This window comes from Trichophyton verrucosum (assembly GCF_000151505.1).
Source record: "Trichophyton verrucosum HKI 0517 chromosome Unknown contig00383_1.f1.exp, whole genome shotgun sequence".
NCBI lineage: Eukaryota > Fungi > Ascomycota > Eurotiomycetes > Onygenales > Arthrodermataceae > Trichophyton > Trichophyton verrucosum.
In genome coordinates, this window is record NW_003315380.1 from 1 (window position 1) to 125,468 (window position 125,468).

Sequence of the window (125,468 nt, forward strand, 5' to 3'; positions counted from 1 at the left end):
TTTTAAATCCTTTTTTGGTCTTTGTTGTTTGTTTCTTGTATTGGTGTTTGTTTTTGTTTCTGGATTTTGGATTTTGGGTTTTGGTATTTTTGGTTTGTTTAATTTTTTTTTTTTCGATTTTGTCTTTTTTGATTTTGGTTTTGGTTTTGGTTCTGGTTTTTTTTGTTGCTGTTGTTGTTGACCTTTGCAAAGCTTTGATGGATGCTTTGTATGGCTTATTGGCGGATTGTTGGCTTGTGGTTTGTGGTATCAACTTCAACGTCAAGTCGTCGTTTAGTGAGCCTCAGCCAGGTCGTATTTTCACATCTTCTTATCAACTCGTTTCCCTTCAACGCCCTTTGTCCTTATCCTCCTTTCCACCGCACCCCCATCTTTCTCACCACTATGTAGTCGTATTCGTCGTCGTATCGTATGCGGTTGGACTCGTCGATGGGCTTTTTTCACTCTTCCATTCCAAGCACCAAACACCCTCCCCCCCGAACCACTTGTTCATCATGAAGCCCCTAAAGCACCTTCAACACCACTTTGCCCCTGACACGTCGGCTTTCCACTTTGTCTGTAGCCTCCTGAAATTGCTCCAAGAGGTAGACGCTGTCCATCAAGAAAGAACATTTGCCTTGCTCCACCAACTCTGTAACCTTCTGCAATTGATCACCCCTGGGCTCCATGATGAAAAAGTGGCTCTTCACGTCCTTCACCTCAAGCCCTGCTGGCTTCTCCTGTTCCGGATATCCAACCATGCTGATCAGCACACCACCATCCTTGACACAGCCCCAAGCATCGGCCAAGCTCTTTCCTCCAAAGCAGTCGATCACCAAATCAGCCTTTCGTCCTTGCTTCTCTGCTGCCCACGCGGTCAATGAGGTTGTCTTGTAGTTGACGGCGTCCGTGGCTCCCATCGACTTGACAAAGTCCTCATTTCCATCACCACACGTACCAATAACAGCCTCGAACCCAGCGATCCTTGCAAACTGCAAAATCCACATCCCGACTGCCCCCGACGCCGCGGTGACAGCAACTCTCTTCCCTTTCACTCTCTCGTCCTCTGGCCCCTCCCACAAGCCGGATTGATCGAAAAGTGCCTGCCAGGCGGTAAGGGCGGACAGAGGCACGGTGGCGGCTTCTTCCCAGGTCAAATTCTTTGGTTTGCGTGCCAATTCGGAGGTAAGTGCGATTGTGTGGTCCCTCGCACCTCCCGGACGCGAATAAGGAATGCGGCAGTAAACATCATCACCTGGCTTGAATGGCGAGGAAGGAGGGGCCAACACAACTGTGCCTGCCACGTCTGGTCCGGGCACGGTTTCCTCCTTGGTAAAAGTAACGTAGGTGTGCCAGTAAAGCTCGCCTGCACACAGCGCGGTGGCGTGCACGCGGATGAGATGCTCGCCCTCGTCGAAGTTGGGGACGGGCGTGGGACGCGTCTGCAGCGTCAGCGTCGATGCCGGCACGTCCTGGTTGACTGAGCGTCCAGTCTTGGGAACAGGGGTAACTGAAGCCATATCTTGGGTATATTGGTGTTTTTTTTTCTGGCTTTTCTTCGTAGGGTATCAGTGCTGGTTGTCGGTTTTGTCGTAGAAGTGTAAGGGCAAACCTGTGAGGAGATGAGTTAACAGATGAAACTGAACAGTCAAAGATAGGAGGGGAGGAGAGGGGAGGAGAGTAGGCCTTTTATAGTCAATGTCTGCTCTTCTAGCAGCCCCTGTCGTCTCGCTAAGCGGATGGGGGAATACGAGCTCCAAGCTCCGCGCGTGCGTGGTGATGTTGGCTGTGAGAGGATGAGGAGGAGGACAAGGGCGTGGCTGGCGAGGAATCTAGATATCTGATGTCCGTGCTTGCTTTTTTTGAGTTTAAAGTTAAAAAAAAGAAGGTTCGACTCTCGGACCAACAGGATATTACATAATCATAATCCCGAGTCCGGCGAGTCGGAGTTTAATAGAGCGCGGCTAACTACCTAGCTTTTGGCTGTAGATCGGGATGTCGGGGTTGAGGGAGGATGTGTAGAATAGGATATTGATTTGATAAAAGGCTATCTATCGCCAGGTGTCTCTCTTAATCGCCCCCGAGACGCCGCAGGTCTGAGGTACAGTGTACTTCCGATTCGGATCCTGCTCCCACACCACCTCTCCTCCTCTCTTGCGGATGAACTTGTACTCGAAAGCCACGGCAGTCGGAAGCTCAATGTCAACATACCATTGGTGACAGTTGTCTGCATATATGTCGGCATTGAGCGGAACAGCCTTCTTGACGTCCCACGAGCCTAGCTCTGGGATAGATCCAACCAGGAAGACGTCTTCGCCCACCTGTGTCGTAGCGAGCAATCTGAAGCGGACATTGTTCTTTGTTGGCAAGGCCGTAGGGCAGGGCGACGGCTGAGCGGTGGGGGTGAGGTTTGGTGGCCAGTAGGTTATAGTAGCCGTTTGATATGGCCCGGTTGCCGATGATGGCACACAAGTAGATGGGATATCTCGGGCATTCTTCTCTCCCCACGAAGCCGGAACGACGGAATTGCGTCGGGCCATTACGGTTAGATACGATGCATATGACCAAGTGAGATCCGCCACAGATAGTGGTGTTCCATTATCTCTGGAAAACTGCTCTGAAAGCATTCCTGTGCACGGGGTGTATTTTTTCTAGGATAGGGTCAGCCAATGCCGGGGGAATATCCAGCTCTGGAGTAGCAACTTACTGCAACTTCAATATACCCCTCTGCATAAGCCTTTACTGCGGCTATTATATTGCCGAACTCCGGGCTGGAAGACTCGTGTGTCCCTGTCTGCACTTCGGGGTATATATCCTTGAAGAACGGCATGGAAACATCTGTCACCGTGATTTTTCCTATCTTGTTCCACTGATACATGGCATCGTATAGCTGTTCTGCAGCAGCATAAGTAGCTAGATACCATGGGTTTCCATTAAAGTATACGTCTTCGGGATACCTGCCGACGGCCACGGCCTGGCCCTGCTTGATACCACCGTTAATCTTATAGATGGACCGGAAGGAATCTGTGACCGCCTTGTGGTTTGCTAATGCTCGCGCAGAGCAAGGTTGGAAGGTAGTGTCGTCACATTCTCCTTCGGGGTCAAATGTGTGGATAGAGCCCAGAATAGAGGCTACATCAAGCCCGGAGCGACCTTGACCATAGTTCGACCGGACGGCGGATCCAGTCCAGTACGACTGCAAGTAGCAGAGTGCTTGGGGTGCCTGAGATTCGCAATGAGGGCAGGTTTCATCCAATGCACGCGCCATGTTTATACCTTCCACCAAAGCCCGGTGTTGGACGATAGTGGTGAAAAAGGATGGACTATTTACTTCCTCCCATAGATCTGTTGATTGATATCAGCATACATACATACCTATACATAAACATATATATAGAGGAATTGAGAAGAACGTACCAAAGGCAGTAGTGTTCCAGTGTTCGCTAACATATGAAAGGTCATTTTTGACAACCGGCCAAACAATCGATTTAGCTACATCATAGTAGTCATTTTCCTATGATGGAACGGTGAGAAATGGGCTCTCAGTAATAGAAGAGAGCTCGGTATCCTTACAAGAAGCCATCTTGCGTATGCAATCAAGGCAGTAGCTCTTAGCGCAGGCCCATCAGCCTGAGGTCGGCCCCAGTCCTCATTATACGGGGTTTCGTCCACATGATATTTCGGTTCTCCGAGCCCTCCGCTTGACAAACCACCAGAGCGGGTGTTGAGCAATTGGATGCGAGCTTGAGATGAGATGTATTCGTGGATTGTCTCCTGTAGAGCGGTATTTCCAGCTGCAAAGGCGTCGGTAATGCACTTAAGCACTAGAGCCGAGTCTCTCGTCCAGGTAAAGAAGTCTATTCGCATATAGTTATCGAATGTCAGTTGCTAGTAACCAACTCATGAGAAGCCAAAGGGCAAGGGCATACAGTTTGAATCCTTTTTGCTAGGACTAGCTATAACCAACCCCGGCCTCGTATCCCAGGCATTCGAGCCGTTCAACCCGATGTTATCGAGCAGGCTCTGCAGTGTGCCATCGTCCACGGTGTCGAGAGCAGTATCCTCAGACGGCTTAAACCGAACCTGAAAGCCCACAGCAGCCGGTATAACCAGGGAAGACCATAGCAGACGGGTTACCCGCATCGCGAATGTGTTGTTGAAGATGGGATCGAGGTTGACGGCAGCTGTTTTGTCTCTCCCGCCTAACGAATGCGTTTGTGCTCCCTCACTACTGCTCAGGCGGGACAGAGCGAGAAACGAAGGTATTCGAGTTCGTGCGAGGTCAAGCAAGAGCTGGCTCGTTTTATAATGCAAGCCGTGCGAGGCGGCAAAGAAGCTCCTGGCAGGCCTGATCCCAACCCGGGATCAGCTTGTCCTGGGTATTATTGTATTATTATCGACAACGACAGCAATGTCCATCACGAGAGCGGGAGTAGAGCGCATGCCACCGGGCCAGTCGCCACTATGGCTGCATCAGAGACATCCAAGGAAGAGACGAAAACAAGGTTGAATCCATGGGCTCAGTTCATGCAGTGCAACATTCACGCATAAACTAATCTGGGGATTCTGTCGAGCATTCACATGCTGAAGCCAGGGTTAGGGATTGGGCCTGCAGTGCAAAGGGCGTGTTTATGCTGAGAATATCCGGTTGATACATGGGTTATAATATTAAGGGCATGCATAGTTAGTTATTTGGCTTTGATATGTATTTGATCGGTGTCCTAGTTTACTCGAGAGAAATTCGGTTAACGGCAGCCTAAAATATATGCTTGTTTTTATTTGGAGATGACCCGGTGGGCCAATGCTAAGTTTATCACTAATTAAAAGGGCTGGAGAAACTGGAGACTGTGTCTCTATGCATGTATTTCTAGCATCAAACTCATGGGCAACGTGACAACTATACGACTATCAATTAAGCACAACGGGTCATCATAGGACGGTGCCGAACCTGGAAGCCGATCAGTATTATATTCCCCCATGATACCATGCAAAAGAAGTGACTTACCCAAAAGTCTGTTTGATGCTGCGGACGTAATATCCGTCCCAGTTATGCTTAACGACATCTTCCTGTCCAACAGGGACACCATCCCACCTCACGTTCAAAACAGTGACTCCGTCAACATCGTTCTGAACAAATTTGATCTCTTGGGTGCTGTAGTGACCAGCAGGCCACTGAGCCAGTCGCCATTTCTGGACGATAAGGCTGGGTTCCTCAAGTTGAACATATTCACCGTCCACGTTTCCGTCAAATATGCTAAACTGTCCACCAACTTTAGCACCGTCGAACCGACGAGGAGCTCCACGAGTGAAGGCAGCAAGGCGATCAGGATTCGTAAAGGTGGTGTAAAGCTGCTCGGCGGTAGTACGGAACTCGTCGGAGGCGTTCACGGAGACCGTGTTGACGGCTGATTTTCCGGTAGTGGTAGTGGTGGTCGTGGTGGTCGTGGTGGCGGCGGCCTTCGTTGGCTGGGGGGTAGAAGATTTAAGAGTCGTGGGAGTAGCAAAGCCGCTGGACGGGTTGGAGCCAGGAGCATGCTGAATGTCCTTTCCGTGCTCATTGATCAGAGCAGGGCCAAGCTTGACAAGAGCAGCGCGCAGCTGGGGCACTATCTTCGCGCGAACCAGGTCCTTGACGGGCTGCTTCTTCGCGGTCTCGGAATATATGCTCGTATCAAACTGTTGGAGAAACGGTTGGCTTCCGTTACAAGAATTGGCTATTTTACAACTGGGGGAGGGAATTGCTCGTCCAAACAAAGGGATTCACATACTACGAACTCATCTTCCTCGGTGTCATGGGCGACCTCGGGGATTTTAATCGAACCAGTGACATCCTCATTTTCACTCGTGGTTCCTGAATCAAAGAAAAGATAAACGTTTAGCCAGAGCTCAACCTTGACGAACGGTCGAATTGAATGTATGCATTGCTATCTGAAAAAGCAAGACATGATGGGTAGGTAGGCAGGCATATCCACAAACCTTCATAGTCAAGCTGTAATTTGACATCGAAGAGGGTTATGACTTTTCCTTTCCGCTGGCTGACGTCCACGTCGCCATCCATGCTGACCAGTTTATTTATCTTAGCAGTCACTCCATTTTCCTCAGCGGAAATTCCAACCAAGTTTTCCTCTAGATAGGTTCTGGCCCAGCTAGAGACATCCTTATTCACCCAGTGCCAGTTATTCGGGTTGTGGAGGACCATTTTGAAAAGCTTATTGAAACTGTAAAGAGTGTTAGTCCGAGAGAAGTGTACGTCTCCAGATGCTAGTTCTCTTTTTAAGAGTTCTTCTATCTGTAAAAGGCCATGCAATTGTTAGCCAAACGGTCCAATGCTGACGATTTCGACGCAGTAATATAAAACGGGGTTGAAAGGTCTTCAGATGGGCTTTTTTTCTAGCCCGGTTAAGCATTCCGCAGCAAACAGAGTACAAATCTTTCTAGGACTGGTGCCAGCTCATGGGTATCATCATAAAACAAGCGATGAATTGGTGGTAGAGATATCACAGGAGGGGCTGGATAACTTACATTAAGTGAACAGCCAAAGAGCCGCAGTCACTGCGCGATGTCTTAGCGGTCAGCCAGCTCGAGAAATCAAGAGAGGGAGAGAGAATAGGAGCGAGATTATCACTACGTTGGAGGAGCTAGAAAGCCGTTCTCTTCTTCTCCTTTTTATTTTCTTCCAAGTGGATGTTGCTTTGTAGAAAGCTCTAGAAAGAACAGAAACTAAAGTTGAGATTTTCTTCAGGTTTTATTTTCTGGGTAAGAAAGTCAATCACGTGATAGAGCTTGACCTACATAGGCGGAGAGGTGGAGGCTTTTTGATAGCAAGGAGTTGATATTGATAGGGATGAACTGACGGGCGATGATGCATAATAATAATAATAATATAGACGACGAATGAGGAGATAGAAGATAGAATGTGACGAGATATTTGATACTATGTCTTCTTCAGGGAAATTCGGACGGAAGGGGGACTACCAAGCGACCCCTTTCAAACGGGTTATGCAGGAACACCAACTAGGGATCAACCGAGCAAACGGAAAAAGGAGTATAGTGATATTATCCATTCTATATCGTAAAAAGGGGCCTGCAATAGGGTCATAAACGCCATTTTCATACTCATTAGTGCCTCCTTTATACCAAGTAATTACTTGGAGACGGTAAAAAAGTCAAAATATACAAACGAACGTAGATGGGTATCAAGGAGTATATTAGAATAGGAACACATATGTGAAGGAAGAAACGAAATAAAAATAAAACACGGAAGCCCCATCTCCACACATACCATACTCCGGTACGGTGAGACAGGGGGAAAGAAGAAAAGAGGAGGCGAGAAGGGGTATAAAAGGTTGTGGAAAAGTATCAAGTCTGTTCCATCTGCTCCATTTCCTCCCATCCTCCTTCGCTGGCAAGGCGGTGACGGACACGTTCTTTGACATTTTCTAATTGTTGGCCCAGAGCTTCAGTCCATTGGCCTTCAACCATGCCGACTTTCTCCTTTAGGTCGAGGGTGAGGATCCTTTCTTCCTCAGAACGAGACTCTTGCATCTCACGGCGGACGTCTTCCTCTGGCTCGCCAGATATGATCCGTTGTACTTCCATGAACTTGCAGTTCGCATTCATCAAGCCGAATTTGATCTCATGAAGCAGGCAGAGGAGATTTGTCTGGGACTCAATGAACTGATATGTTGATTTACCGGCATGAGTGACCAGCGAGTATAAATACTGCAGCGGGAACTGGTAATAGCTTGGGTTCTCGTCATATTCCTTCTGCGGAATGCGGACGGAGAATCCCTCGAGGCTCTGTGGGATGTCTTGCAGGATCGTCACGATGGAGGGAGCAATGTCCCAGAACGCCGACAGTTGAGTCTCAACTCCCCGACTCACGTTTGCCTCGATTACGTCCATGAAGCTCTCAAACCGTTTAAGAGTTCCAGCGACGAAGGCGAGTTTTCGATCCTGAGCGTCACGAACGAAGAAGTTGTCGGTCTCGGTGAGCTTTTCCGTGTTTTTGGCCTGGCGGTAAGGGAGAGATACGACGGCCCTGAAGAGCTCGTTGCGCTGGCTGAGGATATCGTACTCTTCGCGGAACAGGTTCTCACGGCCATCAAATAACCATTTAAGCTGTGTCAGTTTCTCTACTAGTTCAGGCTCTTCATCACCCTCTTCCTGGGTCTGATCTGGTGTTTGACGCTGTGCTGAGTCGAAGAGCTTGCCTCGCAGTTCATCAATGCAGGCTGTTGCGATTTTGATCCTATCTTTCAGGATACTCTGCATCGGCTCCAAAACTTCGACTTGATACATGTCGAACTCCACTTGAACGATCTCACGCTCTTTTTCATTTGCTTGCGCCCGTCGACCGGCCTCTGCATCAGCTGCATCCGCATAAGATATGCTGCCACTTTCGATTCCCTGGTTCATCCGCGCTCTGAACCCACGGAGTTCTTCCTGGGCTTCCTTCTGGTGCTTCTCACGGAGAGACTTGATCTTCTTTTCAAAACTCGCTTTGGTTGCATGCACCTCAGACAAGTCGCTAATAGTTCGAACAGTCGTTCGATAAAACGCCATGTCTGGGTGATTGTTATTCACACCTGGATAATGCCTTGGGTATGGGGGAGGCAAGGTAACCAATCTTGAAATATCCAACTTGCGAGCTTCACAGTTGATGGCTGATAATGTCCGCGACGGTCCTGGGGGCTGGGGAGCATCAAGGTCATTCCAACCTACTTTTTCTGGAGGATACTCATTCGGCCCATAATTAGCATAAGGGTTTTGGTCCCCAGAGTATTGCTGATCATAAGCAGCTTGTGTAGGTGTTAAATGATCCATTTGCATCGCCTCGCGCATCTCTCGCGGCAGACCCATGTATTTCGTCTCCCGTTTAGTGCGCGAGACTTTACCGCCAACATCTCCGTTATCACTGCCAGTCTGCGATTCCCACCAACGACTAGGTGCACGACCCCGAGAACTTTCTTCGTTGCTCATACTCATGCTTGCAATGGGTGATAAGGCAGGTTTATAGCCATTCCCCAAACCAGATTCAATCACAGAAGTGCGCCTTTTGGGGGTGGCCCTGTCAGGAGTCTGTGGAGGTTCGGACGGACCAATAGAGCTATCCCTAGGCCTAGCTTCAACCTTTAACGGGTTACTTGAGAGTTCAAATAACTTGTCAACAACGGTCTTAGGATCAAAATTCACGTCACTCCATTGCGAGCCATACTGTTGGCGACGGATGCCTGACTCGGCAATTATAAAATTGCAAAAGGCCTGCAATGCATCCGTAGCATTGGTCGCTTCTGATTCTTTCCTTAGATGTTCGTGATACCGACATTCCGCATCTTGAATAAATTTACCATCTATAGGTGCGTATGGGGCAGGTTTGGGTGAGGCACGCCGGGAGGGAGCCTTGACCGGGACCAGGGGCTGTGCTTCTAGAGGGGACACGTCAACTGGAAGATGTAAAAGGTGCGAAAGTGGCCTGTCTGAACCGGCGCTACGCGGCTCTAGTCCAAGCAAAGCCGCATCCTGCTGTTGTGCTGGGGGTGGTGTTGGCAGAGCCTTGGGAGGTAAATGCAGCGATTCGGATGCCATGGTTGGCGATTTCTGCTCTCTCCCTGGAGAAAATGGAGGGGTCTGGCCTCTGTTTGTTAACGGCTCGTGCGGAAATGTCTGTAACCTGGGAGTAGCAGAATATGGAGAGGTGATGGTATTTATTTTATTACTGAAGGGTGAAGTAGCCGATCTGGCGCTGTGCAGGGGCTCCTCTCCTGGATTGCTACGAGCACTGCGTGGCGTGGCTCTGGTAAGAGTACGTCGACGTACAAGTCCACCAGATACAGGCGAGCTAAGAACAAGGTCAGTCGGCCATGACATGTCATTGTTCTCATCTTTGGGCTCCTGTCCATGAGCGTTGTTTTCAGTTCTGTTATTCCTGCTTTGAATACGGCGCTCACGGATCCCCTTTTGGCTTTGAGTCCTGATGGAAGATGGTGTAGGCTGGCTTGAAGCGTCATGATGGTTGTTTGCTACAGCATTAGACAGACTTGGTGATGCGGGAACCGACCGATTTTGGTCGTGGGGAGATGCTGATGCCCGTCGGGGAGTTATTGGGGCGTTAACCTGGTCAGCTACCCATCCAAGCGGAGTTGCTGGGATAGTAGGAAGACTAGGTTCTATTGACGATGAACCCGAGCCAGACCGTAGCCTTTCTTCTCTGTTCTGGGGTAAGTTGTTTCTCTCCACCGCCGACTGTGACGAAAAAGAAGTCCTTCTGGGAGCACTCGCTGGAGGGGGCCCTGGAGGCGGCGGTGGAAGTGGCATTCCAGGCTCCCATCTACCATTCCTAGAAGACAACTGGCTATCCACCTGAGTGCTGGCCCTATTTGAGGTTCTGCCGTGAGGTAAGTCACCGGTCGACACAGCTCTCCTTGACGCTGGGGGTACAGATTGTAAAACGGTCTGGGATGATCCGGAAGAAGTTGGTTCGGTACGACCAAGACCAGAACCAGCTCCGTAATGACCTTGAAGGCGAGAAGAACCATCATTCACTGAAGTTTGCGGGTGAGTTGAATGAGAAGGTATGAAAGATGTCCTATGATCGGGGCGTTGCGGCTGTTCAAGCTCATGACTACCTACTGATGGTGATGGACCCGGGCGCGGGACAGAATAATGATACCCTGGAGACTCTCTCTGGCGAGACTGCGAAGGAGCTGGAATTTGCTGAATCGGTGCAGAAATAGGACTAGGACTGCTAGCAACCGGGTAGCCGACCTGTGGAGATTGAGCGCGCTGCCCTCGAAACGTTGCTCGAGGGGGTGAGTATGGAGGTGGCGGAGGCGAAGCTGTGCATATGCCCATTTGGTTAATGCTTGATACTTTCAATACACCTATATATAAGGCTAAATATACCTGTCACTGAGGCCGAAGAGGGCGCTGCCTGATGTACCATTCCCGTTGCCGCAACGGGCGACGTACCACCAGAGATGGGCCCCCATTCCTGTGGATTATACCGCGAATTGAAAGACCTTGGTCGTGCACCCGCAGACATAGGCGATGTGGTAGCCGTCACACCGCTCAACATGCCGGACGATAGGTAGGGAGAAGTCATTGATACTGGGGTGAACGAGAGGCCACCGGCAGAAGGGAGGCCAGGCGGACCTGGAAATTGAAGCCCACTCAACGACGTAGTGAGAGCAGGAGGCTGAACAACATTCTCTCGTCGGCGCGGGGGATGGATAGGCACAACAAGAGGTGCTGAGTGTGGTGCGGCCGGTAGGTGGTAATGGTGAGAAGACGATGCTTCCAAACTATCCGGCCTGTTATCCAGCGGACTAGTTACAAGCGCGAAGGTGAAGAGACCAGGTCAGCTGACGATGCTCTTAGCTAACGAGGAGCAAATAGCCCGGCGTCTAGAATACGCGGGATAATGAAAATGCACAACCCCCCAGTCCGCAATGCCACAATCGAACAGAGGAGGGGTGGAGAGAAAAGGAGAGTAGATGGGGGAAAAAGACATTGTATGTACTATTAAACGGAGGATTTGCCACACCTGTTCATCTTATACCAAAAGCTCGATACCAGACCAGGTCAGAGATGCGGTTGCAGCACCGCAGTGGGCCAACAAGCACCGGGGTATGTCGTGCGTTGCCCTCGCTGTACAGCAGCCGTTTCTGGTTTCAACAGCCTAAAAGAGACAAATCACACCAACAAAGGCGACGTGGATGCCACCAGCGCGCGGGCCGTCTGCCGGGAACGAATGCATTGGCTAACTTGGAGGCCGTCCGGGTCTGAGACTGCCAGGGAAGCGGGAGCTACTTTTTTCTTGCGCTTTTGGGGGCCAGGACGAAGTTGGTGGTTGGAGAATGAATCGTTCAGGACGAGCGAATGAACTTGGCCAGACGGCTGCTGGCTGGGCTCTGCGAGTTATTTTTAAATACATGCCTGATAGTGTTGGTACAATCCCCCGGCCCCTGTCGAGCGGTGCGGTGCTTTGTACACAGCAGGCTGCAGCTAGTGATATTAATAGAAACCTAATTAACGCTAGGAACGTTAATTAATCACGTTCAAAGGGATGCAGAGCTGGGAAAAAGCAAGTAAAAGAGGGAGTAATTTACTCCATTTTTTCTCTTTGGTTCCCTCAAATATGAGAGAGTTTCCCCATAGTTTTTTCGAGCCAACAACCGTTCTGTTTTCTTGGTGGAAAGTGATTGACGCCCTGGATACCCGACGGGCGGGATCTCTCCAACACCCTTAATCACATCCTTCCCCTATGTGTACTCGGTTCTTTCATGTATACATGAAAGTACCATGTCATGTTCATTCTTGATACAGCATGTGTAATGCTGCTAGCAAACTTAGCATGTATTGGCGTGAGTGTGCTTGCATGAGAACCTTGCCTCTTCTGCAAGGCGGGCGGTTAACCCTCTTATCCATTCGCTAGAGCAGTGGAAAAAAGCCAACGTGATGTTCTCACTGGCTGCAGCCTTTCTTCTTGGCTGGGATGAACCTGGACACCCAAGAGACTTAACTCCAATAAGATGGGCAGCTAAGAGTTTGGCGTATTACTGATACATAGACCTGTTATGTCTATCTGTGAAGGCCAGAGTAGGACACCGTGGGACGTGGTGAAGTAGACCATTGAAACTCGTGAGTCATCTTACTGCTTGCTCTGTTTGAGGTCAGCTTATCGTGATATGTTCAGAGACAGAGGGGGATATCAAACCTGGAGGTTGTTGAAGCGTTGGAGGTTTGAAGTTGAAGATGAAGAGAAAATGTTTTGTATCAACGAAGGTTTGACTTCCCGTTTCGATCGTCATGTGACAGTCCATGGTGCATCACACTTCAAAAGAAAACACATTACGGTGAGATTCAATCAAGGAGAAAAGAATAGAATCTGGAATTGGAAGAATAATTGGTTCATATTCATATATTGCTATGGCTGGCACGCTGCGGTGCAGTATATCTAATATATAACATACCTAATCGGCGCAGTCTTACATGAAACTAGCGATTCGTATGTCGGGCTATCATTCATATTCCAACGATCATATTGAGATGGAGGGTGAATGTGTAAGCCCAAGAACGAATGTTGGCCCCCAGGGAGGATGGTGTTGCACCATACAACTACTGAGTGTAGGACATGAGGGACAATATGACAACCCTACGCTGCATTAAAATTAGCCCAAATTCCTTGGATATAAAAGCAATGCGTAACGAAGGATAAGAATAATGTGTAGTATCAGATCAATGCCCTGTCACAGGCTGTGGTCATCAATGTATAGACTATGTTGACCGTCGTGATAAAAGAGTAAATCATCATGGAGGTAGGGTTGAGAACCGAGACGAAATAAAAAAAAGAAATAGGCGGGTAAAACATACCATTATGCAATTTATCAGCCTGAAACTGTCAGGTACTGAGACAACTACATGTCTGTGACACACGTTAGCCGCCATCACTATGTATTTTCGACTCGTGTTGCTTCGAAAACAAATAGTCAGGAAGGTTGACGTTCTCGTCTTCGCTAGCGAGGCTAGCTTGGACATATGCTTGTCTTTGTGTCGTAATTGTCTCATCATGTGAAGGAGGTGCTTGATTTGGTGGAGAGGCGTCGACGTACAATATATAAATAGTGGCAACCTGCTTTCAGCTCAAGTTAGTGTTATGAACTAGGATATGCATTGTGCGTGTGATAATCGATGCTGAAGAGCACAAGTTCAGTTTGGCATGAATGGTTATTTAAATGTTTGTGTCTGCATCGAGAATTCGAATAAGACTCGTCATCAAGATGTCATCACATTGTGGGAATTAAATGTCCGGGGAGAATAGAGTAGATGGTATACTACCCATTTTTTTTAGTAAGGGCTACATCACTTGGCTACATAGTAGCGTGCTCCTGTTATTAATTCCGTCAGCCAGGAGAAAACCAAGCGATGGAAGATAACGTTGGTTATATTTAAGCCACAGATCAGTGGGCGAGGTTTTCTAGGCCTGCCACAATGGGGCATGTCTGTCATGACCGGCTTTGCCGTCAGAGCCCAGTGCCATTCATCCTTCTGTGTCCGTCCATGAAGACAACGCGTAAAGAAGACAGTGATGTCTTACATGAGTGCTTAACCTGAAGAGGTGTGCGATTGTAAGAAAACCTATCAGTTCTTTTCGCAGCAGTTAGCTTAGTGTTCAATCATGGAGTTTCAAGAGTCAAAGAGACAAAAATCCGAATCAGAAACAGCCATTTATAGTAACGTCAACAACCCGAAGGTCTCAGTCGGTATTTCCAGCGTATATTATAATAAAAATAATCATCATGTAAGGCAGTGAAGGAGATATGAGGTCGCAGGCTTACCAATTCATTTCTTAGTTTGCTACATGGTAGCATGTTATAGTGACTGTATCTGAAGACAGAAGCATTAGTATTTCCGAAGAAAAGACTCAAACGCAAGGTCTTCGGTTCGACAGTAAGCAAGTAGTCAAATACAATTCAGACTGACGTGTGCAATTATGGAGTTTCATCTCTTCTGAAGAAGATCAAAGACTCTAGTTTAAGCGGTTGTACAAATCATCACCCAGGACAGGACACAGCACAAAAGAAATCAAACCGAAGCCAATTGTCCAAGAAGAACTTACCAGGAGAAACAGCCATGATACGGATCCAGAGCTATAATAGTTAGTGAACGAGGCATCTTGTTTAGCAGTCCATAATCAGCCTTGCTGTTGATGTTGATGTTGATATTTCTTCATTCGCACAGTGAAAACGAAAGGAAGAAAATTCTTAGCAAATAAAAAGTTGAAGCTTTTTCTAGTTAGCAGCGCCAAGGCCCTTTACCGTAAGAAGATAAATACTCCGACACCACCACAAAATTACTCCGGTCGGATAAACATCCGCTTAGTAATACTCGTGATCGACGCTGCAGTGACTTTTCTTCGTTTCTTTTCGCTCGCAGTTCTTCAGGTACGGACGCTCATCCTATCATTATTGCTGGCGTCGATGCAGTGGTTACTTTATTTTATTTTGGTTTGTAAGTTTCTATCATGCAATTAGACCGCAAATTCACCTTGGCGGCTGGCCCCCTGAGCCAGCAATTAGGTTCCGGCCATGCGAATTCAAAGGGGAGCAGGGTCACGTTGACACGCAGAAAACCCGCGCGAAAATAAGCCGGGAGGAGGGGCAGCCAGGCAGTTCGAGGGGCAGCGCGGAGGTCGCAGTGACTTCCTTCGCCCGCAAAATTTGTATGGGCGGAGAAGTACCGGCGACCTCGCCCGCGGCGGCTGTTCACGGGCAACTCCCGCGGGTCCAGTGACCGCTGGCTAGTTCGTGACGTTGTTGGTAGAAGAAGACGGGGAGTTGGAGACAGGACGCAGATATAATTCTTCTTTTTCTTTCTTCTCCTCCTCCGTCTTCTTCTCTTCCCCCTGTTGAACCAAGCCAAATTGCATTCTGTTGTCTTGTCTTGCTGAATTGTTCTTCCTCTATCTCCTCCTCGTCTTCTTCCTATACACAGATATCCGGCATGGCTGACGCTACCAACGGCAACGGCGCTGGTGCCGTTGGCAACGAGAACATCAACACTGATATCATCACCCTCACCCGGTTCCTGACTGAAGAGCAGTCCAAACACCCAGAGGCCACCGGTGACTTCACGTATGAACTTCTGTCTGCCCCAATTGCAGCGTGATGCCGTTGTATAGATTGTTGTGTACTAACCGCTTTGGTAGTCTTCTTTGCCATGCTCTCCAATTCTCCTTCAAGTCCATCGCATACTACATCCGTCGTGCCACCCTGATCAACCTCACTGGCCTGGCTGGCTCCTCCAACACCACCGGAGATGACCAGAAGAAGCTTGACGTGATTGGCAATGATGTCTTCGTTGCCGCCATGCGGGGATCAGGCAAGTGCCGTCTCCTTGTCTCCGAGGAGGAAGACCAGGCTATCATTTTCGATGAGAGCCCCAATGCCCGATATGCTGTCGTCTGCGACCCCATTGACGGCTCCTCAAACCTTGATGCCGGTGTCTCTGTCGGCACAATCTTCGGTATCTTCCAGCTCCCTGACGAGATCCTCGGAGCCGGCAAGACAGTCACGGCCAAGGACATCCTCCTGCCTGGAACCCAGCAGGTTGCCTCTGGTTTCACCATGTACGGCGCCTCTGCACAGCTTGTTATGACTGTGAAGACAGGAACAGTCAACAGCTTCACTCTCGACAACGCTCTTGGTGAATTCATCCTTACCCACCCCAACATGCGCATCCCACCCAGCCGCTCTATCTATTCCGTCAACGAAGGAAACTCAATGTACTGGCCTGAGTGGGTCAAGAAGTACTTTGAGGAACTCAAGTACCCCGAAACCGGCAAGAAGCCTTACAGCTCCCGATACATTGGTAGCATGGTTGCTGATGCTTACCGAACCCTGCTGTACGGTGGTATCTTTGCTTATCCGGCTGATTCTAAGAGTCCAAAGGGCAAGCTCCGTATCCTGTACGAGTGCGCTCCCATGGCTCTCATCTTTGAGAATGCTGGTGGTCTAGCTATCAACTCCAAGATGGAGAGATTGCTGGAAATAGTGCCAGAGCATATCCATGACAGAAGCGGAATCTTCCTCGGCAGCAAGAACGAGGTAGAGAAGGTCATGGGAATTAACAAGCGATTCGAAGCTGCTGGCTCTAGCTAGATGAGCATGTAAATAAATGAGCTGAAACCAAAAAAAATTACATTACAGCGAGGAGTTTTCAATCATTATCATCCGTTTATTACCAAGTTCGATAAGAAGAATAAAATGTTATTTGAATATATACATCTGATTATTGTAATTTATGTTCCTCTAATAGTAGTATCGTCCGGCGCAGTGCCATGCTATGCTGAAAATAATTCGTTGCCTCACCAAACAAGCCTTTTTTAACTCCGTGATATCCCCGGCAATCAAACCTCCAACGCCCTGTATATGCATAACTTGACCCAAAGGAAGAGATGAGAAATAGTTCGAAAATGACATTAAATAACCTGATCTGCCGAAGTAGCAGGTCGAACAGCATCTGAACAAGGAGAAACAACATTCACGCTCCCCCTAGCCACCGATTCTTGAATAACTGGCAGTTTCTTAGGCGGTAGCAAAGTGGTATGGATCGGCCTAACGGGTCTTGGGACCTGAGATGAGTAATGACGAGGAACAGATTCTGATCGCAGAGCCTGTGTCCTCTGAGGACGGGTGTGTAGGCGTGAAAGAAGATATTTATATTGTAGTTGGGCGCTAGCAGACTGGAATGGCTCTGGTGGAGTGTACGTTGGCTTGTTGGTAGGCTTTGCAGTAGCACTTGGCTTGGTGATCGTTGATTGAATCACGGGTGGTGAATTGCTGGTGCTGACATTGGTGTTGATTCGTAGTGCTGGGTGAAGAAGCTCCTTGTCTAAGGATAGTGCTGGTGACGTAGTTCTTGTAGTTGGAATTGGGGATGCTTCTGGGAAGTGTTAGTACCTACATACACCAACTCTCGAGTAGTGTTATTTGTATTAACGTACCAATGTCCCGTGGAGTAGATGCTTTCTTCTCCTTATACCGTACAATAAGAATGCGGTATAGAACTACCAGCAGACCCAGGAGAACTAGAAAGCTCAACACCTCAGCTACTATTATGAGTAGCACGGTCGTTTGTGAAGAGAGCATGATGATAAAAGAGTAATAATCGTGATAGTCAATAGTACAGAAGTACTAACGTTGTTTGAGAGTATTGAAGTAGGATGATACTTAGAGCTGATGTCAATTGCCTACCCTACCAACGAGGAAATGGTACCTCTTTTATCTATACACTCATCTGCAAGCCCATGGAGATGAGCCCCCTCGAGCTACTATCAATAACACATCGACCCATGGCAGCTCTTCAAGCTAGCCGGTATACGCCTCTATGCATCGCGTCCGCCAGGGTCCGGAGTAACCCCTCCTCTGCCGAACTAATGTACGGGTGTAAACAAAATGAGGGGAACTCAGTAAGATAAATTCACCTTGATGCATTATTCACACTGCATCAACCAGGGTATCTTGGGGCCGTAGCCAGTGACATCGTATCCTGCGTCTACAGCCTGCGTCGTGTTGTCCTATTTTTACCTTTCGGCCCATGCCGCTGCGGGTGGCAGTGCGACCAGGAAAGAGAAAAACCACCAGGGGTTGCCGCGAGCTGTTCTATTTTGGCCGTGACGGCCCCCTTGACCCCGGGTCGACTTTGCAGAAGCGACGCTGAGTAACGCGCTAAGGATGACCTGAATATACAGCTGTTACTGAAGATAAAAGACATCCGATAAAAGGATATCTCCAAAGAGTCCGCAGCAAGTATTTAGTTGATGTGTTATTATTTTGGTGTTGGAGAGTTTCTGCTTAGTCAGGCACAAATGGCAAACCAGCGCCAAGACCTCGGGACGACGTCGTCTATCAAGATGGCTTCGTCTTCATCGTCGAATTCTTGCGCTTCAGCGTCTCACAGACGACGTTATGCCCCTTGTGTCCTGGAGAAGAGTTTGTCCGACTGACGATAACCATGGCCGCGACGGGTCCGGCGCCTTCTACTGTTGCGGACAGCACTAGTGCTAGCATAGCACCCAGCGCGGGTGTGGCAAAGCCATGCCACAATTGCAGACGTCGAAGACTCAGGTGTGACCGTTCTTTGCCCTCCTGTCAAAAATGCATTAAGAAGGGCGAGAAGTGCCTAGGCTACGGTAAACTGCTCGTCTGGAACAGAGGCGTGGCAAGCCGTGGAAAGATGATGGGAAAGTCCTTCCATGTCCCCGATCAAGCGGCGGCTTCCACTGCGGCGTCCGGGAACCAGGAACTTTGCCTACCCCGGAAGTACCGTTTTGTCCCTAGCAATATGCCTGATGGTGAGGCTGAGGCTGAAGCAGAAGCGGAGGCCTCTGACGACGAAGGGGAAGCCTCCGTATCAATTAATCCGTGCCTGGTGGACCCGCTGTTCCAAGATCTCGACCGTGCATCTCGGTTCTACATCTCGCACTGTAATCAATAGCCTTGCTTTATTTTGTTATGTGTGCATAAAAATTGAATTTCCAACAGAAATAGCTAACTACGAGTTTTAGTTACGGACCAGATGTGCCGTGATCTTGTCACATATGACGTTCCTAGGCACAATCCTTATCGTGGCATTGTTCCACTGATAAGGGACCATGCACTCCTGCTGCATGTCATCGTTGCCAATTCTGCAATTCATATATCAAATGTGATGTCAAAGGGCCCCGGTCTATTGAATGGAGTTCCTGGCCAATATCCTCATCATGATGCACTGATGGCAAAGCAAAAGACTCTCCGGCTTCTCAACCAGGCCATGAACGATATAGATGCTGTTGATCCAGAAGTCGTGCTTACGGCTATCCTGCTCTCGATTAATTATGAGCTTGTGAGCTCTGGAAAGGATGATTGGAAGGTACATGTCGAAGGTGCCCAGAAACTTATTGACTACTTCGGCTTATCAAAACGCTCGGACCTATCGTCTGCTATGAGTGCGTTGCGCGACCATGTCGTTTCTGACTGCCTCATGTAAGTCAATAGTTACCTCCCTTTCCCAAAAATGCTTACCTTTACCCTATTACGGAACATCAAAAAAGAAATCGAAAGCTTAATATTTTGACAAAATAGCTACTACATCCTTGGTTCGACCTTTTCCGCTCGACAGCCAAATATGGGCTCAACAACAAGCCGCTACCCCTTTCTGGATGTGCTACCGTTGCTAGAGCGTGCAGAGGCCAACAGCTACATGTCATGTCCTGCATTTCTTTTACAAATAATGCTCTCGGCATCCCATCTATCCAATCTGGACATGATTACCGGGTTTGAAGAAGAGCAAGCCCGCTACTTGATGGAGCGAGCTAGAACATTTAATATTGATGCTTGGGCGGCTTCCGTACAAGGCATCTCCTCCCACAATGATTTTGAAAGCCGTGTCCATGTAGCCTCGGCTCATAAGTCCGCAGTCTGTCTCTACATCCATCAAGCCGTCCCATCCGCAAACTTGATGGATGACGACAGCAGAAAGCGCACTGTCGAAGATATTATTGGCCACCTCTCCTTCATCCTTCCCGGAAACTTGCTATTGAAAGGCACTTCTTGGCCCACTTTCATAGCTGGTGCCGAAAGTTGAGACCCGGCACAGCGGGCCTGGATAGTGGCTCGTCTTAATGACCTATGGGAAATGCTGCCCTGGGGCTATGTCCATACCGCTATTGAGATGCTGAAGGCAGTATGGGCTATGGAGGACATGGCTGTCGAAACAACCTGCGGATGGCTTAAGAAGCTGAAGGGCCTCGGAAATGACTGGATTGTCGTTTGATATCTCCTCTTTGCCTTCTCTCTTCCCGCCGTCGACGTTGTTGCTCTTATATTCCCAGAGCTTGAGACAAGTGGTCAAGCCAAGCTTTATATCCAATGTACCTCTTGGCATTATTTCCTAATCAGGAAGCTTGGCGGCACTTTATGCATGGTTGGAGCTTACCTTATTTTTCAGGACTCAAGCTCTAGACGATTTTGCTCGTCGTATTTAAGCAAAGCAAATAAGCCAGTTACCTGAGTACTAGCTGCAGATGGAGGGTTGTACCAGTACCCTTTCTTTGTTCGCTATCAGCTCGCAGCAGCCATGGGAGAGACCCAGTCTACGAATCACGGGCAGGGTCAAGCTCAATGCACCCTATCACGGCCAGCTCATAGTCTTCCATATGAAGCTGTCATCAAGGAGATAGGCTCCGACACGGAGAATGGTTTGAACAGCTCGGAAGCCCGGAGACGATCAGAACAGTATGGGAGAAATGACCTTGGGAACACGGAATCCGTCCAGCCTGCCAAAATGCTACTCCGGCAGATTGCAAATGCTATGACATTGGTAAGGCCTAAATCCACCCTTGGGGGTATACATGGAATGTCTCTGACTAACGCGGCAAATAGATTTTGACCATGGCTATGGCAGTGAGCTTTGGTATTAATGCGTGGATTGAAGGAGGTGTGCTAGCAGCAGTCATCATCATCAATATCAGCATTGGATTTGTCCAGGAATACCAGGCTGAGAAGACTATGGGCTCACTTCGATCACTGAGCTCCCCAACGGCATGTGTGGTACGGGATGGGCGTCAAATTATTATTGCGACTGCAGAAATTGTACCCGGTGACATAGTAGAGATGAAGACTGGTGACACCGTCCCAGCTGATGTAAGGTAATTAATGCGCTATCTGTGGCGTAGATATATGCTATACTAACTTTGTGAAGGCTCATAGAATCCGTCAACCTGGAGACAGATGAGGCTCTGCTCACTGGCGAATCCCTGCCGGTGCGGAAAGATGCCGACGCAACTTTCAGCGATGATACTGGACCTGGTGATCGTCTTAACATCTGTTTTAGCTCATCCATTGTTACCAAAGGCCGCGCAAGGGCCATCGTCTTTTCAATAGGTATACATACGGAAATCGGATCCATTGCAGCTGCACTTCGGGCAAAGGGTACGCGGCATAGGCATGCAAAGCGTAACCCAGACGGAACTGCTAGTTTTTATCGCTATATTCAGGCTGGCTCTTTAACCGTTTACGATGCTATTGGTGAGATTCTGGGACTAAATGTTGGGACGCCGTTGCAGAGAAAGCTTTCCAAGCTTGCGCTCATGTTACTTGGAACTGCAGTCATCTGTGCTATTATCGTTCTTGCTGCAAATAAATTCAGCAACCACCAGGAAGTTATTGTTTATGCAGTGGCCACCGGCCTAAGTATGATACCGTCCTCCTTGGTGGTAGTCTTGACCATTACCATGACTGTTGGAACGAAACGCATGGTGAAAAGGCATGTCATTGTGCGAAATTTGAACTCTTTAGAAGCTCTTGGATCAGTTACTGGTAAGTAGCCCTTTGCTTCTTTTGTACACCGATACAAGCTAACATTTGGAAGACATCTGTTCCGACAAAACTGGTACTCTTACTCAGGGGAAAATGGTGGCGCACAAAGCATGGGTACCTGCACGAGGTACCTATGCAGTCGGTTAATCAAGTCAGCCATTCAACCCTAGGGCTGGTAAGCTGTACCTTGAACACAATCAGCCACACAAAATAGATCATACAAGGAGCAAAGATACTTCTGAGTGTGAATATACCAAAATAGAGAACGATCGTCCACTTGATGAGTTCCTCAAAGTTGCATCCCTGGCCAATCTCGCAGTTTTTCGTGAAGCTGCTACTGGAGACTGGGAAACACATGGGGACCCTACAGAAATCGCTATTCAGGTCTTTGCTACTCGCTTCAACTGGAACCGTGCTCAACTAATTTCTGGAGAGAAACCGGCATGGACTCAACTTGCTGAGTTTCCATTTGACTCGGATGTCAAGAAAATGTCTACTGTCTTTAAATCATCGACGGGCGATATGTTTGTCTTTACTAAAGGGGCTGTTGAACGAGTGTTGTCATCATGTTCTGCTATTGAAAGCGTTGACGGTTCGGAGTTGGAAGCAATAAGCCCCGAGATCAAGGACAACATTTTGGCTAATATGGAAGCCTTTGCTGCGCAAGGTCTTCGTGTTCTTGCTCTTGCTAGCAAACCACTCTCAGCCATGGACTGCAACAATTTAGACCTGGATCGCAAAGAGGTCGAGCATGACCTGGTTTTCCGTGGTTTGATTGGACTTTACGATCCTCCCCGCCCAGAATCCGCTCCTTCAGTGCGTCGCTGCCATGAAGCCGGTATTTCTGTCCACATGTTAACAGGCGATCATCCCAGCACAGCGAGGGCAATTGCCACGGAAGTAGGAATTCTTCCATCTCATACCGATATGCTGAGTAAAGGCACCCTTGATTCTATGGTTATGACTGCTCAGCAGTTTGATAAGCTATCAGATACCGAGATTGATACCCTCCCTGAGCTCCCTCTGGTAGTGGCACGATGTGCACCCAATACCAAGGTTAGAATGATTAATGCACTACATAGACGAAACAAATTTGCAGCCATGGTAACACAACCCCCAACCTACTTACCTACAAATCAGAAATAAGCTAACTGTACCAGACGGGTGACGGAGTTAATGATTCACCTTCTCTTAAGAACGCTGATGTTGGTATAGCCATGGGTTTAGCCGGATCTGACGTTGCGAAAGATGCATCAGATATTATCTTGACTGATGATAACTTTGCTTCAATTCTCAATGCCATCGAGGAAGGCCGACGTATATTTGATAATATACAGAAGTTCATATTACACGTTCTCTCCCAGAATTTCGCACAGGCCATAGTTCTACTTCTTGGCCTTGTGTTCAAGGATGCGGATAATTTATCTGTTTTCCCATTGAGCCCTGTTGAGATTATTTGGCTTGTTATGATTACTTCGGGGCTTCCAGATATGGGGCTCGGTTTTGAGCAGGCGACGATGGATATTATGCAGAGGCCTCCACATAGGGTAAGTCTAGAAACCCATCGTATCTCTCTTTATCCTAGTATGCGGCGGTTTCAAGTCTAGTTACTAACTCTGTAATTAAGCGTGGCATTTTTACTTGGGAGGTCATGTTAGACATGGTTGTCTACGGCACCTGGGTTGCTGCGTTGTGTTTAGGAGCCTTTACACTAGTAATCTACGGCTTTGGAGATGGTTACCTTGGAACAAACTGTAACAAGGTCTACGATGGGTGTGAACTAGTCTTCCGAGCACGAGCAACTACCTTCGCATGCTTGACATGGTTCGTCCTCTTCCTAGCTTGGGAGATGGTTGATATGCGCCGCTCATTCTTCAACATGAGACCCTCATCTTCATCGTCCGGTATCACTCCGCAGTGGTGCCGCGATATTTGGCAGAATCAGTTCTTGTTCTGGGCAAATATCTCTGGATTTGTCATCGTTGTTCCACTCTTATACATTCCTGTTATAAATAGGAAGGTTTTCCGTCATACAGGCATAACGTGGGAATGGGGAATCGTTCTGGTAGGTACGGTCTTGTTCTTCGCTGGGGCAGAAACATGGAAGCTGGCGAAGAGGGTGTATTTCAGGCGGAAGGCGCGTTTAGTTCTTGGGGTTGGTAAACAAAAACCTGACATTGAGAGCAGTATGTCAGTATACCGAGAGAAGTAGAGTGGGCGGTATATTATAGATTGCACATACACATAGAATATTTGTTAATGATAGAATGCGTAAAAGGAATTCATTATATATTCATGCTTCTATGGGCAGTATAAGGAGGCCATGTCTACTTCTCCTTCCCGCTTCTTACGTCTATCTAACCGTACATTGGCTGTTGTAGTAAGTATATTCAAGTGCCTCAAGAAGACCGACAAAATGTATACACATCCCCAGCGCTACCATAGAATGGAAGATAGTGTGGGAATGCCCCCAGATATCGAACTTCCCAGGAAACCATCGTTCAGGAATTTGTCTCTGTTTGATATCTCATCAGTTCAAGAACACACATGAACCACGGATGCTTTGACAGGAAAGCTGAGGCTAATCTCAGCCTATAGGCATGGGGAAGGTTAGACGGCATGGAAAGATCTCACCTCATATATGAATGCCGCGAAAGCGATTAGGGCACCTTCAGTGAGATAATAAGGCAGGCCAACATTCATACTTCGCTTTAGTCCGTGGAGGAATAGAGCGTGGGTAATAGGTGCAAATGCAGAGAGGCCAGTGCAAACAAACACGGCAACACGAAATCCTCTCCACTTTCGGTCTTGGAACTTTGACGACAGCAGTATAGTTGCTGTCAACGAGCCAAGGACAACAATCTGTAATTCTCGGTTGTTAGCTGATGTATCCAGCTGGGTATATATTTCTACTTTTAGTAGACACACCATAGTCCAGTATAATCGCTGAAGGTAAGGCTCGCAGTAGAATCCAAAATAGATTCCACTGATAAAGCAGCCTTGTATGAGAGTGATGATTCCCATGTAGTCACATAATAGCCATCGTCTAGCTATTGGCGCGGAATGGTTCAAGAAGGTATGGTATAGTGAAGAAGCTCCCAGACATAAGACGACGGTTGAAAGGAAAAGGGAGAGAATGAGTCCGTCGCCTTTGGTCAGAGTGTTATACCTGGACGGAAGATAGATGTTGACGAGATACCAGTGCAGAGCAATGTAGGCCACTGCTGGCAAGAGGTGAGAGTAGATGTTGCAGGATTCGTTGTGGAGGTAAGTCCAGCTGTGCAAGCAGCGAATGGCTGATCGAGACTCATGGCGATAGCCCGTTAGAATGAACTGGTTCCCTTCGAACCAGCTTGGAGTTTCGTCAAATTTCAGAAGACGTCCAAGCGGTTGGATCGGTGGTGAGTCGAGCCGTGGGGGTGTCAAGGCCGAGTCGGCCAGTTTTTGTTGCGGCATGGGGAAGAACACTCGGACAGCCGTAAATGATGGTATATACAGTTACTCGAGCGAGAGAAACATGAATTTCGATGGTGTGTTATACACGAAATCCGAAGATATCAAGTCTTATTTCTGCCTTTTCCACGCTCAAGCGGGGAGCGGGATTTGCGCTTTAAAAGGGGTTGGCTAACTAACTAGTTAGTTAGGTAACCACCGCGCTAATCCAGGCTCTTTCACAATCGCATTCACACTTGGCCTGAAAATTCCCCTAGCAGCTGCTGGATGTTACACATGGAGATTCAAAAGAATGAAAAACGGTGCTGATGCCAGGCGGTTTATAGCTGGCCCGGCCGCTGCGCCGACTTTCATCCATTTCAACCTATTCCATACCCCGTACATCTCTTTCAGTTTTTTTTACCACGTGGAGCTTGACCCTGAATTGAGTCCAGGTACGGCGGAACAAAAGTTAGACGACAGCCTCTCACGAGCAACAGATTTCAAGGAGCCCAGGTTCTTGTGGAGACTGCAGTGTCCATCAACCTTGGTACCGAGTAGTCCTTTGTGGATTAAGTAACCATTAACTTCTCGTTGTCGTCTGCGGGGACCAAGGCTGGCTACTGCACACCACAGTGTCAGACAATACATCCTTATCGTCTAACAAATACTGTGCTTTGAAGGAAAATGTGCTGTCGAACTTGTAAGATTTATTGTCAGAGATTTGAAGGCTGAAAAACGTACATATGAGCATCTGATGACATAATACAAATATTGATATTGAGTTTTAGGCTAAATACTTTAGTTGCTGCTTGATTATTGGCTAAAGTCACCGCAAGCTCCACTTCAAGCTCTATAATGCGCAAAATAACCCCTTACTAAGCAGACAACCCCCTTCTTCCGCTGCTCCGTCCGCTTCTGATGCCGACGGTTGTATCAGCCGTAGTGTCGCCACATTTCGTCTGCCGGCCTTGATCGCTAACAGGAGGAAGAGTTTTCTCGAGATGTTGACCCAAACGAGCAGATCAGCAGACTCCCCCGCCCCGCAAAAACCCATATCACCTTCTGGGGTAGCAGCTGTGAAAGGGACCGCTGGAGGGATTATTACTCCGCTGTGATATCAGCCTATTCAAAGGGCTTAACAACGAAAACAAACCCAACACCCGGCAATGGGGGGAGCACCTGGAGCTGAAGAACTGGATAGGGGCCCTTATGAGAGCAATGTCTTTCGGCGTAAGTTAGAGAAGTAAAAATTGACATACAGGAACTAGTAGCTGACTTTCCACAGCGGAATCAAAACTTGCGTCGTATATACCAGGGGGATACTCTCCTTCGCGATGCATGAAACTCAGTGGCATGCCAATGGTGTATGCCATTTATGCATACGCCGGTTGTGCGATTATGTTTTTTGGTTATGACACGGCTGTTATGTCCCAGGTCAATATAAACCCTGACTATTTGCGAACAATGGGTGTTGCTGGCGGTACAGATCGCGATGCTGCAGCGATTGGAGGGCTTGTTAGCTTGTGGTTCGGTGGCTTTGCCATTGGTATGTCTATTTATACCCTACCATTAATGAATAATACTGCTCGTATTTAGTTACAAGTTAAAACTAATTTTAAAATAACCGAGCAGGAGCAATGATGGTTGGATATACAGCAGACAGAGTAGGTCGGCTCAAAACAATCCAGGTTGGATGCATCTGGGGAATCCTCGGAGCTGTGCTCCTTGCCACGGCCCAAAACATTTCTTGGTTTGCCTGTGCTCGGGTTATAAGCGGGATTGGATGCGGTTACTTAAACACCATAGTTCCAGTATGGACTTCAGAGCTCGCTCCGGCTAACATGAGAGGTGCATTTGTTGCTGTTCAATTTACGCTTGCTATGGTTGGATCTGCCTTGTATGAACCCTCATCTCTCCGCCCTTTCGCCAAGTATCTACTAACAGAAGCTTCAGAGTATATTGGTTAGAATACGCATGCGTCAAGACCCGGTCGCTTTCCTTTGCCTGGAGGTTTCCAAACGCTTTCCAAATCATTTTCCTTCTCGTTCTTCTCGCCTTTGGACCATTCTATCCAGAATCTCCCCGCTACTTGGCTAAAACAGGGAAAATCGACCATGCAAAATCCATTCTACAAAAATGTCGCACTGACCCTAATGAAGAGAATATTGATAACGAAATGGAAGAAACACTTGATGCCATTCGACTCGAGGCATCAGAATCCAACCCCAGTTTCTATAATATGCTTTTCACTTCGGACAATCTCCATACTCGCCGTCGTGTTTTCCTAGGTGCTGGAGTACAAATAATGCAGAAGTTCACTGGCATTGACTTCATTGCTGTCTATGCTCCTAATATTTTTGCTTTCTCAGGGTTTAAGGGGGATACCCCTGCTTTACTTGCTGGAGGGAACTGGTTTGGATACATCCTTGCACTCGCACTGTCTATCTACCTGTGCGATCATGTTGGCCGTCGGAAGATGATGCTGTCTGGTTGTACTCTCATGGGAATCGTACTCATAATTGGAGGGATCTTATCACAACAAACATTGAAATATGCTGAACTCGACCCAGGGAAGGCAAACAAGTTCGGAGCTGGTGTTGCCGCCATTCTATATGTATACACCTTCATCTACGGTTCAACTTGGCTGACTACATGGTGGGTTTACCTTTCGCCATACTTGTGAAACACTGCTAATGACTCTATAATAGCTGGGTTTATCCAACGGAGGTATTTCCACTAGCAACAAGAAGCAAAGGCACCGCCCTTGCTACGTTCGCCTTTTCAGTAGCTGGAGGTACCATCAACATGATTATTCCATATTTGATAAGTGCAATCGGCTTCTGGGTTTTTATCCTATTTGCTCTTATTAACCTTGTGATGTTGGTACCAATCTACCTTTTCTACATTGGTAAGCTTTTTATACTACTACTCCGCCTGTTAGGATGATGATACTAACTTTATTCACAGAGACGGCAAATAGGCACTTGGAGGATCTAGATCTATTGTTTGCAAGCAAAAGCAGCTTCGTTTGGCGCGCAGAACAGGAATTCGCTGACGCCAAAGGTTCTCAGGGGGGTAGCCACGGTGCAACCAATTAATTTCTCTAATATCTAAACAATCTTTGAACTCAACTTTTTAACTAGCATCATAGATAGATATAGAATATCCATCATGCTAGAATAAGACAGCCTTTCATCAAGAGACTCTCATCTTCCACTGTTGTCGAAGCCTGTTGACCCAGCCCTTGTTATGGATGCATAAATAAAATAAAAGAACGGGTTGAGACCATACACAAGTGCTTCTCGCCTAAACTGAACCTCTATCCAGGAACGCAGTTTTCGCAGTTTCCAAGGCAGGGGCTTCTAAGAAGCGAGTGGCATCTTCATTGACAAAGGAAGGGAGGTTATTGGCTGCGGTAAATTGGCATGTGGCTACTGTATGGATTCTCCTTAGTTTCGGTACTCTATGTGTCAAGCATAGATAGCCCGCATTACCCGAAGGGGCCTAGACGTTCGATAGATAGATAGCTTCAACGAGTTGAAATGTATTTATCAGGGATATATAGTGTGGCAGACGTGTATATAGTACATCGCACTGTAGGGGTAGCAAGGAAAATGCTAGTTCTTCCAAAAGAAAGACGTGATTATAGATAGCTGGCAATATGTTGAAGACAAGAAAACCGGAAATAAGATACAAAATGAAAGGACAAGAATACACGACATTAGTCTACCGGATCCTCTTGCAGAATAGCTTCGAAGCTGAAAGGTGTGAATGGTATACCGTCACCAATGAAATGTTTGCTCATTGCTTCGACCCAGTGGAGACGAAGGGAGTGAAGCATAGCACTGGTTCCTTCCATCACACAGAGAATGGAGATAGTAAGCACGAACCAGAGGTAGAACGTAATGACAGTCATGATCACTCGGAGGGTTGGCGAGGTTTGGAGGAAAGCGTTGCCGAGAGTCATGCTCCAAAGGACGGAGGATAGCTGTTGATGGGCAAGAGAAAGAGCCCAGAGACGGAGGTAGGAGGCAGTGTGAGATACACAGTTAAGACAGAATTCTAATATTATCAGGTCAGCAGCTGGCTCGCAATATGGAAAGTGTAGCCAAATTGGTAAACAGAAATGCGAGGGAAGTACATACCAATAGTATGAATGACTTGATGAATCATCTCTTCTGAAAATTCGAACTCATGATGTTCTTCACCTTCACCCATGTCCTGAGTAACCATTCCGATGCCTTCTTCTCCATCACCCATGCTGTCGCGCTGACCAGAGATCAGATTTTGATGTTCATCGTCATCATCCACAGCACTAGTGTGAGCAGCTTCGTTCAAGCCCCTATAGCCAAGGGCACGGGCACGGTTGTGTTCCCAACGGAGATAAAGAGGCTTGAGAAGGAGGAGTATTGGGACTTGGATAAGAGCTACAAAGAGTAGAATCTTTTGAACAGTAGCCTGGCCAGGGTAGAGCTCATCATCAACACGGCCAGGCTGTAGGAACATGAAGATAAGCATGTTCAAAAGTCCGGGAGCTGGCAGACCGAGGCCATTCCAGTCAACAGACCACTTGTAAATGATGGTAAAGACAAGGTATCCAAAGATGGACTGGAAGAAAATCATTCCAGGAACAAAATTTCCCCAGATCTCAATGGGTTTCTTGAAGTGGCGGGCATTGACAAAGGACTGGCAGAGGGAGTATGTCATCTGATAATAGCGTTAGAAACTTCGAAACAGCTGCAAGAAAACAGAGACGACACTTACATGTGACCAACCGAGAATGATACTCAGTTTCATCTTGTAACTGTTGGTGAAGAGCAGGTTGTTGTCTGTACCGTGCCATCCCCAATCCAAGCCAAATGGATATCTGTAAGAGCCCTTGAGCTCAGCAAAAACGGTTTCATTCTCGTTAAAGTCCTCTGGCCAAGACCAGGCACTCTGGAAGAGGTCCATTGACTTGGAAAATATATCGTTGTAAATCAATCCAGTGTACATAGCAAAGATTCCCATCATCAACATAATATATCTGCCAGAGAATGCCATGGAGCTCAGCTCATCAAGTTTGGTCTTTCCGAGCTTTCTCTCGAACAGAATTAGGGTGATAGCGAGCATTGTCATAAGCATGGCATGGCCGAAGTCACCAAACATAACGGCGAAGAAGAATGGGAAAGTGACAATAGTAGGGAGACCAGGGTTGACTTCTTGATACTTGGAGGTACCGTATGCATCGACGATAAGCTGGAACGACTGAGTAAACTTGTTGGTCTTCATGTAAGTGGGCGGCGTCTTATTAGTACGGATCTGGTTGACAATGGTAGGAACTGAGAGGCCAGCACGGTCATTGACGTCCTGTAGAGTTGATTTGATGAGGCCAAGCGAGTTTGTCGGGCACCATGCTTCCGCAATCAATGTCTTGCGGGCTTGGTCGTAGGAGAACTTGTTGAGTGCGTGATACACCGCCTTCTCCTTCTTGACGATAATCATCCAAGCAGCAAGAGAGCGAGCGATTTGTGTCAACTCAGCATCAAGTGCATTCTTGGTGTTGCGTAGGACGTTTCCAACGTCTGTCAAGCGAGTGTTGACATCATGGATCTGATCCCTTCGAAGTTCACTGTTTTCATCCACCGCATGCAAGTTGGCGCCTAGGGATTCTGAAATCTTTCTAATCTTAGCAATGATTTCCTTTCCGTGAGCGAAGATAACGAAGACGTTCTTATGGATTTCCTCGTTGGTGGCCGGGTCGACGATGGGATCTGGGATTTCAGATTGGTTCATGTAGAGGTTGCCACGGAGAGTACGCCAGAGGATCCTCTCAAAGGCTCCAATACGATCCCGAGGGATAACACCAGCAACAAAGCCAATATCCATGACAGAGAACGACGATTGATGAGCATCACCATTCTGGCCTCTTGGTGGCTGCTGTTCAACATCTCTCAAGAGAGGAGCTTCATCGTTATCGAAGGACTGTCTAATTTCGTCGGTTTGTCCATGTGCCTATATAATTGATTAGTATATCATAACTATGAAGTAGAGAGTCTGGATATCAAGGTAAATACCCGATCGAAGAATCCGCCTGCTTCTCTGAGCACCCAACGTCGCTCAATGAGCTCAACCTCACGCCTCTTCAATGCTTCATAACTCTCATTCAGCGATGAAACACGCTGTTCAAGGCTCTCACTTCGCTCAGCAAGCTCATCAATCTCGGACGCCATGGGAGCAGCTAGATTGTTAGAGAACTCCTCAGATGGACGCATTTCGATGTCGGCCTTCTCCATCTGTGCATGGAAGTATCCTAGCGAAAATCTATTGTTAGAGACCTTGGGCATATATGCTGACCATCACAAAGATCACACGTACGAAGCTGTCTTTCCACATTGTCCAATCGTCGAATCTCGTTGGTAAAGGTCTTTTGGAATGCGGTGGTCTCTTCGTTCAGCTATCCACGATCCACCCACGTCAGCATCACCATACCATCAAAATATACCAGAATAACAAGGGCTTTGCATCCTCACATCTCGGAACTGAACCTGCCCAAGCTCACCCAGAGCGCTGACGACTTCACGGCCGATTTCATTCGCTATATAGAGCTGGGTCAAGCTCATGTCCGCCGAGCGGAAGAGGGTGTCCTGGGTCGGGCTCATCGTGACGGCCAGCGGGGCGCTCTACGCCCTGTCCAGTAGCTTAGCCCAAGTTATTAAACAGTGCTTCTCTACCGAAGCAAAGACAAAAGAGCGTAATGCAAGTCGAGATGGATGGCTTCAAAACAACCGGGCTTGTCGCTGTTTGCGAGCTAAACGTTCTGCCTACCAGATAGGGATATCACGTGCATGATGACTACAAAATGACTAAGCTATGATTATATAATAAGCTTAAACTTAAACTTTGAAAGTCAAATTTAGTTATTGTTCGAAAAATACGAAAATCGCCTGTGGTCGATTGGCAGCGCGCAGCCGGATGGCATGGAAGCCTTCCGTGCTGTGGTGTTGAATAAACATGGTGAGGGGTGGGTGTATATATATCCCCTCCTCAGCCCTGTCAAGGGTAGCAGGACCGTCGAGAATCCTAGTTGTGCACACTGAAGGAAGATAACGAGCATCTCATCATGTCTGTTCTCAGCGTCTCTGCCTCGGGAAGCCATGATTTCTCTAAATCGACTGTACCGAATATCACCCTAGTTGAAAATGTGGGAGTCAAGGGTGATGCACACTCCGGTGCACACGTACAGCATCTTTCTAGGCTTCATATCAATCCCCCACCACAGAACCTGCGTCAGGTCCATCTTATGCCATATGAGGTGCTCAAAGCTGTCAGTGTCAACCCTGGTCAGCTTGGTGAAAACATTACTACGGAGGGAATAGACCTTCTAGCTCTCAGCAAGGGGACAAAGCTCCGTTTCGTGGACCAGAAATCACCGACTGTGGATTGTCCGGTGGTTACAGTGACTGGGCTGAGAAATCCGTGTCCGCAAATTGACAAGTTCAGAAGTGGATTGAAGGAGCATTTCATTGTCCGAGACGCTAACCGAACTATTATTGAACGCAAGGCTGGAATAATGGGAGTCGTGGAGGCTGGCGGTGACATTCGACCTGGAATGACAATTGTCGTGGAGCAACCAGCGGTTTTCGAGCGGATGGAATGTGTTTAATTTGGTTGAAGGTACGATACACATATCTAGCATGAAGTACTAGGAGTTAATGCTTGTAATAACTCTTAGACCGTGTCATGCTCGTAGTCAAGCTGCGAGAGATTTGCTCAAGTGGTTGACGAAATGGGAGATCACTTAACTGGATTATACTCAAGGTACTTTTTACTTTATTGTAGGTTTTGTATGGATATACAACAGTTAATCATTGCCCAACACCACAAACCACAATTCCATGACTCATAGACATCCAGATCCATGCGTAAAGTAGTTAATACAAGGTTCAATCCCTTCTTTTCCACCTAGCAGAACAAGAAACACAATTGCAAGAGTGTTCCACCCTTGGCCTCTTTCGGCAGTAAGACTTTTACCTTAAGCAAAATAACTTTTCCACAAGACTCCAGCCAAATCTTCAATCTGGTCTGGTTTAAAGGACTAACAAGCAAAACCTATTAGTATCAAATCCCGAGCTTGAATCGAGTTTTCATAGACTTACCTTGACATCTATATGCCATGTATCCTGCCTAGTCTTTTTGAAGTCACTGATTATCGTTTTCACACTTTGTCCAACAACGCCAGGGTCTCCACCAGCCTTCGTACTAAGAGTTGTCAATGCATCGGGCATCCAGCTTGGTGGGGGACTGGTGTATGGGAAAGCTTGAATCAGAGCTCCTACACCTAGAACAGCAGCATGGCGTGTGATGATAAGTTTGGTATGTTCCGGAGTAGGAGTATTTGCACCAGTAGATGTAGCGGAGGAGAATCCTGATGAGATTATTCTCCGCTTCTTGGGTAAGGGATGCTGAATAAGAGAAGTTGTGAACCGGTCAAGCAGCTTCATGACCATATCTTGCCGCAGAGCCACAGGTGAGCATCGGACCATGCCAGAGAGTGTTGCAGATGCCCCCGCCCTAACTTCATGCTGTGTGTCGGAAAGCATACTGGCAACACATTCAAAAAGATTCTCACGATCGGTCTTGGATAACAAGAACAATCTCCTAAAATATATGATTTGCATGTTGATCATGACACGGAGACGTTGATGCCACGACGGAGAGGTGCGGCCAATTCGGATAAGAGAATTGATAAAGTCGGTATCTTCACCACTGGGATGTGGAATGTTTGGAAGATGGCGGAAGACGTGGTATGCCAGGGATTGCAGCTCAGGGTCTTCTTTAACGTCCATCATATGTAGGAGTTGCTCTGTGAACAAGTCTGGGAAAAATTGCACGAGCTGAGTGCATTCGTAAGAGTACAATGTCGAATCAAGCCATAGCAAAACCGTTTTACAGCCGGATGTATAGGAGGAGGGAGTTTGTTGGCCAGGCTTCCTCTGGTGCCGCCACTGTTCAATCCTATCAAAGACTTCGGTCATCGTGGCCACGAACTCATCGGTCGGTTTATAGGCACGACTACCAGTTGATGAAGTTTTCTTTTGGTGTTCAATCAACTGGTCAACGCTTGCATAGGACTCGTGGTATCGTGTCCGGTAGATACAAGCAAGCGTATTGCCCATTGCTTCACGGACTCCCTTGTATGGATGGTCAAGATGAGCTAAAAAGTCCCTGAGAATGGGCTTCTCGAGTTGGAAATGCCAACCGGAATCCACAATGCATCGTTGGAGTAAGTTGATTTTTGAACTTTCCTTGAAGGCAGCATTGGAAGTCATATCCAGGCGGAAACTAGATAGCCAATCCACCAAAGGCCAGGAGCGGCGAGGGTCCCTGCATTGCATAATCATTCGAAGGCAGCTGGACCAATAGTCGGAATTTTCTGGAGTGAGTGCGTCGGAAAATATCTTTTGGAAGAAACCAAAGGCGTATTCCCATATCTCTGTACGCTTCTGGACTTTGATATCAGTCGCCGAGCAAACAAGACCTGCCAATATTTCGGCTGTGGCACGATGTTGATGTTTGTCACTGCCATCTTCATAGACGATCTCTATTTCCTTCTTAATCTCCTGGAAGGTAACTGCAGTGAGTTCATCGCGCAGCAGAAGTTGGAATATGTATACTAGCAGGGAAGAAGTCGACATCCGGAACTTATCAGTAGAGGCATCTCTGGGCTCTTGTTTAAGATATGTGAAGTAAGTCGAAATCCACTCCCGGGTGAAGAGCTTTCCCATAAATTTGCGGATGTTCCATTCAAGTGAGTCAAAAACAATATCAGTTTCGACATTGGCTTTGTACGCCGGCATTGTCTTATTCCAGACTAAGAACCCAGGGTGGTCATGGTCGATATAATACTCCGCCTCGGGATTTGCGAAGCTTGCAAGGTAGGAAGCCGTCCAATTGGGGTCTTCAGGGTTCGTCGGGACTTGTATTTTAGATGGGAGGCAATAATTCCCGAGGATGTAGTCTCTGTAATTATGATGACAAATGGCCCTGATCTCAATGATGGTGAAAAGTGCGGTCAACGACTGAGCATACATCCAACGCAGGCCTGGGTGAGAGTCCACGGAGCCTTTAATGATAAGCTCAATTAAATTTTCACTAGCGATGTGATCAAAACGTAGCCCCAAGGTAAAGGCAATTGCAGATGTTCGAATTGTCTTCTTCCAGTGCGATGCTTTGGCCAACTCAACGAGTTCTTCTGCCATTTCAAGCTTTCTCTTCTCAACAGAATGCCACTTTTTCTCAAGGGATTTCCGTTTTGCTTCAATCTGGGACGCCATAATTTCATCAGTGGGGACAATCGCTCGGATTATATCCTGGTCAAGAATAGCCATCCTATTTGTCGTATGTCCGTACTCCACGATTTGGAAAAGCGAACCACTGCAGAGCTTTTGGATGGATGGTTTGTCGACAGCGGTGGTGTCAAGGAATGCCCTTATGAGAGCAGGAGTGTACTTCCAGTGACGGCCCACTGGCTTGGCCAAACTGCTATACATTAAAGAATAAATCGCACCCTGAATACGGGGGATTTCATTGGCTTTCAGAGCCATCTGGTAGGCCTTGATCAGTGGTCGAATCAGAAGAACTCGTGAACCCCAGATAGAGCGAAGTGCTGATTCCGAAGCTGACTGGGCATTTCGTCTAATATCAGTGTATATCGATACACTAGACTCGGCTAAGTCAAGTAGAAGAACAGTATCCAGCTTTGACCGTGGTCGAGGAGCTGCATTGTGACGCAACCGTTGCAGATGATACACATATGCCCGGCGTACAAGTAATGGGCGAGGGTAATCCTTCCTTATGCCGCTCATTTTGTACGGGTGAATATCAGCGCCATATAGTTTTGAAACACGGTCCAGCAGGTGAGCAGACCGCTCAATACCAACGTCGATGAACCAGCATCGATAAGCAGTGTATAGTGAGGAGAAGCAGGCTACATCATCCTCTTGCTTATCAACCAAGAATCTGTGAACATTATGTAGAACATGGCCAATTCGTTCCCTAATTTCGTGAATGGCAGTATAGAGAGGGTCATCCTCTGTTAAAAGATATCCAGCTGGATACTGATAAGAAGGCCGGATAGCAGATTCCTCAGAAATGTCCAAGGAGGAGTCGGTGTCATCAGCTGCCTCTTCACCCTTGGTGGTCATATTATCATCTCGGGAAACGTATGCACCACCCTGGGCAGGAACCTCGCTTTCACGGCATTTCGAAGCTGCCCTATTATCAAATAATGCCGATACTCCAGCTATGATTAGCCTGAGTAGCACTATATTCCTCGTCACTTCATCTGACCAATCTTTGCCACTTCCATCACGCTTGATGCTTGGTGTGTCACTTATCAGGGATGTTAAGGAAGACAATGCGGCTTCCACCTGAGATGTAAATAGTTCAACGGCGAACTCCATTTCCTCTCGCTGTGGAACATGCCAATTGACGCTAAGATTGCTTAGGTCTTGTTTCTGGCCCCATTGCTCAACCTGAATGCCTTTAGGGTATAGATGTGGTTCGTACATACTGTAGTCCACAATAGTAGTCATGGTAAGGTTCAGAAGAAGATGGTGAATAAAGTTTGAAATATGAATGGTAGGGATACCCTTGCACTTTCGCTGCATGTACAGTGCGATGTCGAGGAGGTCTTGTTTATATTTCAAAATGGCTTCCCCGACATGGACTACACACATGCTCAGCATACTGATATTCCATACCAGCCCCCGATCGCGGGGCAAAACATCAGTTCCTGTTGTTCTTGTAGATGCTGCACCATTTTCATCGATTTCGGTGCGGATATTTCGAATGAGTAAAGGAATGAAGCGCTTCAGTGCTTTTTCAGGGTTGACCTTGCAAAGAGAATTGCAAATGAAAGCCATTGCATCTCGTGCTTGGTGAATAACCCGATCAGAAACAAAGTTAACGATCTTATTGAGAGCTATGTCATATAACTCTGGAGAAAGGGTAGATAGAAGAGGCAGGAAAGTGGCGGGCAAGGTGTTGAGGACGTTCTCTTCAGGGGAACCGCTCCGTACTCGCGCTGCATCAGGCAAGTTCTCTAGCAGCGTGAAAACACGGCCAAGGAACGAGATGAGAAACTCGCCAAATTCCGTGGTGGACGAACGTAGTATCTTTTCTTCATCTTCATCAGAGAGCTCGGTGTCGTAGTTCATTTCAACAGAGGCACCTTGCTCTTCCATGCGTTCTAACTCTCCAGTAACCCATTCCACGGCAAGCATGTTCCCATTAACATCATCACGGCCCTTTGTGAGGTCCTCAAAGGGTATATTATAACACACAGACTGGATAAATGCAAGGGAATGCAGTGATTTGCCCAAATCATTTGCGTCAATTCCAGGTAAAGCCAAACCTAGCAAGGTGGTAATATGGCAGCGGAACCCTTTTGTCCGCACCATGATTCTTGATAAGACTTGCAAGGAACGGAGAGAGGACGCAGTTCTGTGGACCTCTACTAGGCCTTGCATAGATGGGTAGATTCGTTGCAAAGCTCCCGGTAGAATAAGGTTTGGCTCTAGATACGCCAAGGATTGAAGGGTCGAGAGAGAGAAGTTCATGGCCGTACCACTTTTAGCATAGATACCCATGAATATCACATCTCGCAGGCATAATACAAATCGGCGCTTAACTGCATCATTCAACCGTCTCTCTGGGGGAACTTCCATTTCCCCGTTTCGTTCCCGGTTCCAACGCATGACAAAGAAGTCTGCAAGGTAGTTAACCAGCTCTGAGAGGGTCCTTGTCCATGATCCTGAATTTGAAGGGTGGAAAAATGTTTCCACAGCTTGTATCAGGCCCTCTAACCGGCTAAGTAGCGAGTCTTTGGACTCTGCACAGGCTGGAGAGAGAGACATGACAGTCCATCTAGCAATGTCATGTGTGACTGGATGGTTTCTTGAATCCCGATCAAGCATGATGGCCAATCCAGCAGACACGTCAACTACCTCGCTGTAGGAAGACGTTGCCTGTCCGACTGGAATTTCAAGCAGCCTCAGGATAGCAGTGAAAATAAGGGAAGTTTGTTCCTCAGTGAAAATTCCGAATTCAGAAAATGGAATATGTTTAGCAGGGAGAGAATCGCGAGCTAATCGAGATAGAATATCTAGGAAACTCATATCAAATGTCCTAGAGCGGTTTACCAGGGACCAAAGGTGGAAATATGTTGGAAGGTAGTGTTGTGGGAGTAAATCGAGCCTTTCTGGAGGCGCTGGTGCTGTGGAAACGAACAAGTTCATGAGCCCTACTACAATAAAGGCTCCTTCGGTAAATGAGGTTGTGAAATAGGGGAGAAACTCTTGAAGCATGTTGGGAAGCTCAAGGGGGTCAAAATAGAACTGTGCAAAGGAACAAAGTTTTATCAAAGTCTTGATATTGCGTTTGTTGCTCATTGAGTGTACGAGTCCCGCCTCTGAGGGAAGCACGAACACTTTCAACTCTCTGTACAGCGGTTTCCAGTCAAGAATCAAGTCCTTGGTCGGCCGAAGGTAATGTTTTCTCCTTAAAAATCAAAAAGTGTAAGCAGAGGCTGTAACGAGTTGGACAGGTAGGGTTGGTACTTACTTGGTAAGCACCATGAACATGCTGGAAAAGCGTTCTGCAACAGCCGGCTCGATACCGGGAGCAAGGGCAAGCTCGTAGTAAAGCTTCACTAGCTTTGTCCGCTGTTCTCTTGTTGGATCGAACTTCAGAGATAGCCAACCTCGAAGTTCTCGAGTCCAGTGGACCGCCCCGGAGTTGAAGTCTCCAGACTCGATGGCCACGTAAAGGTGCTTGAGGATCTCCTCAAAGTTATTCTGCCGTAACGTATCATCCTCTAGCTCGTACGGGGAGTGTTCGAAGTATGGATATGTTCTTGGCCGGCTACGAGCCTTTTTGGAACGGTCATCTTCTGGAACGGCGCCGTTAAGCTGTGCTGATTCTCCGCCGGGAGAGGTGGCCCGTGAGAACTCATTACCAACGACAGCCAAGCTAGCCGCCAACACGTCCGGGAATCGATCGGTATTCATCTTCCAAGGGCGTGTTTATCGAGCATGTAGAACGTATTAGAGAGGGTATGGTGGTGAGGGTGCTAAATTGTAAAGCCGCGTCAGAAACCGAGGGTCCATCAAAATAAGTCATTCTAAGAGCTATAAGGTTTCCAGGAAAGGATTTATAAAGGAATTCTTACTCACTCCCCTAACCGGGTTGCTCGATTATTCACAGTTTGGTAGCTTCAATTAAATTGCAGCCTCCGTGAGCATTTGGCGTGTACTGCTTCTGGTGCCGAGTCAGGTACGGAGTAACTTGTTAGTTACCAAGGGTCGTGTGCAACTTGTTGGTGACAACAAACCCAGCAAGGACAATGGTTATGGTTCGTCCACGGCAGCAGCGTCAAGCAGCAGATGCAGCCCGCAAAACGAAGCTATCAGCCTTAGGAGGTGCGAAGCTCATCCGCCTCACAAAATCGACCTTGTGGCGATGTTTTGTAGTTCGTTAAAGCTCTAAAGGTCGCAGCGAAAACAACTTTTGGAAGCTTTTTTGTTGTTGGAGGCGCCAAGACAAGATGACATAATAACTACCTTACGCGGAGGAGGCTCAACAGATATCAAACTGAGAGAATAGGGGGGAGTTCGGAGTGGATAAGAGTAGAATTGAGGGGGCAGAGGGAGGAGGAAGAAGAAGAAGAAGAAGTGAGTTATATGGACACTCGGCCTGGCGAGGTGGCCAGGCAGAAGTATCTACGCCGCTACAAGAGGGATAACTAAGTAAAGGTTAGGTAGTTACATGGCCCCATCCGGGGTTCGGAAAAAGCGTTCGTCAGCTCTGGTTGCCTGGGCTGCTCAAGCTGGAGGAAGAAAGGAGGCGAAGAGACAGCCCTGGATCAGCGCATACATCACGATCACACGCATGATTACGTGAGAGCTGATCAAGGAAGGTGGCGTCAAAGAGGTTTTACTTCTATTCTCTGTCACCAGGCTCGATGCCAGGAACCAGTACCACAACGGGTAGCCTGATGATATCCGGTTCACAATCTGGATGTGATAGTGAGTCACTGCTAAAGTAGCGAGCACCACTTGAGGAAGAGCAAGCCTGGCCTGGTATCTCACACTGTAACCGGCGGTATCATCTTCCTTACTAGGGAGCATCGGTAGGAGGTTTGCCCATACTCGTAAACCTGAATAAACAAGTATAATTATCATAGGAGCTGCTATACAGAGCAGCGGAATATTCGAGAAGGTCCAGTACCTTAAAAAGCCCACGTTCCTGAAGGGATAACGGTTAGCAGTCCAACTCCAACTCCCAAATATGCACAAAGACGCACACACACAGGATCAGGTTGAGGAAGGGACAACTTACCAGTAATAGGATTGAACCCACGCATAGATACTTGGAAATAGACGATTGCACCATGGACGCGGGTTCCGAGCAAGACAGAAGTCCTTATATGCAACATATTGCGGCCCAACAATACCTATCAGAATCAGGCTACCACCAGTACATACCATAGCCAGACGCCGTATAATATGCCACGACGGGCCATGTGTAATTATCTGATGCAGTCCAGACACTGCATCATATACAAATAGCAGGCCACTGAGCAGACCATTGCTTCGAACAGTGGTGGCAGCAGCAAAAAATGCGCCAGCAAAGAGGAACTTCAAGTCCCTCAGAAAATAACTGCTTTGACGCTCATCATTGAGCGCCGTAATAAAGACATAGTAACCCAAGAAATTGAGAAACGAAAATGTAGCTTCTCCGTTGGGTGCAGATATGAATGCTCCAGCAGGAGTCACGATATGCAGTGCGGCTGCCAAAAATGGGACTACATTGTAATTCTTCCTGCTACTGTTAAATGTAGCTTGGGAGAGCCTGTAGAGCACCAAGACTGATAGATAATGGCAGAGATTTGAAAGAAGCACTCCAGTCACAGCAAGGTTCTGCAGGCTCCTTAGCGATTCTATGTGTTCAATCAGCACCAACAGGCCCACGTTTTTAAACATGTCCATAACTCCGACTTACCAGGAAGCAGGAATGATAGAAACTTTGTATACCCATATCCAAACGCCCACTCTTGCTCGAACAAATACCCCCTCTGTGCGATCTTCAAGAAGTAGATAGAATCCCATCTCGCTAACCGGAGACCAATGTGCGATATTAGCCATGCCATACTGCCGGGTCCCGGATTACCGGGACCTTCTCCGTCGGACGAGAGAAGCAAAGCCGTTGACGTGTCGTATCCCGGCCCTGGGCTAGCGAGGACAATAAGCAATAAGACGGCCTTCCACAGGCAGAAGCATTTCGTCAAAGTGTAGATTGGCTGGTCAAGCATGCCAATGCGGTCGACGGTGCTCGCCATCTTCCGAGATGTGGGCATCGCAATTTTCTATATTTGCATAGAAGGGCTGAGGGCGATGCCTGTTTGTACTGATACCCAGCCAGATAGTCCGGTTGATGCAACTACCTGTGGGTTATCGAGCAGGCAGAGCCATCGATGTTGGTGTTTTTGATACTTTGCTCGACGTAAACTGCAAGTCCCAGATTAATATTTTGATTTTCACGAGCCCTGATTGGTCGTTTTCTTGTGTCTTCGTTGGCATTGGCTGGTTAATTTAATATCTCCTTTTATTCATTATTATTACTACTTAGTTACCTCCCCCTTATTCCGTGCTCCCTACTCTAAACACCTCCGAGATAACGAGCAAAGACGATTCTTCACTCTATATATGGAGCAGGCGCAACGGTTACTAGATACAGCTAGCCCCGCGAGCGTGGCTGTTTTATTGAGAGATAACTAGTTACAGGGAACAGTTGAAATAGCGGAACGTCTTGAAGAAGTAAAATCCGTCCTCTCTGCACAAGCCATGGGCCCGATTTGTGCAGTTAATTACGCCCGTATGCACGGAGAGCTTGCTATCCGGCTCTAACGGAGCTTCTTGTTGGAACCCACACTTGCGTCCCAGTGTGTATGATGGGGGCAGAGCAGACGGGCGGATCCTGCGGCTACAGTGTGCACACCGTCTTTAAGACCCTGGCAGCCAGCAGTCTCGAGAGCGAGGATCCCCTGCTATGACAGTCAACCACACCGCACCGTGTACTCCGTAGGTCCCATCTTCTTTTCTCTGCCTGCCGCCTCGTCTTGACGGACGTCCGCCTGCTCACACAGGCCATCTTGTTTCGGGCGAAGTCGTGTGCCCGATCCCCGATAAGCTGTCGAACGGAGGATTTGGATCAAATGGCTCCGACAACCTTTGGCGAGTTCCTCGACCCAGTGACGCAGTGGAGCAGAAGAGAAAGTAATTGCAACGCCGAGAACATCTTGCAGTCCACCTATGAAAAGCGTAATTTTGGGCGTTCGAGCTTCCAGTTCTAGGTCCTGCGAGGTTATGGAATTATTTTATCGAGTGGATTGCGTGCTAACTCGACGGAGAGATTTTCTCAAGCCAAAAAATGACTGCTGGACACCGGGTCTGCAGAAGTATGTATCCAGCCGTGGAGATGCCGTTCCACCCAAGTCTCATATATACGTGAGTTATATATAATAGCAGCAACAGCAGCAACAACAACGACAACGGCGATGACAACAATGACAATCCGTCATTCTCTATGGAGTACAACTGGACGGAACGTCGCGTGTTAAAGGATCCGAACGGACAGTCCACATGGCCGCCAGCCTGTCCAGCCTGTTTTTCAGGATCAGCAGAGACCAAGACCCAAGGGAACTCTCGCAGGGATGAGGCGGGGCCTTCATGATTGGCCTAAATGCTAAAAAAAAAAAAGGGAGAGAACGAAATAAGAGTTTTTGCTTGGACAAAAAGCAAGCTTGGATCCGTGGTTAACGTGCAGAGACGGAGTACAGAGAGGGCTGGGCTGCGGACACCACACTTCTGCTGCGGACACCACAGCTAGTTTGTTTTGGGTTAGCGCCATACACTCCCTTACAGAGAATCTTACCAGAGGTAAAAAGGTACCTCTTCTCTTCTCTCTTTACTCTTTTACTCTTGCTACTAGTTACCTCTCTCTCTATACTTCTTACCTTATAGACTTACTTCTCTCCTTACCTTTACTTCTTCTTACTATACCTCCTTTCCCCCCTTGCCTCCTTTATCTTTTTATTTTTTTACCTTAAGACTTAGAGTAGGGTTAGGCCTTAGGGGGGTTAGTTAGGGAGGCTAAGGGAGGTAAGGGGATAAGGGGGAGTACTTCTTAGAGGGTAAAAAATAAAAAAAAAAAAAAAAAAGGAAGAGAAAGAAAGGGAGAGATAGAAGAAGGAAGAGGGAGAAAAAAAAGAAAAAGAACTAAATTCTCTCTCCCTCCTCTTCTCTCTCTTTTCTTTCCTCTATATAAGAATAAAAGTACTCCCACTAACCCCCTTACCCTCCCTTACCCTCCCTAACTAACCCCCCTAAGGCCTAACCCTAACCCTACCCTAAGTCTTATTAGAAGGAAGGAGGAGGTAAAAGAGAATATAAGGTAATAAAGGGGAGTAGATAGTAAGTAAAGAGGGAGTAAGGAAAGAGAGTATGTATATAGTAAAGAGTAGAAAGTAAGTAAGAGAAGTACCTTTTTACCTCTAGTAAGATTCTATATAAAGGAGTGTATGGCGCTAACCTAAAGTAAATTAGCTGTGGTGTCCCTAGCAAATGTGTGGTGTCCGCAGCTCAGCCCGTACAGAGAGTCTCATGTCTCATCAGGCCTCAGGCGAGAATCACGCAGTGCCACCGGACGAACTCAAAGGGGCCATATCTCGTATATCTTCTGCATAAGTTCCCAGTTATGAGGCTGATCGGAGCACGGCATTGTAGGAGATGTTGCATCCTGTCCAAGAGATGGAACAAAGTCGTTGACCCCGGTGGATTCGAGGGATGGATGCACCGGGCCGTGAGGCCTGTAATGTATGTTTCAGCCTTTTTCTTATATAGAGACCTGCCCTTGGGTCAAGGTGGGATCGATGCAGCCCTCCTCTGCTCCCCTATTTCCATTCGTCTTAAAACATTGTTGCCTCCGTCTGACCCCCTCCCCTTTTTTCTCGAGGGGTGAACTGATCATCATCCCGAACCAGGGGTCTCACTAATCACATAAGTTAACTATATAAGACCAAGACCTCGCCTGGTTTCGCCGTGGGGGGTGAGGGCGTTGTACAAAGACGGGTTCGCGACGGGTACAAACCTCCGTTCCCATGTGGACATTCTGAAACAGGAACACCCTTTGATATATAAGTCATTCTCCAGCTACTAAACTTGATAGCTTCGGAAGATAAGAGGCTGCATTGATCTGCTTTGAATCATCCGTTAGCGGAGTGTACATGCACGACGTCGCCGGAAATATATATGTGGAATTATGAATAGGGAGCAGTTGCTGTGATCAACAGAACAATGCGATAGCAGGGAAACCAAACCTGGAATATATCTCTTCCTCTAGCTCTACTCTGTGATCCAGGCGGACATCGGGTCATCGAGCTTATCGCTGCTGGCAGAGCGTTCGTTGGTTATGCTCAACATCTCGCAAACAACAACACGCGATCTTATACCTTCCTAGGAAAAGAAGCCCAATGGGAATATTCGCACGCAGAGCAAGAACATCAGACACAGCTTGAACTTGGATCCTGGGTATCCCTAAACAGACGAGATAGTCAGGCAAAGGCGCTGCAGAAGGATCTTATACTTCTCGCCGTCAAAATATGCAGCTCAATCTAGGGATTACCGCTGATGCTGCAGCCGTGCACCGACACGAATACTCGGCCTCTCCAGAGACACAGCAAGGAGCTTCGTCTACTTTCTTCCCGTCTGCAAGATCGATTCTATCTCTCGGGTTTGCCTCCCTAACGAAGCAGGGGGCTTCTGCCCCGTCTTCTACCTCGAAATCCGAGAGCCAGGCACCCATGGCCCAAAATACCAACACTTACAGGAGCATCGTACCATCAGGATCTGTGATATTCCAAGAGCCCACAGCCATGGAAGAAACCGTCGCGCACACAGAATCAGGCTCGGATAGTCCAGATGCATGTGGGATCGTAGATGGCTCTGTCGACGGCGCATCAAAGAAGCATGCCCATCGGTCTAAGACCATACTACGTTTCGCACATCCTCCGCCAACTACTCGACACAAAAGACTACGCATTCGTCCCAGGCTACTATTACAACTCCAACAAGTCTCAAACACTTCTCGTCCCATCTCCGTCCTCGATGTTGTTCCATCTTCGCTCTTCAAAGGGCGTGCTCAACGAAAAATATCTGGTCCCTTTGCAGCACGGGATCGAGTTTGCACATCCGACCTAATAGTACTACCAAGTGATACATACGGGCCAGCTGGAGCTGGTGATGAGGAACAGCGCCCCGAGGGTGATTCAGCAAACGAGAACCGTGAACCCATTGCAACCATATCCCAAATTCGCAAGGATGATTCAAAATCGAAGCCAACCGCAGAAATCTGCCTTGCCGATGGCCTATGCTGGATATCGGAATCTCTACCTAATGGTAGCTACGAGTTTACTGCTACGGATGAACATGGAATTAAGAAATGCGTGCGCTGGGTTGTTCGTGGCAAGAGAAATCGCAGTACCTCGATTCAAGGGGCCGGCCGACAGTCACCAGGCCCGGAGGGAGGGAAACGACTTACATTCAGCATTATCGATCCGCAGACTCGTCGTCATCCGATTATAGGCTGGCTGTGTCGGACTGGAATTGAAGTACTTGACCAGGAGTCACTTTCATCTGTTTATGCCGACCGCAAAACGAACCAACGCCCGGAGTCCGCTCCAGCCGAAACCGCGACGAGACAGAGCCCGGTTGTAATCGACGATAAGATCCGACAGCTTATCACGATTACTGGGATCTGGGTAGCGTTTCAGGAAGGCTGGGTTGGGAACCCACTTGTTACAAGTAATATTGAATCTTCTTCCAGCAACGGCCTGAGCGTCAGTCAGCTCCCACCATCCTCAGTCGTAGCCGCAGAGCGCCCTCCAAACGCTGGCGTTGGAGAAACACAACCGGATGAACTCCCTACTCGCAGCAATAGTAACCGCACTAATACCCGAACATCATTAACATCTCGCATCCGCCAGAAGGGCCGACGTGCAACAGCTCCCCATACTCGATCATCTTCCATACAGAAACAGTCCCCTCGCCGAAGCTGTTCTGACGATGGCGTCAGTAAAGGCAGCGGTCCCTCTACACCAACACATACAAGGTCATGCAGCATGCTTTGCTCCGCAAACCAGGAATCTTCTCCTCAAAGCCACCCCCACCGACCCGTTCAAACAATCCATGATCTGACCGACCTTGAAACACCCGACGAGATGAATGATCCTCTTCATTACAGCAATCTTCACTCCTCACAAGGTCAGACACCCAAACATAACAGCAGGCAATCCAGCCCTGTCCGCGGCGCCACTTCTCCCGGACGAGACCGGGCTTCAACTCCAGACCAGTCCACTACTTCCTCCGCTGGAAGTCGGGAAAAGAAGGGATGGCGGAAGCTAGGCACGTTACTTGGTGCCGTCAGGGCAAAGAAGACCCCGAAGGCAAGGTAGTATATAAAACCCAGCCTAGCTCTGTTTATATAAATATATATGATACCCTCCCCCCTTTGTCACTTTGATGTATATAGCATAGCGTCTCATCAGCAAGCCTCCTTTTTTGATATCTCACTCTTGGTCTGTCCCGTCGTCCCGCCGAGTCTCCTGACATAAAGTTTATTATGCTAGTTATGGATGCACAATTTCTGCACATAATTTTTAGACTTTCCGCAGGTTTCCATCCATGAAATGAACCTCGGCTCATCGGATCGGTGTAGCCGCAGCATCCGCCCGTCTACTCCCATGGATCATAACACCCAAACGAAGGGAAGCGTGAGCTAGATGGCAAAGTTTTCTCTATCTATGCGCCTATTAACTATATAAATCGGGCCTGCTGTATAGATAGAGGACGATATTTAATATGGTCAATACTAGTGAGAATGACGTATGTATTCACCAATCAGTAAGTGCCTTCGATTTTGTAGCCCAAACTAGTAGTTAGCAAGTCTAGTTCATGAAACTAGTTATAAACTAGACAGATTGATTGAGCGCGTGAGCGCTTGATCTGTAAGCCATCGTTGTACTCTGGCTCTTCTTCCTCTTCCCCTCCACATGTTTACGAGTCCCAGAAACCAAAAACCTGGCCGTTGAGCGGAGGCAACGTCCGAAAATGGGAAAGGAAAGGCCAAGGTAGCCATCCAACTGTGACCTCTATCAAGTGGGCTGTTATTTCCGCTGGCCTACTTTAACTAACCATCAATTGCAAAGCAACCCTGAGATACCACATAACCTCCACAATCACCTGTTCGCAGAAGCATCCGTTTACAACATGTATGTCATGAACATCCGTATTCCTCATTAACCAACAATATATCTGGAAAGGGGTATGTTATCTTTTATCCGAAGCAAACTTAGTAGTAACCAGAACAATCTAAACCCCTAAACCTTGGGGGCAATATTAATCCAATGCGTAACTGGATCCAGTGAGGACATTGGTCAAAGAGTTATTTTAACCAGAATATCAGGGTGGTCTCCCTGCTTCGAAGGAACACGTTGACGTCTTCTCCCGCTGTAAAGAGCAAAGTGAAGATAGGCCAAGAGAGGAAAAGAGGGCTCCATACGGAAATCCTCGATATCAGACGATTCTTGACACAAAGGCAGCTTTATGAAGAAAGCGAGCCGTGGGATTATAAATGCAAGTAGCTTCCTGCCAATGGTATAACGACTCGCTCTCCAGTCATTTAAGGGTCTCCCCTTTTTGCCTAGCGGTTTGATATCTTTTTATCAAAACACTGCTTAACATCATCCCAAACCCACTATCTCGAGACGATTTATTCGAAACAACCTGCGAAAAGACCCAATGCGGGAACGACAGTAGGGTTATTCGAGATATTGGACAACTGATTGTGCCATCTGCTAAAACTCTAGCGATGTATAATGCCACCTATCTGAAACACTTAATTGCAGCTGTGAGTAAAGAGTAGAGTAAAGGCATCCCATTTTACGGTCCCCGCCCACAGCCTGACTTCTCAGTCCACATTCACAGATGGCCAGCTTGAGAAGCTGAAGCCCTTTATTGGTGACTGGAACGAGACCTCCTTTGTTATGGGTATAGACACGATAAATTTTCCATTCTTGACGTGCGTAGTTAAACGTGGTGATATAATAACTAGCTCTTCATCGCGGATCGAGAAATGCCCATATTATGATTCTTGAAGTGAGAGGTGTGATTGGACTTTAAAAGGTTATAAAGCGTGAATATGAGCTCCATCGAGAAGTCCTCGCGTTTTTAATATCCCACGATCATATCTCTGTTAGAATCTATGCAGGTAAAGGTGCAGGCCATAGCAGTCTCAAGAAAATGACCAATCAGATTGGATGGAACCCATGAAGTCATGTGATATCAATTTCGCGCAGGCGATGAAAACATCAAGACGACCAAGAAGACGAAGCCGAAGATTAGAACAGAGAAGAGAAGGAGGCAGCTTTTTTTCTTCCTCTAATATACCTCAATAGTCTTGTTTATACACTGGTACGATACCTGTTATACCGGAAAAGTGAATAACGGCGCGTCAGGCCTTTTTCGTTCCCAATACCCTCTTAGGCTCCTAACTGTGATCCAAGATCGAGAACTCAACTCACAGCAGAGTCACTTGGAACAGTGACAGATACAATACTCAAAGGTATCAAATAAGATACTAATAGCGCTTATTTGTGAAGTTGCCAAATAATTTGAGCAATCTTGGTTTTCCACGAGAAAACCCCATTGCTACAATTTGTGACCAGGCTTTAAAGACGCGTCTTCACTTCAACGACATCTATACCAATTGATACAAACGCAATTCCAAACATCTGGGCGTCCTGACCATCTACTAATTGCTTAGGCTCACTGTTATCTCCATAACTATAGCAATGAAGGCACACCAAGGCACACCAGCCAGAGCAGACACAAAGCTCTTGCGGAATTCATGTGACACCTACATACCATCCTACTACAATAAAGCTTCTGAAAATGATATCGATGCATTGCTAGCCGAAGGAAAGGCCGCGGTAGTTTCCAGCCATTGTGGTACCTCTAGAGATGACAATACTGGTCCCGTACCTCCATATGAGACCAGTGATGGTTCCCTTCAGATTCGTGGCGCAGCTTCAGCGCAACAGAGTTATCGTAAGGGCATCGAAGACAACTCTGATAATACTTCAGCTTCTGATGCCACAATTCGGAACGTTGAACACAACAGGCCTGCTATACCCTTGCCTGAGAAGCCTCCTGCACCGCAGCCGCCCTGCACTCCACCGCATGGAAGCCTACAACAGCCTTCTCCCGGAAAGATAAAATCCTCTCCTACCTATAATCAGCTTATGCCACTGATATCGCCTATTTTAAGCTCTTTACAAGGAGGGAAGGAGACTCCGCCCTCTACTACTCCCCCAAATGATCTCCAGAGCCTCTGTATACCCCAGCCAGAATTCCAAAACCTGGATCATCAAACTCAGCAAGATATTCATTTATGGTTACTATTCACTGGGTATTACGATGAAGAATATCGTATAGAGACAATTTCACGCCGTCGTGAAATAGTCGCCGTGCACGAAAAATTGACAGAACTCATGAATGAGGAATGGCGTAAAAGACGAGTTTTTACTAATATATCCAGCTCCAGGCTCTCACAGTCATTGTTTCCCTGCATGATGCCTGCAGGAGCCCGGAGTGCTACGCCCTCCGACTCTTCAGCAATGCGCTCTCGAACGGTTGAACTACCGGTTGATAGTCCTGCCGAAAGGACTCCAACAGTCTCGGACGAGTGCCTCAAGGCTAAAGCTGAAAACACATCTAGTTTACAGCCAACTAATAACCGGGTCCAACCTTCACCGCTCAAGCGTAGCAACACCCCGCCCCCAGAAGATAGCAGCTGCCAACGGAAGGTTGCACGTTCCAACGAACAGACTTCCACTTCGAGAGAATTCAAGAAACAAGGTTTGTTTACCTGAAAAAATGATCCTTCCCACTACCTAAAACATCCTTCCCGTTTTGTACCCACCTATTGACAAGCCGTTTATAAAATCAAGGCTCATCAGGGCAATCTGACCACCGACAAATTCGCGCTTATCACTCTATCCCACAACGAGGTAGGACTTGTATGACCTAAACGATGCAACCTATCCGATAAAATCGCTATTAACCGTTTTGAAGGACGCCGTAATAGGGGTGATAGCTACAGGGGCGAGGGTGCTAGGCGTGAGTCTGCTCTTATTTTTTCTCAACGTCGACTGTACTTTCTAGCACTTACACTGGCTTATTAGGAATGGGGCGAGAACCAGCATGGATTTAAAATTTAGCATGCAGCGTATATAACCTACTTCAGAAGTGCGGATGGATTCCCTGCAGTTCAATATGGGCCTTCCTGCATCAGAATTGAAGTAGGTTAGGAGTCGTTGCAAAAGGGTTGAATTTACTTAAGCAAATCGTTGAAAGCTGTAAGTATTGCTAAGCCTAGTCCCATAAAATGCCATCCAGTTCTATAGACCTATATAATTAACTGCTAAAATATTTAGGCAGCAAAGATGAAACGGAAGATAACATACCACTTTTCTAATTCCACACAAAATACCCGTCTTTACTCAATATTTATATATGTCAGCAATATATCTATTTCGTGTATCTGTAAGATTGGCCATTTCTTAATGGAGTAATCATTTGCACTAACATCAAATAGTTATTAAACTGGAACTGCCTTAGTATCAATTATCCCCTTCCGACATTCTCAATCATTCCGTAAGAGAAAGGAGAGTTTGCAGTGGAAGTAGATACATTATTACTGCAGCTCACTTCCATCTTTCAAATAAGGCAGTAGCACGAGCTTGTGTGTCGACCGTGGTACAATCTAGTACCACATGCAGTGGAGGAGGCAGACAGCGGTGTTAAAACGAGGCTATATCATAGCATTGACTATTCCTATAGTTAGGGTTCGGGATGTGTGGAACTCTACAATCTGTGTTAGCATTCACATATCAAGTGTTAAGTTTTATTTTACTCGAGATGGGAGACGATGCCATAAATGTCCATGAGACTTATCCATTGCAAATATGAGGCCACGTGCAATCAATTGCAAAAGCAACTGCATGGCCCAAGTTAGTCTTTTACACATGCCGAATTATAACCACGAAAAACCGGTAATTTATCTGACCAATATCAATCATCACGCAGTTATTTTGCAATAGGCTGGCTGCATCTAGAATACTCCGCTACTGTGACCAAAAAGTGCTATCTATATACCATCCAACACCCGGGAAATTGGCTACCGGAGGCTAAGTCATAAAAAAGTGGAACATGAGCCACGAAGAACAAATATCGTATATCGACATATGACACCCCACGTCATAGTTACCCTCATCGATAAATGGAAAAAAAAGACAAAAACACCTCGAAGTCACCCATGCCGATCACAACCAAGACTTCGTACATATATACCCCCAAGGCAACCTGGTAAAAAAAGTAAAAAATGACATTTCATGAAGAGGTATCACTCCTCGTTCTTGACTGTCTTGAAAGAAGCAATTCGTCTGCTGATAGAATCCATGCTCTCGGTGATTTCCAGCTCTCTAAGTTTTCCGCTGCCAACATCGTAGATGACACCGTGCAGCTTGAGACCTCGTTCCTCAATGGCATCGAGAACGGCGCTGTTCTCACGGAGAACTCGCAGTCCATTTTCGACGTTGATCTCGGCGAGCTTGACGGCGGCTTCCTTGAGCTCAAGATCCTTCAAGACGTCCATATGTTGCTCTCGGAGTCGTCGAAGGGGCATGAGCCAGGTATCAAGGAGGCCGAGCTTCTTGTTGGCCAAAGCAGCGTTGATGCCACCACAGCTAGTATGGCCACAGAGAATGATGTGCTTGACCTTGAGGTAGACGACAGCAAATTCAATGACGGTGGCAGCAGAGATGTCGTTGTACTGCACAACGTTGGCAATGTTGCGATGGACGAAGACGTCGCCGGGCTGAAGGCCCAGGACAGTGGTCTCGGGGCAACGGGAGTCAGCACAGCCGATCCACAATATTTCCGGAGATTGTCCTGAGGCGAGCTTTGGGAAGAGATCTGGCTGTTCTTCGTCTAGCTTTGTGGCCCAGATGTTATTCTTGGCCATGGCCAGCTGGTAGCTATCTATCAGAAACGTTAATAAAGGAGGGCTAGAGGGGCATTGGAGGTCAAAACATGAAGCGGATTGAACATACCGGGAGCCGTGTTCTGCTCATTTTGGGCGGCCATGCTGGGAATTGGGTGAGAGTTGGAGTTGTTGCTGGAAGACATCTTCAGCCCAGGCCGGGTCGATGAGAAGGGTTTTATCTGTTGTCGTTGAGAAAAGGAATCACGGGGCGCACTTGGCAGGTCTGCTAGGCGGGTAGCAAGCGATGGAGTCGGGCAAGGAATAATACGCTGTGAAACAGGTAAGGTTCTGATAACAGAGGGCTGGTTAGCAAATGCCCAGGAAAAAGAAACGAAGGGCGAAGCGGACTAGAAACAGCGGATGTTTCCCCCTCCAATAGGAGAGCATTGGCATTGAGTAGTTTAGGTGAGCGACCATGACCGTGGGCAGCAGCAGCCAAACACCGTGTGCGTCTGGCGTACGGTGAGCTGCGTCTTCCCCATAAAATTGCCAAGGTGGAGATAGTTTAATGCCGATATAAAGAAAAAGAAAAGGAAGAGAGCAGAAGGGAGAGCGTGGGTGTTGTCTTGAATAATAATGACACCACGGCCCTGCCCCTCCGCTCGTTTCTTTTCCTGGGCTGCAGACGAGGAGAAGAAGGAATGCGTATATACGGGGAGTAATGTTTTTTTTTGGTAGGGCCACGGGAGCTTCTGTGGCCAATGCCAGGACCAAAGGGAAAAGCAAATATCGGGGCAGAGGAAGAAGCTGTTGAGTCGATGGTGTTGAAGGTGGTGGGGATTATTATTGGATACTCATTACTCACCTCCAGAGCGAGCCTCGCATGGGGGACACAGACGGGGAGGAGGAAAGGGAGCGAAGAGGCGGAAGAGCAGCTGGTCGAGAGAGCTATACTGCGCGTATCCTGGGCGATAGAGAAGACGAAGATATTAAAGCAACACGACAGCGAGCGACGATGACCAGGAAGAAAGACGAGAAGTTGAGCGTCAAAAAGATCGAAAGTCGAAGTCGCTTTTTCTTACTTTTCCCTTTTCGGCCTGCCCAAGAGGATGGTACCACGTGATATATGCCAAGCTTTCACAACGAACCTTATTTACTCTTATTTTTATTCTTTTTTTTCTTTATCGCAACATCAAGAGATAAAGGAGCCGGCAGCCGGGTTAGGAAAAGGAGGTGTAGAAATTGACTGCGTAGCATACGGAGTAAGAGAGAACAATAATAAGAGTGACTAGAGGAGAAGGATACAAGCTAAGAGATACAGCTCCCCACGTCAGTGCCTCCGGATACAGTGTCGGTCTTTCTCAGGGGGTCTCCTCAGTCAAACAGCGGCCCTCGCCAGCCAAGAAGCCAGTCGACCCTGTCCCTCAGACTCGCCTTGTCTGCGTCGTTAGCCTTATCGGGCTTGCCACTGCCGACATTTGTTCCTTCATCTGCCGCATCCGCTCCGGCATCAGGCTTGCTGACCAGTGCATCCCCATCCTCTGCTGCCAGCTGCGCCTCAGATGGTGCACGGGTAGATGCCGTATCCGCGGCCGTCGTCAGGGAGCCGTTTTCCGTGGAGTTTGCCCCTCCAATAGTATAGCTGGTTGCTTCCCCACTGTCCGGTTGAAGCACGGCCCACGCTGCCGTCGACGGCCATCTGTCACCGGCCACTTCTTTTCCGGCGATATCAACCGATTGCCCGGCCTGTCCTCCAGCTGCACCCTCCATCCCGCCGCAAACCGCAGGCTTCTGGGGCATTAAGGGAAGAAATCTTGGTCGTATATTGATCTCCCATGAATCTGCATCTGCAGACCATCCAACAATTTTACATTCAAACCCAGTGACACACAACACAAGGAGGGCAAGTATCGTGAACTTAACGCACTTCACTATAAACTGTATCAGCCCCTCTTCCCCGCAGAACTTTTGCAGCATATCTCCGAAAAAGCGAATTGCTTTTCCACATGGCTTAAACAGCCCATGGCGGAGTGCCCCTTTCAACTCTCGAGCAAGCCCATTGGCTACATCCATAAGTCTGTCTATATTCACCAACGGCGAATGCCTTGAGTGATATAAGCAGCATGGGCAACGGCCTGCATTAGCTTCCTCCTGTCGCACCTCCATTTCGGATCCATGTACCTCTTCTGGGTTCTCCTGGTGCTCATTCTCTTCAAGGCCATCCCTGCCTTCCAAAGGCTGGTGCTCTGCCACATAACTGTCATATCCTGGGTCACATTCATCAAATGGAAGCATTGCAAATAACTCCAATGCCCATCCATCAACTTGAGGAGGCTTCAATCTCAATTCCCATTGAATGCTCATATGGCCGTCATCCTCTGGCAGGGACGCTTTGAACATTTCCGAATCATGTTTCAAACCGCCTGTCAAAGTAACTCGTATGGTTGAAATGAGGCCAAGATTGGCTGGTACAGCCTTAGAGCTCGTACGCACTCTTAACATGCCACCAAATGCTTCTAAAACTGGGGGTTCGCCTAAGCCTTCTCTCTCCGATAACTGCCCAGGACGATGCCACTTCAAGCTACGCTGCGAAGCTGTTGATGGGCTCGGGAGGTTTATAGTATTGTTCTCCTCTTCATATGGGTAGTCTTCCTCGACATTACTACCTTCAGGCTCGTCATCGTCAACATAGAATTCACTAACGTCAAAATTACCGGACGTTGCTTCTTCAGGGGTAAGATACACTTCGTTCTTTGACGATTCAAGACATAGATCGTTGCTAGAGTCTTCATTCTGGTTATCTTGGCCCAAGGATGGCATGGCTCCGCTTCTATGGCCTTCGGCTGGCCAGATGAATCCTTCATTGCCGTGATGCATTTCAGATCCCTGGTTTGGGAGACTCCTGGAAAATTGAGGCTTTGTTGGTGTTTCCATTTCTAATGTTGTCATATCAGGCCAATGACAGGATGATTCCTCGACACTCGTTGCATCGATGTCCTCATCTTTTGCTTCATAATCTGGTTCTATACCCGAAGGCTTGGCGTTCGATATTGCTCCGGTCATCATAACAATTTGTGAAAGGGGTGAATTTCTCTTATGCGTCATCTTTGCAGGGCTAAGAGTATTCTCTGGACGGACAACACTTACTACCCGTACTAGTTCATCTGACTCCGACGATACTTCTTTATGCAACCGTTTGATGGGTATTTTGCTTAGAGCACCTTTCTGAGGCGACCTTAACGTTCTTTTAGGAATGACAAAGGTTTTATTAGGGACTCTTGACTGAGGAGTGGTATGTCCATGGCTAGTTGTATCAGGCTCCACCTCTTTGTCGGGGCTGCAGGCGGAGATGAGAAGTGCAGTGGAATCACGCTTGGGAGTAATATCAATTAAATGATCTCGGCTGCATTTTCGTTCGCATCCGACTTCACCTTTTGGGACGTCATTTTCCTTGTCATTGGGAATTTCGTCAATGCGCTCTATGTCTTGCAAGGCATCAATGTCGAACTTTGGAAAGCTACTGCGGGGTTGTAACCCTCTTTTGATAGTGATGGACTGCGCATTTCCAGGGCTGTCTTGCATTCGTTGCTCGCAATCCTCATGGCCCGAAGCGTCAAATACGTCGTTGCCATCGATGGAAATACCTCTAACCCCTGCGCTGCTTCCGCTGCTGTCGTTGTCATCAAAGTCGCAACCGCCGTCATCGGCATCATACCCCTCACAAGTGTCTGGACTTGGTGGAAAAAGCCGTTTGACTGGAGACGGAGATATTCTCATGTCTCGTGTGATCAACTTCCGAGAAGGTGTTTCACAAGTTATACTGACACTGCCTTCCGATTCTTCTTCTTTTCCTCCATTATACGTTTGATCATCTGGGCCCTCGTCGTGTGGCCATAGGCCCAGCCCGTAATCGGGCTCATTACTGGGCTCGTGCTTCAGCTCATAGGTACCTTGGTGTAGTATTTCCACTTCCATCTCCGGGTCTAACTTAAGTACCGGGAGAACACTATCGGGCCCTGACTTCATCTATCTAACGCGTTAGATCATAGTTCGTTGGTCTTTGGTGTGCTAGTAATCACATAGTAGTACTCACTTGGAGTGTCATATCCAAGTCGACATAATGATGGCCCTCCGTACTGGCATTCCAAACGCCTCTCAGGGCCACATCACACAGGCTGGTAGCCATGATGGCTCGATCAAGGGTTGAGATGCAGCTACAATGAATATCACAAGAGATCAGCTTTCTATCGGCCCCTGTATATTTTAGGGGAGCTCTCACATAAACAACTAGTATCAACCGCCGCCCGATGGACGCGTTATCGGCCTCACTAGTGAGCCGAGGAGCTACAAGGTCCACGAGGAGTAGGCTGACCACGTAGATAGCAACAAATAGCAGGGAGAGAGTAAGGTCTGGCAGCATCTCCAAGCACGAGGAGAGTAAATGCTGATGTTGTTTTGGTGTGGGAAGAGAGAAGAAAAGGAGTAAGGTGAGAAGCGCGAAGTGAGGTTGATGTTTATACTGTTGTGGTCTCTTATTTCCTCTTTTGGATAAAGTAGGGGCAGTCTAGGGCAACAACCAAACTGCGCGGTAAGAGCCGCCTACTGCCACCAACCACATACACTTGCTCAGCCTGTTGCTTAAAGTCTTGTGGGCTGGCTAGATTGCCAATGTGGTATTATTGATAGTAGGTAAGTAATGCTAATGGCAGTACAAGAGCAATGTCTGCAGAAACAATACAATATAAGGCAACCAAAAAAGAACCAGCTCCCTTGATGCATATGAAAAGTATGAAAACACCTGATCCGGGCCCATAGTTAATCACCGTCATTTTTCTCCGTTTCAATGCCCCGAGACCGAATAGCACCAAGAAGCCAAAGCAGCAAAAGAGGACGTTAATAGTGGCAAAACGAGGGGAATGAGAAAGCAAGGAAACTGAAAGGTCGACTGGAAAGAAAAAAAAAAAAAAAAAATCAATGGGGAAAGTAGGTTGACAAGCCGATGCAAAGTAGCATGACAATGAACCTGACGTAGCTCCTTTCTCGCGAAAGTGTATTCCATCTGTATGCCCGTCTGATGAAATCTAAAACCAGACCAAAAAGTGACCGGAGCAATTGAAGCAATAATAAAAGAGATAGCTCAAAATGAACGGCCGAAGAAGGTTGGGAATAGGTGGAAGTTCGACGCACAGGTCAAAGGTAGCTAGGGATGGAAAGAAGTGAAGTAATCCGAAGAAAAAAAGGTTATAATAAGACAGAAGGGGAGAAGAGAAATTGAGGAAGTGATAGGGAAGGGGGAAATTGGTTATAATCAAAATTAAACGGGTAAAAAGAAAGAAAAACAGCCATTGTCAAATGACCATTTAACTACTCACCACCATCTTGCCTTTTCTTTTTTCTTTTTTCTTTTTCTTTTTTTTTCTTCGCTTTCTTTTTTGCCTGACTGACGTTTTGAACGTCAAACTTGCATAACTCACCAACCAGTTGCATAACTCATCAACCAGTAAACGCCAACCAACCACGATAAGAGCAACGAGGTATATCCTCGGCATAAAAGTTCCGGTATCATGTATCATGAAGACATTGATCATAATCATGACCTCACCATGCATAACCCCCATTGACGCCAAAAATTGTGCAAACTAATACACCATCATGAAGATAATTTCATCTCATGGGGTACCACGACGCGGGAACAAGGCCATTACTCATAGGAAATTGCTGGGCAGCAGCATAGGGTGATGTCGCTTGACCTTGATGGCCTGCATGCATTGGTTGTGCAGCATGGCTAGGCTGTAGAGGATGTTGGGTTGAATATATTGGAGTGTTTTGATGATGGTTTTGGGGTGTGATGGCCTGGCGTTTTGGAGAGCGAGACTGTTCAATGGGCGAGGTGCTTTGATAGTTATCGCTGTGGCTATAATGCCTTTTAGTGGACCTGTTATGGATTGTTAGATAACTACGTCCAAGTTAGCGTGCAGGTCTTGGGTCTTACAAAAGTGTTCGTGGTTCTTTGCGAATTCGGAGCTTGACTCCCTGGTCGGCAAATGACTTCGATAGATAAGTAGACTCGGCCATTCCGGGAAAGTTTTTCGGAGCGAGAACTAGATGGATATTAGACATGGCGTACTGTAACTCAATTTGTTGAGGATCGTCTCACCTTTGAATTGGTTTGAACTTATGCGTTTGATATGGATGGCTTGGTCACGTTTGGCGCTGTTGTATTTGTAAGTAAAGTCTGAGGTAGGCCGTAGGAAGACGGTCTTGAACCTACCCTTTGAGTTCGAATAAATCAAACATGAGCCTGAATTCTCCCTCTACCCTGACGGAAAGGTCGCCGAATACAAAAAAGCCGCCATCTGAGACCGACAGAGTAAATAATTAGCGAAGTAGATAAAAACTGGGCCAGGGACGGAATTTAAATCCCACCTTTATTTTGCATGTCCTTTAGGCGATGCAGTGAGGATACCAAAGTGCCCGCTAAGGCACATGCGGGTACTATAGGGCTCGAGTCGTTGCCTTCTGCGGCGGTATATAATGAGCAGCACATAAAGTAGTAAGGACTTTGAAGGTAGTTGCTGCAAAATTGTTAGATGTTTTATTTCAGATGTGTCCTTAGATGAGAGTATGTCCATACTTTGATGCTTCACAATCGCCTTTGACTTCAAGCTGGATAATAGGGGGTGGATCGATAGGTTTACGCTCTGTAATAAGATATAAACTGTTAGAATAGAAAATTTTAAGACTCTTCAAAGCAATAGGCAACTAGATTTAGAACTGGTGGCATTGACGGCATGTGTCTTACCCTTGTCTTTGGATCCAGCAACACGGGCGCGCTCGGGCTGTTGACGGAAGGTTAGATGATGATAATCTGAGAAGCTAGGTGTACTATATTGCATTAGAATCTCCTGCTTCTTTCTTCGAAGGACGGGGAGAACAAACCTTTCGATGGAGTCGGGCTCTTGCTGAGGTACAGGCTGCGGTAGTGGTTGCGACATAGGTTGGGACATGGGCTGGGGCATAGGCTGGGGCATAGGCGGTCGCATAGGGTCCTCTGCGGCGTATGCAGTAGGCGGATAGAGAAGAGTTGAACTCATCGCCATTTTTGGCCTTGAGGCAAATACTCCCGTGGTTGTAAGAAGAATATCCAGGGATGGGCAAAAGGGGACACCCAGGTTTGACACGGAACCGAAGTCACGAGCTAACTGTCTTGTCTTTGGAAAGTGGACAGAGCTTCGTAGTCGCTTTCAAGGAGGCTTTGAGGCAGAGAACCGGTGAAGATCAGACGGAAAATGGGTTGTATAGGCAGGGAACATCCAACATATCAGCCTTTGAGGTTTCGAGGGGAGCTTCGAGATAATCTGTCGAAGAAGAAAGATTTAATAGGAATGAAGAATCCAGATCACGAAGAAAATAGTGGAGGAAGCTTTTGACGTTTAACGTGCGGTTTGAAAAGCTCCCAAGCTCAGCGTAAACTCTCCAGTATTTAGGCAGTTGTGTCAAGGCTTCCGTGCGTCGGATATGGTGGATGGGACAAGGGAGTTGAACCACGGATGGCGAAAAAGAGAAGAGGAGGGGAGGAAACAGTCATAAGACGGGGGAGTTGAGAACGTCAGAAGCGAGACCAGGCGGGAAAAGGTTTTTATCTTTGCGATTTAATTCTGGTTAATGGTTCGATATGACGATCAAGACAGTCCACAGTCCACTTTGTCAGAAGAACCAGACGTAAGCGAAGGATGTGGTTGGTTCTTTGCCTCCCAAGCCAGACCTTTGACCAGAGATTCTAGTTCCTCGGAGCTTTACGCAGGTACGGGTGGGGGGAGTAGGGGCTCTCCTTTGAGCAATCCTGACCACTGGGGCAACGGTTTGGGTTTTGGCTCAGAGATAACTATCGGCCACGCTCTGGAAACTCAAATGGGGTCCGCTCCTAAAACGGGGGGGCTTCTGAGGATGAGCTTGGGGGCCAGATATATTGCAAAGATGGCGCATAGGAACAGCACGAGGTGTTCTAGCATCAGCTTCTCCTGTTGAGAGCAGGTATATATAGAGAGGTGCTGTTTGCTCGCGAGGCTAGAAGCCTACTGTATAACGCCCGGATATCAGCTAGAAGTCCGATAGCGGTCGAGGGCATGGGATAGGGGGCCGCAGTAAAGAGAGCAAGCTGCAACCAGTGCAGGGCTGGACATCACCATGGACTAGGTAGCAGGATATATATATATATATATAACTACTCTTCTCTGGTGGCCTAGGGGGGGGGTGTAAAAAAAAAATGCGAGATGGACACTCACCACGCCGTGGAAGGCGAAACGGCGCAGAAGCAGTCGCGGGGCAAAGAGACGAAAATACAGTTCAAAACATCTTGTCCCCTTTTGCACAGCCGAGGAGGGTCAGGAGGAAGCAAAAAGCAGCGTCTCCAGAGTGGCAAGCCGGGCGATTTCAACTGCGTGCTGCAGGATATCTCGAGAGGTGAGGTTGAAGTAGAGAGAAAGGGGGGGTGTCGTCGAAATATAAAATATATACGCCGGCAGTATATTTCTCTCTCCGCCTTGTGACGCTCGTGCCCCCCCCCCCAGCACTTCGACGTCACTACAACAGAAGCAAGACGCGAGCAAGCTAGCTAGCTGGAGAAGATGAGCAGAGGTGAGTTAGAGCGCCCGGTCTGAAAGTAGGGTTCTTATGCTAATGAAAACACAAGGTCTCTCTGGTTTCAATGGCTCGCTACCCGTCCTCGATATCTTATCGTCTTTCTATATTTCAAGGGCAGGCCAAACAGGAAAACAAGCTTCAAATGACAGCATCGAAGGGAAAAAAAAAAAAAAAACGCCAAAAAATAAAAATGAAGTATAGAACTGTGATAATATTCACATACAAAGGCCTGAAATGAGCGAGAGAAACGAATAAAGATACTACTCACCCGTCAAAAGGACAAGAATGGGAGGAGAGTTCTGGGTCCGGTAGCTCTGTTATCTTAACGGGGTCAAAAAGGCCTGCTGGGTTCGATGGGAGGTCAGGTATATATTTTGTCCAATGGTTCCTAGAAGCAATCTAAACGAACGGTGCCCTACCTTCATTTTTGTTTTGACGGGATAAAGCAAGCATGAGGTAGAAAGATGGGATCAGTCTAGTGGGAAGCAGAACGGAAAGCCTAGACGCTCTTCCTCCTCCGTACCTACATGGCCGTGAAATATCCGACAGGAAATATGGGATTAGACCTTCCATTTGCTTTGCTTCCTGAAGATCACTCTTTTTTTTATTCACGGTTTGCAAGACAATGGATCGGCCACCTGCAGATATTCACGTTCGATTGGACCGGGCTATCTCACCACCGAATCGCAAAAATAACATATGTTGGTACGGAGGTAGCGAGTGATATCACACGGAACTCCTGTCCCAGCATGGAGGGCAGAGGACTTGTCTGTCTGCTGAAATATTGATCCAATGAACTGGCAGTTCAAAAGAAAACACCTCTGGTGCAATTGCTTTTGCCGCAGATTCATTGCGCCATTGGTCGGAAAGGGTAAGAGCCAAAGAGAACGAGCGTGAGAGGGATGGGGGGGAAGGGAGTGAGATGAAGAAGAAAAAGCAACGAGGAGAGCGAGCGAATAAGAAAAAAAAGAAAGGAAAGAAACAAAGGTGAACCGGATTTTGAATGGTATTACATTCAAACAGAGGCCTACCCGCTGACGAAGGGAGAGAGAGAGTCCTTGACCCAGCGAGCGAATTGAATGCGAGACTTCCGAGTCCCTCAGTGACGACGAGACATTCGACCCATCCCAAACGCCCCGGAAGGAATCTTTTTTTCTCTGGTCAAAAGGGGCCGGCGGTTTTCGTGTCTTCCGGTGTTTGCATCTAGATATGGCCTCCTGCCACGGTCTAGTAGTTGCTCGACTGAGTGGACTTTTTTTCGGAGACTTCGCGCAAAGATCTTCCACCACTGGGAAGAAGCGCCTTCGCAGCAGGGATCAGGGATCAGGATGAAGTGAAAAAAGGGTTTAGTGAGATCTCCCTTACATACACTACGCCTATATGTTCTCCACTCACACGCACAACCACAGAACGAACCACCAAGTGACGAGCAGGTTAAGCAACCTAGGGGGCCTAGCTCCATCCTCTGCATGTCTATCTCTGCAACATGCTTTGTCATGCGCTGGAGGTTCGTCGCTAGTTAACTCGGGCGGACATGGGAGCCTGCGGTGCGGCGTGCCCCCATCCCATGTTGCGCCTTCAGAAACAGCCAAGAACGAACGAGGCTTGACGAATCGTACGGTTCGAACTAGTCTTGTACAGGGGCAATCTCCTTCATGTCCACGATGTCTATCATTATTTTTTTCAAAAGGTGTGTCATTTCGTCTCCTTTCTCATCCATACCGCGTCAATTTGCAGAATATAGCTACATCTTTAAGTTTTATGCATGTAGTTACAAGAGTACAGCAGCGTTCTCACGTTTTGTCCTGCTCCTCCACTCCCCTCTTTTCTTGAGGTCCCAAACGCCTATTGGCAAACCGACGGCCTATTCATAAAGGACGGGATATCCATGAAGGACGGGATTTGCTGTGCAGCTCTCTGAACATGGACATTTCTGCGAGGTAGGACTATTCTAGCAACTAATAGTTCGCGTCTAGCTCGGCAGCCTATTAACTACTCCAAAGGAGCCCCGCTGTTACCATCCCAGCCAGCTCCTTGTTCTCCACGCCGGCCGCCGTGCTGTGTCACTGAGATTTCCCTGGTTCCTCTCCCCCGAGCTGTGCCAGAGGGGGAATCCAACAGCACGGAGTACGGGCTTCCACGGCTCCTCGCTGCGTGGTCATTGAGACGCCGGGTACCTACAGCAATAGCAACTCCACTATACATCATGCCGACGGGGATGATTTCGGGCCTAAATCTAGCGAAGTCGAAGCGCAGTAAAAAAGAGCCTCCTGCCCCTCGAAAGACTTGAAGTATTCGTGTCAAAGAAAGTAAAAGAAAATAAAGGCGGGTCTGGCATTTGGACTGGACTCCATTATTTTGTCTTGTCCGCCATGCGCTCTTTTTTCTTTTCCTGATAGTTAACCATTAACTAGTTATTATTTTTCTTTTCGGTCCTTCGTGTCTCTTAACGCCGGCGCTCTCCGGTGGCCTAGACATCGCGTGCATCGCCTATCATGCACTCTTATCCGGTATTCATGTTCAACGATCGCCTTCGGCTGTTTGAGCAGTTTTGCCTGCGCTGTCAGCAAAGTTCTATGGCGTGAAGACATTCCCATCTTGATAACTGGGCTAGACTGGAGACATAACTAGCATGTCCTATGAGTTGCATACAAAACGGAGCGCATGCGAAACGAAGACTATCACAAGACCCTATGATATAGATCATTCGCAATCCATGATATCATCAAGGGGCAAGCTGTCGAGACCGCAAAATCCCTGCCAGAATAAAGGTCGCATCCGTTGAGACATGATATCAGTCAGGCCCTTGATCTCTTGCAATTACCTCTTCCCAGCTTGTGGCTCTTTTTGATAGGGAAAAAAAACAAAAAAAAGAAAAGAAAGAAAGAAAAAAGAAGATGGAGAGAGATAACTAGAGAGAGAGATGTGCGTCGATGATGAAATAGATGAGTTTCCATCTGTCCAGGAGGGAGTTTCGGATATCTGCATCCACACGGTCTCTCCCGAAATTTGAACTCATATTCCTTGGTTGGAGGGCGCACGAGGACGCGCATCTCCCCGTACCGTTTCCGATCGCTTTTGTCTAGAATATTGAATGGCTCCTGTACCCGAGGGGCGATCCGCTACCAGACACAGGATTACAACAGCCATCCGGGAAAATAATACCAGCAAACGAACTATGGATGGACTTCAATTTTGGGCCCCCACACCACTGGGGTGTATTGCATTCGAATACCATATTAGCTGGTAACTAACATACTCGTCGTGGTACAGAGTACTCGAAGCAAGCGCATCTTGCAACCTTTTCGAATGTTGCAATACACTGTCACGCTGCATTACCTTGCTTTAAGTGGCAGCGTTTTCGAGAAGTCTAAGAGGTATCTTTGTACCGCCCTGTTATACCATGGATTTAACTTCGCATATTTTCAGTATGATCTTCTCAAGAACGCCCATCCACGCATGGATGGATGATTCCCAACATCTCGATTTCTGGACTCAGTTAGTGCTTGGATCACTTCCCCATATATCCATCTTCCAAACCCCCCCCAAAAGCCGTTGTGATTAAGGGGGTCCAGCAGCCTATCAAATCTTATGAATAGGCGGGTATCACCCATGGGATCACAAGGAAATTTCCTGATAGTGGCCTTCCGGTACAGGAATCCATGCAAAGTATGCAAGCGAGGCCTTGAATACCAACAGCCTGGTTGAGATATAGAAGGCCCAGAACTTGTAATGGACATGGATCGACAGCTCCAAGCGCCATCACTACCTCAGCTCTGTTTCCTCCTCCCTTCCTCCTCCGCTCCAACATGGAGGATGCTAGTGAATACTTGACTGGACTTGCAGCTTGTATCGTATGCGCTATGGCCCCGCGTTACATTTTCCCCGCCATGTTTACGAGGCAGTCCTAGTAACAACAGAAGTGTCAATACCAATCATTCTCTAGCTCTAATGCTAGATAGGCCGAAATGGAAGCACCATTCAACCCCTCTCCATGGAAGCAGTACTTCCCTATCTGTTCCCCAAGGGAGCAACATTGAACATTAGTGAAACCCTAGAAAAAGGAATTCTTGAAGCGCTACGGGATCAGCTTTGGATTCTCCTTGCCAATGTTACACAGCTTTTCCAGCCATCACCCGGACCATCAAGCTCGCTCGCTGTTGCAAGCTGACTAGGTCCTATGTCTCCATCCCTGGCATCAGTTTACGTATTTTAGTTTAGGGAATAGCAAGTGAAAAGAAGCCTAAAATAATAAAAACCAACAGCTTAAGTCCCACTTTCTAGGCACCTGCCACCTGCGCATGTCATCAATTATGGGACTGCTGTCTTCTAGCCCTACGTTTTTTATGTACGGCGCCTAGTTCTATAATAAGGAATAACTTATGTGATTATCGCAAGGAAATTACGGAGAAGTATCCCGTATTTCTGCAGGAGACCTGGATGGTCCCGGCCCCTGCACATGAAAATCGATATATCGAACCAAGGGCAGCCACCGGCTAAGCAGCGGGAAGAATCCATGGATGAACAACGGCAATCCTGCAGGGCGAATCCGGATACCACAACTTTTGAGCCCACAATCTTCCCTTAGCGAACCAAGGAACAACATCAGAGATGTAACCATTATTTCCTAATGATTTTCTTGTCTTAGTGTTTGGTACGTATGAACCTACATCGGGTAATGACGTCGAAAACCCAGGGAACGATGAATGCTGCAGCATAGCTTAATTTAATCACTGACGGCTGGTTCTGCTTTCAAGGGGAAAATAGGCTTATGGATGAAGTGTATTTCTGCGGCAGATAACGAAATAAATCAACTACAGACATCTGTCTTGCAATATAGCTTTATGAATTTCCAATTCGGCCAGAGTCAAAACACTTCAGCGGTCCTTTTGCAAATCGTCAGATCATATGCATAACTACAACGTGAAGAATGCGATTTTGCATGACCTCCATATGACACCAAGTTCCTGCTGTATGATGAGAATTTCACAAGCAAGCAAACATGGCGTTGATATGCATCGTGTGCATCCTCATCTGCCTTGTCCCCCTTTCTTGCTCTTGGGCCCAAAATCTGATATATCACCTTTATCGCAAGTGAACGACTGACCGTTATGGGTTAAGTCAGGCGCAAAAAGTGGCTCGGTTGCCCGTCTCTCTGACTCCAATCAGGTAACCGACTCGGCCGTTTGGCTGGTTTGCTTGACGCTGCGACCACCGGGCTAGCTCGCTGGGTCATTGCGCGGGATAACTAACGAAACGGGAGAAGAAATCGAAAGAAAAAGCATCGAAGGCACAATAAGGACGAGGAGGAGGAGGAGGAAGGAATATGCTTCTCGTAGCTTCTTGGCTTGATATTGCGTTCAACCAGGTATCAGTGCTGATAGGAAGCGTGGCTTTATTTTTGTGAACAAAGAAAGATAGTCATTCTGGTCACTCAAGGGCCAACTAACTCACTAGTTATCCGGGGAATATAATTTGCAAAAGTGAGAGCCAATGCTTCTTCAGAACTGGCGAAGAGGCCAATCTCTTCTCGAATGCTACCTTGAAGGGTACATACAACAAAGTTGCATGCATTGTTAATAGTGTGGCGACATGTTGTAAGAAGCTGCAAAAAGGCCATAGTTACTAGAGCTCTGCACATGTGGCAAATGAAGGATTTACGCTGGTTCGGGCATTCGAAAGAGCTGGCATTATTTATTGGTTTGAGAGCCGTTAGATAGAAGGGGTATGTAAACGCCAATAAGTTTACATAGCTATAGTAGTAGTGACTAGAATGATATAACGGGGCATCGGAGGAGGGTCAGGAAATAATGAGAACGAAAATGAGAACCATCGAGCAGGTATAATAATAACACGTAAGGGCGAATAGAGAAGGGTAACAGATGATGAATTCTTCAACCGTATGCGCCGAGCAAAGATATCGGATCATTCTCCCACCAATCTGAGAAGAGCAAAAAAGTAAGCCAATAGGAAGAAAGAAAGAAAAAAAGCTGTCTAGGAAGTAAAAATGATGGGAAACGATGAGAGGACATGGTACATGAGGGAGACTGTGGGTGTGGAAATGGATATATGCCCCTTGAGGCGTGGCACATAGATACGTATAGAAATGAGAATTTATCTCAGGGCCACTTCATGAACATTGTAGTGGAATCTTTTTCTCCGAAGGAGCATCGGAAGCTCCATTTTCGCCAGGGTTGCCCACCTGTGTGGCGATAGTTTGAGAGGTATCATCCATCGGCTTCGTTAAACCATTCGTAAGCTCAGTATCGTTCTTATTCGTACCATCAACTAGCTGCGGTTGGTGATTGCGTGTGTGGTCTTCAATACCATTAAGCAATTGCCGGTCAATTTCCATCGACTCTGGTATTTTATTGATATGAGTCTCCTCGTCATTTTTATCAGATCCAGGGGAGCCATTGGCTTCGGGTTGATCGGCGGGACCATTGGACGTCGATGCAAATGGGTTAGGATAGTCAAATCGCTTGGTTCCGCCGGGACTTTCAGGATCAGTGTCGTGTTTTGTGTCCGGGTTGTCACCTAGCATGCTACTTCTCGCCCGTCGAACGCTGAAGCGCAGGGGCCTTGTTGCCGTGGAAGGAGTACCCAGGCGTAGGGGTTTGCTCTTTTTGGGCGTATTATGTCCGCTCGTCCTTGCTGGAGATTGTGCAGTGGAGCGAACCTTTTTCCGAGTTCCAAATGGCCGGCCTGGTCGTCGCTTAACGGTAGGAGTACTGGTACTGGCACCTTGAGGCGGAGGGAAGATCTCGAACCTCGTTGGGGGAATGCCAAATGCAGGGTTTGAAGGAGTAGATGACGATTGACGACCATTAGTGCTAGGAGCTTGTTTCGCCATAACATCGGCGAATGACAGAGCGCTGGTGGAAGGCGGTCCTGGAGCGTCGAACAATGAAGGCGAAGCTTCAGAGAAGCCCTTTCCATTGGTATTGACAGTATCAGCACCACTTCCTGCAACGCTGTTTGCTGTATCCGCGTCACTTGCGCTAATGCCGAGGCCATATCCGTTGCTGGGTATGGAATTAGTTGCAGCAGTTGGCTCATCGGCATCAATCTCTTCGCGAGGAGCGACAGTATGAATGGGCGCATGGTCATAGTGGGACTTGTTACTACGGCCCATTATATACGGCGTCCATACCAGAGAATTAGGATTCAACTTGACGTAGCCCTTTTTCTCCCAAGACTCTATGTACCTTTCAAAAAAATCGTAGTCCAAGCGGAGCGCATAAGTCTTAGTGACAGGATCACGGACGAGAGCACTCAGGCCTTCTAACGCGGATATAACATCATCGGGAGTCATACCGGTCTGTTCAGATATCGCTGTAATGCTTGTCGGTGATTTTTTATCCCGAAACTTATAACATAGAACAAGACGCCAGTAATTGCGATAGGAAACCAGGCCCATATCAGATAATGGTTTTTCCGGAGAGCCTGTTCTTCCTTCTAGTCGGGTGAGAAGATAAGAAAAATCAATCAGGAGATTTCCATAACCCTTTCTCTGGTGGATTGGGAGGGTCAGGATACAGGAGACATTATTCGAGGAACTCGGTCGCTTCTCTTTGCTGAAATATCCAACAAAATGACAGCCCCATTCATCATATTCTGTCATGACGTAGAATAAGAAAGGCTCCACGTCATAATAGAGTGTCTTTGAACCCAGGAAGAGCTTGGCCAGTAAACAGAGATTTTGGCAATAGACGGGATTCTTCCGCCCGTCAACTTCAAATATAGAAACAGACCCTTCCCGATAAATCTCATCGCCCGGAGGATGCTTTGCAGGGCATTTGAGTTTATGTCTCCATGCAACGAAATCGGAGTTCATATACTTGAGGCAAAATTCGCAAATGTATAAAACCCGATTGCGACTGTATTCTTCAGGATATGGTGCAGCATACCAAGTCTCAATCTCATAACCGCCAAAGTTGATATACTTGATTTTGCTTGGTGGCCCAGACAGCTTTTGAGAAGAGAGGAGAGCATTATCCGAGTCTTCCTCATTTGCCATCATTTTCTTCCGCCATTCTTCTTCTGCCTTTTGACGAGCTGCCTCAAACTTATCCCTATCTGTCGACAGAGGTACAGTTCGCGACGTATCGGCTTCGGCCTCAGATAAAATTCCACCATAAGGCTTTGACTTGAGTTCATCATTTTCTCGGTCGTGGAAGGAGTAGAAAGGTGCAGCATATGGAGTTGGGTTTGTCGGTGCAAAGTGTGATACCAGGGGAGGCTCAGGTATAGTTGGGGGTTTAGGTAATGGTCTTCGCCGTTGGCTCCTCGGCCTTGGTTTACTGTTCAGTATCTTTTGAATCTTTTCCTGGTCAAGATTGAATGACAGTATTAACCGCCCTTCTTGTTTCTGCACAACGCTGCAGTAATACTTTTGTGCGTTTCTCGTTCTCCTCTGGCGAGGTGCTCGGTTTTCGTGCACAGTTGTAACATCATTTTCTGCAAGTTGGTTCTGGCTCGGGGCACGCGAGCGACTCCCGCTGGCCCTCGTTGTCGGTAACGCTTGTCCGTGCGGAGGAGTGACTTTCCGTCGTTTCCGTGTGGTCGAGCGTCTATTTTCAGCCTCATAGGATGATGATTTCCTTTTTCGCAAAGAGCGGGAGCCATCCAGTGGATCATCTTCGATGATTAATGAGTTAAATACGGAATGAGAATTTGGATCTTGGGTATCATTGTCCGCAGGGAGCAGATCTTTTGTAACACTAGAGACAGTAGATTTTTGTCGAGCGGTGGAGGAGTTCCTTGTGTCCGGTTGGGAGTGCAAATGTTTACATAACGGACACTTCCATTTACCGGCATCTAAAATTATAAGTTAGTTGATCAGGATCCGAACTAGGCTCTCATGCATAGTGGCAGGGGTTCCGCATACCCTCATCGTCGTTAAATATGCCTTCCTCGCGGCCGCATTCCCTATGACCTGTGGAACCGTTAGCTAAGCCCCCTGTCATAGTTCAAGCCAAGCCTGTCCCTGCAGAACTTACAATGAACACTACATGTGTCGCATATTAATGGCTCTTCAAAGACTTCACTTGGATCATGCTCTTCATCCTCTTTACAAACACTGAAGGAAGAAAACTCCAGTTAGTAAGAAGTGGAACATATGCAAGACGATCAATCCAAACACGATCAAGACTCACATGCAATTGTTCTCAACAGGGGGTTCTGTATCAGCATCCTCTTGTTCGTTGCTTTCAGCTTCCCATTCCTCTTCAGCTTCGGAGTCAGATTCAGAGGACGCTTCACTGGCAACTGCATTACTCTCGTTTGAAAGCTCTTCGAATTCAGCATCCAGTTCATCTGCTTCACTTGCCGATTTGCCATCCTCGCTAGCACTTCCTATAACTGCAGCATCCTGATCCACCTTCTCTTTAGAATCATTTCCATCATCTATGAGGCTGGGTTCCTTTTCGTGGTTGACATTATTTTCGTCCACAGCACCTCCTTCATCAGTGTCCCCTTTTCCATGGTATGTCCCATCAACCGTCACAGTCGAGTTTTCATACGTCGTGACTATCCCAGCCTGCGCAGTCGCATCATAAAACTCAGGGTCCTCGTCCCCTTCAGCGTCTTGTTCGCTATCTATTTCTGGTTCTTGTTCGGGATAGTTGTTATCGTAAGCGGCCAGTGGGGTTGCCGCCATGGTATGAGCCACTACAGTCGCCAGATTGGCGAGCTGTTTGCACCATCCGGAATTCCCCTTTTCTATCTCTCCCCTTCGTCTTTTTTTGTCTCTTTGCTTCTCCTTGGTTGATAGCAAATTCAAACACGTAGACTCGTCTCGGCTTTCTTAGGAATCGGGCTTTCGGCGGCTCAAGGCTCAATATCGATGGACCACAGTCATTGAAAAGGCCTCCCCGTAGATACACGGAGGTGTAATTTTGCGCAGATATGTCCACGCCGAGATATTCACTGGGCGTAGAAAGAGTTAGCTATGCAAGTCTTTTCCTGGAGAGCTCTCGGGAGGCGTTTTCTTTAAAACCATGCGGACGCGACCACCGCCAGCTCGCCACCGGCCGCACCTGGAGAACACAAAGGACAACTAACCGGTAAGCTCCTCTGCTGCAACGCGTAAATCGAAGGAAACCCCGGTCTTATCAAGGGCCGACGACTCTTTTTACGCCGTTTCTTGCTCGCATCCCCTCCCTTCTTTGACTTGAAGTTCGAGCCATTCAGCGAAAATTGCTGACTTATCAACGCCAAGCTTTATATCGCGCTAGTCCGCATCGGGCCTCTAGTGGCCCTGCTCTCGTTGCTTTCTCCGACGTCCGTCGACTTTTTGCCCTGGGACGCCGTCGCCAGTGAGATTACGGACAAGAAAAAGCAGAACAGCAGGATAGTCGTTGCGTCGCGGAAATGGGAGTTCCCTTCGAGGCTTTGCTCCCTTATGGGATCATCATCGGTGTGAGTGTGGACCGTTCCCGGGGAGTGGGAGTGAGCAAATGTTGATGTGAACCGCTTTGCCCGCAGTTGTTCGGTGTGACTGGTGTCGGTCTTTCGACTCTCAAGTACTATTCAAACGGCCGCAAGAACCCAAGAAGAGGAATTGATGCGTGGGATCAGGTATGTTGCGGAGCTACTTCCCGTTCAACCTTTCAATTGGGCCTGATCTTTGACTAACTCTTTCATAGCAAAGTAAGTTGCAGCATCGGCTTGCGAACCTGTTACGTTTCAGAGCGCCTACGACGATTCAATTACTGACATCATTACTCAATCCTTCAGTGATGGAACGAGATTTACGGCTTACAGGCCAGAGGAGAGGACAGACAAGCAATCACGCCGCACCCCCAGGCTTCGCATACAGCAACCCGTGGAAGGTATGCCCGGATGCATTACGATACCCCACGATTCCGCCAAATATCATCAGAAGCGCTAACATCCCGTCTCAATATAGCTGGAGCCAAGAATCAACTAGTTTATCTATATGTCTATTCAAAGGTCTATCATAATTCCGGAAATTATCTATGACATACATCCATCATCATTCAATCATCAGAGACTTGCTTGATCTCGGTGCTCCTTCCGCGAATACCGCGGATCTCCATCGGCAGGAGATGTACATTAAAGAAATCCTTCAGCGCAGCAACGCGTTCCTCCTCGCTTTTTAGAGTTTTCAGAATTTCAACGTTCCCCTTTTGGTTTCTCTTGACAATGTTCTTAAGGAGCATCAAGGCTCCGTCGATACCATTGTCTGCTTCGTTGAGGGTGAATTTCGTAAAGATGATCCCTTGGGTAAAGCCACTTGCTGGATGCACGCTGGTCCAATAATTCATGATCTCATAGTCTTCAGGTGTGAACTCGATTTCGTAGAAACAATAGGCCATCACCCACTCGCTGTCAGAGTCCTTGCGGAATCGATATAGCCATGGCTGCTGGTCTGGATCAGTGTTTATACTCAGATTCTTTCGAATCAAGCTCATCTGAACAACACCAGGTAGAACCGGTTGTCCTTCTTTCAGCAGCAAAGGCTGCGTAGGTCCCTGGGGCCCAAATCCAACATCCACCTTTGTTCTCCGCTTAGCATATCTTCACTCCACGGTTCGTGGTCTATGGTGTAACCTGACTTACCATGTACCTGACATCGCCTATAGTGACTATCAATACCTGGTGGCCACTTATCCAGCACCGGTGTTAGCCTAATACCCAATGTCGAGTCACATTTAGAGACCACCACTTACAATCCATGAAACTCGGCATTTGCAGGCCCAGGAGCTAGACTCTTTGAAACCCTTGCCCCTCCAGGGTAGAACTTGAATCCAAGGGTCCGAAGCACAATTGAAAAAAGCCCAGTGTTTTCCACGCAGTAGCCACCAAGCCCTCTTTCCACTATCTTATGGTACAGCACATCTGGATCGAGCGATATTGAATGGTGTTGAGAATAATGTAGGACCAAGTTTGAGAATGGGAACGTCACCAAATGCCGACGCTGGAGAGTGAACAGTGCTTCTCGAGGATCAGAAATGACCAGCAGTTCAATGTCTTCCAGCTTCTTCTCTCCGTCACCACGCTTGCATTGGTAGAGCCGGCTAAAGTACTCAACCAATTGCTCCCTAGAAAAGGTTGGCTGGCATGTTGTTGTAGATACATCTGCCATTGTGTCTTTGAAAATATCCTGTCCTTAACTGATGTTGATTTAATACCAAGTGGTTAACTATCGAAAGAGCAATTAGGAATAACTAGAAAATATGCCTCCAGGCAGCAGCTAGTTGAATATTTAAATCATACAGCGATCTAAATAGTTAGCACAGCGGCTCTTTTGGCCCGTCACGAGCCATACGAGAAACAGGATTATGATAGACGCTTGCTTATCAATAACATACGCAGTTCTAGGCCCTATGCTTCAGCAATACCTGTAGGCCGACTTTGGATCATGTGGTTAACCATACGAGCTGCCAAGGTGGCTGGCTTGATGATATTTCATAGAGGAGGAATTGTTGATGCCGGCAAAGTTCCGAATCACTAACTCACCACCTGCATGAAGTGGATAACTATTAAGGCTGGATTAATAATGGCCTGACGGTCCTTGAGGTTCCGTCTCGCAGTCGAGATGCCATCATCGGTGTTAGCATATCTGACGTGACCATACATGATAAATTGCTACTAACATTGAATAACCCCCATGGCGGGAACAGATGAGGAGATATTCGCAGCTCTGGAGGAGTATTCTGCGTGTGACGTATGGGCAATTCTCATTCTATTTTTTCGTGGGTGCTACTAATACGCAGCGTCAGATATCAGATGCTCTGTTGAAGCTAGAGGATGTCCCGAAAGGTGCAACCAAATATGCCGGATTCATAGCTGACATCGGTATGTCGTAACTTCATGATGACAGATACGTATCCCTTTGGAATATGCCTAGCCTAACATTCAAATGAAAAGTGCCGTTTTCACCGTCTAGAGATGTTGAGAATCTGCCAAAGATAATCGGTTATGCATCCACAGTTAAGTTTATACCCAAGGATGACCCGTTACCTACCGAGTCCCAAGATGAAAAACATGGGTTTAAGGCCGAAACACATTGGGTAGATCATACGAATGCAAATACCATTGTGTTGCTTGATCAGCCAAGGGGTCAGAAATGTGCTATTCTAGGTGGAATTATGGCCTCACGGATGAAAGTGAGAGGTGCAAAGGGGGCCGTAGTCAATGGTCGGGTGAGAGATCTAGCTGAGCTACGAAGCCTTGGATTTCCAGTGAGTACCATCATTGCTTCAGATTTGTGCTACATAATCGGCATACGGTTGGATATTAAGTGTGGGCTTATAGGTATGGGCCAAGGGCACTTCGACAGTGGGAACCGGCGCAGAGGCTAAAGCTGCGATGCGGAACGTGCCAATTTCCATTGATGGAGTAACCGTTTGTCCAGTAAGTGGTCTTAATTCTGGTTGTTTATTCAATTTCAAGAGTCGTTAATTGATGGGCTTGCAGGGTGATGTACTATTCTGTGACCCTCTTGAAGGCGTCGTAAGGATACCAAATGGATTGATTCACGATGTCTTGGAACTAATGCCCAAGCTCGTTGCTGCGGATGATAAGGTAAAGGCTGACGTGTTGAATGGGTCAACCGTTTTTGAAGCCTTCAAGACTCACAGAAGCAGCTAAACTTCCTACACTTATTCTGTATAGACGGTGAGATTCAACGTGATATACTTGATATATTTGAGAAAACAAGGAAAGGTAGTGCTATATAATTGATATAAAATACAGTTAAATCATCTCACGGGACAAGTCGCTTTTATCCTCACAACATGTCATTATATAGGGGCAAAAAAGAAAAGAAGAAACATATAACCATCTAAATGCTCGCTGTAGGGAGTTTCAACATCTACTCGGCAACCCAGACAGCGGCCATGCCCATTCCAGTTCCAATACACATACTAGTAACGCCAATCTTCTTGTTCGTTCGCTTCAGCTCAGTCAACAATGTGCTGACCTGGCGAGAGCCAGTGCATCCAAGAGGATGGCCAAAGGCAATAGCACCACCCTTAGGGTTAACTTTTTCGAAGGGAAGACCAAGCTCCTTGGTGCACCAGAGAGCCTGGGAGGCAAACGCCTCATTGATTTCATAAATGTCGACGTCTCCCTTGGAAATACCGGCCTTCTCCAATGCAACAGGAATGGCCTTCCATGGTCCCTGGCCCATGAGAAGAGGCTTGACACCGACAACGCTGGCAGTAACGTACTTGCCAATGATCTTCTGTCCGAGCTTCTCAGCAGTAGAACGCTTCATAAGGAGGACAGCGGCAGCACCATCAGAGATCTGAGAGGAGTTTCCAGCATGGATGGAGCCATCAGCGGCGAAGGCCGGTCGGATCTTGGAGAGGGACTCAGGGGTGATGCCAGGTCGGACACCATCATCGCGGTTGACTGTGATGGTCTTCTCTTCCTGAGTCTTGGGGTCAACAAACTTGACGGTGAGAGGGGCAATCTCCTCGTTGAAAAGGCCGGCTTCCTGAGCCTTGATAGCCTTCTGGTAGGAGGAGGCAGCGAAGACATCCTGATCCTTGCGGGAGATCTTGAGGTCCTTGGCCATGTCTTCGGAGAGAATTCCCATGGGAACCTTGCAGTTAGCAGCCTCCATATGGTTCTCGAGGAGCTCAGAGAACTCAGTGACGGCTCCGGGACTAAATACTTGATTAGTATGTGATCATACAAATAGCAAAGTAGCTGGGGCATAACATACCCGTATTGAGAAGACATGCTCTCAACACCAGCTCCGATGCCAACATCGATGACACCGGCCTTTATGGCATTGGCAACATCGACGATAGCCTGCAGACCACTGGAGCACTGTCTGTTCAAAGCCTTGACGGCAGAAGTCTCGGGGAAACCAGCGGCCAAAGCAGCAGCACGGAACTCAGTGGCACCACCACCGGGAGGTAGAACTGATCCAACAGCAATATCCTCAACGAGCGAGGGGTCGATCTTAGATCTCTCGATCAGAGCCTTGAAGGCACCGACCAGGAGGTCAGCAGCAGCGGTGTCCTTGAAGCCGCCCTTGCCGCCCTTCGTTATGGCCGTTCGAAGAGCACATGTTACAACAATATCATCTGGGTTTTTCTCGAGAATAGCAGAGCTTCCGCTCTTGCCTGGGGTCACTTGCTTAGAGATCTGAGCGAGACGCTGGTATGCTGGAGGAAGATATCACATGTTAGTAGATGGTACGCTCTATGACGTAGCTTGGGATAGCACTCACTGGCAGACATGATGGATGAAGTGAAGGTGTATGCAGACAGGACGGTGTAAAGAGAGTCTCTAGAGGCAGCTATATGCAAGAAAGATGAGGAGAAGAAAGGAGCAGAAGGGGTTGGATATCTCGGGTGTTGCGCTTTATATGCTGCTGCTTTTCGTCCGCCGAACATCTGATTAAGGGACGATCTTTAAGGTTCGCAAAAAGTTGCCGAGGCACACGGAACATATATTTACCCTTTCCGCGATTACGTAATGGACCGAGTTTCCGTCACGTGAAGCTTGTCTGTTGGCTTTGATGCTTTTTTGGAGAGAAAAAGTCCATGTGAAGATTCTACGGCGTCGCGAGAGGAAGATATAGGTTTGTTATAGACCGCAAGGGCTACGCAAGATGTCATTTGCTCCCAGATTGTTGGTATCGGGTAAGGGGTTGCGATGTGCGCATAGCCGGCTCACTATAGCTTCGCGCATAAATATTGAAACGGTAGCTATCACACTCTCTAGTCTTTCCAATATATCAGACTAACAGAGTATCAGGCAGGATCACCCCTCTTATCCTTCGGCCGCAACGTTTCCACTGTGCTATCGAGGTCGCGGGCTCTCCACCATGCATCTGCCACACAACAATTGTCCTCTTTATCGTCCTTCCGCGATCTCTCGAACCTAAGACAGCCTACAGCAGGGGTAGTATGCCGCTCCTTCACCTCCTCTAGTCGCAATGCGGCTTCTTCCCCCTCTACCGAGCCGTCTGGGGAAGAATATGTCAACCCATACAAGGCCAAGAGGAAATGGCCACCGGATATGAGCAAACTATCACCAAAACAACAGTTCAGACTAGAGCGTAAATACAGGCGTCGGTCGAAACAAAAATGGGCAAGACCAACGTGGACAAAATGGACAAAGTTGGTTCAATGGGGGTTAATTGGATGTAAGTTTTTGAAATTGTCCTGGATTCATTGGCTTTCTGTATTGTTTTTATGGTACAAGGGAAGCTAACATATACACCCTCTAGTCGTGTTGGTATATTCGGTCCTCTTTATGGAAATGAAGGATGCTGGACCCAATCCATTCCAAGGAGTAAGGATAAATCTCCATAAATTGGCGAAAATGAGAATTTTAACGGCTAATTGTGAATAATAGTTCCGAGATTATCTCAAGGGGCTTCTTGATGATTCAGTATTGTCAGGACGTCGACCTGCGCTTCGAAGCGAATCTACTTCCTCTGTAGAGAAGACCGGAAGCCAATAATTGGTCCTGGAATTTTGTACGAATATCATGTCGGTTTCTTTTTATGTCTGTGTTATTAGCGGCATTTTCCCTATTTTACTGTCTCCATAGAATCGCATCTCTCCTCCAATGGTTCTAGAGAGGTGATCCAACATATCTAAAGCTTCATCTATGATGGCAACACTGTGTATAATAAGGATATAGAATGTATATTATTCTCCTTTACTTACCACTGGCGGTTGGTAGACCCCTGGTCCGGCGATGCGGACAGCAGCACTAAATATAGACCACCACCAACATCTTATAACAACGTCATCATCATAACACGCCTTTATCAAATCGACAGGCAGCCTATTGACTTGAGATCACTCTTCCAGTGTGCATAAAGCCGATTTAACATTTCTTTGCTTCGGAACAATTTTAAGGTAAGCAACCCTATTATTTGGTTTATTTATGCGGGGTCACAGGTATTACAGCCGCAACTTTCAGCTCCAGCTTCATCTCAGCTCAGGGACGCGATCATCTCCTTCTGCTAACAAGCTGGCCAGCAAACCCCCCTTCCATCCTCAAAATAACCCGTATCACTCTCTCAATCCAGAATTGAAACTACCACACATTTGTTTAAAGATGGCCTTTCGCAAAGTAAAGGTCGGGATCATTGGGTACGTCACAATCAATGTCGTGGAACGTCCATGTTCCTCCAATATATTCAGCACTTTACTGACCACCCCATTCTATTTATATTCATTTCGTAGTTGTGGAGAGGTGTGACAGGTGATACATATACCAAATTTCCAACACCTCTCGGACATATTCATCGTCACTTACCTGTGTGATATTTCTGCTATGGCCCTGGAGCACTGCAAGAGCAAAATCTCCAACCCGCACCTTCAGACCACCAAGAATGCGGAAGAGTTATGCCAGTCTCAGGAAGTGGAGGTCGTTCTTGTTGCGAGTAATGACGCGTACCATGTTCCGCATACCTTGCTCGCCCTGAAATACAACAAGTTTGTCTTTTGCGAGAAGCCTATGGCTCTATCGTTAAAGGACGCGGAAGCGGTCTTGGAGGCTGAAAAGCTTTCGTCTGGTAGGGTGATGGTTGGGTATATGAGGCGGTATGCAGGGGCCTTTGTCGACGCCATCAACGAAATAGGTGGCATTGGCGGCGTCACTCATGCAACAGTCAGGGATATCCTCGGCCCCAACTCGTGTTTTATTGCACAGTCAGGCACTTTTCCTAAGAAGTTCTCGGATCACAATGAAAACGATGCAGTAGAGCTTGCCACAATGACAAGCCAGGCCCTGGAACAGGCGTTATCCGTTGAGCTTGGTATTCCGGTTAACCCAACCACTGCAAACATGTGGAAACACTTGTCGGGGCTGGCTTCTCACGACCTGAGTGCCATGAGAGAGTGTTTAGGTGTTCCTAACAGGGTGCTTGGTGCTTCTATTTGTTCAGATACAGGTCCACAGTTCTGGAGGTAAGCTATGCCATTGTTCTTCAGCTAATCATATCCAGAGAAAATCGAGAGCCCCTTAATACAGCTAGATACCTAACAAATTGTAGTGCTCTGTTCAAATATCCAGGTTTTGCTGTCTCCTATGAGTCGGGATGGGATGAGATACCACGGTTCGATGCGAGTATCGAAGTGTTTGGGAGGACAAAGACCGTGAAGATCTGCTATGATACCCCATATGTCAAGGGACTGCCAACAACCATGGTTGTTCGTCAACTAGGTCCCAACGGTGAATACATAGAGTCCACCGTTCGAAAGACGTACGAGGATCCGTTCACTCTGGAGATGAAGGAATTATACGAAGCTGTGGTGAATCAAAATAAGATTATCAAGACAACAGCAACGGATGCGGTGGCGGATATCAAAATTTTCCAAATGATAATGAAGACTGGGTATGAACAGTCGCTATGAGTTTTATCGTGATGTCTCTATTTTCGTTTTCCGAACCATCTATCTATTCATGCCGTATTGAATATGATGATTCTCTAAGCTCTAAATTAGCAGTCGGGCGTGAAGCAGCCCCCCTCCTACCGCGTTGCCCATTCGTTATCTAGGCTGCTTTGGAAGACGCATTGCCTTCCCTTGCACTGGGATACCATCTCGGTCTACCGCGAACCGAGTAAAGTTCATCAAGGCTTGATGAAAAATTTCTTGCTCCTTGGAGTATATCCCAACTGAGACCCAACAGAACATCCACCAACGGAATTTGGCTAGCAGCCCCCAGCTAAAAGGAATGCTGAAATTCTGCATACACACGTACTCAAAATATATAGGATACCAACCGGATTGGTCCCAGTCAAGAAGCCAAAGCCGAAATTTTTCATCGACAATGATATTTCTGGGTGCGAGGTCTTGGTGCGAGAAGGTTAGGGGATATTGCCGGTCTGGTTCGAAGGATGTCGCCGTGTTGGTCGATGCTGACAACGACAGCGCTCTGTATGCTGCCGCTCTGCGTTTCCGTGAAGGAGAAGGAGATACGTTATACCAATATCGTACAAATGCCGTGATGGTTTCGGAGCTCGCGTGAGGTGGGAGGCCATAGTAGGTACCCAACCACATAGACCTGCATTTTCCGTCTGAAAGGGATCCAGCAGTCTTCGAGGTCAAGCTTCGCATCTTCCGAACAACCCGCCGTAATTGTATGGCGAGCAGCAATGACCTGAGCCAGCTTAAGGAGATCCAAGCGTCTTCTAGGGTGCGGCCCCTGATTCTGTCCGATATGACATAGATATTATGGCGGTCATGACTTTCGACAACTCGTTGAATACTCGGTACTGGGATTCCCAATTGTTTTGCTCGCCTTATTGCTATAAGGGGACCACTCTCCTCGCCGCGAGAGTACCGTTTAGCGACCAGATTGTGTGAGAGGAAGAACAGGCTAGATGACCCTGGGGATATTTTGGATCCATGAATATGGTGGACAAGGGTCTCCTCATCATACTGATACAGCAAATGTTCTTCGAACTTGGCACACATTGTAGCTGGGCCATGTACCCTGCCTACTCGCTGGCCTATCGACACAAATATGAGAAGGTCATATAGCATTGTGTGCCCTCTTGGAAGAGGATTGCAACGAATCGGGTGCCTAAAGGAGCCCTGTTGACCGTAACGGATACCTTATCACGTGGCTTCAGCTGCGATGGCGCAGTGAGCAAAAGGTAATTAGATAGGTTCTTCGATTTTATTCATTAATAATAATAGAATAATAATCTGGAGAGTAATATAAAGGCTATGGGCAGAAATGCTAAACAACAAGCACTATGCGAGGTGCAGTCCAATCTTGCAAGGAAAAGATAACTCCAGAGCCACAGAACATATACCAAAACAGTATCAAGAGGAAAAGAAATAGAAAAAAGGGTCATAAAGTCGTTCCAATGAAGGCGGGAAGGATTGGTGGTCGTTAATCATATCCCATCTGATGTTTGTTTTGATGGGCTCGTCCAAAATACCACATCGAAATGTTGTCCATGTAGGTCAAGCATAGCCCTGAAATGGCTAGCACAGGAAGGAGGGCACAATATGTAGTTGCAAAATATACTTGGGGTTAGGAGAGAACGCCGTTGTGTAGCGTTCCGAGGAGATAATGTGCCTGAACAACAAGGAAAAAGTAAGGGGGGAGGGAAATAGGAGAAAATTAAAGATAGGACGTCAAAGCCAATCACCGCTTGACTTTCTCTGATCGGAACTTGCAACACCAACGTTCAAGTCTAGGCGTGGGGGAGCTTCGCTCACAATCCCTGGCCTCTTTTTCGGGCTCTGGTTACCAGCTGTCTTGATGGGGCTGCTTGGAGGTGCATCCCTTGGAGGGCCTTCACGGACAAACTGATAGTCCCAGCCATCTTCTGCTGCCGCAGCAACCCAAACCTTCAAGCCAGCATGAAGAGCGGGATAGAACTGCTCCTTGCATGTGCGGAGGCTTCTGCCCATGACCTTTTCGAAGCCCGATGCTTTGAGGTCAGTTCTGAGCTTGTTGCGCTCCTCAGTCGTTGGCATAGATGCAATGATCCCATTCATAAGATCTAGATGGATCGCAAGGTAGCTTGTTGCTTCCCATTCGACACCTCCGATATACGGGGCTGCAGGGACAGGGGGGTGTGGTGGAGGGAAGTGGCGTTCCGAGTAGGGCTGAGATGGGTCAACGGAGCCATCCTCTGATGTAGTGACCGGAACAACGTTGTAGTGATGTAGGAACATCCAAAAAACTTCTTTAGTAACGTTGGTCACTTCTTTGCACCAGACTCGATATGGTCGAGGCTGATAGATATCTGCAATGAACGACAGTGGTTGAGCTGTCTCTGGTGGTGCCGGATCGCGCATATAAGAAAGTATAGTATGGGCGCGAGACATGCGTTCTCCAGGACTAGCATTTGATAAGAGAGTGAATAGCAAACTGATGATTATCGCACGAGTGCTGAATTCGCTAGGACCTTTCTTTTCATCATCGAAAAGCATGTTTAGTAATGTAGGGAAAAGGTGGCTCTCTATGGAGCGAATATGGTTGAGAGCAGTAGTAGTTGTGCACAGTGCCTTGAGACAGAGTAGAACTTCGTGCATGAGGGTATCCTCATGCTCCTCCCTATGATACAATATTAGTGTTCGCTGCATGAGTAATAGTCATCCGTGTAAAACTCACCTCCATTCTACTTTGATGATTCTGTAGAGCAGTTGAATGAGCTCATCCATGCCTCCACAGGACATGAATTCAGTGACCCAGGCCACAGTTTCATTTCGTAACAAAATACGAAGTTTGTGTAGTTTGGAAATTTCGACTATTTCTGGCTTTTGAACTTCCTTAAGATAGTGGACAAAATCCGACGGTTCGTCTGCATCCTTTGGAGTGCGGATATACTGAAGAGAGCTCAGAACAGAAGCAGATATGCCTCGGGAAGAGGAACTGGATGGTCTAGAAAAGTCGACAGACTTCGGCCGCTTGGAAGGTGTGGTTTCACCTTTACCCTTTTTCGAGTTAGATGAATCATTCTTAGTGAAAGTACGGCTCCGGGCCCGAGTCTTGGTCGCGGATTTGCGAGATCCATTCTCAGAGCCCTTGTCGGCCTCTTTATCGCTGCTGAAAAACCCAAACTTCTTTTGGCTGGTGCCAGACGGGGTAGTTGGCGTCATTTCATGCTTGTTCACGAAGTCTGCTTTGATATTAGTGTCCAAAGCCCTCATTTTATCACGCATGTTGAGAGGGATGTTTCGGGATTCCTAGAATACCAATGAGTAATTTGTTCGTGTGGGAAGGATCCAAAACCAAATAAACTAACCAGAAGCTGTTCAAATGCATTTTCAATGGCAGTATCTTTTGGGTCATTTTGCTTAGAACTAGCCGCTTGTTGGTCCTTTGCATTGAAGGCTGCAATTGCGGCCATAACCCGGGAGCTTCGACGGCCATTTGAGACTCTTCGTTTTGCTGGAGCCTCATTCGATTTAGTTGAAGCTTGAGAGTTGCTGCTGGAGCTGGTCTTCCGCTCGGGAAGATTAGAGTTGTGTGGGCCTAAGGGACTTGGCTTGCGGCCCGTTGCCAGCATTTCCCTAACGCCAGCAGAAGTTGAAGGAATAGAATCAGATTTACGCCTTGCCTTGTCCGCACGGGTAAGACTTGGTTTGTGGTGGTCGTGGAAGTTTCTTTGCTTTGACGGAGAATATCCCTGGGGAGTGTAGAGTGACATTTCCTCAGCCACTGTCCGCCTGTTCTCTGGAACGTACCGAGATCCAGAGCCATTATCCGGGGGCAAGTGTGCAGTATAAACGCTGGGAGCAGTAGAAGCAGAATCATCGAAGATATCGGTAGGAGAGAAATTTTCCTTATCTCTGGATCCGGAGTCGTTATCCTTTTGGCGAGGCTGGTGCTTCCGGAAGAGAGAAGACAGGCTAGTAGACGACTTTGTCCTCTTTGGCTTATTCCGTCTAGGAGCTGGTTCATGCTTTACCGGCTCCTTCTGGGCCTGGTCCTTGTCCTTAGAGTTTTTATCCTTTAAGAGAGACTTGAGAGACAAAGTACTCTTAGACCTCTTATGGAGAGCCTTTCCGGGGGGATTTGAGTTATCCTGCAGCGGAGCACGGGAGTTTGAGGCATTCCTATTTGCCTCACGATCCGGGTAAGGCTGCTGGTGGTGCTGTTGTGGACGATAGTGGGGGTGGTCTGCTGGGAGGAGACAACTGGCAGCCAAAGGGTTATTATGGTGAACAGGGCCACCTCGAACGGCTGCTTCAAAGGCAGATTTGCTTCTTTTGTGTCCACCAGACGGGAGAATTGATCTAAGAGCCGACACCTTGGAGGATTGAGGGCGTGAATCGCTAAAAATCGACGGGGTCATGGTGGTTGCTAAGGGATTGTCTATTGTTGTGGTTAGCATCTAGATAAATCACAGTAGGACGGACGTCAACAATAAACCAACCACACTCTAACGAAAACAGTCTCTCAATCGAATCGACAAAGAAAAGAAAAAGCAGATAAAAAACCAGGACAAGATCTCGACTTGGCTTTCTCTCTCTCTCTCGCTCTTCGTGGTTGTTCGAGGGGAGAGAGCTCCAAGGCTGGGTGACTGGCGATGTTTATGTCGTCCCGGTGAGGAGGTAAACAACTGGCGATGTAGGATCGAAGGTGGAGGAGAGGCGTATAAATACAGATCCAGAAAAGAAAAGAGGAGAGCAGAAAGAAAAATGCACGCTTGAAGGTCATCCGCAAATCATCATGGACCGCTTCACTTCGGTTCTGCGTCGCGGCGTCGTCGAAGGTGGTTGTCACAGCAACGGCGCTGCGGGTGTTGTTTGGTGCGGGAGTATCAAAAGACCGGGATCATGTAAGCGCTGGAGATTTCCTGCAAGACCGTTATATATTTGAAATACCGATAGCAAGGGAGATATATACACGGGTCTCCCTCCATTACTATGTCAGATATTTATTTTTGTTTACAGGGAATCGGTCTCCAGTCTCTAGTCTTTGTTTACTTTTCGATGGGCTGTCGGTATGACGGTGTGTAACAGCGAATGGCCGGTTCGTGGCAGACACGCCGAACCAGAGGGAGATGACAGGATAGACAGAGCATAAAGACAGGGCGTGGCAGGAAGACATTAGCTGGTAAGCATTAACTAGTTATGTACGGAAGCGATGCCCCTCTAGATGTTACATTTTGGCCGTAAAAAGGAGGGTTCAAGCTATGGACACAAAGCGCTACAAAAGAAACGAAAAGAAACGAAAAAGAAGAAAGAGAACAACCTTGTCCAACGCCATAACTATATTGTTAAATTGAAGAGACAAGCTGCAGGGGGGGGGGGAGAAGCAACGGTATGCAGGATGTGTTGGTCTGAACGTCTTGTCGGAGGTAAGGCTCGCATCTTGTCATAGCGGCCTCGCAGATCAGCCACCTGCAACCTCCTTCATCTTATTCTGCTCGGGCGGCTCATCAATGAACTGCGGAGGAGCAACTTCATCCTGCATAAAGGACGGTACGCTCTCCTCTCCTCCCATGGCCTGCTCGAACATGGCTTCTTCTCCCAGAGCCTCCAGTTCGGCGTCGAGGTCAGCCTCGTCCACGTCCTCGGGCACGTCATATGCACGACTGATGCTGTCCTGGATCTTATTGCCCATATCCATCAGGTCCTGCATCTCGTCCTGCATACGCTCGATCTGGTTGATGTCCACCTTGCCGTACTGCTGCTTGAGCGACTTTGTTGTAGTCTTCATAGCATCCACAGTGGTCATGACGTTGCGTAGATTGTCCTGCATCATGCCCGCCTGCTCCATGTTCCAGGACTGCTGCGAGAGCTGGTCTCGCTGGCCCTCGTAGCGTTTCCGTTGCTGGAGGACCTTGAGTGCCTTTTGACGGATGGCCATCTTGCCGGGCCCGTCGCGCATCTTGGACATCTTGCTCTGGTAGGCCGTCAGCTCCGCGTTCAGCGCAGCCAGCTTGACGTCTATACTTGATATCCGGGCATCGACCTGCTGCTAGTCAGCTTCCACCGTGCTTCAACTTGGGCATCCCACTCCAGGCAGCAGCAACATACACTTGATATCGCGCCCTCCAGCGTCGGCTTTGGAGCTGTATTCTTCGTGCCAAACAGGCGATTCATCTTATTAGTCTCTCTCTCCCTATTAAGCACTCTTAGTCTCTTCTCCCGGTCTCTTCTGCTTCGTCCTGCCGTCCTCTAGGTTGCTGTCTTCTTGCCTGCCGCTCTCTTGTTGACGTCTTTTTTTAGAGGCGAATCTGATAACCCCACGTGACCCGTCCTTCTCTCTTGTGGGGCGCAAAAACTTCGCGATCGAAAACTTCGAAACGTCGAAAGAAAGCAAAAGGCGATGAAGCCGCCCGCAGTTTAACACACTTCTGCTCCTCGTCTCTGCCTCGTCTCCGGCTTAGAGAGCGTCTTGTTGCCCCGGATTGCCAGCGTGACGTGTCTTGCCCCGGTGTTCCTTTTGCGCATTTCGCCCGCAGACGCAGCTAGCGCCGGAATCGTGCGATCTATTTCCCCGACAACGAGCAGTTCACATCTCGATAGAACCAGCGAACCAAGCACCACCACACCAACCGGAACGCGAGAACCGGAAGCTTGAAGATCTTGCGCCTTGGACGAGAAACAGAGCCCCCAGTGGGAACCAAAAGGAAGCAGGAAGCCCAGGTCAGGTTCGGCTGTCTGTTGTCTGGTGTTGTTTGAGTATAAGGGCCCCTTTCTGCTTGCCAGGTACGTCATTTTAGTTACGGTACCCGTTTCAGTCATCAGCCTCTTTCTCTCGCTGGCCTCCCGTCTCGAAGAACACACTCACACAACCCCGTCTTAACGCACCAGACTGGACCGAGCACGGCGTTCTGTTGCTAACAATCCTGCTCTAGGCTACGCCTCAAGTTGACTACGTTGTTGTCTTCCCTTCCCTGCCCCTCCATCCTCAATCAATGCGAACCTCCGGAGCATCTTGGACCGTCTTTCAAAACCTCCGGCCGCCTCCCGTCAGTTATCAATTCTAGAATATTGTGACGCCGATTTTCACCACCCTGCATAGACTCTTTGCTATATTACGATCCCGGTTCTGGATTGCCTCTCTCTCTTTTTTTTACTTTCCTTCTTTCTGTTAACCGAGCCAACACTACAAACAAACAAGGGCCAACTTCATTCTCCACGACATCCAATATTGCTTTTCGATGCATAACGATTTCCCTATCTTCTACCGGCATTACAAACTTTCATCATGTTCTGGAAATATGGCGGTTACGCGAATGTGTCACCCATCAACTCGCTGCTTGACAAGGCCGATGTCAAGGTGGAAGAGATCCTTGATGAGTCCGACTTAATGCAGGAGATAAAACAGCATAATACGCGATTGATAGAGTACTTGCGTGACGACCATGTTCTGAGGAGACTGTTCGATCTTATCATCTCTCCCACTCTTATCATCCATCATGATGACGACCGCGAACACGATGATTATGACAATAATGAAGGTGGACATGACGAGACGACCGATGACAAGAAAGAACCAGAATCTCCCGAATCAACCGACGAAGGCCAGATCCAGCTCTCAGAGTTTCCAAGGATATCGCCAAAAACAAGCCGTGAACCCAAAGACCTGGACGAGGCTGAGAAGAATAGGCTGAATTATGCTTATATCGCCTCCGAGGTGTTGTCGTCGCCTTCCTGGTCTGTCATTGAGGCCATGGTGGAAAATGAGGATGCCCTACGAAGCTTTTGGCAGTATATGTACAGAACTGGGGAGTTGGACTCTGTGCAAACAAGCTACTTTGTAAAGGTCAACGAGGTGTTGTTGGATCAGAAGACGGACGCCATGATTGCGTTTATTATGCGTCTGGATAACATCATACCAATGTTGCTGCAGCACGTCGACAATCCCTTAGTTATGGACCTCGTCTTAAAAATCATCACTCTGGACAAGATCGAAGAACAGAACGTAACAGAGGTATGCACATACACCCCGCTATCTTGTTATCTACTGCTTAATTCTAATTTGAGACAGTGGCTCCAATCCCAGGACCTCATCCCCACTTTCCTATCGTACATCTCAAATGATCACCCGCCCGAGACTCAAACGGCTGCTGGTGATTTGCTGAAGGCCATTGTCACCATCTCCGCTAATGCCGCGCAGAACGAACAGCCCTGTATTGGACCCAATAGCTTAACTCGACAGCTAGTATCAGAGCCCTGCATAAAGACGCTAATATCTGCCATGGTTCAAGGCGGAAACCCCCTTACAGTTGGAGTCGGCATCATTATTGATATCATCCGCAAAAACAATCCTGATTATGATCCTGAGATGACTGAGAACCGCAATTCTACCCCAACGACCCATGACCCTATATACCTTGGTACCATGCTAAAGGAATTTGCAAGTCATGTTCCTCAATTCATGGAATTAATGAACCAGAGAAGCAGATCTGATGATTCTAAGCTTGACACTGCCTGGGGAGAAACTATTGAGCCCCTTGGCTTTGATAGATTCAAGACTTGCGAACTTATGGCTGAACTACTCCATTGTAGCAATATGTGTCTACATAATGAATCTGGTAGTCATGGAGATATGCTGGCACGAGACTTGGAAAGGGAGCGACTACGAGCTTCAGGATTTCCACAGCATACGGAGGACGGGTTTGTATACGCGGACAGTACCAACGGGATCTCAGACTCGAGAATGGACGCTACATCTCATGAGGAATTCAGAAGAGGAGAGCAAGCTAATACTGGTGAAGATGAGCCCTTCGAAGAGATCACATCTTCTGGTGTTCTAGTTGATAGAGTCAAGGACTCTGAAAGCCCTGCTGAATGCGATACCAAACCTACCGCCGACAACACGCTTTCAAGCGCTCCAAAGTTAGGACAGGGAGACGACTTTGTAGATGAACCATTGACACCCCCGAAGTTAAATACTTCCAAAAACGATTCTTCAGCGACTGAGGACGAATCTACTGCGAAAGAGTCCGTTTCTTCTGCGATACAGTCCGATTTGACCGAAAAAGTAGATGAAATACACCTCGATAAAAAGGAAGAGGATGCAAAGGAACCAGAAGCGGATTCCAAGCCATCAGACGCTCCCGTATCTGCACCGACTGCTGAGCAGCCGACTACGTCAGAAACAATACCAACCTCCTCTGCCTTAACAACCCCAGAAACCACCCCGACACTCTCAGAGGAAGAACATCCACAGCCATCTCACGCAGAGGAGCCCACATTCGAAGAATCCAAGTATGAATCTGATCCATTTATTCAAAGAGAGCCTGACGGGAAACCTGTTGTCGGCGATTATATGAAGATCATGTTCCACGAGCACAAAGTTGTGCCAACAGTATTGGTAAGTGCCCATGCCACGCTACTAATCTCTGGGTTTCTTAATTGACAGCTACAAATAGTCTTATTTCTTCCGTTTCCCCTGGAACAACTTCCTTCACAATGTGGTTTACGATATCGTGCAACAGCTTCTTAACGGTTCAATGGAGCAAGGATTCAACAGAGCACTAGTCATTGATTTGTTCGAAAGTGCCGAAATAACTACACAAATCATTGAGGCTCAACGACGCAGTGAAGAATCCGAAGCTAAGCATAAGATGCGTCTCGGTAACATGGGCCATCTTACTCTAATTGCTGAAGAGGTAGTGAAGTTTAGTGAACGTCACCCGCGGGAAGTACTTTCACCGCAGGTTATGGACAAATTAACGCATCCCGATTGGATTGACTACGTCGAACATGCCCTCTCGGATACTAGAGAACGCGAGAACGCTATCCTAGGTGGTGTGAAGCCCGATATCACCATGAGCCACCGTCAGGCTGTCCTAAACGCGATTAGCGCCCCCACCGGCATTCAAGGGACATCTTCTGCTTTAGCCGACGCAGGTCTCAATGGAGGTTTCTCTAGTGGCTTTTCCTTGAGTAATCTCACTTTCGATAACCAGTCTTCTGCATCCGGCGGCGCCTTTGGTTTCAATAGCAACCTTGGAACAGGGACCGGAACCGGAACAGGTGTATCTTTATTCAGCGGCTTTGGAAGCTCAAGTGATGACGATGACGAAGACATGGAGGACCGAACGGATAACCGTGACTCTCAGTCAATTGGATCAGGCCTTGTAAGTCCAAAATATGGTGATGACGATTCGTTCGAAGATATTGATATGAGTGACGAATAGTAGAGGCCTCGCTTATTGCGTAGTGCCCTCTATATACGTGAAACGCTCCCCACAATTATTCACTTCCCTTTTCTGATATATATATACCAATATATCACGAGGCTATTTAGAGATATTATGTTATGTCTTCTGGGGGTTTCTATGACTTGACTTGGGTTCTAGTTTCCTGCCAGTCTTTTCCTTTTTTGTGGATAGTTGTGTCCGATCTCTATGGCCTCAGATATACTACATTGGATAATGTCTCCCTGCATGTCCCACCTTCATGTTATACACTTTTTTTTATTTTTTCAGCATTGTTTTTCTCATCTATACATACATCAGCCTGTTCTTTGCCCCCATGAGCTAACAAGAGCCTACTAAACACAGGCAAGCATATTTGACAATTCAGAAACCCAGCCTATTCCAATTCTCCCGCCTCCCCCCGCACCATTGAGTACCGGGCCGTCACGAGCTCGACGTCAACTGGCGGCTCGACTTGCTCTCCAGAAGCAACAAGCTCTCGACGCCGCTGCTGCTAATAACGAGGGCTCGGAGGAGGATGGTAAGAATCCGCCCTTAAATTTTGGTAATAATCGAAGATTTTCCACCGCTGACCATGTTTTAAATACAGTATTCACAAAAGGAGAGAGCGAGGACAGCTCTGGGAACGCCATGCATGACGCAGACACTACCGGAGACTTAGACCACCAATCCTCATCTTTCTCTGGTTTCCAGGACGTGAGCGGGTATTCGGACAGCTCATCTGATGAGGACGGTAGCCTCCCTATGGAAAGCGTAGAAAGGAAATTCCGGCTACCAGTGGATGCGTTTGACGATGATGACGAAATGGGTGATATGGTTGGGCCTTCGACTTCTTACTCGGACGAAGATGATGAGACAATAATACAGGAAGCGTTAGGGTACTCAACTTTCTTAGATTCAGATCACCACGGACTCGATGGCTCAGTGTACCCAGAGGAGAGAGAACTTACCCCGGACTCAGCAAGAGGCCAAGATAACAGTGACGGGGAAGATGACGGACTCGTTGAGATATTGGTACCTGGGAAGAGATCAGTGACAAAATAAGCTTCAGCTCACCTTGCTATCCGTCATTTACCTTCATTTTGAACGCTTTGGCGAATATCATCTTGCGAGGCGTCTTATATCATCTGAACTCATATATGGATTTCCAGTCATACACCCCAATCATTTCTTGGGGTATATTCCTCAAAAACGTCTGTGATAATTCGTCACCCCCTTCTCTGTACAATATTTATACCCCTGAAAATACTCTTTTTGAGTATTCTTTTTGCTATTCCTGCTGTGCATACTAAACCCGCATCGTTGTTGCGTTTTGTTCGTTCAATGCTCTTCTTTGCTTTGCTACCCATCTAGTTGTCTTATTCCGCCCAATAACCTAAAATAAGTGGTGATTCTACGGAGCATATGCGTGCATCAGATCATTAGGAGATCGAGGTACTGGTTACCTTGAGCTGACGTTGTGCCTGTGTTTGAATATAATGTTGAAAGGTACCTGCATTTTTTAGTTGAAAAGTGGTCTTAATCTAAGAAGCGTCACAAGGCTTGTATATCTAGTTCAGACCTAGTTGGCTAACTAGCTAGCAGGGAGCTGTGGAACGTAGAAATAACTATCAGTGGCCATGTGAACAGGTCCATCGGAAGGTTCCCTTGAGATCATCTCTAACGGATTTCTTAGGACTGTAAGCCCTTCCTCCTGCACCACATATACTGCCCACCTCAGTACATCTGCAGATAGCCATTCATCAGACGCCCCAAGTAAAAGATTATAAGATTGCCGGGATTTTTCCTCCTTTATTGCCTCAAAAATCGTAGCTATCTCCTTTTCCACTTCTTCATCCATATTTTCGAAGAGGGTTTGTTTATCGTCCAAGGGATACCAGTCAATAAGCTGAACAACATATGCATCAAGACGCTTAGAAAAGACATCTGTTAGAGTTTTGTGAAACGGCTCAGGAGAATTTGAGACATTAACAGCCGCCTTGCTTGCCCTAAGGCAAATAAGGAGGAATAATATGTATGTCACAGTATTTGAGCTTAGAAGTCGGTCTGAAGGGTCAACAAGGCTGTCAACGGCGCTGGATATACCGTTAATAAATTCTTGGACAAGCGTCTTCGCATCTGATGACTCCAAGAGTTCTAATATCTCAATCCCTAGGAATAGTTCACCTGGCTGGCAGACTATGGACTTAGACCCCTTGATAACATGACCAAGTCGCTCAAGAACCGTAGGTGATGGGATATAAGAAAGGTATTTTTCAAGTAGTGTGTCCAATTCCTTAGAGTCTGATGTCCTAGCTCGCGCAATCGCCCATTCACACACAACCAGACCAGTCATATAAATTAGCCACTCGGTTTCTCGGTATGTCTGGGCGAGTTTCTGTTTATGATTTGATGGCTGTTTCTGAAGGTAACCTCCACGTCCAACCCTGACAATCCGAAACGCAAGCTCGATTGAGCCTTGACATAATGCATTGAGAACAACACGAGATCCTGAATCGTAAAAATTTGCGTAGGTACGTTCTTCAGTTACCTCGATATTCTGAGACTCCCGAGTATTTAGGCGGGTCAAGCCGAGAGCATCAAGCAAATCCCGAGAAAATATGCGTTCTTCTACTGTGGATGATTCGCTGGAGAAGGGATAGAATATGTTAAATAGGAAGCATTTGTTGTCGAGGGATTTTCCGTGAGGCTCGTGAAATTCTTGGTATCGAAACTGACGAGCATTTGCCAGGGGGGTTCCTGGAGGAGCATTCACATTTAAATCCCGGAAATCACACGGATTATCGACGATACAGAATCCATACGTCGTCATTACTGTTGTATGTTAGCTAGACTTGATATTCCAGGGGAATGACACGTACATTGCTGGTTATTAAGTGGTCCGTAATTATTATGAACTTCCTCTCCACTAGAAGTAGGCTCTATAACTTTCAGTCCTATCTCGGTGGCTTCTGCTCGCCATTCAATCTTTGCCAGTGGCTTGTGGTTTGAAGAATCAACTAAAGGAAGCATGATTTGAAACTCCTCGTCCTGTTTGAGAGTTGGGTGGTTGGAGAAATACGCATCCAGAACTCTTGATGTGAATGCACGAGAAGCTATTAGGGTATATGCCCAACAAAAGATATCCCTGAGGCACATCGATGATTAGTACACGATGTTTTTAGTTATAGGCGGACGGTATTCTCTTACCATCTGTATGATTCGACAGCCAAAAAGCCTTCATCTCGTAAGATGGATATTGCTGAATCATACTCCTCTTGTACTGCGTTTCTGTATGCCTGGTGGGTTTGGTACAAGTTGGTACCTTGTAGCCATTCAAGATCATTATCTTGGTAGAAGAGAGCAGATGTAAATTCGCTAGCCCTTGGAAGTGTTGCCAGGTATGGCCACCAATGGGAGTCCCTTCCCTTCAGCTGTTCATGCACCATGAAAAATGCCAGAATGATGGACTTCCTGACTCTCTGAGACAATATATCAGAACAGCGGAAGTCGTGAGATGGAAGGTTGGGATCCAAATTCTTCACATTGATTATCGACATAGTTGCAGAAATTGGACATCTTGCCACAACTGTTGAAGCAGTCAGAGCTTCGTTGCTTCGGACACGAAGGCACGATCCTTGCTTATCGTCTCTATGGATTTCAACAGCTGGATTTAGCCCTCCCCCGAGAGTTGTAATCCAATTGACCAATTCTTGGTCGGCTTGCAACTTTTCAGATAACGAAGCAGGAGGGCTGTCAAACTTGAATCTAACTGATGGTCAGTTTACGATACATCTCCTTCAGAAATGCCTAGGTAATACCTGTTGTTTTCCATAATGCATGCAATGGACGCAAAATGCTCCACTATTGTTCCGTAAAGATTGTTAGTAACAATTGTTTTCCTCGGTCGTCCATGAGTTCTATCAAAAGTATGCAAGCGTGAGAATTTATTTAAATCGTTACTTCGCTTAATTTAGGCGGTTCGGTATCTCGATACTTAGAAATCATCGTATAAGAGATTATTCTATTGGTATAATGGATTATTACAGTACTATATGCAAAAAGAAATGTATGCTAACCGTGATATCCTGCCAATATCACTATCCTCATTGCTTCCTCAGTCATTGTATGTCGTCTGTCGCCTGTCGTTTGGCGCCTGGCGCCTGGCGCCAGTGAAGTGCATCACGTGATTCAACCAATCAGACGCTGTGTAAAGAAACGACTTTGACCAACATCAACCTCACGAAGGCCGCAAAAGTCGCAGCATCACCAGCTTCAAACCCGCATCTTCTATTGGGCTCAATTGGAGTCGAGCAACGAAGGGTGACCTGCCCATCATGATCTCCAGAGCTGCTGTGGCTCCGCCAGCCCACGCCATTCCCTATGTCTCGTCTCGCGCCCTGACCTCCGCGGCCGCCGCATTTCTCCCTCGCTTGACATCTGCACAGCCGGCCGTTAAACAGTCGACCGCACCACAAAACCAGCAGCAGTCACAGCAATTAGCACAGCAGCAGCCGCAAGCACAGCGACGAGGCTTTGCTACCGTTCAAGATGGCGCTGCTGCGCACCCACCACGGGTATACGGTGGATTGAAGGACCAGGACAGAATATTTCAGAACTTGTACGGACGACATCCTCCGGACCTAAAGCATGCCATGAAATGTGGAGATTGGTACAAGACGAAGGAGATTATTCTCAAGGGTCATGACTGGGTGAGTTCGCGTCATTCAAAATGCCTGGTTTCAGATATGTGATTCTCGGAGTGAACACCGCTAACTAATGTCTTTCGATAGATCATTTCTGAGATCAAAACATCCGGGCTTAGAGGCCGAGGTGGTGCCGGATTCCCATCTGGTTTGAAATGGGTATGTTTAATTCTCAATTCCGTCGCTACAACCTGTTCAAGGACCCCCGAAATGTATATTGGGAGGGTACTTTACAGCATTTCTCGATTGCCTTTTATCTAACGGTTCCATTCGGTACAGTCTTTCATGAACTTCAAAGATTGGGACAAGGATACCAAGCCCAGATACCTCGTCGTGAACGCTGATGAGGGTGAGCCCGGTACCTGCAAGGACCGTGAAATTATGCGCAAGGACCCCCACAAGCTCATCGAAGGATGTCTCGTCTCCGGGCGTGCCATGAACGCAACTGCAGCATACATCTATATCCGAGGTGAATTCTACGAGGAGGCCACTGTTTTACAAAAGGCGATCAACGAAGCCTACGCTGCGGGCCTCATTGGAAAGAATGCCTGCGGTTCCGGATACGACTTCGACGTCTACATTCACCGTGGAATGGGCGCTTATATCTGTGGTGAAGAAACTGCTCTAATTGAGTCAATTGAAGGCAAGGCCGGAAAGCCCCGTCTAAAGCCTCCGTTCCCTGCTGCCGTCGGTCTCTTCGGCTGTCCCAGCACTGTCACTAACGTCGAAACTGTTGCTGTCGCTCCCACAATCTGCCGTCGTGGTGGTAAATGGTTTGCTGGCTTTGGCCGTGAGAGAAACCAGGGAACCAAGCTGTTCTGTATCTCTGGCCATGTCAACAACCCCTGCACCGTTGAGGAAGAGATGTCTATCCCTCTCCGCGAACTGATTGACCGTCACTGTGGCGGAGTTCGAGGTGGTTGGGACAACCTCCTTGCCGTTATTCCCGGCGGTTCTTCCACTCCCGTGCTTCCCAAGCACATCTGTGACGACCAGATGATGGACTTTGATGCTCTTAAAGATTCTCAATCCGGTCTCGGTACTGCTGCCGTTATAGTCATGGACAAGTCTACCGATATCGTTCGCGCAATCTCCCGGCTCTCTGCTTTCTACCGCCACGAAAGTTGTGGACAATGTACCCCTTGCCGTGAAGGAAGCAAATGGACTCTGCAAATGATGGAGCGATTCGAACGTGGCCAGGCCCGTGAACGTGAAATCGATATGCTTCAGGAACTCACTAAGCAAGTTGAAGGCCACACCATTTGCGCTTTGGGTGAGGCTTTTGCTTGGCCTATCCAGGGCTTGATCCGCCACTTCAGACCAGAACTTGAAGGCAGAATACGTCAGAACGCGCAGGCAAATGGAGGAAAGGAGGTCTTTGCCGGTGGTTGGGCTCCCAACACCCGTCAAGAGGGCAAGTTGATTGCTCCTGGACAGTAGACGGGAAATGGACCCTCAGCTCGAACTGGTTTTAGGGGTAAGGGTTAAATATGTCTTTTTAGCAAATGTATTAATCATTACAAGAAGACCACGCATTTTCACTCTTGCTCTCCTAGAGCCCTGTATATTGCGGATGGTGGCAACGCTTGATTTCCATCGTGTCATCTGTTTTTTGTCATCCATCCTGATTCGCATGTTCAAAATATTTGCGGTTTGCTTTCTTTTCTGCGTTTCATATGTTTTATGTATGGACTTATAAGGCAATATTCACCTTTTACACTTTAGAAAACTTCCTGTCTACACATTCTGTTCAATCAATGAAAGCCTAGAGAAATACTTGTTTGGGGATTCATTCTTTGATTCAATAGCTAGCTAATCTATCTAAGAAAATTCGTAGGTTTTTGTGGCTATGGTCAAATCAGAGTGTTGGATCGGGGATAGACGGGGGGGATTTTAATAAAACAGTGTAAGGGGCATAATGAGATGGTGATCAGTGATAATAAAACAGGAAATGGAAAGGGTTAAGAAATTAGGAACAAGTAGCATAAAACGCCCACAAGGATCAAAAGAACAAAGGGAATGCCGAAGTAGGTCATCATGATAATCTGAAAACTTCAGGGGGACATTGGCCGACATAGGGAAGCGATGACTTGCTCTAAGTACTTCCGCCAGCCATGATCGCGTTATAGTAACGTCGGCTGACTTCCGCAGTGTGCGTGAGTCGAGCGTCTCGAGTCAACGGGAGGTTAAGAATTGTGGAAGACTCGATGTTCTGGTTGATATGTTAGATTTTGTTTGTTGATAATCCATATGAGACACGGCAAGACTTACGTTTCCAACATCTTTTGTAGCCCATCCCGCAACCAGACGGCTCATTTCCCTAAAAGCAATGCGCTCATACAAGCTAGAAGTTGCTGACTTTTCAACTTTTCCACCAAGGTGTGCAAGTGCCTTGAGCAATCGTTTGAGCGGAGCTGGGTCTCTCCATCCTCCCTTTGCACTCACCAGCTGGAGGAAATCCTGGTATACGGCACCACCATCCGCCCAGTCTCTAACTCTTCGTTCTGGGCTTTCCCCAAATCCACTAAGCAGCGAGGCAAGCGTATCATAATCCCTTTCAATAACTGCCTTAGGGGCAACAATGCGGTAGAAGGTTCCATGGGCCTCGTTCCAGTGTTTGGCATGGATGAGACACTCTACTTCACTAGCAATATCGCCAACAGCTCGGGAGTGCAGCGCCTTAGAAATCCAAAGCCAAGCTGGTGGGACCTGAAGTTCCACAGTAAGATATGTCCATAGAGAACTTGGAGTTCCATTCTCAGCTGTTGGAGAAGGAATCAAAGAGGCAAAACGACTCAAAATCTCCTTTACACTCCGCTCCCGGTCTGAAGGGCGGGAAAGATGTAGGAGGACAAACAAAGCGGGTGCATATTGTTCGGCAGTAGTGAGCTCCCAAGAAAGGTCCAAAGCAAGTTGGTCTGCTCGAGATTGGTCCACTGCAAAAACGTCGTGATGTCCTACCACTTTAGATAGATGGTGGAACAGTTGGAATGATAGACGATTGTGCAACATGTGACCGGAAACTGCAATTGGAGTAATAGCAGCTGGCATCTGAATTGGGGCGATTTCTGGGTGAGTACCATCGTTAACGGCGAGGGTATAAGTTTTCAACAAAATCCAGAAGGGAGACTCGCGACCAATAGGGTCGTCATCAGGTTTTTGGTTGGAGTCTTTAGTGGTCACAGTGAGTGGATGCTGGGGTTCACCTTCATGGTATACATCATGATGGAATAAGGTCACAGCGTCCTCAATTGGATCATCGTCTGAGATTCCATACCATAGCCGGAGGCCAAATGCCTGGAACCAATCAAGTTCAAAACGGTCTGACATATTGAAGGTTGAGATCCGCTCCTCTGGGGGCCCGCTTGGTTTTCCTTCACTGCGTAGGCAGTTACCTGCAAGCAGCTCATAGATGGCCCGAATAGGCTCGCTAATTTCACAAGAGATACCGGCCTTGCGCCATGATTCTATCTGGTCTTGCATAGCTTTCCTGGTATCTTCATCACGGCCTATCTGCGAAACGAGAGACGCCAAGTGTGGGTTCCCAGAATCAATAAGTAACTTGCATGCCTCCTCAACACGATGGGCACACAGGTAGGAAAAGGCGCGTTCTTCCGGCGTTTTGAGCTCTCCAGTCTCGTTGGGATGATGGGCACGAATCATTGTTTCCCACAACCGACTAAGGCGGTCTTTCTTGATACGATGTTTATAGTTATCAAGCAGTCCAGCAGGGACGCCCTCAGAAATATCGTCTTCCAAATCATCATTGAACAAGATGTTAGCCAATTGCCACAGCCACCTCTCAGTGTCCGCCGCTTTGGTAGTGTCAATAACAGCCTCTGCTAAGGCTCCAAAATTGGGAAGGGCCAAGGATGCAAAAGGCACGTTGTCGACTAGGCGAACAATTGATTTTGTTTTCTGCAATTGTAGAGGGTTTTGGGCCTTGAAAACATCACAAGTCAGTGAACGTGGCCATAGTTGAAGACAGCGGAAAAGTCGTACCTCAGCAGTTTCATGATCAAATTTACTAACGTTCACCAATCGTTTCTCTCCATAAACGGGTACCTCGGGTCTATTGTTTGGAAGCACAACCTCGTCAAGGACACCCCATCGTGCCTTGGTCGAGTGATGAAATGAGGCCTCGATTTCCGCCATTTCGCTTGATTTTCCCGCAAAAGTCTTGGGTTTCTTTGGATAAGGCCACTAGAGTAGAAAAAATTTAGTATAGTTTCATCTGCATTCTTGCTTAAGTACACAGAAAGTATGTAAAACGCAATTTAGATACATCTTGGATTGCATGACACGAAAAACGATTGAGATTTATTGAGTAGAAACGGGGAACTGGGGAATCAAACCTCTAATCCACTTTTGGCTTTCAATGATTGAGCAGGAGCAGGAGACGCCCCTTGCCGTTTGGGTTGTCGGAATAGTGAGTTCATAAGATCGATACTAGTAGTGAACTGCGTTGGGCGCTCTTCAGTTGCTTTCGACGTTGCGGTTGGGCTCTCATCTTCATCTCTGTCTAAAAAAGCCCTATCTTGGACCTCCCGGAGAGCTTGTCTATCTTGCTTTCGTGGACTGATAGTTCGTTGAAGTTGTTCAGCCCAGTTACCCTGAAGATTAAGGTCCGCGGACTTTGTAGGAGTGCCGAATCGAGGCATAGATTGAAATAAGTTGTTCTTTTTCAAGGGGCCAGTCAAGGTGAGCTCCACGGTTTGGTCAGGGACTGGGAAGGAACCAGCCATTTCCATATCCTCGTCCCTGTCCGATTCAAGTTCTGATGCAGAGGGTGACATGCTTTCCAGCTGTTCCTCACTTTCATTAGTAACTGAACCCGCGGAGCCGTCCTCTAAAAAAGAATCCTGGTCGGCTTCTTCTTCAGATTCCATGTCTTCCGGTAACGCCCCCATTCCATTTACCCCCTGGCGAGCATATGCCCCCGGAACGGGTTTCTTTTTCTTAAATTCAAAGGTATCATCTTCCAAACCGCTAACAGAGTCGTCAAAAAGGGAGCCTTCAATACTCATTGAGGTATCAAAATTGCGCATTCCGGACGACTGCGTGGGGGTCTGATCATTTGAAGCGACAGAGTCAGGAGCAGCGCTTAAAGTGCTTTGATTAAAGCTCTCACCTTCATCCTCGTCATCATCATCATAATCAAGTCCATACGTCGTAAAATGAGGGACAGTGAAGACCCAAGTACCGGTCTCCTTCTCATAGTCAATGAATTCAGTGTTCGTAACTTCCTTAAGACGTTTGATATGCTTCTCGAACGTTGGCCCAGAAGTGAATGGCGATGGGCTCCTCTTGTCTCTCCCACGAGGCCAGGAATTCTCAATGCGAAGAGTAGATGGCATGTTAAGGCCCTTGCCACGAGGAGGCTTAGTTGCCTCATCGGGGTAAACGGTGATAGAACGGATGGTGATCTTAGCAATCTTGTCAAAGATGTCATCAAGGTTGATGGTGGTTAGGTCAACTGGTCTGTCAAATGTAACAGATCCACAACGGACACGGCCAACTGTAAAATTAGGGACCTGTTTCAGCTCTTCACGGGACATTTTGCTGAGCTCTGCACGAGATGGCTTCATCCAATATTCACCAGGCTTAGGGTCCACGTTGGGAACAATAACGAGGGGTTTATTGGTTGGGGTGGTGAGAGCAGGTTGCTCGCCATTTTCTGGGACGGTAGCTAGCTCTTTGCCTCTGACTTGTTCCATCTGTGGGGTTGAGGATGCGCTTGGAGTGCCGTTAGGAAGCTCAACGCTCTTGGGCGCAGTTGGAGTAGAATTAGCAGAAGATTGTTTACGGGCAGACCTTAAGAATCCGAGCTCTTCGGGAGTGGGCTCAGAAGATTCAGATTCGACACGGACAATAGCCCCATTGGTCTTGTCAGCAGAGTCTCCTGGAGAGACAGCGTCATCAAAGCTGACTTTCTTCTTCAGTTTGCTAGATGGTGGTGCGGCCTCATCACCATTGGTCAACGCCGAGCGGGAAAACAAATCAGTGCGAAGGTTGCGGTCAATGGTCAAGCGCTTTAGGCTTCCACTTTGTCTAGAATTGCCGGCAGAGAAAGCTCCAGGGGAAAGAATGCTGTCAGTCTCTGGGTCCCAGGTCTTTCGAAGGCTACTGCTACCAGTCAAGCTCTTGCCAAAACTTCGTCCAAGGCTGCCACCGCTTCGCAGGCTTCCTCCAAAGATGCTGCTGCTTCCAGGGGTGCTCGCAGTACTGGAAGTGGAGTAGCTAAATCCATAGCCTTGACGAGTAGGGGGAGTAACAAGACGGTTTGCGGCAAGTGGGGAGATTTTATACATAGGTAGTGGTGTGCGCTGTTTTTGTTTCATGCTAGCGGACAGGGGGGTGGCTAGTGGACCTGGAGATGGGGTGTTGGGTGCAGGCAGGCCAGCGAAGATAGATTGACTGCCATATGGGTTACCATCAAGGAGAGACGCCTGGAACCCAGAAGGCGATTGCTGTTGCTGCTGTTGTTGCTGTTGGGATTGGCCAAATAAGCTGTTTCCGCCAGTTCCCAGTCCACCAGTCTGCTGTTGTTGTGTATTCTGAGTAGAATTTCCTAGGCCAAAAATGCTCGAGGATGCAGGGGCTGAATTGTTTCCGAACAATGAAGAACCTTGTGTAGGAGTCGTGCCAAACAAACTACCTGACTTCTGTTGTGTATTCCCGAACAACGAGCTAGTTTGCTGCGCAGGCTGGGAAGTGCCCAGGCCAAATCCAGAGGTGCCTGTTGTAGTGGTATTAGTTCCTAGTCCAGTACCAAACAGACCTCCAGGCTTCTGCTGCTGTTGGTTTTGCTGGGTATTGCCGAAGAGGCCACCACTGGTATTGGTCTGCTGATTCTGCTGACCAAAGATGGATGACCCTTGCTGTTGGTTATTATTGCCGAACAACGAACTGCCGGTCCCAGAAGTAGCGGGGGTACTTCCAAAAAGACCCCCGCCCGTTTGCTGCTGTGGTTGAGTTTGACCAAAGCCCCCGAATGCCGGCTTGGCTTGGTTTTGGTTCTGGCCAAATGAGCCGAACCCACTGCTTCCCTGCTGGCCGAAAGTGGTCGAAGTTTGGGTATTGCCAAAAGGCGAAGAGTTAGTGGTGTTCGTCTGTGTACCGAACCCAGTTCCTAGGGTCGGAGTGGCAGTGGTACCAAATCCAGTCGTCTTTTGTTGGGTATTGCCGAACAAGCCACCGCCACCAGTATTGGTTCCTCCGAACGCATTGGTCGTCGAGGTACCAAACCCCCCAGTAGTTCCAGTGGTTCCAAAGCCTGTAGAGGGCGTGGAACTGGTTTGGCCGAATATACCAGTAGCCGGTTTTGTTGCTCCAAACAGTGGGTTAGAAGTGTTTGATCCAAAGCCAGTGTTCTGAGTCTGATTTTGCGTTCCAAAGCCGGAGGTAGCTGTGGTGGAACCACCGAATGGAGATGAGCTGGCAGCAGTAGTACCAAAGCCGCTGGATCCTTGTCCAAACCCAGAGAAGGAGCCAAATGCACCAGGCTGGCCGCTAGCATTTCCATACCGCCTTCCTTGTTCATAATCGGCAACGCGTAATTCCTATGCATGGTTAGCTATATCGTTATTTGAAGACAATTATGATTTGCTTACCTCGAAGGAGTATTTCTGATACGGGGTCATAAAGCTTATGCTTTGGTAGTTGCTGGTGTTTGAGGAACCAGGGTCCTTTTCCGTAAACGGGCTGAATGTTGGGTTGGCGGTACCCTGAGAGGGCGGGACTTCACCAGCGAGGGCAGTTCCACTGCCACCGAATCCTGAGGCAGCCGTAGTAGCTCCAAAGCCTGTTCCAGTGTTGGTAGCTGGACTAGAAGTTGAAGTGCCTCCAAATATACTTCCGGTTTGATTACCTGTTGACCCAAACCCGCCAGACGGTTTGCTGCCGAAAATTCCACCACCCGTTCCGGTGTTTGACGTTGAGCCAAAGCCACTTGTACCCGTTCCAAATCCGGATGAGCCGAACGCGGATGTTTGGGTGTTTGAACCGAATCCACCACCAGTAGTGGTGCTTGTGGAGCCGAATGGTCGATTTTGGCCGCCGAACAACGAGTTCGAAGTATTAGTATTTGACCCAAATCCTAATCAAAAGTCACAAAAGGTTAGCACTTCCGCAGATGTTAAGGTATTCGACATGCATAGACAAATAAAGAAGAAAAAGTAAAAATTAAAAAAAAAAAAAAAAAAAAAAAATCTCGGGTCCATTGGCAGCGAAGGCTCAAGAGTGATGATAATAATCTCCGGAATATTGATTCCGTATCTCAAGGTTGTCTGGTAGTAGTTCAACCAGATATATCAGAGTTGCGAGCCACGCCATGCGAGATCCAGAAAGAGCGGGGCTGGAGGGCGCATATAAAACCAGCTGCCTTGGATCCGCGGATAGAATGAAAAGAGTTGTATTCAAATGGATTGCCGATAAAATACTCCGTCCCAAGAAAGAAATGTCGAGATGGCCAAATTTCAACCATTCCCTTTCCATCGTTTTTAAAAGCGACAAGGATAAAACAAGGTCTGTGTTGACGTACCTCCTCCAGTCCCGAATCCACCGGAAGAGCTTCCGAATGTATTACCGGTGTTCGAGGTACTTCCAAAAAGGGGAGTCGATCCAAAGCCTAAATGTACCAAAGAAAAAAGGGAAAGGCAGAAATTCTTGGTTAGAGGAGGGTTGTTCTCTTTCTTTTATGTCCGCGTGGTGTCGATATTGTTCCCAGCTGAGTTTGTTCCAGAGTCGCAGTTTTTATTCATCGTTTGCGCCTTTTTGTCTTCTTTTGATCTTCTTCTTTTTGAATTGTGGCGTGGCAGTATTTGTAGACAAGATTCTTATGCCCCGATGAAATGCATCTCCTCGTTTCAAGCTCATGGTGGAAACAACACGAACCATATAAAACAATCAAAGTAAAGAATCAAGGGAAGGGGAAGGGTATCATGGAGAAAAATATAGACGGCCTACCAGTGTTTCCAGAAGTGTTTCCGAACCCAGTTGATCCGAATCCAGTGTTTTGCTGTTGAGTATTGTTGGAGCCAAAGCCCCCAAAAGAGGAGCCAGTCCCGAATCCCGACATCGCGTCTCGCGTTGTTAAGACTTCTAGCGAAAGCAAAACAGGATTATTGAGCCATGAACGGGCAGGTCTCAAAAATGCGAACGCAGCCTGGGAGGCCGAAAGGGTAGAGAAAGCGGGTGGTTGGCGCCGTCAACTTGCTGCGAGGTTGGGCTGGCAGGTGAGGTCGCGACGTGCAGAGGCAAAAAGAGCTTGCGAAACCGACAAAGAGGCTGATCGAACGGGATTTGTTCACAGATATGAGCAACTTATCTGCTTTCCCGTGCTTCAGAAGAAGAAACAGAGAGAATGAAGGGTGTTTGCACAGCGGACGCTGAGAAAACGCGGATGTTGCTGCTCTTAAGGAAAAAAAAGTTGAGGTTCGAAGAGAGTCGACACAGTTAGCCCAAAGGGGAGTGTTGGTCAGGTGATGCAATTAGTCATGCTGCTGCCTAACAAAACTTAAATACGACAGCACATCGGCGGCACTATCCGAATCAGGTAAAGCGCCATTCCTATCGTCCATCGCTCTGCCGCTCCCGTCTTCGGGTAACTTCTCGACAGAGCCTCACCGGTGCCACATCCACATCAGCAAACAGACTCCTTAAACTCTCGACAACCGCCTATACTCAAACAGGTTCTTATTTAAAAATAACTTTGGTTTGACCCGTTTTAATAAACTAACAGGAGCCGAAGAATGAAGCACTAACTTTAGTCAATGCTGAGTTGTCAATAACTATTCATGTGCAGGTAGCTACTCATCGAGCGGTTTATTGATAAACAACTGTCCAATCCTTCTCATTTATCACAAAAGGCACTCCTATGAAGAATTATATCTTTCCATCAGGGTAGAAATACCGTTCTGGAAGCTAGTACTGTGCTCTTAATTGCAGGCTGATGATCTAGGAGAGGCGAATATGCACTTTTTCAGCCACTAACAATGCTTCCGAATATATGGTATGATGCTTGGCAACTTTTCACAACCTTTCAATATGGAATTTCTTCCTTACCTAGCTATGTGATCATGATTTTGTGACTAGTCTATATAGTATTCGTCTCCTCATATCCCTTCTATTCTCCTTCTCCACGAGCTTACTACCTCGCCGAGCCCGGGTCCCGGGTGGAAATAGGTGTATCGTTTGACATGATCATGGCAATTGCTGCATATTAAATAATATCAGGAGTGTAGTTTGCATCATGGACGAGAAGATTTTGCCTGTAGGCCGATTTTTTTTTTTTTTTTTTTTTTTCCCGTGGTTCCGTGATTAGAATAAATGATTTCAAGAATCATCTCTTTCCGCAGAATGCCCACGCTCCAAGTCTTTAACCCATTGTTTGTAGTAGCTTTCCCACTTCGACTTGATGGCCATTCCAGCCTCCGGATTCAGTGAATTCCATCCGTATACACTCAATGCAGTAGTTAAGTTAGGGGACATTTCCACTCGGGCCTCCCTCACTCCCCTCAACTGTCGAAAAATATCCAAGTATGATGGTAGGGCGTCAATAGCTCGCTCGAGGCCATAATGACTATGCCACCATATCGTATAAGAAGGGTCAACAGAGAGCTTCATGCAGGTATCACGAAGCAGCGCTACAATAAGCGTAAGGTTGTTAATGGTTGCCTCCTGCATTTCATCATAGAACTGGAAGTGAAATTGTTTGAAACGTTGCCACGAGCCAGGTCGTACTGACAGGCAGACTTTTTTGAGTATGGATATATTTTCGTTCCTTAAAGAAATGTTGCATACAAGTTTTCGATGGAGGAGGTCGCATGCGTCCTGGTAAATTTGGCGATTTACTCGTGCCATGTGCAGAATACTAAAGTACGTATAGAGTGGAACATATTCTTTCTGGTACTCATCAAGAATATATGAGAATATCTGTTGACGGAGTTCAATCGGTAGACGGATGATGAAGCATGGCAGAGGCGAATCCGCATGTTTGGTGCAAACTTGTCGTCTTTCAGACCAGGGTATCTTTTTGAGGCACTTGCGATTGTTCTCGAGCACTGCCTGGCAGCGAGTTACGGTCTCTCCCTGTTTCCGATGAGCCCAGCAGACGGGAATTTTGCGTGAAGCCTTGGTATTCGCTCGGTTTTTGCATGGAACGAAGGAATGTGTCAGGGCTTCACAGGGGGGTGGTATTTTCTTCTCCCTAGGCGTTGCTCCTAGGCTCTTTTTGCCTTTGTGCCCGCGGTCAGTTCTGGAGGAGCTGGATCGTGGCATCTTAGGACTTTATCGCAGTAATAGAAGAGTATAATAAGAATACAGGATGGGGGAGAGGACAGAGAGCCTAGAGTACATAGTACTGCGAGAAAGGACGCTGGAGCCTAGGGCCAAGAAGGAGTTAAGAGTTCGGCTTTAACTAACTAGCTAACTAGTTAAGTGGGAGACGCGCTTCGGTGAGACGACGCGGTCGTTTAGAGGCAACTAACTAGTTATTGATCATAGAGAGGTAATCTATTTGAAATATCCATGATATAATTGGCTGAATGAGCTAAGGGCCTATTCTCTCGTGCTACAACGTCAATATTGAACATTTGATAAGGACCAACAAACAGCAACAAGACTCGATATTCTTGGGTAAATCTTGCTCAGGCTATTTGGATAGTGTATCGCTATTTATATAACGGTTTAAAAGGCTCAGCAGTGCAAGAAAAAGACGATACCCACCGCAACAACATCAAGAAGATTCCACCTCATTTCTTCTTTGTTGCCTCATACATCTCGATAATCTTGGGAACCACCGTTGGATCCGAAAGCTAAAGAGTCATCAGTCATGAGTCACCGACAAGCCCAAGGTCTATAGCAGCCTAAAAGTGTACTTACAGTCGAGATATCGCCTAAGCTGTCAGCTTCGCCGCTCAAGATCTTCCTGAGAATACGTCGCATGATCTTTCCACTGCGAGTCTTGGGCAGGTCTTCAACGACATAGACCGCCTTAGGAGCTGCAAAGGGTCCGATAGATTTTCGAACCTGCATTACTAACTCCTTGCGGATCTCCTCGCCGATTTCGTTGCCTGTCTTGAGGGCAACGAAGGCGTTGACTGCCTGGCCGGTGAGCTCATCGTGTACACCAACGACGGCAGCCTCGGCAACGGAAGCTACATATTTGTCAGCCTAACTACTCTATACCTCCATCCTCCACAGAAATGGCAGCCTTACAGTGTGTGATGAGAGCAGCTTCTATTTCAGCGGTAGAAAGTCGATGGCCGGAGACGTTCACGACGTCGTCAACTCTTCCTCTGATCCAGTAGTATCCGTCATGGTCTCGGCCGGCGCCGTCTCCAGTGAACTATTTCTGGAATTAGCATGTAAAGAAACTAATTTGGTCTTTGCTTATTCAAGCTACTCACATAGAATCCTGGGTAGACATTGAAATAAGTGTCCATGTATCGCTTGTGGGCACCCCAAACTGTGCGAGCCATGCTTGGCCACGGTTGCTTGAATGCCAATACACCCTCTACATCGTTACCCTTCAGTTCTTCGCCGGTAACTGGGTCGACGATGGCAGGCTCAATGCCGAAGAATGGCAGAGAGGCGCTTCCCGGTTTGGTAGGAGTGATTCCACCAAGGGGAGTAATGACGTGAGAGCCAGTCTCGGTTTGCCAGTATGTCTGTATTTACTGATCTTAGACTCCTGCTTTAGAAAACCAGAAGGATCCAATACTTACGTCGACAACTTGGGCCTTTTTCTTGCCAACAACTTCATAGTACCATTTCCAGATCTCAGCTGCAATTGGCTCACCAACACTTCCCAATACTCGGAGGTCCTTCATATCATGGTGGATATGCTGGTCACCAGCACGCTTGAGAAGTCTGAGTGCGGTTGGTGCAACGTAGAACTGCGTGACCTTATTCTTTTCAATGACATCCCAGTATCTCGAGAAGTTCGGATAGGCAGGAGTACTCTCGAAAACAACTGTGGTCGCACCGAGAAGCAGTGGAGCGTAGACAACATAGGTATGTCCGGTAATCCAACCAACGTCTCCACCGCAGAAGAATCGGTCTTCCTCATGAATGTCAAAGACGTATTTACCAGTTGCGGCGGCGCCAACCAGATAACCAGCAGTGGTGTGCATCAATCCCTTGGGCTTGCCGGTTGAGCCTGAAGTGTACAAGAGGAAAAGAGGGTCTTCCGAATCCATGGACTCAGGAGCAATATAGCTAGGATACTTCTCAACCTCCTCGTGCCACCAGAGATCGCGTCCTTGAGTCCATGGAACCTCTGCTCCAGTCCTCTTGAACACGATGCAGCTAGTCACTCCAGGACACTGCTTCAAAGCCTCGTCGACAATCTTCTTGGTTCCGATGAGTTTTCCGCCTCGCTTGCCCTCGTCAGAGGTAATGACAACCTTGGAGTTGGCGTCATTGATACGGTCACGCAGCGAGTCGGACGAGAAGCCTGCAAAGACGACAGAGTGCACAGCACCAATGCGAGAACAAGCAAGGAAAGCAACCAGAGCCTCTGGAATCATAGGCAAATAGATGGCCACCGTATCTCCCTTCTTTACCCCCTGCTGCTTCAAAGTCCAGGCAAAGCTCGAGACTTGCTTAAGCAGCTCGCCGTAAGTGATGCTGCGCCCTTCGCCAGGTTCATCGGCCTCGTAGATGATAGAAACCTTGTCCGGATTCTTGAGCGCATGACGGTCGACACAGTTGTAAGAAGCATTCAGCCTTCCACCAACAAACCAAGCATTATCACCTCCCTTTAAGGAGCCGATGTGCGTCGTGTTGAAGTCTTTATCAAAGGTCACTAATTCCCGCGCCAGCCGCGCCCAGAAGGTATCCGGACTCGAGATAGACTCCTCATAAAGAGTCTTGTATTCCTCAAAGCTCTTCAGGTGCGTTTTGGTGGAGTGCTGGTGGTACTCCGCAGGCACACCAACGGTCTCGACCTGGTGGGCTTCCACGACCTATGCGCCAGTTAGCCACGCCGTCTTTTGTTCGCTCTCTCGCTTGCATAACACATAATAAACGTACCACCGGGGCCTTAGCAGCGTCTACCTCTGCCATGATCGTCTTCCAACGCAGACTTGCTTGCGTGCGACCAGGGGTACAGATGATCGCGGGGTAGCGGGGTGTAGACAGCTAAGCCGGTGTCAAGAGGGCGTCTCGAGGCGAACACAGGGCCTTGCGCAGTACGACAAATCCTTCAGGAGGAGAAACAAGAGGGGAACCGAAGCGAAGACGGGAGATGGCCAATATAAATAAGAAGAAGAGAAAGAAGAAAAGGCCCCAAAAAATGGATCGGCTTCTCCAGAGCTGAGTTTATCATACCCGAAACTCCGTCTTGACTTCACCATCTCACTAACCCTCCGCACGCCAAACAGCGCCAGCCACATAAGTCGCACAGCAGCGCCAGGGATCTCGCAGGCCAGGGATCCATGCCGCATACCTTCTCCATCCTCCTGCTTCGGCACCCGCTGTCACCTCTTGAGGATGGTTTCCAAAGAGCGGCTCCCTACTAGTTAGTTCGCCGACTAGCTAGCCTAGCTATGCGGGGTCCCTCCATTCAACCGAAACAACTCAAGGCGAATCATACTACGCCTATATTATAACCACGGAGCACCACGGAGCAGTTACTCCGTCCAGCTTTTACTGATCACGATGAAGACAAGACGAAAAACACGGAAGCGCCGAGACCAGAAGATTAATGGGATACGCTTGAGGCCCCTTGCTGCAGTGACACAGGCAAGCCACCGAGGGGCCAGGTAGCAACACGGCATGCAGCAGGGTTACATACATGCCTGTTCAGTATGATGGACGGTTCTGTGAAGTACCTTCTGCAACCCATTGTCAGTTGATCTATCAGTTGGAGCTGCATTGTCTCTCTCTCGGCATCTTATTCCGCCTACTCTATACAACTCCAACTTTAGTCTGCCTTAGTTGCCCACAGCAGTGGATATATCTACGCCCTGACCATCTATCCCACAGGTGTTATTCGGCAGTGCGAGGACAAAAAGTCACCCGGCTTGTCGTTATTCTTGCCGTGTTATCCATCCATGAGTATAGAGACTCTAAGTAAGATAAATAGTGGAATCTTCTACATAGTCAATACCGCATACAAACTCCTTTTCTATAGTTATATAACTCAGAACAAGACCAGTTATTGGTAAGATTCGGATGATTCCCGGCTGCTCCTCCCGTGCATAAACTAGAGAAGTAATTTTCTAAACCATGCCCCTACACTAATACCCCCCTACAGCACTCGCCAACCCCTATAGTCCTATCAAAATGCCACTAAGCCAAAAGGGTGAAGAGGTGGAAAGATAAATTCTGCGCTTTTATGCAGGTTCTTCAACGGTCTAACTCCAACTAGGGGAAACGTACCAAAAGGCGCTGTTTCTTAGCGATTGCTGATGCTCATGGAAAGATTAACCTATCTCTATATGCAAGGCCGACTAGGCCAGACGAGTAAGCCCGTTCCTATGGAGGATGAAGTTATATTTTTGGTAAAGGCTTGAAGGTAGACATCTCATAACTACCGCATCCCCATACATAACACTTCTTCTACTAGTCAAGCTTTCTTGGCGGCAGCTTCGGCCCATCGAGGCGGTATTCCTCGAGGTTGTCATACGGCGAATTAATACGCAGAAAACATTTCATGGAGCATCATCATCATATATCATAAGTCAATCAATCATAGGCCCTATCCGCCGATGATGCCTACGTTCTAATCTTATTCCGTTTTGACCTTCCCCCAGTTATTCATCCATAGGGACCCGATGCCCAGTATAAAAATCATTATCTTGCCGTCCCTTAGAAGGTCAGACAGCACGCGTCTGCCCGTCTTGAGAACACCGATAACACCACTACCGGCTCCATTGCCATCATTATTCATAAATATCTCTCGTGTTCCAATAAGTAGCAACTCACCCATAACGAGGATAAGAAACGGGTTCTGCACAGTTGCGGGAGGCGGCAGTCGATCCCCGCCACCATAAAGATTAATAGTTGACTGCAGAAGCATCAAGAAATATAAGCTTGTAGCCGTTGCAAAGACAATATGAGCGGCTTTCCAGATCGAGTTGTTCCGTTGGGCGGACGGCGAGGCGGGCCCAGCTTTGGCTTGCAGAAATATATTGGCCATGGAAGGGGAGATTCCAAGGGCCGAAGCTATGTCATTGGGAGAGAGCTCCGGAGCATCACCAGTCGTGGGCTGAAAGGAAGGTGTTCCCCCTGGGGTTGTCATGCCAGCTCCGGGTGGAGGCATACCAAGTAGATTGCTAAGAAGTTTTGTCGTTGGATCTGCATTGTCTCCTGCCGAGGGAGGTGGCTGTTGAGATCGAAGAAGGGCCCTTATATACTCCTCTTGTTCCTTGATAGACTGTGGGGAGCTATCTCCGGCATTGGGGGGCATTCCTAGCCCAGTTGACGTTCCCAACGGTGGCTGTTGCCGTGGCGGTGACTGTGCGGGAGGAGAAGCATATCTTGGGGGGCTTGGAGTGTTTCTAGCAGACGGGGAGTCCTCACGAACTGTAAACACCACCATTAGCAAAGCTTCAAAGAGCGTAATTAAGCTGGGAACGACATACATGACATTGAACGGCCACTGATACCTGTTATCTTGTCTAATCGCGCATTTCCAGTGGCCGCTATCTTCGCAGCTCGCTTCTCCCGCCTTAGGCGAGCTGCACGCTGGGTCTTCGTTTCTTCTACCTCAGCCATCGTTACGCTTCTTCTCTGTCTTTCTCTCTGCCTTTCTCTCTGTCACTGTCACCGTTTGAGCTCCTTTATTTTATTTACTGTGAGTGACGTTAGTTAGGGCTGGACAGAAGAAGTGCCACGTGACCCTCAAATTGACGCCGGCTCGGGATAATATAACCCCGAAAGCCCCCTTGAGCCGCGGGCAGGTCCAAGCGCGATATAAAAGCCGATAGGAGCGGATTGGAAGACCTCAGGGGAATATCTATCTTCACATGGGAAATGGTCCGATGCGGAACATTTCTGATTCTCGATCGTACCTTAGATAGAATCATCTCAGATACCACCGCCACAGCAATGGATTCCAAAAAATGACGATCTATCTCACATAAAGCCGGGATTGGGAGGGATTACTTCATAATGCGTTGTAGACGCGAGGCCACCTGCCAGGTTTTCGGGGCCAGATCAGCAGCCTCCTTGACATGCCCATCTGCCGGATCCCGCTAACTGTGGCATCTGCAGTCTTTACCCAGTAAATACCAACCTTGGCCGTTTGTTTGGCTCGTGGATAACACGAACGGCAATGGCTCGCCACGTATGACGTCAGAGCCCAGACCTCCTTTCGAGTATCAATATCAAGGATATGGAAGGTCTTATATATAACGATTGCTCAATTAGAGTTGATAAGAAAGTATGCCTTCAGCAGGTTCTGCCTTCTCTTAAAGGCCCATCATCGACTCAATTGCGGTCATCGATCAATTCCATTTAATACTCGAGAAAGGATTCCGAGCTATCTACCTCAAATGATCGGCAGACCGCAAGGAATATTCCTACAATGACGACTCAAAAGAAGCCTGGGGGCTACTGGAGCGAGGCCAATCCCGTCCCTACCATACAGCAATTCATTGCTGAATTAGATGCTGGAAAGGCAGAGCGAGACAGGCAAATTGACGAGGAGGCTCGCAAGAAACCCACGCCGCAGAAACAACCTACAGGGGCAGCTGTTCCGCATAGGAAGCCCGTGCCAAAGACCAAAACCAAGGGCCGGGTGGTGACTGATCCAACTACAGGCACGGAGGTGGAAATTGATGATGTAGATGAGAACTTCAAGAAAGCTGTCAGGGACCCTCAGGTAAGATTTTACCCCTTTTTATATCCACGGATGGTTAAAGAGAAGGTTTTGGTATGCTGATGATAATGTGCCGCTAGTTATCTGTTCCTAATGCAAACCTTGGATTGCCAACAGTAAGCATAATCCAATTGTATATGTTTTGCCTGTATCATCCACACTAATCCTGCTTTTAGTCTGTTCAAACCAAACCATCGCAAAAACTGGAAGAGTACAAGCATACTCAGGATATCGTATCTCCGCCAGAGCCAATTGCGGCTGGAACTACGAGCGATGTGCCCATCCATGGGGAAAGAACCAACATATTATTTCACCCGACCCCATCAATCAGCTATGAGCCGATGTTTAAAATATTGGAGAAAAGGGCTGGAGTCCTATGCTCTGTTATCTTCGGCTCCATTCTGATTGCTGGCCGCTTCGCGGGAGGTGAATTGAAATGGATATTCCCGCTTGCCTGTTGTGTTGCAACGGGGGTATGGCTCTGGACTTATGATGTTATCCGTCGAGGGCGGACATTTGAATGGCATTCGGAAAAGCTCCGTGGACAAACAGTATGTTGGTCCCAGATTCTACACACCAGCTGAAGGTTCTTCATAGAATAGTATTATTGACATCATGGCCAGGCAACTGCAAATCTCCTTCCAGAGTCCGCAGAATGGCTGAATTCGTTTGTTGAGATATTTTGGGGCTTGATCAACCCAGATATGTTTGCTAGCGTTGCTGACACCATTGAAGATGTCATGCATGCATCGTTACCTGGAATAATCGAGAACGTCCGAATAGCTGAAATAGACCAAGGATCCAACCCCTTGCGCATAATCAGCTTGAGGTCATTGCCTGATGGGCAATGTTCAGATTTAATAGAAGGGCTGCGCAATTATAATCTGGAGAACAAAGACGAACAGCAAGCTGCCGCTGAGGAGGAAGGTGGCCAACCTTACAACCTTGAATGTACATTTGCGTACCATGCTAAACCTGGTGAAAACACCTTTTCCAGAGCACAAAACATGCACATGATGGTGGTTTTCTATCTCGGAGTCAAGGGTTTATTCGGTGTTCCCTTTCCTATTTTTGTTGAATTGTCAGAGCTCGTCGGCACTGTCAGGCTTCGTTTGCAACTCTCTCCTGAAGCACCATTCGCTAAGAGCTTGACATTCAGCTTGATGGGGATGCCACATATCCGAGCAGGCTGTACTCCCATGATCAAACGAGGAATCAACATCTTGAACCTCCCATTGATATCCAACTTTGTCAACTATGCCATTGGAGCGGCAGTGAGCATGTACGTGGCACCAAAATCAATGTCGCTTGATCTTGGTATGATGCTTGGAGGTGATGATATCCAAAAGGATACCAGCGCACTGGGCGTTTTCTGGGTGCGGATCCACCGTGCCAAGGGCTTAAGCAAGCAAGACAAGAGAGGAAGCAAGGGCGGTGGCAGCGATCCTTACATCAACCTGTCGTTTTCAAAGTACGGGAAACCGATGTATTGTACCAGGGTTATTTGCGATGATCTCAACCCAGAATGGGAAGAGTCTGCAGCTCTTCTTGTGACCCCGGAGCTTATCAAGGCCGACGAGAAGCTCAGCGTCGAGTTATGGGATTCTGACAGGAATACTGCCGATGATATCGTGGGCAAGGTTGAGCTGTCTATGCAAAACTTGCTTCAACATCCTGGAAAGATGTTCCCTATTACTTCCAAGCTTCAGGGTATGGATGCAGGCACTGAGATGCCAGGAGAACTTTTCTGGGAAGTGGGATACTTCCGCAAACCACATTTCCGACATGCTCTTCGCACTGATGGCAAGGATGAAACACTCCCTAAGGACTTGAAGGACCATCCTGCTCTCCAAGATGAGAAGGGGAATGTACCTGAGCCCGAAGATGATGCTGAGGCAGTTACATGCACCCCTCCTGATCCTCTTTGGCCGAGTGGTATATGCACAATCGTCATCCATCAGGTTGTAAACCTGCAAGTTCAAGATATCAAAGGAACTCTCAAAAACAGAAAGGGTAACGAGTATGAGGCCGCTAGATCTTATGGAGAGAGTACCGGGGAGGAAGGAAAGCAATTCCCAACCAGCTACTGCACTGTCCACTTGAACGACGAGCCGGTAAGTAGTAAGTTATCTCACAGGACTGTCAGATAATCTAACTGTTATTATAGATATTCCGCACCCGAGCCAAGGCAGTGTCCAGTAAGCCCATATTTAACGCTGGAACGGAGAGGTTCGTTCGGGATTGGAGATCAGCTATGGTCACCATTGCTGTCCGTGATCAGAGAAACCGGGAACATGATCCGATTCTGGGTATTGTGCCCCTTAAGCTCTCTGATATCCTCCAGGCCAGTTCTCAAGTCACTAGATGGTATCCCCTTGACGGCGGTATTGGCTTTGGACGTATTCGGATATCCCTCCTATTCCGCAGTGTTGAGCTTAGGCTCCCGCCGAAGCTACTTGGATATGATGTCGGCACCTTCAGCATCACATCAAACAAAATCATACTGCAAAACTGCGCGTCTCGCGGTAAGTTGAAGATCAGGACCAGTGGAGTTCATTATTCGGTGCCTCGTTCTGCGTGGAAACCGGATTCCATAGAAGAAAATGGAGGTTTCTTTGACCTCACATCCGACTTGAAGGAGGAAATCATATTGCCTACCAAACATCGTTATCGGTCTGCGATAATATTTGAAGTTCAACATAGCTCCGGCACCGCCCACGCCCTTGTGTGGCTCCAGAACCTTGTTGACAACGAAGAAACGCCCGTCGACTTACCTGTCTGGACAGCTAAAAATGCCTGGCGACTAGTTCAGAACTACATGACAGAAGAGAACTGGGAAGAAGCCAAAAATAGTCCTGGTTTGGAAGACCTTGAGATGGTTGGACGAATCCAGTTCAGCTGCCGTTTCACCCCTGGTTTCCATCAGACCCATGAGAAGCTGGTCAATAACAATGATTCCAGGGAAGCCTTTGAAACATGGGAAGCGAGTGTATCTGAAGGCGTACGGGGAGAGATCCGCTCAGAGGTTCCTCCAACGGTGCAGAGGTTACATGAAAAGTCCCTAGTCCAGGAACGGGATATCCTCCGTCAAGCCAGCGCCAAACTTCGAAGGCCTAGATCGAAGGACAGCAACTTATCCTCAATTGACGATATTATCCGACAATCGATGACAGGAAACGCCAGCTCTCGTATGGAGGGGGGTGCAGCATCCGAAGGCCAACACGAGAACCAGAGTAGGAATCAATCTCGTCCAACAACAGCCGGGAGCGCAAATGCAAATGCAAATGTAAACACAGATGCAGATGCAGGCGTAACTGCGAATAGAACCGTTCTAGCACCCATGACGGTGGGCGGAGATGGCATGCCTGAAAGCCACAATAATCCTCAGATGATGGACTACGCCGACGGCCCTACCACTACTGAAGCGGTTGATAGACCCCTCGGAGAAGGAGAAGTAGCTGGAGCTGAGGTCGCCGGTGGTGGAGCTATGGCTTCTCATGAATATGATCTAGATGATGGTAGGGTGGATGGCCATGGCGAGAATGACAACAATGATGACAACACCGACACTGCACTTGCTGACGGGGTCCTCTCGGAATCAAGCCACGAAACAACGGAGGAGAGGAGGGAACGAATTGGCAACAAGGAGAACCGACGCAGCGAATGGCGAAAGCATCGTGGCGTGATGCAATGGCGCCCAGCTCGTAATGCCGCTTTCGTCAAACACGAAGCTTCGTTTGCGATGAAGAAGGTGAAGGACAAGCTTATGGGCGACATGACGGGCCGCGAGCCAGATATCCAAACCGAAGTCGGCTGAGCCAGATTCGAGTCGGACATTCTGGGGCTCTTTTTGCTTCTTTGGACCGGCTGAGGGTCTTTGCTTCTATCCCCACATTCTTTTAACTTGTTCACGAGCGTCTGCACATACTCCAGATTGATCGTGCAATGTACTCCGTATTGCTGGGCTGATAATCTTGACCCCGTGGTGCTATCATAAGTGGTAGGAGATCTGATGTCCTCCGGATGTTGTCCGTATAAACTAGTCAACCGTTAGTTACCATGTCAACAGCACTCGAAGTGAATGCCCATGGTTATATACATTGTTTCAATGCTTTCCTCTCATAACCATGGGCTGGTGATGCTGGGTGCAAGCTTCATCTTAGCATGTCTGCAGCCTCCGTTCTTGAGATGGACGTTGGATATATTTCATATTTGCAAAAATAGAGACAGTAAGAGGCGGTCGAAGTACATACTTGGTAGCCCCCAGATATCGTCATGCTTGCTGTCCCTATTCTATAAATAAAACGTCCCGGCCTCTCGCCTCGTATTCTCTTCGCCTTTCTCTCTCTTTAATAGATGCCTCCTAACGAGCAAGCCTACCCGGCGAGACCTATCAAAACGTTTTCAAAACAGCCCACTAACGCCCTACTCGTCCCTTTCTTTGTCGTTTCTTTTGATATCTCTTCCGCCTCTGTCGGTCTGTCTTTGGCCGAATCAAGCAACTTGAACCGTCCGCAGATAAATGACGGCTCATCCAGCACAGACAGTCTGGAGTCCCGTCGAGAGTCCCGTCTGGAGTGATTATCATATGTTTCAGCCCATGGCGGCAAATTTGCTCTGGCTCTCTGCCGTTTTTGTTTCTTTTCTTTTGGATGCTCATGGCTGATGTTCAATGCTCGATCCCTGGCCTTGCATGGCGCTTATCTTTAACACAGACTTCCCCCTGTCCCTGTCTGTGTAGCAGAAGGCTGAAACGTTGCACCATCACGAGTCAATAATAATATATCAGTCTAATTCTGGCTCTCGGGGCTGTCGAATGGAGGGAGTTCAGACAGAAGGATTCTATCTTCAACTTGCAAGAGTGAAGAAAAAGCAAGACGACCGCCAAGGAGGCCCTTTGCTTCCAGCCGGCCTTCATCTCGTTTCTTCTTCGGCTAAAAAGCAAGGAGAGCCAGTCAAGTTCGGATTTGAGGGTCATCCGTGGTGGCCGGCCGTCGCTTTTGGGCTAGCATCAGCGGCTTCATTATGGGGGCTGTCAACATACCGAGAGCACGGCCAACTGTACGGAGCAGGCAGCGATAGGATGATAATCTCCTAGCAAACAAAATAGAGCAGTGTTACAGAGTAAGTAGGCTTAAATATGTACGGAGTAAGGGTATACTAGTTCTACGCACCATTTAGAGGATGTGGGTTGGTATTATACTCTCCGTCCATCTTCATGTTTGTTTACTACCCCTGAATGAAAAACCTGCCTGTAACAAGTTGATAGGGACCTCAGATGCGATATAGTCGCCCTGAACAGGCCTATACACATTCACGAATACATAGCAGTTGGTATCATCAGTATGCTCGTCAGTAGAACAGCATCCACTACCGATGGCTTCACAGAATTGGCATTAAACCCCCGACCAACCTTTTTAACCGGCTAAAAACAACATCACCAGCCATTTTTAACTATACCATGTAGCTCTATTTCATCTGCTCGGGAACACTCATGATATAGCTTGCACAACTAGGGCTCTGGTAGACTATCCATTGGGCTAAACTCCAGCCTCTCGTTGTCGAGCGGCCTTATGCCCATGGTTGAGTCGTTTTTGATACCCTTGTTATCTCTCTACATCAACTCGTCGACACGGCAGTTACTCTCACCAAAAGACGGTAAAAGCCAATTGTGGTCACATCAATATTTGTTCATAATATGAGTGGATATGAACGGATATCCCTAACCACCCCTGCAATCCACCAAGTTGATCAAGCTCAACTCCTCAATCTGCCGAGCTTGGAGATTGTTGATCGGCCAGAAGACTTAAATTTATCATAGTCGGACTTCATTGCCAACTCAACAGGCTTAAACATGAAGAAATCACTCGGAAATGCTGCGATGTAAAGTCCGTTTGTAGAACTGTACGACCATCTGGGTATATGGCAGAGAAATTCAGGCCCAATGCTCATAAATTGCGTGTAACTAGTGATTGTATAATCACTGGTAAGCATGAAGATTGGCATGGGGATAAATTTAGCAGGCCATTTATCGATACAGCCAGAATGTTGATTTGAGAGATATTACCAACAGTTTGATAAGCGGCTGCACGGCTGGCTGCTATTCTTAGAAATGTGAGAGGTGGAGTTGGTTGTCAGCGTCTAGACGGCTGCAGGGCGAACTTAACCAGAAGTTCGAACCGTTGGAAGTATGAGCACGTCACGGTTAACCTCTGTTCCTCCAACAGCTTGCTTGTTCGTGTTGGGGATCGGACGGTCGGACAGCTACCTGCGTGATATCTTATTCTCCCCTGTCCTTGAATTGACCAAATGGACAGAAACGCACATAAGCAATTCCGGGGTGTGATCCAACATGTCCAGAGGGTGTCGGCGAAGATCCGCCATTGGTCCCCTGAGAGGTCAAAGGGAGATGGCCGCAGTGCATCCTGCCCAGGCAGGCCAGTGGGAGACATCAGATGCTACGAAAAGGTGCAGGTTGGCTGTTCTCCCGAAGCTGCGAAGTGTTGGTTACGTGTTAGTTGGCTGGGTGGCTGCCGTTGGTGTCTATGCTGGGAACTGCACCGAAAGAAGGAGATATAGCCAGGCCAGAAGTCCCCCATCCCCACTCCCCCCTTTTTATGCTTCAGGCAAAGAACTCTGGTAGAACTTCGAGTAGCCACTTCGGAGAATACTTAGGCGTGATGGGGGAACGATACGAACGCCATAAAAGCCGAATCGTAGCCCCGAAGTGAAGTGACGACGGAAGGTTGGCGGTAAGAGAAGTTAGACGGCTGTGGATGGATACGAGGCGACCGAGTCAGGCGAACTGTTAGGTGTTGATTTCTTTTCTTTTTTTCTCTCTCTTTCTTTCTATATATATATACACGTAACTCTTTTTGTAAAGAAAAATATATATACATAACGTCATGCGTGTTTCTGATTAAAAGTGAGGTAGATAGCTTTATTCTCAATATGTCCAGCTATTGAAAATTAAGTAAAATATTTGGTATTCGAAAGGGAAAACGCTACATGGGTATACAAGCCAAAGCTTCGTTTTTGCTCCCAGACTCCCGCCAAAGAACAGCAATAAAAACAAGCAAATGGGTGTTATGTTTCAAGGGCAGTGTGATGACAATGCCTCTCCCAAGCAGAGTGGTTAGAAGTAAATAAGGATGGAGAGAAGCAGCCAATCCTGAAAGTTAGATGAATTTATATATATATAGAGAATTGTAAGTATGCACGGTCGTCACGTTCGTTGGCATCGTTATTGAGTAACGGGATTCGACGAGGAATGGCTTCGGCCTTCAACATGTTAGCCTTAAAGAGCCTGGCTTGACAACCGGGCTGGAACATATCCCGGAGCCTTGAGACGGCGGAGGCGTCATGTCAGCAAAGGCTAGGGGGGTGTCGTCGTTCTTTTTCTCGGTATGTGGTGTTGAAGGTACCTCGTACGATGCCTCTGCAGGGGGTGTTGCGAGATCGGAGCTCGGAGGGCTGGAAGACTGAACATGACCATCTTTTATCGGCCCCAGAGTCCACCGCCATTCCCGCTGGACGGTCCGTTGGTGTATAGGCGTTTGTGGAGGTAAGCTGTCTTCTCGAGAGGGCAATATGCCATCTCGGACACCGGCTGCAAGGATTTGTCTCTGGCTGCGAAAGCTCTTGTGTTTTGACCGGGTCTGCTTTCTTGTTCTCTTAGGTGACTTGACTGCATTCTCTGACTCGTCTTCTGACGGAGTTGATCCGCTGGATGCGGAGTCGCTGGAATCGGAATCTTCCTCCGACGAACTGTATGTGTATGTGTCGAGCGGGGAACTCGCTCCGGAGGCATCTGTCGATTCAATGTCGGAGTGTTTAGCGGTAAACTTGACTGTCTTTATGATCTCGTCAAGTGGGTATCGATATTTCACTCGTTTTGTAGATGGGGTTGACGCTGTCGCTTCTGGGCTCCCAAGTTGTTCTTCAGCCTGAGCGGGTGATGGGATGGGTGAGTTTCTTAAAATTCCCCGTATGCCCTTTGGAAGCTTGTAAGGCGGCTCTGCAGCCCGGACAGGTCCTGCCCTTGCAGGTGATGACGGCGCACGCTGGCGATTCCTTGAGGGACCTTTTAGAGGTGACCGACATATTGGTGAGTTGATACGGTGAAATGATTCGTAGGCATTTTTGAAGGTGTTCCTGTTGGTAGGGGACTGACAACTGTTACTCGAAACAGCCAAAGATAGTGCAGTTGACGATTTGCCAAAGGTGACGGGAACACAGGACGTTTGGAGAGATAGTTTGGGTCTCTTGTTAATATTGGGACCAACTTGGTTCCGGATAGGTGTTAGAGGCGGTGCTATCGAGGGCACGGTTGGGTATACCGCTGGTTGGGTAGCCACTTTCAGCATATTGGTAGGAGGCTGGTGGTAATCTTCTGAAGGCGAGATGACGGGCGAGTATGCGGTCGCTGAAGAGTGAGATGAAGAAAAGGACGCAGGTGAGAGGGCGGTTGAAGAGTATGATGAGGATGATGAGGAGAGTGCTGGAGAACTACTTCGTCCAGGAGAGGTGGCTTCCGGTTCCACTGATGTGAGGTTGATGGGCTTCTCACTAGCCATTGGTATAGTGATCATGGCTACTCTTGGGAGTGGGAGGATGTTTTTAATTCAAATAGCCCAAAGAAGAGGAAAGTCAAAAAAAAAGAATATTGAATCTAGGAGAAGACTCAAAGTCCGACCGACCCGACCTCGAGACCACGCGAGAGGCGAAAACCAGGACAAAAATAGACGATCCAAGGAAGTTCGCTTCCTGCAACGGGGGGATCCGGATGTGGTAAGCAAGAGACAGTTAAAACAAGTGAGTTGTCATGAGTTGGAAGTTGTCCGCAAAGCACGCGAGGTAAATGTTGATATAGCGACAGGGGAAACAATCTATGATAATGCCAGTTCGAGTGGACCCATGCATCGTGAGAGATGGCGAATATCTGGTGGCGGGTAAATTTCTATTCTTGTGGGAGCTTCATTGGGGTGTCGAATTTCAATAATTGTTTCGATCCTGCCTAGGCGACGATCAGAGCGTGGCAGAGTAGAAACTCTGGCTGAAGAGCGTTTTGTGAAGTGAGGAGGAAGAGAGAGAGAGAGCAAAGGAAAGGGGAAATGGGAGAAAAGGTAGCGGGGAGGTTGAAGAAGCAGAACCAAGTGTTATAAAATGCAAGTTACCAGGGTAGCATAGACGGCCTCTCAACCGTCAAATGAACATGCATATGTAACTAAGAGGGAACAGGAATCCTGATCTCAATCATCTCGGAAATTCTTTTCTTTTCTTTTTTTTTTTCTGCTTCATTTTAATTTTCAGTTTGCCAAAGTAAAAATTTAAAAATAAAACGTACAAGATGGAAATAGACAGAGGGAGAAAAAGAAGTGCGAAGCGCCCTCACAGGCGGAAAGGCACTGGGGCAGGGACAGGGGCCGGTCCTGGCGAAGGCGCACCTATCCGCCAATCGAAGGCAAGGGGAGCGCAGGTCTCTGAACGAATCATGGCGATCGCTAGCGGAGCCACCACGCGCTGCCTATTTATATATCGGCACCACTTGTGGAGGCATCCCTTTTTTTAGGCAAGCGTTTCAAGGCCTAGCTTATTGGCTGGCAGTGGCCCTATTGACAGATTGAGGAGAAGATCGCTGATTTCCTGTAACACAACACCAGTGTATCTGTGAAAAACCACTATTAGCATACTGATCAAGAGACAAGAGGAGATATAATATAAGTAAACGAGATATGCTCCCACGATACGAGGACGAGGTTATCCTTCTCCGATCCTTCTTGAGGAGATGCTACCTCTTCCACCATGTTGGGTAGCCACCAGCGGTTCTATCCTTGCAGAATACGAACTCCAGACTCTGTTGCGTCAATACGAGAGAGAGCCCTTATCCATATACGTACATACTCCGTCCCTGCTATGAACGCTCCAGACCCCGTGCATGCCCAGGTATTTCAGGAATCATTCTTTACCCTCGCTCTGTGTGAGAATAAATTAACTGCCGTGTCTGATTCTGAATCTGAGACGACAAGTTTGGATGAATATTTGTTTGGAGAACTGGCAGCAGAAAGGCTCTCGGGACGGTGGTACAGAGCGGGGCGATCCGTTCCCATCCACCTGAGTTACGACTCTCGTCAGAATAGAAAAAATGGGTGCTGAGGAAGGGATGCCTCCTTCTGTCTTGGCCTCTCATGTGCGGTCTCTCATCGCTCCCCACTACAGAGGTTTGGTCAAGTTGGGTTTTGCTCAAGATCAGAGCGTCATCAAGAAGGGAGGGAATCACTAGCAATGCTGTCAGAACGCAGAAAAGCGTCACCTGTAACAGGAGAAGCGCGAACGCCACCCATTTCTTTTTTCCTCTTTTCCATCTTATCCCACTCGTCTTTGCCAGTCCATAATATCTTCCGAACAACCGAGAGCTTCATGGACTCTTTTTGCATGGAGGAAGTTGGACTTAACTCATCTGGGGGTGTTGGGATGACCGTCTCGTCCAGAAACTTATGGTGTGGTTCCTCCCCAATCTGGACAAGGATCAGGATTTGTGACAGGTGCGTAAGCTTCACGGACAAGAGGCCCTATCAGGTAAAGGTCTCGAGCCAAAGCCCGTTGCCTTTTTATTTATCCTTTCTCTCCCCCGCCATCCGCATACATAATTTTCCCGCAGTTATATGCAGCGTGTGCGCATCCACCTTTGGTCGAGAGGACAAATTCGCTTGGTCTTTCGGAGTCTCTCCACGGCTCAACTTGCCAATGAGGTGAAGCAGCCTGTCATGGGGGGTGATCAGTATCTGCTGCACAAGAGAGCATGCTGTTAAGAGAAACACCTAAATCACACCCATGTCTGAACCGCTTTTTCCTCCGATGGAAAAAGCAAGTGGCATAATTCTGCATACCACAATATATCTTCTTCATTTTCTTTAGGAAGTTCATTTGTTGTCCCCTCGGATCATACCTCAGCCATGCCCACTAGGACGCCAGAAAAATAAGCATTTGCGTCGGGACCGAGAGCTGTCCCGGACTGCATCAGGAACTCGTCCGCCCGTCTCTAATTAAAGCCCTGCAGTGATGACAAGACGATGATCTGATGCATAATCCGCTATTTCTGGCTAACGATGACGATGACGATGATGATGCTGATGGATGATGTGCAATTGACGTTGTGTGAGGTTGAAGTCGATGTTTGTTTTTGAAGCCAGAAAGAAAAATAACACTCAAAAGTCTGTGCGTTGTCCTAATCAGGCAACTCTCAATGTCAGACGTTGTTTTGCACCAAAAATCGAGTCTTTGGCGAAATTTCATCGCAGTTTTCGATTCTCATGCTCTGTTCAGCTGGCACAACAGCGTGCTGCTGCATTTCTACATGTTCGCGCATCAGCCTGCCCTGACTCGGAAAAGAGATGCAGCGTCCTTGTTCCCGGAACCACTCCCTGCCAGGCCTATATTCTTACCCCTTGCGGGAGAGAGTGGTGAATCCATGGGAAGAAACGGCAAGTAGTAAATTCGCTCTACGGAATACCAGGGTCCATCATTTATGCATAAATCTAGGTGTTGATGGTGGCAAAACAAGTATAACAGTAAAACTCTCTGCCCTCGAGTCAGTATATTCGATATATAGTTATATCACCCCAGAATCGGTTAGTGATTAATATGGAGTATTAGATGAGAATGATATCACTCAGCAGCAGCCCCTCGGTCATCATTACGGCGAAAGTCCACACCCCATCCACCTTCTTCGGCGCAAGTGGCTCAATTCTAATAGGCTGAACGCACTCTTCGGCTCTACCCCTTGCCCTCTCGTGCATCATTGTGCATCTGTTCACTCTCCAAGGACAAAATCGTCCTAGATGAGTGGATCAAGCGACGAAATAACCATCTCGTTGAAATGGAATTTAAAACGAGGAAATAATAATAATAAGAAGGGCTCATATATATGCAATGCCAAAAATCCCCACTTTGTGCACAGCATAGCTGTCGATCATATGAAGAACGGGCTTTCATTCGATGCTGTCAGCCACTGATTTTTGCATGGATGTGCTAGTTATCGACAAGAGTTTATAACCCTTCCCCTTCATTTTTAACATTAAAATCCCCTCCTGTGCCCTTTGGGAGCAGATCAACATACAGGGCGGGACGATCGAGACGCTTTTCCATTTTCTGATGGGCCCACGATGGAGATATTATTAGTATTTCACCCGACCTTAATCTCGGTCCAAGGCAGCGTGCGAGACTGAAACTCCTTGTCTGAGAGTGGATTTTCAGCCATAGCCAGCCGTTGAGACGTGATGATGGTTTCAACTGGCTTTCATTTCCAGGCTACCTCTTATATCTTAATAGCTATGATATTGGGGCCATGACTCGTGCAAGCAAGGAGAAATCAAGGATAACTAGCGTGTGGAAAGGGAATAACTACGCAGAGCAAAAACTTCAGCAGGAAAGAAAACCTCCGGTAGGCCGTTATGTTTGGAGAGACGAATCATCAAAATATAATCATAATTCGTTTGACGAGAGTCTTGGGGCTAAGGATATAACTCCCGATGTTATACTCCGTCTTGGTGAAGCTCCATCCAGCTCGTCTTCCCATCCTCCCTACCCCCTGAGCCTTGCTAAATGAGCTTAGCTGCTTAAGTAAGAGGAGCCTTGCACTTCGGCTTTCTCCGTGCATTCGAAGGTTTCTCGGAATTCTTGACGTTTCATTTTCTAGCAGCCCAAGAGCAGCTTATATCTCCATTCCCTGTGAGGCAGACGGGAAGACGTCCCTTTCTCGCCGCCGCAGGGTGTCATCGACCTTCGAGGGCATGGTCCAAATTAGACACTTGACGCACACCAAGTCTCGCTACCCGTCTCGGCACTGCAGGAGACGACCAAAAGAGAGAGAGGGAGAGAGAGAAAGAGACAAAAGGGGGTGGGAAGAAGATAGGCCGAAAAGCAGCCTGGGGGGAACTAAATTGGTAGGAGTAAGTTACTCTGTAGGTTGATCCATTCAACCGTGACTTCCTGCCATGTATGTGTGCATGTAAGTAACCAAGTATATTTGATGCATGGCCTGGTTTGTGTCGAACACTTTCCAGGCTGCCCTCCATCCCCTTACCCTGCCCGCAGCCGGGATGGCAGTACTTAGTAGTTATGACTAACTAACAGGCACAAGGCAGTGGAGTAGGCCGGGGAAAACATCATGGCGCCCTCTGTGCAGAAGCAAGGGGTTCCACCGATAGACCATAGCAGGGTCATCTTACATTTTGTCAGCATTCCCTCATGCCAGATTGTTTGCCCGTTTGTCCTTTTTTTTTTTTTTTTTT

General features: G+C 47.7%; 36 protein-coding genes across 36 annotated transcripts; 13 read left to right on the forward strand and 23 right to left on the reverse strand.

The window, feature by feature from the left end:
* Positions 1–503: 503 nt before the first annotated feature.
* On the reverse strand, positions 504–1,499 carry TRV_05044 (uncharacterized protein; the record flags this gene model as incomplete). Its single annotated transcript, XM_003020772.1, has 1 exon — positions 504–1,499. One exon carries the CDS (start codon positions 1,497–1,499, stop codon positions 504–506), a length of 996 nt encoding a protein of 331 aa, XP_003020818.1.
* Positions 1,500–2,030: 531 nt separating this feature from the next.
* TRV_05045 (zinc-binding oxidoreductase, putative) lies at positions 2,031–4,122 on the reverse strand (the record flags this gene model as incomplete). The annotated part of the gene is made up of 5 exons (XM_003020773.1): positions 2,031–2,630; positions 2,687–3,324; positions 3,397–3,493; positions 3,553–3,836; positions 3,909–4,122. 5 exons carry the CDS (start codon positions 4,120–4,122, stop codon positions 2,031–2,033), a joined length of 1,833 nt encoding a protein of 610 aa, XP_003020819.1.
* Positions 4,123–4,980: 858 nt separating this feature from the next.
* On the reverse strand, positions 4,981–6,178 carry TRV_05046 (uncharacterized protein; the record flags this gene model as incomplete). The annotated part of the gene is made up of 3 exons (XM_003020774.1): positions 4,981–5,655; positions 5,748–5,830; positions 5,956–6,178. 3 exons carry the CDS (start codon positions 6,176–6,178, stop codon positions 4,981–4,983), a joined length of 981 nt encoding a protein of 326 aa, XP_003020820.1.
* Positions 6,179–7,338: 1,160 nt separating this feature from the next.
* On the reverse strand, positions 7,339–10,296 carry TRV_05047 (uncharacterized protein; the record flags this gene model as incomplete). The annotated part of the gene is made up of 1 exon (XM_003020775.1): positions 7,339–10,296. One exon carries the CDS (start codon positions 10,294–10,296, stop codon positions 7,339–7,341), a length of 2,958 nt encoding a protein of 985 aa, XP_003020821.1.
* A 4,984-nt stretch (positions 10,297–15,280) lies between these two features.
* On the reverse strand, positions 15,281–15,409 carry TRV_05048 (uncharacterized protein; the record flags this gene model as incomplete). Its single annotated transcript, XM_003020776.1, has 1 exon — positions 15,281–15,409. The coding sequence occupies one exon, from the start codon at positions 15,407–15,409 to the stop codon at positions 15,281–15,283; it is 129 nt and encodes a 42-aa protein (XP_003020822.1).
* Positions 15,410–15,483: 74 nt separating this feature from the next.
* TRV_05049 (uncharacterized protein) lies at positions 15,484–16,640 on the forward strand (the record flags this gene model as incomplete). The annotated part of the gene is made up of 2 exons (XM_003020777.1): positions 15,484–15,614; positions 15,689–16,640. The coding sequence occupies 2 exons, from the start codon at positions 15,484–15,486 to the stop codon at positions 16,638–16,640; spliced, it is 1,083 nt and encodes a 360-aa protein (XP_003020823.1).
* A 320-nt stretch (positions 16,641–16,960) lies between these two features.
* On the reverse strand, positions 16,961–17,630 carry TRV_05050 (uncharacterized protein; the record flags this gene model as incomplete). The annotated part of the gene is made up of 2 exons (XM_003020778.1): positions 16,961–17,373; positions 17,486–17,630. 2 exons carry the CDS (start codon positions 17,628–17,630, stop codon positions 16,961–16,963), a joined length of 558 nt encoding a protein of 185 aa, XP_003020824.1.
* A 1,087-nt stretch (positions 17,631–18,717) lies between these two features.
* Positions 18,718–20,106, forward strand: TRV_05051 (uncharacterized protein; the record flags this gene model as incomplete). Its single annotated transcript, XM_003020779.1, has 3 exons — positions 18,718–18,967; positions 19,049–19,505; positions 19,605–20,106. The coding sequence occupies 3 exons, from the start codon at positions 18,718–18,720 to the stop codon at positions 20,104–20,106; spliced, it is 1,209 nt and encodes a 402-aa protein (XP_003020825.1).
* A 492-nt stretch (positions 20,107–20,598) lies between these two features.
* TRV_05052 (uncharacterized protein) lies at positions 20,599–24,051 on the forward strand (the record flags this gene model as incomplete). The annotated part of the gene is made up of 7 exons (XM_003020780.1): positions 20,599–20,841; positions 20,904–21,169; positions 21,223–21,839; positions 21,927–21,953; positions 22,054–22,895; positions 23,000–23,386; positions 23,467–24,051. 7 exons carry the CDS (start codon positions 20,599–20,601, stop codon positions 24,049–24,051), a joined length of 2,967 nt encoding a protein of 988 aa, XP_003020826.1.
* A 398-nt stretch (positions 24,052–24,449) lies between these two features.
* On the reverse strand, positions 24,450–25,295 carry TRV_05053 (hemolysin-III family protein; the record flags this gene model as incomplete). The annotated part of the gene is made up of 1 exon (XM_003020781.1): positions 24,450–25,295. One exon carries the CDS (start codon positions 25,293–25,295, stop codon positions 24,450–24,452), a length of 846 nt encoding a protein of 281 aa, XP_003020827.1.
* A 1,317-nt stretch (positions 25,296–26,612) lies between these two features.
* On the forward strand, positions 26,613–28,372 carry TRV_05054 (MFS monosaccharide transporter, putative; the record flags this gene model as incomplete). The annotated part of the gene is made up of 5 exons (XM_003020782.1): positions 26,613–26,820; positions 26,931–27,171; positions 27,219–27,929; positions 27,983–28,182; positions 28,242–28,372. The coding sequence occupies 5 exons, from the start codon at positions 26,613–26,615 to the stop codon at positions 28,370–28,372; spliced, it is 1,491 nt and encodes a 496-aa protein (XP_003020828.1).
* A 623-nt stretch (positions 28,373–28,995) lies between these two features.
* Positions 28,996–31,915, reverse strand: TRV_05055 (uncharacterized protein; the record flags this gene model as incomplete). Its single annotated transcript, XM_003020783.1, has 6 exons — positions 28,996–29,357; positions 29,420–29,981; positions 30,039–31,268; positions 31,331–31,566; positions 31,632–31,710; positions 31,787–31,915. 6 exons carry the CDS (start codon positions 31,913–31,915, stop codon positions 28,996–28,998), a joined length of 2,598 nt encoding a protein of 865 aa, XP_003020829.1.
* A 461-nt stretch (positions 31,916–32,376) lies between these two features.
* Positions 32,377–32,919, forward strand: TRV_05056 (uncharacterized protein; the record flags this gene model as incomplete). Its single annotated transcript, XM_003020784.1, has 1 exon — positions 32,377–32,919. The coding sequence occupies one exon, from the start codon at positions 32,377–32,379 to the stop codon at positions 32,917–32,919; it is 543 nt and encodes a 180-aa protein (XP_003020830.1).
* Positions 32,920–33,288: 369 nt separating this feature from the next.
* TRV_05057 (uncharacterized protein) lies at positions 33,289–39,325 on the reverse strand (the record flags this gene model as incomplete). The annotated part of the gene is made up of 3 exons (XM_003020785.1): positions 33,289–33,351; positions 33,413–38,816; positions 38,880–39,325. The coding sequence occupies 3 exons, from the start codon at positions 39,323–39,325 to the stop codon at positions 33,289–33,291; spliced, it is 5,913 nt and encodes a 1,970-aa protein (XP_003020831.1).
* Positions 39,326–40,651: 1,326 nt separating this feature from the next.
* Positions 40,652–41,655, reverse strand: TRV_05058 (DUF409 domain protein; the record flags this gene model as incomplete). Its single annotated transcript, XM_003020786.1, has 2 exons — positions 40,652–41,256; positions 41,319–41,655. 2 exons carry the CDS (start codon positions 41,653–41,655, stop codon positions 40,652–40,654), a joined length of 942 nt encoding a protein of 313 aa, XP_003020832.1.
* Positions 41,656–44,976: 3,321 nt separating this feature from the next.
* TRV_05059 (uncharacterized protein) lies at positions 44,977–46,827 on the forward strand (the record flags this gene model as incomplete). Its single annotated transcript, XM_003020787.1, has 1 exon — positions 44,977–46,827. The coding sequence occupies one exon, from the start codon at positions 44,977–44,979 to the stop codon at positions 46,825–46,827; it is 1,851 nt and encodes a 616-aa protein (XP_003020833.1).
* Positions 46,828–49,224: 2,397 nt separating this feature from the next.
* Positions 49,225–50,304, forward strand: TRV_05060 (uncharacterized protein; the record flags this gene model as incomplete). The annotated part of the gene is made up of 1 exon (XM_003020788.1): positions 49,225–50,304. The coding sequence occupies one exon, from the start codon at positions 49,225–49,227 to the stop codon at positions 50,302–50,304; it is 1,080 nt and encodes a 359-aa protein (XP_003020834.1).
* A 1,532-nt stretch (positions 50,305–51,836) lies between these two features.
* Positions 51,837–53,303, reverse strand: TRV_05061 (carbonic anhydrase family protein; the record flags this gene model as incomplete). Its single annotated transcript, XM_003020789.1, has 4 exons — positions 51,837–52,474; positions 52,546–52,825; positions 52,940–53,225; positions 53,284–53,303. 4 exons carry the CDS (start codon positions 53,301–53,303, stop codon positions 51,837–51,839), a joined length of 1,224 nt encoding a protein of 407 aa, XP_003020835.1.
* Positions 53,304–53,792: 489 nt separating this feature from the next.
* Positions 53,793–57,247, reverse strand: TRV_05062 (uncharacterized protein; the record flags this gene model as incomplete). The annotated part of the gene is made up of 3 exons (XM_003020790.1): positions 53,793–56,444; positions 56,512–56,982; positions 57,131–57,247. 3 exons carry the CDS (start codon positions 57,245–57,247, stop codon positions 53,793–53,795), a joined length of 3,240 nt encoding a protein of 1,079 aa, XP_003020836.1.
* Positions 57,248–67,191: 9,944 nt separating this feature from the next.
* On the reverse strand, positions 67,192–70,722 carry TRV_05063 (histone acetyltransferase, putative; the record flags this gene model as incomplete). Its single annotated transcript, XM_003020791.1, has 3 exons — positions 67,192–69,881; positions 70,064–70,143; positions 70,220–70,722. The coding sequence occupies 3 exons, from the start codon at positions 70,720–70,722 to the stop codon at positions 67,192–67,194; spliced, it is 3,273 nt and encodes a 1,090-aa protein (XP_003020837.1).
* A 1,342-nt stretch (positions 70,723–72,064) lies between these two features.
* On the reverse strand, positions 72,065–73,173 carry TRV_05064 (N-acetyltransferase family protein, putative; the record flags this gene model as incomplete). Its single annotated transcript, XM_003020792.1, has 2 exons — positions 72,065–72,605; positions 72,758–73,173. The coding sequence occupies 2 exons, from the start codon at positions 73,171–73,173 to the stop codon at positions 72,065–72,067; spliced, it is 957 nt and encodes a 318-aa protein (XP_003020838.1).
* A 1,731-nt stretch (positions 73,174–74,904) lies between these two features.
* On the reverse strand, positions 74,905–76,441 carry TRV_05065 (3-ketoacyl-CoA thiolase (POT1), putative; the record flags this gene model as incomplete). Its single annotated transcript, XM_003020793.1, has 3 exons — positions 74,905–75,703; positions 75,763–76,210; positions 76,276–76,441. The coding sequence occupies 3 exons, from the start codon at positions 76,439–76,441 to the stop codon at positions 74,905–74,907; spliced, it is 1,413 nt and encodes a 470-aa protein (XP_003020839.1).
* A 1,900-nt stretch (positions 76,442–78,341) lies between these two features.
* Positions 78,342–79,423, forward strand: TRV_05066 (NAD binding Rossmann fold oxidoreductase, putative; the record flags this gene model as incomplete). The annotated part of the gene is made up of 2 exons (XM_003020794.1): positions 78,342–78,976; positions 79,063–79,423. The coding sequence occupies 2 exons, from the start codon at positions 78,342–78,344 to the stop codon at positions 79,421–79,423; spliced, it is 996 nt and encodes a 331-aa protein (XP_003020840.1).
* A 1,737-nt stretch (positions 79,424–81,160) lies between these two features.
* On the reverse strand, positions 81,161–83,832 carry TRV_05067 (uncharacterized protein; the record flags this gene model as incomplete). The annotated part of the gene is made up of 3 exons (XM_003020795.1): positions 81,161–82,088; positions 82,146–82,720; positions 82,780–83,832. The coding sequence occupies 3 exons, from the start codon at positions 83,830–83,832 to the stop codon at positions 81,161–81,163; spliced, it is 2,556 nt and encodes an 851-aa protein (XP_003020841.1).
* Positions 83,833–84,875: 1,043 nt separating this feature from the next.
* TRV_05068 (uncharacterized protein) lies at positions 84,876–85,588 on the reverse strand (the record flags this gene model as incomplete). The annotated part of the gene is made up of 2 exons (XM_003020796.1): positions 84,876–85,463; positions 85,523–85,588. 2 exons carry the CDS (start codon positions 85,586–85,588, stop codon positions 84,876–84,878), a joined length of 654 nt encoding a protein of 217 aa, XP_003020842.1.
* Positions 85,589–86,699: 1,111 nt separating this feature from the next.
* TRV_05069 (Sit4-associated protein (Sap185), putative) lies at positions 86,700–89,640 on the forward strand (the record flags this gene model as incomplete). The annotated part of the gene is made up of 2 exons (XM_003020797.1): positions 86,700–88,811; positions 88,870–89,640. 2 exons carry the CDS (start codon positions 86,700–86,702, stop codon positions 89,638–89,640), a joined length of 2,883 nt encoding a protein of 960 aa, XP_003020843.1.
* Positions 89,641–89,877: 237 nt separating this feature from the next.
* TRV_05070 (uncharacterized protein) lies at positions 89,878–90,705 on the forward strand (the record flags this gene model as incomplete). Its single annotated transcript, XM_003020798.1, has 2 exons — positions 89,878–89,904; positions 90,007–90,705. 2 exons carry the CDS (start codon positions 89,878–89,880, stop codon positions 90,703–90,705), a joined length of 726 nt encoding a protein of 241 aa, XP_003020844.1.
* A 529-nt stretch (positions 90,706–91,234) lies between these two features.
* TRV_05071 (SET domain protein) lies at positions 91,235–93,482 on the reverse strand (the record flags this gene model as incomplete). Its single annotated transcript, XM_003020799.1, has 4 exons — positions 91,235–92,475; positions 92,523–92,788; positions 92,851–93,401; positions 93,462–93,482. The coding sequence occupies 4 exons, from the start codon at positions 93,480–93,482 to the stop codon at positions 91,235–91,237; spliced, it is 2,079 nt and encodes a 692-aa protein (XP_003020845.1).
* A 225-nt stretch (positions 93,483–93,707) lies between these two features.
* TRV_05072 (uncharacterized protein) lies at positions 93,708–95,786 on the forward strand (the record flags this gene model as incomplete). Its single annotated transcript, XM_003020800.1, has 4 exons — positions 93,708–93,766; positions 93,857–94,352; positions 94,434–94,505; positions 94,626–95,786. 4 exons carry the CDS (start codon positions 93,708–93,710, stop codon positions 95,784–95,786), a joined length of 1,788 nt encoding a protein of 595 aa, XP_003020846.1.
* Positions 95,787–96,441: 655 nt separating this feature from the next.
* On the reverse strand, positions 96,442–102,503 carry TRV_05073 (uncharacterized protein; the record flags this gene model as incomplete). The annotated part of the gene is made up of 5 exons (XM_003020801.1): positions 96,442–96,558; positions 96,618–98,549; positions 98,702–101,908; positions 101,960–102,374; positions 102,460–102,503. 5 exons carry the CDS (start codon positions 102,501–102,503, stop codon positions 96,442–96,444), a joined length of 5,715 nt encoding a protein of 1,904 aa, XP_003020847.1.
* A 2,178-nt stretch (positions 102,504–104,681) lies between these two features.
* On the reverse strand, positions 104,682–105,626 carry TRV_05074 (uncharacterized protein; the record flags this gene model as incomplete). The annotated part of the gene is made up of 1 exon (XM_003020802.1): positions 104,682–105,626. The coding sequence occupies one exon, from the start codon at positions 105,624–105,626 to the stop codon at positions 104,682–104,684; it is 945 nt and encodes a 314-aa protein (XP_003020848.1).
* Positions 105,627–106,099: 473 nt separating this feature from the next.
* TRV_05075 (uncharacterized protein) lies at positions 106,100–108,416 on the reverse strand (the record flags this gene model as incomplete). Its single annotated transcript, XM_003020803.1, has 6 exons — positions 106,100–106,162; positions 106,230–106,504; positions 106,536–106,695; positions 106,757–107,017; positions 107,075–108,316; positions 108,384–108,416. 6 exons carry the CDS (start codon positions 108,414–108,416, stop codon positions 106,100–106,102), a joined length of 2,034 nt encoding a protein of 677 aa, XP_003020849.1.
* A 1,666-nt stretch (positions 108,417–110,082) lies between these two features.
* TRV_05076 (uncharacterized protein) lies at positions 110,083–111,071 on the reverse strand (the record flags this gene model as incomplete). The annotated part of the gene is made up of 2 exons (XM_003020804.1): positions 110,083–110,879; positions 110,939–111,071. 2 exons carry the CDS (start codon positions 111,069–111,071, stop codon positions 110,083–110,085), a joined length of 930 nt encoding a protein of 309 aa, XP_003020850.1.
* An 811-nt stretch (positions 111,072–111,882) lies between these two features.
* Positions 111,883–115,993, forward strand: TRV_05077 (uncharacterized protein; the record flags this gene model as incomplete). The annotated part of the gene is made up of 4 exons (XM_003020805.1): positions 111,883–112,230; positions 112,353–112,727; positions 112,800–114,290; positions 114,344–115,993. 4 exons carry the CDS (start codon positions 111,883–111,885, stop codon positions 115,991–115,993), a joined length of 3,864 nt encoding a protein of 1,287 aa, XP_003020851.1.
* Positions 115,994–119,459: 3,466 nt separating this feature from the next.
* Positions 119,460–120,767, reverse strand: TRV_05078 (uncharacterized protein; the record flags this gene model as incomplete). The annotated part of the gene is made up of 1 exon (XM_003020806.1): positions 119,460–120,767. The coding sequence occupies one exon, from the start codon at positions 120,765–120,767 to the stop codon at positions 119,460–119,462; it is 1,308 nt and encodes a 435-aa protein (XP_003020852.1).
* Positions 120,768–124,522: 3,755 nt separating this feature from the next.
* On the forward strand, positions 124,523–124,783 carry TRV_05079 (uncharacterized protein; the record flags this gene model as incomplete). Its single annotated transcript, XM_003020807.1, has 1 exon — positions 124,523–124,783. One exon carries the CDS (start codon positions 124,523–124,525, stop codon positions 124,781–124,783), a length of 261 nt encoding a protein of 86 aa, XP_003020853.1.
* Positions 124,784–125,468: the final 685 nt, after the last annotated feature.